General features: G+C 28.6%; 1 protein-coding gene and 1 non-coding gene across 3 annotated transcripts; both read left to right on the top strand.

Moving 5' to 3' along the window:
- Positions 1 to 368: 368 nt before the first annotated feature.
- Positions 369 to 52,183, top strand: LOC112685623. Of its 2 annotated transcripts, none has more exons than XM_025557561.1 (29): positions 369 to 1,214; positions 17,431 to 17,526; positions 28,748 to 28,837; positions 29,305 to 29,379; positions 29,457 to 29,615; positions 29,680 to 29,848; positions 30,021 to 30,113; positions 30,202 to 30,348; positions 30,606 to 30,710; positions 31,434 to 31,537; positions 31,597 to 31,807; positions 31,875 to 32,001; positions 32,094 to 32,196; positions 32,916 to 33,096; positions 33,166 to 33,249; positions 33,955 to 34,145; positions 34,769 to 35,018; positions 35,985 to 36,119; positions 36,404 to 36,412; positions 36,768 to 36,944; positions 37,354 to 37,517; positions 37,669 to 37,822; positions 37,878 to 38,040; positions 38,114 to 38,354; positions 38,414 to 38,518; positions 41,813 to 41,935; positions 43,194 to 43,527; positions 47,986 to 48,017; positions 50,059 to 52,183. In XM_025557561.1, the coding sequence occupies exons 1-29, from the start codon at positions 477 to 479 to the stop codon at positions 50,485 to 50,487; spliced, it is 4,989 nt and encodes a 1,662-aa protein (XP_025413346.1). In that variant the 5' UTR covers positions 369 to 476; the 3' UTR covers positions 50,488 to 52,183. The 2 variants fall into 2 exon arrangements, with proteins under 2 accessions (XP_025413346.1, XP_025413345.1); XM_025557560.1 differs by having other exon boundaries at positions 477 to 1,214; positions 33,934 to 34,145; positions 50,059 to 50,487.
- Positions 52,184 to 80,288: 28,105 nt separating this feature from the next.
- Trnai-aau lies at positions 80,289 to 80,362 on the top strand. Its single transcript has one exon. It is a non-coding gene; the product is annotated as a tRNA-Ile (tRNA).
- The last annotated feature ends 27,263 nt before the right edge of the window (positions 80,363 to 107,625 follow it).

Raw genomic sequence — 107,625 nt, 5'->3', positions numbered from 1 at the left:
AGTGTATAATATTTTGAAAATATTAACAATTTTCTTTTTCACAGAAAATATTGAATTTTCAACAGCGCACAAATACTAAACAATTATTTAAATTTAATACTTAATATATTAGTGTTATTTATTTTTTAAATTGCTGAGCAGAATATTTTGATTGTATTGGGCTGAAAACGATAAGCAGGGCCTCTATATATTTATGACCTTCAAAGTGTATACATTAAAACCGGTGTAATTGTGCTATTATTTATGTCCCCTCGTCGGCACATTTGTTTGCACAAATGTTCGCACGAATGCCTCCTTATCCGCTCATACCACACATGTAAACTCAGTATAAATGTATGTATATATTTATGTGTATGTGCGTGTGAACGGTACTATGGTGTATTGTTACTATAACGGTAGTAATTATAATTATTAATTGTGTTTGAAACATAAGAAATTTAGTAATCGACAATGTGTCTGAATAGTGCATACCTGCGATGGATACGGCGGCCACTTGTAAGTATTACGTAACGAAGTTGCTTGGTATTAGTCCTCCAAAACCAAATTGTGTGTACGACGTACGATCTGGTAATGTCCGTAATCGTGGGCAAAAATCCCTGTTTCGTGTTTTCTACCGATCGAATGGAAGACGCCGAAAGCATCGTCATAGAGTTAATGTACCGGAGTCCTATGTTCCATCGATGCATGCAGACGAAGTTGGTGCAAAAATAGGCGATGGCCATGTGCTGGAAGAGGATACAGTTGAGGATATCGAGAAGAAGTTCCAAGGTTTTCGAAACGTCTTCGAAAAATGTAAGGTTAAGAAAAAGAAACCTCGACTATTCAATGTCAGTTCAGGGCTACGATTCACATTGGTTGCAAACACAATGTTGATGGACAGTCAAAAAAAATCAAATGGAGACTCCACGAAAACCATTTCTGAAGAAGATGATGCCCTCGAGAAAGGCAACGTTGTTGATGAAGAGGATTATGACGAAGAAGAAGATGAAGATGAAGATGACAAAGAAGATGATGATGGTGATGACGTTGAGTACATAGCTGAAGATGATATTGTTAATAATCCAACGAATATGGTCGAAAATGATTTAGTTGGCGAGACATCGGAGACAAAATGTCCAAAAGACGTTGCGGATAAAGTAAATTCCTGGATCGATAGCTCCGTTAAGCTGACAGATGAATATTCTGAAGAGGAGAGTTTATTTATCGATGAAGAGGTAAATTGTTTTAGTTAAAATATATAATATATTATAACGAGTGCTATAATTAATGATTATCAATAATTTAACATAATTTACTTATAATTTGGATTTGTGCAAGGATAAGTATACTAATGTGTTGTTAGTATTTTGACAAATATGGGATTGTAAAATTTGATATTAGACAACACATCAATATTAAATACATAACTTTATAAATTAAACATGGTAAACTAATACTTTTAGTTGATTGAGTGTTTATATTAATCAAAATCTATTCATTAAACCAAACATATTTTTTATGTGAATATACTCATTGAAAATTTATTTTCTAATTGATATACTCATAATATTTTATCATGCAGTTAGATAAATTTAAAAAATTAATTTTAAAATTATATGCACTTGAAAAATATATTTTTTGGAGGATTTCCTGCTTTTAAGACCATTCCGTACAACAAATTGTCCTTCACCTCTCTCTGTTTTCAGCTATATCCATAAAAGATTATTTTAACTGTCAATAATAACTATAAATATGGAAATGTATGATGTTTCCATTACAATGAATTTCCTCATTTTTTTATAAATTCTTAAAAAATAATCCAATTGAGACTATTTATAATATTTCGTTGAAATTATTATTAATTATTTATTTACCTATAGGTTAAAATAATATTCGAAAGATTGATATCCCTATTTTTCAAATCACAATTGGATTGAAAAATGTGTAGAAATCAATATTTTTTCTTACTCTATTGCTATAAAACGACCAAGATAAATATAAAATTATTGGATTGGTATTATATTTTTTGATCGAATTCAAAAATTTTATTTTGTGACTGTATTGACTAATTAGTTACATTAGTACATGCTATTGGTATTGTGGTTGTATTATTCTTCATAATATAAATACGTATTTTATTTGGGTTTTACTGATGTGCATCAATTATGCGTCTATAATGTTCTGTACACAGTGTACCTTACATTTTATACATATGCATTTCTTAGCGGTAAGGTAATAATTACCACGAATTAGTGACCTTAAATTTTAGTCAATCGTTTTATAGTATATTATATTGCACGCTTTAATAATAAACATTTTAATTGAAAATAAATAAAAGGCATTAATAATTTTAAAATCTGAAATTAGATTTGCCACGACGAGGTATACGCGGATACGTGATTCAGTCTTAATTATAAGACACTAATTAGTTTTAACACTAATTTTTCATTTCCCTCTTCTGTTCGGGGGTTGATCAATGAATCAACAGTTCATTATGATAACAAATTATAACTAAGTAATTAATAAATAATTTTATTGGAAAGTAAAGCTGAAGTTTTATAACATGAAGCTAACAAAAAATGAACGGTTTTTTTTATAAATTTTTAATTTTATATACAAAGATAGTTGAAATATAAATTCTATAATATTTTTATGGTGCGTGCATAGTTTAAAATGGAACTAAGACTTCATGTTAAAGTTTAATTACGTTTTTAAGCCTTAGAATGGTTTTATACATTTATGTATGTTCAAAACAGACATATTTAAAAATTTAATATAATTTAATTTTGTCACTAAACTCATGTTTTATCTGATATTATAATGGAAATATTCGATGTATCTAAATAAATATGTCATTTTGTATCAAAGAATAATTTAATTTTTAATTATTTACCTGATTATATTCACATAATTTTGAAAATCTCTCTTATATTTTGTTATATTTTTATTAATACATATCTGCATATACAAGTATAATACATAATATTACAAATTGTTCATGTTTAGGGGTTATTATAGGCTATATGTAGTTATTTAACCTTACCTAACTAAAAGTGAGTCCGACCATCATTAGTGATTTACATATGTAGACAGTTGCGTGGTTAATTTATCCCATTGATTGGTGATAGTACTATTTAGTAATCAAATTTTTAAAGTTAACATATTTATATTTAATATCGATGTTAATCTTGTTAATCCAGGGTGTAACGACTAATCACTTCTTTAAAACTTAAGGGCTGCATTCCGAAAACTGCTTACCACACTACTGTATTTCATTTAGAGATGATTCTAATCGTATAGTTTTGGAAGTCAAACGAAACTATATCTATTTTTTTTTCTATAACTCCAATTAAATTTAACCCTAAGGGTTAAGGAATACGATGAAAATACCGCACCAGTGGTTTGAATACATGAGTTTGATTAGTCAAAACTTTTTAAGAAAATAATGTAAATAGTATTAGACACTGATAAAATTATGTCTGTACGATTTTCAAATCTATGTTTTGATATTTGGTATTATGAAGACTTTTAAAAACATTTTTTCGATTTCGAATAACAAACCTTAGTACACAACCATCAGGTTCGAATTTCGTACCACACGGTTTGCGTTCGATGGTCCATTACTAACAATACGCATACGGTATACGTTTGGGGGACACCAAAGAAGCGGAAGTATTGTACTCGAGTTTCCGTGCGGTGCACAAGTGTGACGGTACGGCACGTTAGCATTGCAAATATGCATGCACGCATATTGTATGGTGCACCGCGTAGGAGTTGGGCGCCATTCGAGCGTTCAAAATAGTTGTTAGAACGAGAGATAGACGAGTGAATTCCGGCCTGATCATTGTCGTGGTGCGCGCGCGATTGCCACGGGCGGAATACTATCGACCCGCACGGATAACCACTATTTCCTCAGTAGAAATGGCGTACGGGGCGCTTGCGTTCTCTCTCGGAGTGACGCGTCCCTTCAGCCCACGACAGACGCACACTGTGCAACCGGCTGTGCGATTTTTCATACACGCACTCGGATATGTGTATATTTTTTTACCACATTTTCTATTGTATTCTGTTTTTTTTTTTTTTTTGGTCCCTCCCCCCACCAAACGCGTCCTTCGATTTCGAGGAACTCGGGTGTAACGTGACCAGATCAAGACGACGAATCGACCGCGATTGAATTGTAACAGACGTCTCAGGACGATTAGATGTTTTCTCGTTGACATTTTAACTCCGCGTTCGGTTTTGGCCGCAGAACGCCTACTTCAAACTAAAATCAATGAACGCGGTTAAAATTTTTAAAATGCTTAGACTTGCCGTTGGTGACCCGGTCATCGTATAGAGAACACTTGCGAAACAAAATTAATCGCTGTGATTCATGAATATTATACAGAAACTGTACTAATATTATCTTATATGAAACCGTGTTACGTTGTACAATTATTATACTAGTGTTATTAATCTTTAATTTTAAGACAGTATAGTGACTAGCTATCAAGCGCTTTTAAATGTGTTGATTCTACGCTTTATAATTACGATGACATATTATTTATTTTTCGGATTTTACTCGATAAATCATCATAGAGTATGCAGAGACGCAATAAATACATGATTATGTCATCTGCAAGTATACATAAAAAAATTAAGCTTAAAAAATAATTGTTTTATCAACAGAAAAAAGTATGGTACGAACAGAGCTACACTTGTCTCGGTTTATTCATGTACTGCATTATTGTATATTGCTATATCAGTGCGTGATTCATACGATTTTTTTTGCATTTTCATCATACCAGGAAGTATTTCTTGATACCCGTGCAAATTTATATTTTGTTATTTTTCGAGTAAAACTAGCTATTTTTGGTACAGACTAGTACATAGATTTATTTTGCAATCCATAAAAAGGCGTCAAAAGTTATCACAATAGATATTATTATTTAAAAATATTAGTAAAATTACGATTTCAAGGGATGTTTAGCAAGAATATTCGTAGAGTTTTGTTGGAAAAGTGGTAATGAAAAAATTTACTGTGAGTGAATCATTTTATTTCAAGTATATATTATTTGTATCGTATAACCTATTGTAAGTCAAACTTATTTTTAAAGTATAGCAAATATGGGTGATTGTCCGGACGAATTTTAAAAGTGTGAAGTTACAGTACTACCTCAAACTGATCCAAAACTCTTTATTTGTCTCTTTTTGTATGATTGCACTTGAAATCAATTCCTTAAAATCACTTTGTGTTACACAAAATATTATAAATATGCATAATACATTTATATTATAAAATGGTTTCTAAAATAATGAATTGTAATTTTTATTTTTATTATTCTTGATTAGTTAGAAGGGCCGGCTCAAGGTATAGGCGAGCTAGGCACCTGCCTAACTAGTAGGGGCGGCATTTTCAAAATTGACTCGAACATTCTTTTAGTTCTATTGGTGTTTTATAAGAAAAATATTTAAATTAATTCATTCATTAAAACCACTTACCTATATAATAAAATAATATTGTCTAAAGTTATTATATTACTTTATATTACGGCCTACGCTGGGCGTTTTCAATTATTCAAAAAATATAAATAACCACATATCCGATAGTCGTGGTAGTGATGGATTTTGAGCAATAGTAATAGAAATCATTATTAAGTCTTTTTACATATAATTTTATTCATAAAATAAAAAATAAAAAATTTTTTTAAGTAGATATATCACATACAAAATAGGAGGAGGGGCTAAGTTAAAATAAGAGCTCAATTTTTTTTTTAAAGGCGGCAAAATTTGATTTGCCTAGTGCACTATTTTTGCTTGGGCCTGCCCTGTTAGTTAGAATTATATTATTTTAGGCTCTTACTCATATTTATTATTCATTCTTTTAAAAAGGTAATATATAAAATAATATTAGAAATTTAGATATTTCTCTTTGATTTTAATCTATAATTTCAAACATATTTGTATGCCATTCTTTTTATTTTTCTAGACTTTTTGGATCAAAACCATATAAGAAATGGCCATTATACTTTCTAAATCTTAATCATTTTTACAACTTAAGAAACTTGTACTAATAATATTTATTATAAATTTAACATCAATACATATATTATTATATAAAAGGAATTATTTTTTTTTTAAGTATATTGTTGTATAATGTATTTTTGTATTATTAGTATTAAGAAAACTCTAATCGGTCATATTTTTTTTTTAGTTTCTCAGTTCATTGAGGCTTTTCGCTGTTTTTTCTAAACTTCTTCATAGGTATCTGTTGTCTGCATACTCAATTTTTACGGTTTCGTCTATTTGAAATAAATCTTTCTTTACCCGATCTAGCCAACGTTAGTGTGTTTTATTTAGTTTAGATACCAAAACTTGTCTTATTGGACTGTTTTTATCTCGCCATATGTGCCCACCCCATTTCAATTTTTTTGATAAAAGAAATTTTTGAATATTTGGACGTGTTTTAAGGGAATGAATACCAGATATTTAAAGTGAAAACATGAAGATGACTTGTGTGTGCAAAGTAAAGAAAATAAGTGTGTTTATGTGTGTGTATGTAAGTCTAATCTGTAATAATTTTCGGTCAATATTTAGAATGACACTCAATAATTGGAATATTAAAAATTATTATTTCTGTTTAAATCTAGTAAACTTACTATTCAATCATAATATGTTTTCAAAATTAAAATCAGTCAAAATAAATTCCTCTAGTTTTATCTGGCTTTTTGATTTAAATGTCACCTTCATTTAATCGACTACAACCCCCTTAAGAATAAAATTCAATATGTATTAAATTTATTTTTAGTAACATAAAACACATTTAAGTAAAATTATTATATTTTTATTGACTGAGAGTTAAGAAAAAGAATGTTTTAATTCAAAATCTAGAACTTTGATTAGATACAGTATAATTATAAAAGTAATAAAGGAATATCCTTCTATTATGATTTTGTCATGTTTAATATTTTTTGTGTAGTTATGTTTTTTATTAGAACCACTTTAATGAAATATAAATTTTATGAATGGATGAATGTTTTGTCAAAACCAGTTATTTAATGTTTGAGTATTTACTTAATACACAAATCCAAGGGAATTAATAGATTTGTGGGTTAAACTCTATTACTAAAAGTCTCATCGTGGTTACTGACAATTTGCATTTCAACATAATATTATGACATATTACGTGACTTAAGTTTTGAAACCATTTTATATGAATTTTGATTACTTTTGATATTATTTACACAATATTTCTAGAAAATCAATACACTTCAGTCATTATTGTTAGAAAACGATTAGAAAATATATTGGAAACCAAGAGTCAGCACATCATGAAAAACAAATAGAAAATGTCGTGTGTTCATTTATTTTGTATTATAATTAAGTAAATTTACATTTAAATAAATTATTATTTTTAGGTTTAAGTTTTATTTTTATTATTTGATGAAGTTATGTCTTATGAGTTTCAGATAAAAATATATATATTCAGTTACTACAATAATTAGTTAAAGAAATAACGTACCTTTCTTTAAGGTTAAAAATTAAAATATTTATGGATTAAAGTTAATTTTTATAATATGTCGTTCTTTGAGTTGGAACTGAAATGTAATGAAAAATATTATTTAGTGGTATCGTGTTCTATTCTTTATACTTTTCGTTCGCGATTGTACTTAAAATTATTATTTGGAAATAATCTTTCCGTTTGCGCCTTGGACTCTTATTATATATATGCATATGTATGGGTGTCTGTGTATTATATTCAACCTGTACTCGTCTGTGAGTCATTTCCCAACTGTTTTTTTCTTCGGACATTATATTTATACAATAAACGATATTTTTATAACTGTTCGTATAGGTATTTTAATTTTTCATCAACTTATTAATTCCACGCGTGTTTTTAATCCGAGTGCGCGAAAACCTGGGGCGGATTTCAGGCGGCCACCCGACAATCTTGGTGTGTCGAGGACAAGTCTCTCGGCGTGGCCGATAGCGCTATCTGTGCGCTTCGATCTTAATGATATCGGCAAAAGTTTTTGGCGGTGGCGGCTGCGGCCGTGTCGGCGACTGCTGTGGCGCGCACAGCGACTGCTGCAGCGGCTCGGCGGCGGTGGTGGCCGAGACGGCGACGGCGGAAAATCGATTTGGTCCCCGTCCACCCGCCTGACGTCCGTCCCCGTGCACGGGAATCGCGCGCGCCGCGAAAAAACCGTCCACACGGTTTTCGCCCGCGCGCGCCGCCACATTATCATATACGCGTACACGGTTGCGCCGCCGAACCGTGCCAACCAATGACAGCGGGGTGTTTCCCGAAAAGTCTTTCCGAGCCCAGTGTCGTAAAGCTCGCCGTGGAGCAACAAGCCCCGTTCCGTAGTGTTATAATCACTATTTTGTTTTTTTTTTTATTTTATTTAAAATTTTTTTTTTTTTTTTTTCGCGTATCCGCCATAATTACTCTGTGGCATATATTATCATCGCGTGTTTTTACCGTTATTGTTAATGCTTATACTATATCGTCGTCGTAGTGCGCGTCGAACAAACGTTTTTTTATCACAACTCCCCGCGTAACGATTAAATCAAATTTTTTCATTCAAACCGTGCACTACAATCGTTCGACAAACGACCGCCGCCGCCCAGCCGTCGGGTGATAGCGCTACTCCCCCGTCGCTCGACCATAGCAATCGTTTTCGTCGTCGTCGTCGTCGTCACCTCACGCGGCCAGTAAGTTTATTATTATTATTATGATTATTATTATCATCATCATCATCATCATCATTACTTTTATTATTATTATTATTCTCCTCTTGTCGTTTCCGTTTTATATGATGTACTCGTCGCTAGCACGGACACTCCTTCGTAGTTTTTAATCCCTAACCTCGTGATCACCGTTGTCGCCCTAGTGTCGGTTTTTCCGCGTGCCGTCGTCGTCATTGTAGGCCGTCCGCAAACGGTTAACGCGAACACTCGTGGGTCCGCCGCGTGTACGGTAGCGTGTGCTACGGGCACACTATTGATTGCTGTCACGGGCTCCCTATTACTACACCATAATACTATGCCACCCGGTAGACAACGGTATGTGCGCGCGCGCGTGAGAGTGCGTGTGCGAGAAAGAGAAAAGAGAAACAGTGTGTGTGTGTCTTTGTAGTCGGGTTGTGTGTGTCTTGTACTGTCAAACGTGGTGATTCCCGATTGAGAATAAAGAATAAACGCGCGCGTGTCGTTTGTCCCGCTACGACAGTATTTGCACTGTATTTACATTCATAATATTATGTACTTAGCCGGAGAACTATTGGAGAGGGATGACTATGTGTTTTTTCGTACATATAACTTTTGTGAGATTTTACTGCTGTAGTTTCTTTGGCTAGCTTGTCATATTTAAAGATTCAATGATAATATTGTTCCGGGTGAAACCCTTAGTTGCATTTTTACGCAACAAAATTCTTGAAAATTCAGTTCTCTAGATAAAAAAATAAATAACATTATAAACGTCCGATGTTTTCAATGTTTATAGTACCATATCAATACAAATTTATTTAAATAAACTGTACAAAATGATAGCGACAATTAGACAACAAATGGTCCAACAAAGACACATGATCGATTTTTATTGTATGTATAAAATTGAAATTATACTTAAAAATATATCGACGACTATAATGATTTTTTACTACAAATAATAAAATATAATATTTTCTATTTATTTCGATATGTTACATTATTAAATGCCTGCTTTGTTATGAAATAGTAAAAAATACGTGTTTGATGAACCCTTTTTTCGCTCTGTAAAAATTCCAAGATAAATTACTAATAAAACTATCCATCGATAGTCTTTCCGATGTTTTTTATGGTTCACGTTCATCAAATATATGATAAAACATATGAATATTATTCAAGAGACGAATATTTTCATTTCATTCGAATGCCACAAATGCATTGACATAACTATAGACTTATAATGTCAAGAAGGCTTAGGTCTCAGTTCCTTTTGATTGATAAATCACGTACGAAACTAAGCATTTAAATTTCTTAATATACTATAAACTAGGTATTAAAATACTACAGGATTCACTAAATTCTATTATTTTAATATAAATTACTGTAATATTTAAATGTTTAAATTTATCAAAATTATTCTTTAAAAATTGGTTTTATAATGATTGTTCTATGTAACCAAATGTTAAGTTATATTATTACATTTTTTAATGAACAATTACTACAATAACGTAATATCTATTCTAATATTAAAAATAATAATTTAAATAAATTTATTCACATGCATACAATGTTTATTCGAAAATACTTCTTACGATTTAACTCCAAAGTTTTCCTATCTAAAGTTATCATTTCTGTTCAAATAACCTATTTGAAACAGAGTTCAATAGTTATTATTTTTTAAATATTTTAAAATATTTGAATGTATACAAATTTGTTTGCGATTTTGAATTTATATTTTTGAGTGAAAATAATATAATTATATTTTGTATTTTTGTAATACGTAGTTTCAACAAGTTATCTAAAGTTTTAATGATATTAATAATGTACCAATCGAATAACCATTAAAACTATTAGCTTAATGTATGAAAATAAATATTGTAATTTATTAAACGTCGGCATAGGCGTGAAAAGATTTCTTTCTAAGGGTATTAAAAAGGTTGCTACTACATCCTCTCCTTCCCGATTTGGACGTTATTTTCAAATTTGAAATTCTGGTAAAAATATACACAAAGATGTCTAAATAACTTTTTAATTTAAAATCTTTACTTTTTTTTTATTAAAAAAAATCATTAAATTCAAATTTAAAACAAATTAAAAAAAAAAAAAAAACATTAAATATATGACAATTTAAATTTTTTTGAGTAATATGTTTAAATAGTGTAAATAAACAAAATCTAGTTATATATTCCAATGAAAAAACAAAATAAATTTGATAAACAAATAATTATAATTGATTAGCCATCAATAAGATAATAACCACAATTCTGCGTTCAGTTGAGTTTTTGAAATCATCAATAATCTCTAGAAAAAATGGTTAGCCATTTGTTGCTCTGTAGTTAAAAGTATTCAGCTATTTAATTTCTCTTGAAGCATACTTCTTCTTGATTTTGTTAATAAATTAAATTGTTAGTACATTAGTGTATAATTTGTGTTTTAAAAATAAATAAGAATTTTTAGGACTAAATATAAAAATATAATAATAATTGATTTGAATATAAAATCATAGAATATAAATTTAAAAACCAAGTATGTTATGCTTTTAATTCATTTTTGGTATTTTTAGAAACAAGGTTTTGTGTTCAAAGTATGCAGCAGCATACTGTGCATATCTTCTGCTTACACCTATGAACGTCAGTGTATAAAATTATTTTTTAGAATACATAACAGTTATTGAATAAATATATGAAATTAATAACACTATTTTAGTGTATTTTAGGTCAGTTATGAATTTTTATTTTAATTTAACATATTAATCATAAAATATGTAATTATATATGTTCACTGAATGATATTTAAATTATATCAAAAACAAATTTAACCATATTTTATGTTATCTACTTTATATGTATGTACAACTAAATAATTAAGAAACTATAACTGAAGGAAACAATTTTCAAATTTAAACTATTTAAAAACTACAAGTTAAAGATGAATTAATCATTTTGAATCAAATTTATTAATTTGAACTAATGTTATTTTTTTTAAGGAAAATCTATAAATATCAGTCAAATTTTAAATCTTATTTAAACATATTTTCATATGTATATGTTTTTAAAATACACTTACAAACAATAAATTTAAGAATTACGGTTCTCTGATTTAATAATTTAAAGTGTTTATTTTTTATACACTCTTTTTTTTATCTGATAATCGTTTTGAAATATATTATTTTTATAATTATTCAATGGTTAATTGATTGATATTTTGATTTATTTTTTATACTTCACAGAATATTTTTCTAGTAAATGTTATTCATTTTAATTGTACTCATATAATTTTTTTTTTTTTTTTTGAAGTACCTAAATGTCTTTTCTAAAAAATTATTTTAAATTATGGATGTTTTTTTTTATAATTGGATTCTTCGTACACAAAAAATTTTATTTTTATAAATTGTTTTGTAAATTAGAATAAAAATAAACTAAAGTACATTTAATAATCAAAATTTGACGAATATATTTTTAATAATTCTAAATTATAAGTTCCAAATGAAATAAAAATTTTATTTATAGGTAATTATATTTTAAAACGCATGTAGATATATGTATTATTAGTAATAATGTCAGCTATTAAAACTTTAAGTAATTAATACTTCTTTTATTTCAATGTGTTAATGTTATCATAACGTATTAATCACCCTGACCCGGGGAAGTTGAGCGTATCGTTTAATTTGGTTGATATATTTTTTCTTTTTTTAACTAGGATATCCGTTAACAATTATACGCTATTAAATTTAAAAATCTCTTTATATTTTGATTAATAGACGTTAATTAATTAATCTGAATCAACTTTGTGATCTTTTCGTTGAAATTTAAATAAAATAAAAAACTTATCAATTAGTTTTCTAAGCATCTATTAATTTGTGTTTCTAGTATTAGTATATTATAATGTAATAATTAATAACAAAATTAAAACTCTAAGAAGTATTGATAATCAAACTAAATATAATGAATGTTCTAACAGAGTAGTCGGTAACCGGCGGCCGCGGGTCGTATCCAACACACACGTATCTTTTTTACGGTCCGCATTAAATTCCAAAACTAGGAAATTTCATTGAGAATCCTATAAATTTTTTGTATTGTTTGGCCCGTGATCCATTTTTAATTTGTGAGTGTGGTCCAAGGGTCCAAAAAAGTTTCTCACTACTGTTCTAACACATTATAATAACTATAAATATATATTTATTTGTAGCAACAGAGTACAAATTAAGAACAAATAAAATAAAAATAAACAAGTTGCAAACACATCCAATAAAAATATGCTGGAAACTAATCAGTTGAGTTGATACTAAAAGTATTAACAAAAAAATAATTTTATTACATAAGAATATAATACTAAAAAATTAAATTAACAAGATAATAAACGTTTAAATACAAGAAAAAATGTTGTTTAAATATTTTATTTTATTTTATTTTATTTTTTGGTGTTAGCGGCTTCTAGGACCATCCCAGCATATATCCACCATTTCATACATCTCGGTTAGTTGCTCGCATCTTCCAATAATTTCCTCTTTAGCTCATCCACATTATTTTTTACTACATCTTCCCATCTCATTCTTGGTTTTCCAATGGGTCTTTTTACTGTGGGGTTCTTTTCCAGTACTGTACGGAGTGTGAGTTTTGGTTTCTTCAAGCGTGTCCTGCCCATTTTAGTCTCTTAGTTCTTATTGCTTCCACGATGTTCGGTTTTTGGTATAATGGGTCTAATTCCTCGTTTTTCCTTATCCTCCAATCATTAGTTATACTGTCCTTCACAGGTCCAAAAATTCTTCTTAGTATTTTTCTTTCAAAAACTAGGAGTCTTTTCTCGTCGGTTTTTCGAATTGCCCAAGTCTCTGTTCCATTATTAACAATCGGTCTTATTAAGGTAGTATATAATTGCTTTTTTAATTCCCTTGACAAGGATCGAGCTCCTAACAGATTCGCTAGACTGAGAAAGCATTTGTTTCCAGCCTGGATTCTTGCTTTTATCTCTTTTGTTATTTGATTATCTTCTGTTAGAATCGTCCCCAGATACTTTAACCGATCCACTCTATCGAAATTATACTGATCTATCCTTAAGGAGAGGCCTAATTTTACCTTGATTTGCCTTCTAACCACCATATATTTGGTTTTCTTTACTTGTTGACGCGTAAACCTATTTTTGCTGATGACTTTTCTAGCCACCTGAATAGTGACTTAAATTATTTTTTTGATTCATTTACCAGTACCAGGTCATCTGCGTATGCCAATAGTCCTATAGTATGACCCTGTAAGTTTATTCCTTCATGCTGTCCCATATTCATTTCCTTTACAATTTTTTTTCAATGCATTATAAAATAATATAGGCGATAAAAAGTCTCCTTGCCTTAGTCTTGTCCGTACTTGTACTTGTTCCGATTTTATATTTCCCACTCTTACTTTAATATACGTTTCCATAATACTTGACTTGATAAGATTTATAAGTTTGTGTGGGAAGTGAAACTCTACCAAAGTACAAATAAGACTCTCGGTGTAGGCTACATATGCTTTTTGGAAATCGACAAAAAGTATATGCATTCCCTTATTGAACTCCTATGTCTTTTGTAAAACTTGTCTGACAATAAATATTTGGTCAGTTGTCGATCTACCTGACCTAAAACCGCCTTGATATTCTCCAATTACATTTTCAGATGTCTTTTTCATACTTGATAGAATGCAGCTAGTAAATATTTTGTATGCTACATTTAAGAATACTATTCCCCGGTAACTGTTGCAGTCCTTTTTATCTCCCTTCTTCTCCCTTCTTATATATGGGACATATCATCGCTGTTATCCAGTCTTCAGGTATTTCTTCTGTTTCCCATACTTAAGTGATGATTTTCCGTATTCTTTGAATTAGTTCCTCTCCTCCATTCTTTATCAATTCTGCTACTATCTCGTCCTCTCCAGGTGGTTTGTGATTCTTTAAATTTTGTATCTGGTACTTGATTTCCTCTAAAGACGGACTTAGGCATTGTTGATCATTTCTGGTGTTCTGACTGAGAGGGAAAATTTCGCTTGGCTCTTCGCAGTTTAAAAGCTTGTCATAGTAACTTGCCCATTTTGTGGCCAATTCTTCCTCCATAGTTATCAAAGATCCATCATCGTTTTTCAAAAATCTCTCCTTTTTTCTGTAGTCTCCTTTAAGGTTTATACTCTTTGATTTAGGTCCTTCGTTGTATTGATTTTATATTCCATTTCTGCGCCATCAATCATTCCTTTTACGTATTTCCTCTTTTCACACCTTAAAATGTTATTAGTTTTCCTCCGACAGTGTTTATACCTTTCTAAGGTTTCGTTATTATTTATGTCCTCTAGCCATTTCTGTCTTACCAATTTCCTCCTCTTAATCGCTTCTTCACATAATTTGTTAAGCTAGGGTTTAGATATCGACTTCGCCCTACCAAGAACTTCCATAGATGCATAATTTACAATTTTCTTTATCTGTTTCCATGTCTCATTTACAGATTCATTATCACTTTGCTTTTTTTTTTTTTAGAATGTTGTCTATCTTGTTCTTATATTTTTCACATATCATTTTTTCACTAAATTTATCAATATTATAGTTATTCCTCCTTGTTGGTTTGCAGTTTTTCGTTTTCTTAAATTTTACTTTCATCCAGCATCCTACCAGCAAGTGATCCGAATCTGAGTCGGCTCCTTTTAATGTTCTTATATTCTATATGCTATTCTTATAACGGTTATTTATGAGGATGTGATCTATCTGGTTTTTATAAAGTCCATTTGGTGCTATCCAAATACTTGTATCCAGTATACTTGTGTATATCTTTCCATGGAAACATCGTGCTTTTAACAACTAGGCCCTTTCTAGCCGCAAAATTCACTAGCTTAATACCATTGTCATTCAATAACTCGTGTAGGCTATGTCCCGTAATTATGTCCCGTTAATATCTTTCTCGGCCTATCTTTGCATTGAAGTCACTCAAAACTAGAATAATGTTTCCCTTTGCAGATTCATGCACGTCTTCCAATATGGTATAAAAGAGCTCTTTTTCTTCTTCATCTTTTTCATCAGTTGATGCGTAGACATTTATTAGTACTACAGCCATATTATCTGTTCTTAGGGTTATGGTCAATATTTTTGGGTTTATGTCCTTAAATTCTCTTACTGCATATATGATAGATTCGAGTACTGCGAAACCACTTTTTAATTGATGATTTTGTTTACACTTGCCACTGAAAATTGTTGTTTTTGATATTTTGGTTGTTGTAGAATCATCCCATCTTACTTCTTGTAATGCTATACACTTCATTTCATACCTCTCTACCTCTTTAACTAAATCCGTAACCGCTCCTGGTTTGTACAGGGTCCGTACATTTATTAAATATTTCTTATAGTTATTAAAGTCATTAAAGTAATATAAATTAATATTATATTTACGTAGTTTTTAAAAACTCATTTAATTATTGGATTTTGTGTTTCAAAATTAGTGTGAAAATGTGATATAACTAAGTTACAATTTTTTATTATTGTATTATAATATTATTCTAATAGTTCTAATTTTATGCTCAGAGTAAATTAAATTATTAGAATACAATTTTAGTTTTCTTAAAATAATTTTAATCAAAAAATTAATATTAGTAGATAAAAAATTAATATGTGTAGAGTAAGTAGGTACAGTTTTACACAGAAATACCATAGGATAATACCGATTGAGCTAGAACAAAATAGATAATTCTAAGAGTTCTGATGTCAAGCATTTTCAAGCAAGTATTTCTAAGTAACCTAAACTTATATTATAATTATCTAATAAGATTGTTTACGTTATTTGTATATTCAATACATTTTAATTTATAGTCAACTACATATAATCATCGCTGGTAAACGTGTATGTAATTATACATAATAGTGTCAGTTTTATAAAATATTCACGTACTAAAGGAATAGGTTTTAATTTTTAAATGTATAAATCAGATTTATTTATTAAAATTATAATACATTTTAATGGAGAAACATAAACATTTTTAAAAATGAAACTTAATTTGAGTTAAAAATTAATTATAATCAAATTATCGTAATCATATCTAATATTGAATACCGAAATAATTAATAAATTAAAAACAAGCATATTTTGATGAGTCAATAGTATTAGAATAAAAACAAAATTTCTTATAGTATATGGGTTACATCTTTAACTAAAGGTTTTAGTGTCACATAATGTTTTTATTAGCATCATTCGAATTTTGTTTTCAACTGGCAGCCAGAGTACTCTTTGAAAAAATAAATGGATAAATAGATTGGACAACATACGGTGAATATGCGGACGTCTATTTGTAATGAATGTATGTATACATCTTGAGGCTCTGGAAATCAATAATGTATGTTATCTCGGCAAAACGGTTATCGCTTGGGACCATAATATAATGTGGACCATTATAATGTAAAAGCCTTTTTTTAGATGATATTAAATTATGAATTAATTTTTTTATAATTATAACACATTAATATAATATAGTTTTATATATTTGAAACGATAGCAAATTAATAGTTAGGTCAAGTGTTTATTTCACATCAAAAGTCTAACAGAATATTATTCTTGAACACCCTTTGCGCAATGGCGCTTAAAAAAATGTATTTAATGCTTGACCTACATGTACAATAGAACTTTTTTTTTTTAATTCTACCAAAATTTACTTCTTTTGTGTATTTGATGTAAAAAAAAAGCAAATGAAACACTATTCAATGCACTAGCAACCAATTAATAACGATTAAGCGTATAATTATTTTTCTCTTTTTTTTTAGGATGCCAATCATCAGTGCGACCAAAATTGTGAATATAGTACTCCCCATATAAACAACGACTTATCTGACGACGGCGGCTCAACGGCATTCGAACTGGTAAATTTTTCCTACCCTATTAAATTTAGTGGTTGTAGAGATATGTTTGTTTCTGTTTTTTTTGTCATACCACTGACCAGTGTATTTAATAACTTGAACAAAAACAACAGTGGACGAAAACATTTAGGACATTTCAAGTATTTGATGATAGCTCGATTAGATTAGTTTCTTACGTGACCTTTAGTTATTATTAGTGATTATTCTCGGAGGATGTCCATCTTTAAAGAACTGTCCAGATGTCAAGGGTTGATGACGCATTTTGAAGAAATATTTTTTAAATGGCATATCAAAGGTTCGAAAAATCTAAAGAAAGATTGAAGAATCATATTTAACATTTAAAGAGCAAACCCTTGTAACGTTTTACAAAGTCGACCTTTCTTCGATCGTGTGTATGTAAAATAAATATTTTGACAATTGTTAGTTTTGCCATTAAAAAGTCGTATGAGAAAAAAAATTACATTTTAAATTATAGTATTCGTTTGGATAAAAAAAACTTATATTTTTCTTTTAAGTTAAAAAAATAATCAAAGCTATAATTCTTTAACCAGTTAAACATTTAAGTTTAAAATATTTAAATAACAAAAATTTAGGATAGATAATAAATAAAATAATAAGATCATTGTATCATTATAATGGGATTGAAATTTAAATGAAAAATTATAAATATTCTAATACTCAGTACCAATGTATTTTTTTTTTTTTTTATTGAATTTCAAATAAAAATTTATATTATAAAATTAAGAGAGAACAATCATAACCAGGGCTTGGAAGTTCTAGCAAATGCATATTTTTCTTGGTTCATCCTAGAACATCCAAAGTAAGATACAAATATGTTTCTTAATTTAATTTTGCTATTTTTTGCATATTTACAGGTTTTATTGTTATTTTGCTAATTTAGGGTTTATAGCGCTATTTTCGGGTATATTTTCACATAATGTAGAAAATAATCACATTTTGTTGATAATAATTGTATTTACTTAGTTATGATTTTAAAAATATTTTAATTATCGGAAATAAATAGACCTCATCAAATATTATTTTATGTTTTCATCCACAATTTGATGTATTAGTAGTTAGTTTTTATTCTCTTATTATATCATTGAATTAAATTATCAATCATTTTAATAATCTAGGTTAATTTCCAAGGTAAATATATAAAATAATTTAATAATAAGTACATTTTTACAAATATCTTTAAGTAATTTAATATTTTTATTAACAGTTTATAATTCAATCAGTCTAGACTGTGTTTAATGAGCCCAATAATTTGTAAAAATTATATTTTTTCAAGTTAAATGCATATTTTTTTGATTTTTCGTGCTATTTATAGCGCATATTTTAGAGTTTTTAAATGTTTATTTAAGAGCTTAAAAGTAAAATTTATAGTGCTACAACTTCCGAGCCCTGATCATGAGCAAAATAATCATTGATTTAATCGCTTGTAATGAAATTATTTGATTTCTCAATAAGGTTTATAATATTTTTATACTTGCAATTTATATAATTTCACATATTTATTATAATCTTAATATTATGTGAGTTGTTGTTTTTTTTTATTAAATTTAGGAATATGTATATGTTTATTACATTTAAAGTTTTTAATACCTATTTTACAATTATATTATATAATAAATAATATAATATTATGTTTAAGCAGAGTAAACTCTAATGTATATGTACTTAGAGTTAATATAATTTTAATTTTTTTAAAATTCATAGAGTAACGAATGAATAGAAAGTCTTGAAACATTTTGCATGTTAAAATGGTATAGAACATTTCGAATAGGGACAAATGGACGTAGCCGTTTGGACGTGGGGACAAATGGACGTAAAAAAAAAAAAAAATATTTGTATATATTTATAAGTTATAAAACCATTGATATTTTATGTTTATAATATAACTAATGGCATCGTATCATAATATGAAACCTAATCTAATTTTATCGTTTTGGCAATAGGTAGTACCTTTTATATCAACTTTTATATAACTTATTGGTTTTTAAAACTTGTAATAATTATCACACTTTATCGAAACACGGTGATAAACGAGACACGACAATACACCTCCATAACCGTGTTAGTCGTGTACAAATTGCATTCAAGTGTACATGTAAGATGTCATTAATTAATTCAAATCGCGATGGTGAATTTTTTTTGAATGAATATTTTTGTTATTGCAATTTACATATTAAAATAAATATTAATAACTTATTTATTTTATTTACTGATTTATATATATATATATATATATATATATTTTTTTGACGTTCATTTGTTCTCACGTCCAAACGGCTACATCCATTTGTTCTAGATTGAGAACATTTAAACATTTTAACTTTCTATGGACTCCATAATATATTATTTTTATTTTTATAGTTCGTTAAAATATACGTCGAATAATGTAGTCATATTATCTCTTTTTTTTTTTATTTCATTAACAATATATTTTTTATTTTATTAATGATATCTTCAATTGAAATGTTTAATTCTTAGCCATGTTGACAGATAATTTTATTAGAGTTCTAGACAATATAATTTCTCTTATACCCTTTGGATAAAATGTAGTACCCTAGTTGAACTTGTGTGTTCGCACTTGAATTTGTATTATGAGGTTACTGGGATTATAAGTTACTGGACATACATAAAATATATAATATTCTAATTTTTAATTTAGCTGTTTTTAAGTTACTGAATTACAAATGTTGTGGACGTGTGTATTTAAAACCGAGTATGTTAAGCGATTTCATTGTCATTTGAAGGTGGTTCATTGTTCTTTAACTGTTTACTTAAAAATAATTTCCCAACTAGAGAACAGTTTTATTTTAAAACTATCTGTCATTTAAAATTTTAATCCTTTTTAAGTTCATAGAAAATGAAAAAGCACAAAAAACAGAATTTTAGTTAGTTGACATAAAAGTAATATTTTGATATTTTGACCTTAGTCGCTATTATGTATCAATATTTCATAATTTATATAATAAATAATAATTATGGTCGTCATGCTCCATATATTTAAATATTAAATTAAATCCCCGTTATCTTAGATATTTTAATTTTTTTATTTAAAAAATTCAAATAATTTAAAATAAAATACAATAATGAATATCATTAATAAAATGTATAGTTAATTTTATTTTGACTACATAATTTTTAAATATGATTTATTGTATTAATTTAGTATAACTAATTATTATTAACTAAATAAGGTTCGCCATGATTTTAATTATAAATTAAAAATAGGTTTTCAAGAAACGTTTTTATAACGCTTTATACTATTAATTTTTATTGAAATTAATATACAGTTTTCTGTTTACAATTAAATTAGTTTCTCTTTTACCTTATTTTAAAGTTAGTTTTGTACACCACAAGTTAAGAGTCAAGAATTTGCTGAGGATCTGACCACATTAGTATTTTCGGTAGCTTATTAGAACGATACGTTAGATTTTGATCTTTTTTCTAAGTAGTATTTTTAAAAACTCGTTGGTCATTAATGATTTAAGAATTTAAAAATATTTAGGAACGAGAATTTATCTAAAACCTACCCTTTTTGTTAATATTCTCAACTATACTTAGGGATTATAACTATTAATTTATCAGTTTTATATAAAAATACATATATATATATATATATAAATATTTATACATTTAAATACATCTCTTTAAGATATAAGAAGACCTATTTAACTTTCTTTTAAAAATTCAGAAATGATCATTTACCGAATACTCCTTAACCACTCCAAATTTTCATAAAATTCGGGAATCAGAGCCATCTTTGGCTTAGCAGTTGTCTTTGGGCATACAGAGTTTAAGGATCCTTTTAAAAGCAAGTGTATGATTATTATGACATATTACATACTAATTTCCAAATGATAAAAATTAATTGGAATTCGAAACTAAGTTTTTAGACCTACCTCTTAGTTCAAAAATGTATTAACGATATTTTTTACAATCTATCACTTATCACTAACCTATCATTTCGATAACTTGTTTATTAAATGTATCACTAAAAACGTAATCGTCGTATTTATAGCATTTCAATTTTAAGTTGAATAATATTTAATATTATTTTTAAATTATAACTTATTATTTAAGCGTGATAGTCAAATATTTAGTTGAGATATGTTGCGTCAATATGTTATAATGTAAAGATGTAAATTATATTTGATGTAGCCTCCTTCGGTCGTTGGCCCCATTAGTTCAGGGCCTTGGGCTCATGTCTCACGTTCCTTTAGATTAAGGGTGAAATATCGGTAGTATAAATATAGGTACTTATTATAATTTAACGGTGATTCGGTGTTGATCCTAAAGTATTCAGCATACACAAAGAATAACAGTTTATAACCAACACGAATCCTTACTTAAGACTAGTTACCCAAGTGATCAGCTTGAATATATAATTTAATTATATTTTAATAATTAATGTTTCTGGCTTTCGTATTGTACTAGATTTTATTTTAAACATACTTAAAATTTGTGAAGTATAAAATGTACAACATGGCATTTTTCTTAAAACATAAATTACAATATAAGGTTATGATTTTTATTATATGTATTGGTATTGTTGTGTAATATACTAATATATTAGAGCGGTACTTATTTTTTAACATGGAAAATTTGATGCAAATACCTCAAATTTTGTTCTATAAAATAAATAAAAAAATGATGGTAAATTTTTAGTATGATAAGTTAACCGTGCCTCGAGGGGTTAAAATATTAAAAATGAGGGTGAATATTAATTTTTTGCATTTAATCTCTTAAGTTTTAAAATTAGGCAAAATCTTTACATTGCCAATTTTGTAGTTTATGCTATTTTCTATAAAAAAATCTTCTAAGATATTTTTATGTAACTCTATTTTTATAAAATTAAGAAAACATTGAAAATATTTTTATATAATATGTAATATGTTTATATGAATTTTAAATTATATATAATAATTGGCATAGACTGTAGATTTAGACAATATATATTAGGTATGTTTTTTTGTATTATGCATTGTTCCTCATAACAGTTAAAATATTTTTATGATTAGTTTTAGGTACCTAAACACAGCATTTATATTTTATGTTAATTTTATCGGGTAATAATATTAAACCATAATTATCTGTAGTTCTATCGACCAGCATACAATGAAATCACTAGTTGTATGCAACTTTTCAATCAAAGTGTACAATATCATTTTTTAATTTTTTTCTTTTTCGATAGATTTATAATGCTGCGTGAGAATATTTATTTTTTTGGCAATATAAGCAATTAAATTACTAAAAAAAAAAATTACCTTCTTATGGAGTCTTATATTATTATAGTCTTCGTGTATTATTTTATAAGATGTGCGTTGTAAATTTAAATTTATACGAAAGTTCGGGTTTACTGACAAGTATTTATTATTTTGGAAAAATAATACCTACCCAATATTAATGTGATTGAGTTTAAAAAATTAAATTTTTGTATGATAGTTAGTGAAGTTTAGATAAAAATAACAAAAAGGAAAGATTGCAATATAGCAGAAAAAAGAAAATTACTTTAAGAATTCTTTAAATAAACAGTTCGATATTGCTCATATAAATGCTTTAAGTGTTATTAAAATTGAACAAGATAGGCTATATCTAACACTGTAAAGAAAGAAAATCCATATAGGGATATATGGCAGTAGTAGAAAAAAAAATGATGTGCAGTTGAAGAACGAAGATCTGAACGTGAACAAAGGAAAGAAATATTAAAGCAAAAATCCATATTAGAACCGAGTAAATTAATAGTTTTAGTAATTAAAATAAAATATTTACCAACAATATTGTAATATAGCAACTACCTGTTTCAATATTAAATTTAATATTTATTAAAAAAATATAGTTTTAAATTTATTATTATAATGTTTGAAGGCCATCTAATAATATCGACTTAAATGATGATGATGATTCTGAAATGTCTGACAGTGTTAAAGTGCAGAATAAAAGAGCCCGGAAAGAAACCATGACTAATTGTTTAGCATCAGCCCTTGACAAATGCAAGGTCAAAGATGTATTATTTTTTGTTGTGTAATGAAAAGATTGATAATAATGTAAAAAATTGCGTTGCTAAAAACCTATTAGATAAAAAAAATTGAAGATAAATAAATAAATATAATTTAAAATTTGAAATATTTTAATACAAAATCTACTAAAAATCAAAATAGTTTGTATTGAAGGTGAGTTTCATAATGTTTATAGTTTAAAAGATCAATAAATTAGAAACATTTTGTTTTTTTGTTTTAGATTGTATAAGAATATCGTAAAAAGTACTCAGGCCACAAAAAATATGTCTTAACTAAAGAAAAACTAAAATAATAATTAATTTCAGTGGTCATATTAATATTTTAGTGTGTCAATGTTGAAACAAATAAATAATATACTAAAAATTAATTTTAGTTTCTTACAAAAAGGGGTAATGTAACAAAAATTATCAAAGGAACGTTTTTTTATAAAATTTGTGTGGAAGAAAAATGGTTATAATACATTTTTATGTAAGATTAAAATTTATGAAACTGAACTCACAAAAAAAAAATATCCTTATTAATTAAAGTTTGAACCCTTTGAAACACGTTAAGGGGATGACTTATCATAATATAAATGTCCTATACTTATTTTTTTAATATATGGAATAACATTTGGGGATCACAGCATCAAATTTTCCAAAAAAAAAAAATTGACCCTAATAGCTAAGGACAACCTTATATATATTAATATTCTTATCCAGTAACAAGCTGAAATATCAGTGTTTTATACATGTATATATATATATATACTACCATAGCACACTGAACTTGAATATGTAGATCAATCAAACCACTGATTGTTGAGTTATCGGCTTTGCATCCGGATTGTCCTCTTTTGCGCCACCGCTAACTATTCCTACGTAACCAATACCTGTAGTTATATAATACAAGATAAATATATATATATGCTTTGTTTGATCTTAATTCTGGTTTATTTACGTGCATGTGATAATACACTTACAATACGCAAATCAGATGTATTATCCTTTTATCTGTAAAGTTTGATCATTACAGTAATTGACATTTTTATATTATATCTCATTACAACATAATTCTTATTCTTACATTTAATCAATTTATGCATATACGAGTATATATATATATATATTATATATATTAGGCTTAAATTATAATGTTTTAGTATAATTATAAAATATAAATGATACAAGGTACTCGTATATATGGGATGTTTTGATTTTATATCAAACAACACGCATTTCTTAGAGATTATTTGGGATATAAAATAATAAACTGTTGTTAAAAATATATTTCAAAATATTAAATACATTAAGACTAACAATTGTAAATTCGTATACTTAAGTTAAGTTGATTTTAAATTAGGAAAACCTATTAATAATACAAACAATTAAATAATATTACTATATTTTATGATATATTTATAATTAAAGTATTTGCATAATCATATTTTAACAATTAACCGATAGGAAATGTGGTTGTTATGATATTTAATTACAGGGAAAAAAATATGATATTAGTATTAAATTGATAATTTATTCACCATGTGAAAATAAGTTGTTTTATTAATGTGGTATAAATTATGTCAAGATAAAAATTAATTATTTATAAAACGGTAATAAATATCAAAAAAATTGTTTAAACTCAAATAGTAATATATTTTATATTTTCAACCATATATATATTTAATGAGATACATGTGTAGAATAATTATTTCTATTGCAAGGTGAAATTAATTTATATTATTTAAGAAAATATATTTTATTAACGACTTACACTCGTATTCTACTATTTACGTATTGACAGTTTAGTAAAATAAAAACTTATACAAATAATGCACAACTTTTTGAACATTTTTTCAAAAAACTAGGGTATCATTTAAAAAAATTTAATGCATAATTAGAGAACAAATACATTTTTTCTAATACTGTAAGAACTTAACATTATAAGAATATTAAGGTCATTATGTATTCATATTTTATTATTTTATTTTGGAGTAATATATTTTGGTTAGTTTTAAGTTTTCAGAAATTTTAGGATATTTTAAAATACTTATTAAATTATTATCCAAAAAAGTAGGTTTTACAAATATAGTTAATTATTGTTTCTTTTAGTAATTTTTATATTCATAAAAAATTTAAACTTTGGTTAAAAAAATATATTATTTCATAGGTTGTTATTTTATATTGATTCATGTACAAATTAGTTCGTTTTTTAATTGTTGTTATTAACCATACCTTAGCAAGGTTATACTGTTCAAAGCATGTATGAAAGAAGAGACAAACAATGAAACATAAGGGGTATCTCTTAAGTTTCTAATTAAATATGAAAAAAGCTGCGACATAAGCAGTTAAATAATATTTGATGTGGCTAAGGCTTAAATATAATTTCAACTTCATTTTTTTCCAAAAGATTAGATATTTTGAAATTCACAAATAAAATTTTTTTTAACAAGTATAATAATTATATTTTTTTTTACAATATAATTATCAAAATAAATTATATAATATATAATAAAAATTATATTTTGATATTGAATAAATTAGATTCATTTTTGATAAATTCAGTTTTTTTATGGTCTTTATGTTTAGCTGTTGATATAAATTTAATTTAATACCTTTATTTACTTACTATTTACACAAAAGATTATTATATTATTGTATTTTTCTTTTAAAATTGTAATATCAAAAATAATAATAAGGCAAGCAAAAAAAAAGTCTTGAAAATTGTTCCTTCTTTTTTTTCCAGTTAAATATGTTAGTGGATGTTCATAATATTAATGAGAATGGGATTCCGTCGAGAGTCCTTACACATATGTGTATATACGAGTCGTGTCTTAAATGACCTACTTATATTGTCTTCTCATTAACACAATAAGTGGTATGAGTTTTCTGAAACTCATTGTATGCTCACTACATAAATGTATTAAACAGTGTGGTTTAGTAGGGTACATATACTGCTTAGGGTCCTATGATGTATTGGATATTTTCAAGTAATCAGTAAATTAAGTTTAAATTAAGTCTCTAGTCACTAGACTACCTATCTAGGAAAATCCCATAAAATCACACTAAAATACTCTGAAAATAAGATAACATAGATTATTTATAATAATTGCATAAAATTTTTATGAACAAAAAATGCAATATCGTCACGGCTCAACACATTAAAAATTTTTTTATATTCTACTTGGGAGTCTAAAATTCAACACAGGTTAATAAATTTCTTATTTTATCATAACTCGAATACAGCGCTTTCATATGATCAAACGCCAACAAATCAATAACCCGAAAACTTGACGTTATCTATAACTCGGGACTTAGAATTTCAATCGGCATTTTTCATTTAAGCTCAGTACTTAGTATCTATAACTTATCCAGTATTCTACCACTAGATATAAGAAGACTCAAACTAAAATTAAACCAAGAATTAAGATTCGCTAGCTCTATACCAATACTCTAGTTCACGCTCAACCTTCAAAAATTACATTAACTACTTTGTGAAAACAATTTAAAAATCACTTAAATACTTCCATTGACCGCCATCATTTACGCCAATTAACCCTACTAAAATTGTATTATATTTTTTTAAAAAATAAGAACAGAATAACATTTTTCTTGCATTAGTATAATGCCAAAACCAAAACCAAAAGTTTTTGTTATTTTAAAAACCAGAACTTGAATTTTATTTATTTATTTATTTATTTTTTTGAAATCAAAATTTTAGTATTTTAAGAATGCCAACTGCCAATGCTGAAACTGGAACCGGTTATTATATGAAACCGGAATTTTTTTTTCTTGGAACCGAATCGTAACTGGTAATTCAAAATGTATGTAGGTTACAGTTCCTGGTTTAAATTTCTAAATTCTTGCACAATACTCACTACAGAGTGCATAGCAATCCTTAAGGCTCTTCATCTTATAAATAATTATAATTTTAAAGATACCATCATATTTACGAAATCGCTCAGCATTATCAGCAATATTAAAAACATCTATATAACGTCAGATATCAGCACACATTTTTAAAATTATACATATAATTTTTATAAGAACAAAACTAAAATATTCTAAATTCTTGGCCATTCAAACATCAACAGAATCGAACGCGCCAAAAATTTTACAGTATCTATAAAATCATCTGTCTTCCAAATTGTCTCTTGCACTGATATATTACGTTTAATTAAATATAAATACATTTATAAATGGCATTAACAATGGAAATCTCAATTTACCAAACTCCATGAAATAAAAAAAAATTTACAATACTGACGTTTCCCATCTGAATTATCCAGAAAGTTCGAAGTCATAATTACCAGATTAAGGATCGGCCACACAAAATTAACCCTCGGCTGCCTAATGTCTGAAGAGAACGCATCAATATACACTGCATGTGAGGTTCCCATCAACATAAAATACTTATTTACCGAATGCTGCATATACAAAACGGGCAGAAAAAATTATAAACTCCCAGAGTCATTCACTGCAGCTCTCAATCAGGATCCCAATTCACTTTCCAACTCAATCAAATTCATCGTCATAGGATATTTAACAATCAAAATATAAGCATTCATTTCATACGTTTAAATTTTTACTTTTTACCACATACTTAAATTTATTTATATTAATTCAAATCTATTGTAATAATATTAATACCACCAACTGACTACTGTTGCCGAGAGTTTTTTGTAAATAAAAATTAAAAAAAAATGTTAAAAAGATATACAAAAAATGATTATTTATTAATAATATGTTAATTGTTTAATGAGGCGGGTTAAAACGATACACCATGAGATTAAATTGTATTTATGTATTATTATTTTTCACGAAGAAAAAGTTTTAAATTTGATTAATTAAATATAAAAAAATAAAATATAATATTTAGGTCGGTTAAAAAATAACGATGTACGTTTTTAAGTTTAAAACTATAAGTGTATTCTTATGATTAAAATATTAAAAGTTGTTGAAACTATTTATAGTTGTTAGAAAAAAATAATATTACGGATTATCGCATATGTTTTGAAATAAAAGGTAATGAGTTAACATGTAATTAAAAATATAAAGACTTAATATGGTTTTTTAATTTTATATATGATTTGTACGAAATAGTTAGTGACATAGTTTTAAAAAGATCTTCAAGTGTTACTGTTAATATAATTTGCTTATAGTAAGAGTTAGAAAATTTGTAGTTATTTTTAATGTGACATTATTTTGTTTTAGGAGGATCAACTAGTTAGAGTATTGGAAAAAAATACCGAGTTAACCATCCAAAATACAGATCTACACAAACAAGTATTACAGCTCCAACATGTAAGTATTTTTGTAAAGGGACATACATTGTATTTTATAATACTTGAATTTACAAAATTTTCTTTGGCTAAAGTAATTTTTTGAAATTAAAATCATTATGAGGTTTACGATATTTTACAGGTTGCAAGAACCTTTAAACAGGTCTGTTTACACACTCACCCATAACATAAACCTAAACATACATATATTTAAAAAACAATTATAGTTATTTCCTTTAGTGAAATTGAGAATTTAGTTGATCAGTTTAATGCACCCTAAAAACATAATATTATTTTACTTAAATAGTTGCATAGTTTTTTTAATTAGAAAACTAAATTAAAAAATATTTTAATGTTTTTACACCTTGAATATTGTAATCGGACCTCACTGTTATTTTGCACTAATCAACTCAGAATAAAAATAGATGTTTTAAGCATTTCTGCTATTAGCTTATTTTATATGTTATATATATTTATATTTTTTCTTAGGTGAAAAAAGGCTCCGGGCTGAATTCAGTATCAGCCCGGGAAAATGCTGATCAAGAAATCGATGAGATCCTCAAGGTGAGTATGGGTCATAAATTTTAGTACAAATGTCAAAATCATAATTCTTTACATCCAATTGTGTTATGAAACCTTAGCTTATGCAAGATGCGACCGATAAAAAGAGAGCGTTGGAAAAAGAGCATAAAGAATGCGTTGTCCAACTTCAAGATAAACAGCGTGAATTACAAACTAAACCATCAAATATTAACTATACAGAGAAAACTAGACTGTGTGAAAACATTGAATCCTTACAAGTATATTATATCATTATATATAGATAACATTTATTTCATTTTGGATATTGGTATTTAATTTTAGTCCAAGATTCGAGAGCTGGAAAAAAAGATGGAGTTGGAAAATGTCAAACAAGAAGAGCTACAGTTAGAATTAGAGCATCATAAGAAGTCTAACTTGAGAACGTCATATAAGACGACAGACTTGACTTTAAATTCACCTGCAGAATCCACTGCGTCTAGTGGAGACCTAAGTATTAAAATTGTTCTATTACGTATAGTAAACTTATTTTAAATATGTTCCTGTATAGGATTATCATAAAATACAATTTATTTGAAATAATGCGTAGAAATACAATGTATTTTTTATTTTCTGATGACTAAACCATGATAAGGTTGTATCATTTTATGAAATTTATTTTATAGGATCAAATTCTTTAAATCATTCTTCTTTGCCTACATCATTAGAACACATGTATTCTACTGATCAACAAAGACAACATAGAATACAATCCGCAGGTATAATATAATGAAATTGGTTCACATTTAATAAAATAACATTAAAATATTTTTAACTTGTATTGGATAATATTATGTTTATAAATAGGAGATGTTTTGGAAACAATTAATACCAATAAAACAAATATTGCGGGAAGAATATCGGCTTTACCTTCGGAAATAGATCGTATAATGGCGAAAATTGATCAAGATAATCGAGTTTTAGCTGAGCTCGACAAGACAAGATCTACGATAGGTGAGAATAATCTTCAATTATTTAGAACAAATTTAAGTGAAGTATATAATGTAAATATGAAATAAAGGATGTTTAATATATATTTATGAATACTTTAAAATTCAAATGATTTATATGGCTATACCGATTATTTGAATCATGGAGTCAATTATTGAATTTGAAACCTAATAATATATATTGAACACCCTTATAAAATACGTATAAATATATATATATATATATATATATATAAAAAAAAAAAAAAAAAAAAAAAACAGTTGCCGGGGGTCCTGGGCAAACAGCACCGCTGCATAAAGTCAAAATAAAAAGTGATAAAACGGATTCAAACACAGCACCGCTTCGGTCGTGCTTGAAAAAACGCAGTAAGTTATGGGCACAAAATAAACAAAAATGCCTTACTTATAGTTCGAAGAGTAGTTTATTAGATTATTAAAATGTAATCAAAATTTAATTATTATTCATTAATAAAAAATAGATAAATATGCATACCTAATATATTAGGCAATTTGTTAAAATACATTTAATATCTTAATTAGATTTTTACTAGCACTTATGCTTTTACAATTATAAATATAATTTTTTTAATAAAATTATCTAGACTAAAATTAAATAATCATATAGCACATAAATAGTTAGAACCGAAGTATTTGCATCACGTGTATTATGGTTATTAATTATTGTGAAGGCATACATGCATTTTATAAAACACATTTTATAAATAAAAAATGTGGTCATGTGTTTTAACATTCCAACTAATAAAATTTTTTTTTCATGTTCTGTATTCCGTTGTTGACCTAACTAGTGGATAAATATATCATTATTAGGATTTCAAATATAATTTCAAATATATTGAATATTATGTTTAATATTTCATAATAATTTTATAAAATGCATGAGTTTAGTCAATGCTGAATATATCGTTAAATAGTTACTTCGTTGAAATTTTTCCATTCATATTTACATACATTTATTTGCTATAGTTAAGCATATTTTAGTAATTTTCATTTAATAATTGTAAATATGCTATGATGATAATATTGTGTTCAATAAGTATCAAAATATCTTTTTTTATTGAATTATTTTAGGTTTACCGACAGCTGGTGTACTCACGTCTGTTTCGAGTTCTATACAAGAACCGAATTATGCCTTGAATTCTACGCCACAACATATGAATTATCCGTATACAGAGGTATGTCTAATATTTCGTAACGTTTTAATTAGTAACATACCAAATTTTACTATGTTAAGCTTTATCGAATGGCCCCGGGTCATCTCACACAGACATATCAACCCTTATCCATCGGCACATCAGTGTTACCAAACGTAGGACCATTAACCACTACAACTCCAGCACTAGAAACAGTTTTGTTGGCTAGTGGACAACAGTCTAGACTTCAGCCAAAAGGACGGATTATGCCAGCAATTCCTAGCATGATCAATGCTCAACAAGATATCGATTGTAAGTGGTTTAGTTAAATATGTAAAAAAAAAATAAAATAATTTTAAGGGCTGCATTCGTATTTCAGACCAAAATAATATTATAAACGACGCATTAGGATTGAATATGGATTCAACAAAACGTATTGGGGAAAGACGAATGCCTGACATGTTGGATATACCTGGAAAAGGCCAATGTTATGTTTATTGTGCGAGGTAAATAAAATGTGCTTTTGTGTACTATATATATATATGTGTTTTAAGGTTAAAATACTGATTAAATGTTTTTGTATAATATTTAATTACAGATATACATATGATCCATTTTATTGTTCACCTAATGAAAATTTTGAAGAAGAATTGCCAATTACTGCTGGGGATTATATCTTAGTGTGGGGTAATAAAGATGAGGTATGTTTTAATAATGAAAGTATATATAGGTTTATATAGGTATTATATTTCGGTGTATTTTATTAAAATCGGTTTTATGATATTAAAATACAGTTATAATAGTTAAGTTTATTGGTAGAGGTGTAATAAAGATTTTTTCTTTATGTGAATGGATTAACAGTCGAATTTTATAAAATATGTTGTTTAAGATTTAACCTTTATTACTTTTTTTTTTAAATAAATAGTAGTTAGTTAAATATTAATATATTTAAGAATGATGTCTAACGAAGTGTTTTGAACACTTTTGATACAGTAAAATCGGCTTAAAAGATTAAAAATTAAAAATATTAGCATATTTTTGGTATAGATACCTAAAAGTTTTTTTTAAAATATATATAAATAAATTATATGCAAGTTACCAGTGGTGAATTTTTTTAAGAATTATCATTTTACCATTTTTATGATCATTCTTGAAATGTGATTATAATGTTAAAAATATCATCTAAATTGTAGATTAAGAAAGAATAACTCCATAAATAGTATGAACATAATTTATCAGTTGTGTTGGTAGTATATTTTAATTAATAAGCACTCGTATATAAAAATTCACTTATTGTTTTAACTTAGTAAATAACTTTCTTACATTATTAAACATCCTACAACAACCAATAATTTTTTTGAATTTAATGTTTTTTTTTAAATACCCACTGCAAATTAAAGAGTTAATAAATATTTTACAGGATGGATTTTTTGATGGCGAACTTTTAGATGGTAGACGGGGATTAGTGCCTTCTAATTATGTAGAACAACTATATGGTAGAGATCTTGAAGATTTTTATCAATCTATGGTAGTAAGACTTAGAGAATGTGACGATAGTGCAACAACCACGGTTCCTCAAAATATTGAATATATGCTCCCAGGTAAATATAAATAACTATTATTCATATTGGAATTTAACTAAACATAATTACCATGGTGTGGAAATACAGACGAACAAATGAAAAGACTGGCTCAACATGAGTATAATAACATGTTAGAAGAACTACAGGAAGATGATAATGTCGATGACGATGGTAAGATTTAAAATATTATTCATTTATAATTAATTTCAGTTGATCAGCTTCTTATTAATCCTAACAGTTTAAAGAAAAATTACATAACATCGGTTAGAAATATTATGTCCATTAGGTATAGGTGTAAATTGCTTGCTATATAGGAACGTGTGAAAAATTAAGTATAAAGTGTAATATGTTTGTAGAAATCTAGGAATTTAATATTTATAATTTTCCTAAAGTTTTGGATAAAGGAATACTAGATAACATTAGAGCTTTATAGAACTTTAGATGATGTGTGAGTTTACTTAATAATCATTTTTATAAAAACCATAGAAAATCAAATTATATTAGACTCTGAGTGGTGAGGAATGTATTTTTTATTATAGCTGAAGATGAAAATTACCAAATTAAAAATTCCTTAAATAGATCGTCTTTCGGATATACGCATTTAATTATAATGAAATTATAAAATTGTTTTTTTTTTATGAAATAGTGTTAAATTTTTTATAATATTATGGTAGAATACAAATAAAAAAATGTAAAAAAGACCCATACGGAGAATGTAGAGTGGTTTAACGATTTTGAAAATATTATTACATGATGGCGACTAAATATTCTAGACTAGTGCATGTAGAGCTAGCGTAGAGTAATAGCGTCTTGTTTTGGGGGGAAATTGTTTTTCCGGGGCATCGTCACTGTTAGACATGTTCTTCTCGCTGCTAGTACCGGCACCAAAGCAGTTGACGTTGGAAAGGCAGTTAAACAAAAGTGTGCTCATTGGATGGAATGCGCCGTCGCCTGAGGAAGGATGTTTACCAGAATCGTATCACGTATACGTAGATGGAAACTTGAAGACGACCATAAAGGCTACAGAGAGAACTAGGGCATTGGTCGAAGGAGTTGATTCAAATAAGGTAAGTGGAAAGAAAATAATTCAAAATAAAATACATCATATTTCTTTTTAAATTTTTTTAATGTAATTCATATTACTCATTATAGTTATATTCAAACCGAAAAAATGTGAACTATTATTTATTCGATTAACTGTTTTAAATCAACATCAATAAAAAGTATAGGAATTTACTAAACTTTAATATTATTGTGTACATTATACAGATGTTCGAAACTAATTAAAAGAGTGGATAATATTAATTATTAGTTAAATAACAAAATGGTAGTTTTCTACGAAAACAATAGAATTTCGTATTCTAAGCTAGGTTTTATTATTTATGCGAATACTAGCCTAAAGATTATATTTGGATATTTGGTACGTTTTAAGTTGACAATAAACATAATCTTTAAATACATTTTTAATAAACATTAATAAACATATACATTTTTGGTAGGTTTACCAATTAAATATCACTATTTTTAACTTATAAATAGTTGTTATTTAAATAAATTTTTTTGTAGTTTCTCTTTTTAAGTCAACGAAGGGAATAAATAATATTTTTTATATACAACTTTTATTTTGTCTTATAACATTTCTAAACAACTTCTTCACTGATTCTATCCTATTTTATTTATTGGTTTATAGCCACATAGAATCAGTGTTAGATCAGTTACGGCTAACAGAAGAACATCAAGGGATGCAGCTTGCACTATGGTTATTGGTAAGGAAAAAGAGTTACCATTACGACCATCGCATGTTAAGGCTAGCCAAGTTACGTCAACATCGGCTGTTATATCATGGCTGCCAAGCAACAGCAATTTTCAGCATGTAGTATGCGTTAATAATGTTGAACTCAGAACTGTCAAACCTGGTGTTTACAAACATACAATAACAGGTGATTTAAATGTTTTCATTATTTTACTGTAGACAACATGAATTTTGCTTATTTTTTTTTATAGTTAACCTAATGCCATAAACAAATTTTACATGTATTTCAATAAATTTAACCATTTACACTAAAAGAATCATGACAGAATATTATTCATTGTAGATAAATTCATAAATATGATGGCATGTGTTCGTGTATAGACTTATATATAAAAAAATATAAATAATATTATTTTAGCTGAAAAAAAAAATTAAATTGTGTTGTACTTTCAAATCATATTGCCTTCTAATAAACCATGTAAATTAATAGGTATAGAAATATATTTCAAGTAGTTTCATAATTCAACTTAGAATAATTTGATTATTTGAGTTTTGAACATTTCAGTGGTAATTAATTACAAGTGATGTCTGAAAAAGTCCTCTGTTACGGACAATAGTACTTATTAGAAGTCATATTAATTTGCATGTAAAAAAATATCAAAATTATTACAACATGTTTTTGTCTTTTTAATTATAATATATTTATAAAAAATATAATTCATAATAACAGAATGAGAGTTTAATAATGAGTAATAATAAAAGTTGAAAGTGTACTTATTGACTATGATAGATTAATATAGATTCATTAAAATTAGAATAAAATATTTCGTGAAATAGCACATCATTATATTAAATATCACAGTTTATACGATAAAAAATAATAATAATCTTAATATATTAAAATGTATATAATTATGCTTACTGACATTTTATAAATTGTAGGTTTTTCGATTATAGAAATTTAAATAAAATATTAAAAATTCATGTTCAATTATATATGATCGGTTAATATTAAAGGTTGAAGCAAAATCGTTAAAATTTAAAGACTAATGAAAGAATTATCTATATAAATAAATATGATAATGAATTGTTTTTAAAAAAATAGTAATTTAATATATTTTTGAGTTTATTAGTTCGTGGGTTCTGTCTTTAGGTCTGGTGCCCAATACTCTGTACAGGGTAACAGTTAGTGCTAAGACGTTACGTGCACCAACATTCGATCAAAAAAGGACTTCTAGCTCTATGGAGAAATTTTCAACGCACATAAATTTTAAAACGCTGCCTAAAGGTAAACATATTTTTTTATACTTCATTTAATAATCGGATATGAGATTTTCAATCACTGCTATGTTATTCATATATTGTTTTTTTACATTGAAAAACCATTTAGTTGGCTTTGTGGAATCAAAAGCTAACCAAATTGGCGTAAAAAATAATTCAATTTAATAAACTGCAAAATATCATTTTAAATCATATTACTCTAATAAATATTATATTTCAATAATAATTATTTGCATAATTTTAATTCTTTGCTTGTTTTTTATTGTATCGTGCTTGCATGTTTGCATACAGGCTGCAAAGGTAGATAATACATTATTTTATATTTTTGTATATTATATTTGTTACATTATAAAAAATAATGTAGATTATTTAAGAAAAAATGTTATAGCATTTATATTGTATTAAATATTTATTCTATGCATTTATAAAGTAATGAAAAGTATATAGAAAAAATTATAAGTATTTCCTAACTGACACTGTTAAAAAAGAAAAAATATTATAAAGAATTTGTGTAGTGAATTTTTATCACATTAATAAAATTAAGTGATTAGATAATTTATTACCTATGACATTTTTTCTTTAAATTGTCTTTGAATTTTACATTATTTTAAATATATTTTTTACGATATGGTAATTTACATAATGACCTATGTAGGACTTCCAGATCCTCCTTCAGAAGTACAAGTAGAAGCAGGACCACAAGATGGAACCTTACTGGTAACGTGGCTTCCAGTAACTACCACTCTAAGTGATCCTTCCAACCGTGGTCATATAACAGGTTATGCCGTGTATGCAGATGGCAAAAAAGTGTCAGATATTGATAGCCCTACTGGTAAGATTTTACAAAACGCTTTTAAACTTAAATTTAAAAATCAAATTATTATTGACAAATTATAATACATTTTAAAAATGATGAGTTTATAGCCAAGCAATTGTATTAAGAATAAAAATGTAAACAATTATATTTTTATAAGAATAATTATTTAATTTTTTTTTCTAATAATGTACTACAAGACTGATGATATACAATTTTTCAGTCGGTAAACATTTTACATGTTATTTAACATGTAGTTCTAAGATTATTTATTATTTCCTAAGTTCAAAAATAAATTTTGAATAATAAATAATAATAAATATTCTAGTCTTAAGGTATAAAATTACAAATGTATATCTAATATAAATAATAGAATAGATTTGTATGTATCAAAAATGAAATTGTTATTAATACTTATGGTTTTCAGGAGATCATGCTTTAATAGATATCACTCAATTACTTAGCCTCAATCCGAGGCAAGTTACTGTACGGACAAAATCTAGAGATAATCAATCTTCAGATAGTAATCCAGTTTTAATACCGGGTGCGAAAAATAAATCACCTCATCACCATCACCATCATCATCATAAAGTAAATAATTTATTATTATTAACTATAATAATAACAATAATATTTATTTGATGTATAATTTAATTTAATTTATATTAATAAAATTAATAATAAAAAAAACTTACCTTATTAAATTTAAAACAAAGACAATGATTTTAATGTTGTTTTTTAGCCAGAAGAAGATAAGCGAATTAAATATGGATCGGCAGTACCTAGTCACATGAGACCACAACGCAACGCTTATGGTCAAGTAATCGTGGACACAGAAACTGAGAATCTCAGTGATAAAGAGATATTCCCAGGGCAAATAAGTATACCATCGATAGGTTCGTATTCAATTATGTAAATAATTACTGAGCTATAATTCGTACATTTGGACAGAAGTGACGAAAGATTTTGCTGGTGAGGGAAATTATAGTGAAGAAGAGTTCATGGAAAATGGAAGAGGTGCTAGGCGTGCACCATCGGCTCATCCTCATAGGCCTGCGGCTCCGAATCCGAGGTCAAAACAACCTCATCATGTTCGTCATCATTATGACGAAAGGTACTTTAAAAACTAATAAAAGTACAGTTATACATCATAACAATGCTTCATTTGTTATATTTGAACTTAACAGGGAACAATATTATCAAAATGAAAAACAAGTAGAGCCCAGAATAAAACATGTGAGTGGTGGAGATCAAAGAGCTTACAGGGGCAGAAACTCGGATCCTAGGCAAACTGCTTATCAAAAAACACCGAGGGACAAACGTCCAAGATGGGTGGTTGCTATTTATGATTATGATCCTACAACTATGTCACCTAATCCAGATGTTTGTGATGAAGAATTACCTTTTAAAGAAGGAGAACATATAAAGGTTTGATAACTTTATACAAATAATTACAAAATGTTATCATTATTAACCTTGTGTTATAGATATATGGAGATAAAGATCCTGATGGTTTCTATTGGGGTGAAAGTAGAGGAAGATTTGGTTATGTTCCCCATAATATGGTTATGGAATTATCTGATATGCAAAAGGTATGAAATATATAAAAAATATAAAAGAAACATGAAAAAATGTTAATTCATTGTATATATTATAATTAATTAATAAGCATGTTATGTTTTAATTTATAACTATACCTATTTATGTTTCATAAAATACTCGTATTTTGCGTGTAAAATAAAACATAATATATAGAAAAATACGAGTATATAAAAAAACAAATGGTTTATATATAGAAATAAATAAATGCTTAATGGATACTTCTGGAGTATTATTTTAAATGTGCGACCCGCTTCGAATCAAAAATTCAGCGTAAGGTATATACACATTAAAATCGTGAAATTTTTTTTTAGTCAAAGTATTTAGTAAAATTTGATTATATTCCTACTTATAAAGTAGAGGAGAAAATATTTAATTGAAGTATTACGTATTAAACGAAAGTCAAAATATAATATTTGTTAAAAGTATATAATATGTATAATAATATTATTTGTATTATACAGGGTATTCCTGAAATGGCTGAGGAAACTTGTATAAAGCTCGATTCACATTAGCGGTCTCGGTTACGGTTCGATCACGGTCAAGTCAACATCGATAGTACGTAATCCAACGGCATCGTACACGCTATCGATCACGGTCAAGTCACGGTCAGGTCCGGTCAAGTCTAGACCGGTCGATGCACGATCCAGACCGCCGCGGTTATGAGCTTTTTAATCGAGACCACCTAGTGTGAAAAGTCAACCGCCGCGCTTTCTCGGTCATATCCATTGTTTTGATTGTTTTTTGAACACTTTTGTATACTTTATGGCAACGTGCAGATAGAACTTGACTGATTGTGACCGGTAGTGAGAACTGTACATCATAATCCTTGACCGTGACTTGACTATGGCCGGACCGAATCGAAACCGCTTGTGTGAATCGAGCTTAAACGTACTTTCTGGAGTGGCCAAATGTAGAATCTTTTAAATTTTATTTTCTATCTTCAAAACCTGGGTTTTATCTAATTATTTTTAGAACATTATTTCGAATCTAAAAATTAACACTGAATACTTGTAATATATCTCTTGAAAATTTGTCCCATGAATCAATATGTGACATTGATTTTGGGCTTGTCACCCGATTTTCACGCTCGAATCGCCAGGATCAGAAAATGTGATGTGACATATCGATTGGTATTGTGTTTTCAAGATAAAAGATGGTGAAATGTATTATTTGTTATTTCACATATCTGATCAATTAACACGGTTTTCATTGAATTTCAAGTACATTTTGTTTAATTATGATTATTTTACAATAAAAACTGTATTAATTAATCAGATATGTGAAAAAACATCAAATCAATTTCACCTTGGTTTATCTTGAAGAGTTCTTATACAAATTGATTTGTCACATCACATAATTTGATCCTGGCGACTCAAGTGTAAAAAACACGTGACAAGTCCAAATCGATGTCACATATCGATTCACTTAAGAACTTTGGACGAAATATCTTACATGTATACATTTTTAGATTCGAAATAATGTTCTAAAGATAATTAGATAAAACTCAGATTTTGAAGATAGAAAAAAATTCAAAAGATTCTTCATTTGAACACTTCGGAGAGTACGCATATACTATTTTCTTCAACTATTTCAGGAACACTCTGTATAAAATAAATGTAATAAAACAATGTTAAGACAATGTTAATATGTACTTAATAAAATGCGTTATCAATGAAATTAAATTGATGCTAGATTTTAAAGAAATAACTCTTTATACCAGTACCCTCAAAGCCGTATTTAAAAATTTTTTTTGGGAGGGGTCCAAAACTTGTATATTATAATTGTATTGAATTTAGATTTTAACTATTGATATTTGATTAAAAATAAGACAGAAAAAGATTTAATCTTCTTTTATTAAAATTAATATCATATTTTCATATGATATTATGATATAAAATTAAAAGCAGTCAATGATTAATTGGAGCTTAAGTTATTTTTGACTGAAAATATTTATGTTGGTATTAAAAATAAATACGTATTTTAAACATTCATAAAATATTGAAGAAATTTCGGGTAGGGGGTCCAGACACCCTGGATACGGCCTATTTCAATAAAGTATTTCAATATTTTATAAGTAAGACTAAGAGAATAATTAAATTTATATTTATTTTTACTGGAGTGATAATTTTTAAAATTGTTTTATTATATTTTAATCAAAAATTAGAATTGTGAAAATGTATTATGAAGTAAGTGTTTTTTTATTTTATTTAAGTTCAAATAATTTATACCGTACACTGATCACGTAAAGTTTTACTTAATTTATTTTTCATTAAGGTTAAAACATCGGTTATTTTTTTTCTAATTTTTTTCTTGGGATGATATGTATATATATTTGTATATATATTTCTTTAAATATTTAATTTTAAACTCCTGACACTGTCTTCTTTCTCTAAAAGGAGACATAAATGCACTACACTTTAAGTAAAGTGAGTCCTGACTGGATGACGTATCGGACAACAGCACAGATACCAAGTGAAACCATAAATATCTTGTACTGATGATATGTATTTGTACTGATTGTTATTGTCATCTACGTTACCACTTCAATATTACGTCTATATAAAAGTCGCGTTTTAAACGATTTTTCATAGCTTGAATTTAAGTATTTTAGTTATTCAGCTACGTATAATTATTATGCTAATATAATGTTTTTATAAAAAACTAATAGAGGTTAAGTTCAGAATAGGTCACGAAAGCAAAAATGTAATTAAGGGTTTTATTATATATTTGGTTATTACTGATTAAGAAAATATTTTATAAAGTTTAAACTTAAATTGTTTTAATATTTATTCTACACTTATTATCTAACTATCCTATAGAATAATTACGTTTGTTAAAAAAATTGTTATTTGATATTTTCAATTGTTGTTTCATTTAATATTTTTCCGTTATTTATTATTAAATTTAAAATTATTATTTAAAAAAGTAATATCAACACAAGTTGTATAAAATGATACTCCACTTATGATTTGTTGATATATTGGCCTTGGTTATTAAAATTTTACCATACATTTGATCAAAAATTCTATTGTAGAGTATTATAGTATAGTAAAGTATATTATAATATAGGCAGTATAATATTATATAGTATTATAACACTTATAACTCATTAATTAAAATTATTTAAATAATTTTTAAATAATTACTGTAATAATATTTAAGTATCTTAAATTATGCTAGATATATTAAGTTAATTTACATTAGGTGTTTCGTAATTTATAAATTATATTATATTTTTTAATTTAAAAATAAAAATGTTGATGTTACATTAAATTTATTTGCAGAATCAAGATGTTAGGGTTAGGAAAGATGACCGATGGATCGATCCATATTCAGGACCGGTAAAAAAAATGGTCGCTTTGTATGATTATGATCCGACAGAAAATTCACCGAATGTTGACGGAGATGTAAGTAAAATAAATTATTTAAAGTATATTTTAAAGTACAATAATATATTTAGTCCAATCGTAATAATACTAACCACCAAAAGCTATTTAAAAGTTGTTCAGTTTGACCGTTAAATAATATTTAAGTTATTAACGAATGTATAAAGTTATTATTGTATATAATTTATTTGTGGTGAGTCGATTTAAGGAGCTAAATTTAAATTATAACTATATAATTTTGTAAGCTTTTCCATCGAAATCTCTTTTGTTTTAATTTTCTCATTTTAAACGAAACATGCAAACACTGTTTTAAGTTATAGTATGATTTCACAAAGTATTCTTTGTGTTGTAATTAATAAATACTTTCGTATAATCAAAATATTCAATTCAACTCCAAATAAAACATTGTTCTTAAATAGGCTTCTAGAGATTTAAAATGTATATTAATTTTGTGTTATAATGGAAATGTTTATAAACGCTAGTAGTGATTATAAGTATTTATAAGACCAATTTCAAATGTTTCAAAAAATAAAATTTGCCTACCGTGTAAAAGTGCTACATAGTTTTAAATTTATATTAATGAAGTCAGTACCGCAACTAACGACCTTGTAAATAAAAGCTTGAAAAGTAAGTTCACGTAACACACTGATTACATATGATCTTAAGCAGCGCTCGTTATGGTTGGGCGGGGGTGCGCAGGGGTGGCGGAGCTCCTCTACTACTTTTTTTATTTTTTTTTTTTTTTTTGCCTACCACAACTATATTTTTCCGCAAGAATGGAGAGACGTTCGCCCTAAATAATGTCCAAATTAATTTTTTTTTAAATGTGGATTTCAATTTATGTCAATTTCATAACGAATATTACAATTTATAATATCATAACTATTTTTGATATTCGTTTATTAATACGTTGAGCTCCGCTACTATCATCATTTATCAGTCCCAAAGTATAATTTTAGTATAATCAAGTATAATATTATTAAGTTTGTTATTAATATTATTGATATTAATATTTGGAATTTAAATATTTGTGTAGCCGAAAAGTGGTATTCAAAAACTTAAGGTTGATGGTGGGGTGTATGGGAGGTGAAGCCCCCACGGGTCTATAATTTTCCTTAAATAATTAAATCGTTAGACTGAGCTTGTCTACTTAATTTTTCCAATTCTAGCACTGATATTAAGTGATTAGCTAAGTTCACATTTTAACTGCATCGTGACTCGATTGAAACATGACTGTTTACGTGCGTAAATGACGATTCGATTTCATTGCATTTTCCAGCAGGTAGAGCTGCACTTCAAGATGGGTCAAACCATATTCATATACGGTGAAATGGACGACGACGGTTTTTACAAGGGCGAGTGCAACGGGGTCCGTGGCTTGGTGCCGTCCAACTTCCTGATGGAGGTGGGCACCGAGTACGGACCAGAGGACGGTGTCGGGCCACCACCGTCCAAAGGACAACGGCAGTCGCAGCACCACCACCAGCTGCAGCAACAGCAGCAGCAACAGCAGCAGCAACACCAGCAGCAACAGGACATGCGAGGACACGGGCCCGGGGCCCGGGGTCCACCACCCCCGCCGCGTGGCATAGACCAGCCGCCCAAACGCAAAGGTACGCACCCCGCAAGCGCGTGAAATCACATCCAACATCCCCCGCATACGTGACACAATTTTAAATAACGGTAAAGTTGTGCCCTCATTAGAACCCGGTATACAAATATGCGTTCAAAGTTTGGAACATGCGTGTTTTGACGTATTCGTCCGCCCCCTCCCTCCGGATTTTCCGACGAGCGACCACGGTAATCGGTGTAATCGGTCATCGTTTAGTTGCACTCGGACCCTATTATAATGTCATTAATCTCCTTCATACATGTTGATATTATACATAATATAATTATGTATTGCTGTTGTTAAATCAAAATATTAAAGAAAATACCGTGATGGTGGGTTATCCGTTATCGTTGTAAAATTAAAAATAAAATAAAACCGCGTGATAATTACAAAAACATAACTATCCATAAATAAATATCATATATAATGAAATAATGTTTTACGGTTATTTTTAATATATTTAGACACTTCGAGATCTTTACGAAAAACATGCATATACACTAATACACAACGAGACGTAATAGTCCAGAATATATAAATATATTTTATTTTTTTTTTGCCTGATCACTTCAGCAGCTTGTTTTTTGTTTTGTCATGTTATTTTCTGGCCCGGTTTTAGTCACGGAGTTGATTTGTTGATTGACCCTGTTGCAATGGCTTATAAATATTTTTTGTTTTGTTTTGTTATTGAAAACCTCGAAAATATTATGTTATATTATTATCAATAATATAATTTTTTGTTTTTAATATGTGTACATGTCTTCCTTCGCAACATATACTATCACAACACTTAATTTTTCTTATCTCTATTTAACGCGCAAATAGAAACAGAGTACCTGTTGTACATACACCTTTATGGGTGATGCCTGTTTCCACCAAAAGTAGACCTATCCCTTTTACACCAATACCCGTTTCCACCAAAAGTGTATCATTTCCTTTTCCACCAATATCCGTTTCCACCAAATGAGATATTGACCACGTTTTTATCAAAACAATTGTATACTACGCTTAAATTAAAAGCTATAGCACAGAAATAACTTTATTTAACATATACTATTAATTCAATACATTTAAAGGCATTATATAATATATACAATATTGACTGAAAAATGTTAAATTTTATTTGAAAAAATGGTCAGATATAAAAAGATGAAAAAATTGTATATTATGATATACGATACCTTAGTTATGTAAATTGTAACTATATAAATAATAAGTTGATATTTGTTAACTGATCCAATAAAAAATTTAAAGTTGTTTAGCACTAGTGTTTTATTTTCACGTTTACTTTCGATAACTTTAGCCATCATAGAATTATAAATTTAAAAATTTACATTTTATTTTAACACACACGCAGTTGTAATACACTATTTAAACTGTGCCATCTTTTCACTTGTTCATAAAGTATTTAATTATTTAGATATTATAATGGTTAATGGACATAAAAGTACATGCATAAGTACGATAACGGTTTAACATACAATTAAATACAATAAATGTACAATATACATTGATTATATTGTGTGTATATTTATATATATTTTACATAAATCCGAAAAACTCATGAAAAGTATAGGTATTTTATTTTATTTGGTGGAAACGGATATTAGTGGAAAAGGGAAAGATACACTTTTGGTGGAACAGGGAAAGGTCTACTTTTGGACTTTTGGTGGAAACGTGTTACGCCCACCTTTATCTGGGTAGTATGAAATATATTGTATCCAAAATTTATAAATGCAACTGTTTATTTGTGTTTACAGTAATTGTCTAGTGCAGTGATTCTCATCTTTTTCTCGTTCATGTTACCTTCGGCCACTAGAATAAAACACTGCGTTACCCTAACATCAAAATAATGAGTAATCTTAACTGTGTATATAAGAATAATTTTTGAAATAACAAAAAAAAAAAAATAAAAAAAATACAGTACACAGAAAAATAATAAGCACACATACAATTTATTTGTGTTGCAGGGCTCAATAAATATTGACAGTTAAAAGTTTTAATTTGAAAATTAAAAAAAAAAAAAAAAAAAATAATAATAATGATTTGTATGAAAACTGATGAGAAATTAGGTCTTGGTGGTTTTTATAAAATTGAGGAAATCGAGGGATGACGGTGGAAATGTTGGAAATGGTGGATGATTGTCTTCTAGAGTTGTGGAGCTATAACAGTACATATATAGCGACTGCAAAATAACTGACTAACGATTTCGGTTAAATCGATAAGATAATCCATAATGCAGTGATTACACAAATCAAAATACTACACGTATTTATCGGATCTAAATAAAACAAAGCCAGAAACTTAAAGGTATGCTATTTACATGGAAGTTGTGGCAATAAGATTTTATTAAAATTAATTTTTTTTCCTTTTCCCTTGAAGATTTCGTGTCACCCCTACACTGCGTCCATGTCACCCCGGTTAAGAACCACTGGTCTAATGTGTATACGAAAAGTGTAAATTTAATTGTTTTCGAGCAATTGCGTCGCATGGTTGCACGGACGTGCTGGTATAGTAAGCAAAGAAAAACTAAATAAGGCAATCCAAGTTTTCTTCGTTTCAGCTGATTTTGTACGATTGAATAACGATGCACATCGTCTTTTTTATCAGTGTCTATTTTGTTTAACTACTTTTTTTCACGACGTAGACGATCCGAAACGCGACGGACAAAATTTATGGAGTGAAAAAAGATTCACTATATTACTCGTGTCACGTCCAGTATTAAGTTCTTTTTAATTATATATATATATGTACATATTTTTTTCTGAAAACTTGTATCAGCTTAAGCGTTACTAATTCATTTAAAGTCTGGTATTTTCTAGTCAAGTGGTATATGGTGCAAGTTTCTTAATCTTATTAAGTCTAATTTATCGATTCAAATTAAATTAATTTTATAATTAAAAATTCACTTTAAAATATGTTGAAAACTTGGTTAACTTTATAATAATTTTGTATAAATAAATAGTTTCTCAGTCCAATGGTGAAAATTTTAAAACTGTTATGTTTCAATAATCCATTTTGCATTTCATTTTAATCGATTAAAATGAGAAACGGATTTACGAAGGGAAAATAATGCATTTTGTGTTTCGAATATGATCCTTTTCCTATTTTACTAAACTTATAATTTTAGTGACGTGTCCGGTTGCTCGATTTGGGTAAGGGACATTGTTTTGGCAGTTTCATTGTGCTTAGGATAAATCGTATAGCTCCTGCTGCTGTCAAAGCGTTTCGTCTTAAATTTATTATACCAACACAATAATGCGCTTTATCATTAATATCAATTCTTGTCATCAATCAAAATCACTTCAATAAAATTATCAAATAAAAAGAAACATGAAACACATTTTTTAAATTAATTTTAGTTTGATTAACAAAAAGCTACGTTAAATAAAAACAACAGCTGAAAGTGCAATTTAAAAAGAATCAATTACATAACTACAGGTGGAGCTATAAGTATGAGTATTCCTTAAAAATATAACTAGGTATACTTCTCGATCGTACAACGTACAAATCTATGTTACAATATGGAATATAACTAATAATGACAACAAGTTATTTTATTTTGTGTAATTTTAAAATAGACATTGCTAAAGTGCTATCTCGAATAACTAATTTTAAGCGATAACATTACTTTTTAAATATTTTAGATCAATGTTAAGTAATTGGTGTTTCAATTAATTTGCATTTTGTTTAAAATTAAAATTAAAATTAATATCTTCTTAAGTTAAAAAGCATAAATGAGTATATTTCTATTATAGAACAAAAATATAATTGTGTTTCGATAGAATAATTTTATGATGATTATACCTTAGCAGACGAAAATGCCTATCATCGATGTAAAAAATACATGGGTATGTTTAAGAGCAAAGAAAAATATAGCCTAAGTAAAAACAATTCACGTAGTATAGTACCATTAAATTTAACATGTAAACGAATACTTGTAGCTCCACATAATTTTAATTGTTTGTTTTTTAAAATAAAAATGCATGTTATAATATTGATCTCTATGTGTGATTTAATTGTTTTATAATTTTTTTCTTTTTATTTTATGAAACTTCAAATGTATTCATCAGCTACATATTGTTGTTTCCATAATACATGATGATTGATTTGTTTGAACTGAAAAAATTTGTAAAATGTTGTCAACGATATGACCCACCCTCAATGTGTTCCAAGCATGAAAATGGTTTTCCCGCCGCACACAATCACATCGCAAATGAAAACGTAACACGCAGCTTTATTCGGAACAAAGTAACATAGCTGTTGGTTACGTTTTTATTTCTGATGATTTTTTTTTTTTTTGTGAATTCATCCAATACTCATTGAGAAACGCAGATATCGCATGTTCTGTGTTTTAGTTTTTTTGTCGTGGTCAAAAAAACCAAACCATACAAATTTATATGTTTTCTGTATGTTTTTCTATTTTTTTGTTTTTCTATCTTTGTTCTGTTCGCTATAGATGCCTGCCTTCCGCAATATGATTATCACCAGGTGAGTGCGTGTGAGCTATTAATGAATGATCTGTCTTCTTCAATACATATATTTATACAACAAATACACTCACATTCTTGTCATCCAGACAACAACAATATCTACAACATATAAACACACACCAAACATAACATATCCTGTGTGGTACGTCTAGCTGCCGGTGCACCCGCCACATTATAAAAATAACGGATAATGTATATTATGTGTATACGATTTTTTACGTTTAAATCATTTAAGACCGTTGACCACAGGTACAATAACAGTATAATATAGTAATACTGTTTACGCAGAATTATATGGTAGGTTGATGATAATACAATAATATTGTCAAGAGTGTATGTAAAACTCCTTGTGTTCCCTATTTTTCCAAGATTTTCTAACCTTGCATCAGGAACTAAACAAATAAAGATTTTTCCTACTTTTTTATCCGTGTACAGTAGTATACATAGTTATATTACAAGTAATATATAACAAGAGGTAATATTAAGTTTGGCATTCGTTGTGACAGTTGTAAAGCGAATTTATTCCTTCAATTTCCAATCGATACGGTTTTAAAACGAATGTGTGTGTGTGTGTGTATGTATGGTCATCGGTATCTTGGACGCATGCCTGCATGTTAAATTGTATATATAACAGAGATGTTCTTTTTTTCTTTTCATTATTCACTTTTTACTTCTAAATTAAATGAAAATCTAATACAATATAATATAATTTACAAGTATATATGTGTATGTGCAAGTGTGTATGTGTGTATTAAATATGTTTATTAAACCGATTAAATCGTTATGAATATAATGTTTTTATAAAATACTACCTGATGCTTCTTCACAACGGATAGCTGAACTTATATTTACTTTACCTCAACAATCTCACATCACCAGTGGTGTATTTAGGGAGTAGTAGCTGGAGGGGAAAATTACTCGTAGTTTTACTTTATATTTTTATAACAAAAGTTCAATTCAAATGAAGTTAGTACTATACATATTTTCTTTTATTTTCTTATTATACCACGATTTATTATCTAGTTTTGATTAATTGTACATTCAAAAAATAAAACTTTATCTAAATAAAAGTGGTATGGCACAGTTATATATACCGATTCAGGTGGGTGAATTTTGCTTGAATAAATATCGTTTAAAACCGTTTAATTTTGTGGGATTAGTAAATGAACATCACGTACACGTAGACGAGGGAAATCCAGAATACACCACTGTAGTTATAACGTCCTTTGAGTTTGATAACTTCATGTGCATCACAGGTGTAACTACAATATGAAGGGGCTTGAATTGAAATCGAAGGCGTTGAACTTATCTACATGAGTAAACAGCAATTTTTTTTCGGACGGCGTGAAAAACGATTTCGGTTTCTTTTACTATCAAACACATTTATTCTAATATAAACATCGGAAAAGTTATATTTTGTCGAACAAGAGTAGATGCGTAGTTGTTGTAACTAATTCTATCCACAAAGTTTGGAAGTACGAGCCTTAATATTAGAGTTGACTAAACTATTATTGAACTTAAACGAAATAATATAATTTTTACCTTCTTGTAGGGTGTTGACAATATTTAAATTCTTTAGCGGGTTATAAGAATTTTAAATTATAATATATATCTTGACTCGGTTAAAAACTAAAATAATGTTAAAAACCCACGAGAAAATCCAGTTTATTTTCTTCCTTTTAAGTTTGGGTCAGATTTTCTGATGCCATCGGTTTTGCTATACGCATAATTTGCCAAACATACGTTTTCATGTTGGAGATTACATACGTGGCGTTCTCTTAATTTTAATACTCGGCGAAACGATCGGGAAATTAATTGACTTAACGGAACGACGTGTTGATCCGGTAGCCTTATGGGGGGGGGGGAAGTATTAAGGGTTAGTGGAGGGTAAATTCGATTCCCTCGTGGACGTAGTTACGCCTGTGATGTTAGGTGCGTGCGTGCGTGTGCAGTGCGTGTGTGTGTTATTATGCTCCGGGGTCGCTTCAGGAGCCATACACATTCGTGGGGCTTAACGGAGACTGTGTCCGGGTTTCTAGATGTCAGCGGCGGAGGCGAGGGAGAGAGGAGATCCGTACGAGAGGAGAGATGGTAGAGACGGCGTGGTCGGCGGTCAGTCGTCGGGCGTAGGCGGTCAGCAGAGCTCGTCGGGCAAACTGTTCAAGGGCCTCGCTCAGGTGGTACCCGACTTTGGGCTCGGCAGCAGGCCGCACGACGGCCAACAGGCCCAGACCGGCCAGCCGGGCGGTGGCACGTCGAGTTTCATGCAAAAGCTGAACGACCTGACCCACCACAACCCTATCATCGGCGCCACGGCCAACCAACAGCAACAGCACCAGCAACACCAGCAGCACCAACAGCAACAGCACCAACAGCAGCAGCAGCAGCAGCAACCCGACCACGGTGTGGACAATATACTGTCCAAAGGCAAAGAATTGATCTTCATGAAGTTCGGGCTGGGCAAATGATGTTTACCGACGGCTATTAACGTAGTGTTCACTGCCTGTGTCATTGTGATCCGTTTACTGTTATCGTATTATACCTAATGTCTTTCTCCACGTTTCTCGACGCCCGGTAAGTCTGTAGACAAATACTTGTACGTAAAACTAACGTGTATGGATCGAACGTGTTTTTGCGATAAGTTTCTTCGATCTATGAGGCGGGGGGAATAATACGTAAAAGCTCGCGACAAAGCGTTCCTCCCGAACCGAATAGCTGCAGAAGCAGTTCTCGGTGACGTGATTTTATCCGAAACGGTTTTTTTCTATTTTTTTTTTTCAATTAATATTAAATTTTGTAAGAAAATCTATTTTGAAACCACGTTAATAGTCAACGGTAAACATTTTAATAGAATACGATCACGCACTTTACGTGCACTATCCTCATTATACATATGCTACCTATATTGACTTCCATATAAGATAATTAAATATTATTACTGTTACTACCTATTATTATAATTATTATTATTATTCTCCAATTCGATTTACAACACGTACATTTAGTTTTAATCTTCTTTTTTTTCATGTAAATATAGCTATAATAATATTTTTAACCGATAATGTAATCATTTGAAAGTTTCAATTTGTATGGATAACGTATGTACACGTCATTATATAAATATATTTAATATTCGTACATATTATTATTATTATTATTATGTGTTTGATGGTTACAAATATACGATAGGTTCTTATAAACTGTACGTGAGAAAAGTCAAAGGCTGTGATATTATTAGTTGATTACTTACAACCGCTTGTACCGTCCTCCGAAACAATTTTTAAAAAAAAAATGTCAACGATTTTGAAACATGAAATCCATATAAAGATACACACACACACACACACAGCGGCGGCGGTGACTTTCCGAAATTCCGTGCAAAATCTATGGAATTTGCGTGCTCTTTATCTCTCCATCTCTCTCACTTTTTTACACACACACACACACACATACACATACACTCATACTTTTTCTATCTCGTATATAATATAATATAATGGGGTTTTCTCAAGTGCATCGCTTTGATTATCCCTTATGAGACTGCATGGACACGTATTATTTCATACCTATAATATCGGTATACACAACGTGTAAGTATGCACACGAGGAGACCTTAACAAGTACACACCACAATCATTTTTTCCCTCGATGTTTCCCATAGAAAAACGAAAATCATTTATTTATATTATTATAATTGATAGTCTAGTATAATGTAATGTTATGTGTATAATGTTCTTTTATTTTTAAACCTAAATTTTAATTATTTTTATTGAATTTCGAGGAGCGTTACGAAAAACACTCCACGGGCGCTTGGAATTTTTACTATAACGTCTATATTGTATAATTGTCTGTATTCGGTGCCTCAAATAATTAATATCTATATTATACATGTTATGTACAGTTGATTTCATTTCGCAACTGCCAAATATTTATATACGTACTTATTATCTATTTCGTGCGTCGGTTGCTATACTTGTTTTCTCGTCAAAACATAATGTTATAATAATATAGTATAATTTATAGGTATTATGTTAGTTTTATATCGAAGAAGTCGATCGGTTTCAGTTGTTGACCAAATCGTACACACAGTTATAAACTATTACATTTTATCTGGCGTAGATCATTGATTATGACATGTACAAACGTTATAGATAGCAATAATTTTTAAAAACAAAGGGACAATGTAATTTTTTTTTATACAAACGTTTCTTGTCACTCTCTTATACTTTGCGTGCACATACACATTATATAGTAATAAATAAATCTATAAATAAAAAATAAAAATATAAAATTGTAACCACACTATTACTTGTCATAGTTTGTACGATCATAGTATGTGTGTCGGTGTAAATATTAATTCTCACCTTTAGATTTTTACTAGATTTACTATGATTGCATTTCGACAATGAAAGTAAAAAAAAAAAAAATAATAAAATTACTAACGATAATACTATGGACATTATTGTGTAATTGTTTACTATCGTTATATTGTATTACATTATAGTATAATATGATAAATAATTGGTGGACAACGTTTAAATTGTCTATACAATTACTATGAAATGTTATACAACGATTATTTTTAAGCTCTGTAATGAACTATACCTAAAAACATAATAATTTTATCATTATACGGAATGTAATTATTATTAAGTGTACTTAAAATATTGAATGCTGTTCATAAATAAAAATATATAATATCTTTCAAATATGCATCACTGTCTTGTTGATATATATATATAATAATAATAATAATGTATACCTAATTTTATTCCCTTGCGACGAAGGAGATGTGTGTGTGTGTGTTGTATAATATACATGTACACACATATAACCCCATATAGGTGTCTACCGAAAATTTACACGTATCCACGGTGATATTCCAGCAGTTCTGTACAATACATCGTACGTATATAGAGACGGGTGCGAGTAATACTAACCGATTGTGAAACTCTGTATCACGAGGCTCTTGGGTATCGTTCACCACGGCGCGTACGCGTTAAATCATTCGCGAATATGACGTCGAAAAGACATTTGTTTCAATTTCGTTCGATTTTATAAATCCGTGTACATATTTATATCCCCTATCCACTGTACGTATGTGCCCGTCTGACTTGTTTATACCGTAAATGTATTTATCTTGTTGTCATGGATTTCACGTACGTACGCGCTCCTGGCCGCGAACAATGCACGGGTAAATAATATTCTGACCAAATTCCTGTTTCTGTTCGTATTGTACCATGGTTTTCACAGTATTGTTCAATTGTAGCGCCACGCAATCGGACTAGTGGACAACGTATTACGTAATATCCATAGCACCTTACGTTACGCTTGTAAGTACTGTGATGATTAGGGAACGGATTCGAATGGAAATTGCATTTTTTTCCGAATGTCCAAAAACATTGGTTTTCAAGCAAAAAGTTAATTTCATATATCAAGGAATTAAAAAATGTAACTTTTATTTTGCATTTTTTTGCATTTTTTGCATTTTAAAGACTTGATTACATTTTTAGAGCATTTGTTGACATTTTTAGTGTATTTTTATGGTTTTTAAGTCATTTTTTCAACGATCATTCTAAAAAAATAAAAATACTCAAATATTTATTATGTTACGAAATTACGAAATTATTGTTGACACGTGCAGACACAAAATACATACATACAAGTTACAACAGATTATTACCCACATTAAGGTAAAGATAAGATGAGCTATTTATCTAAATTGTAATTTTGTATTGTACTGTTGAGTTGAGTCATTACTTCATCGTTTTGTATCACGTATAGCCTCGAAATTAACATTTTCGAGTAATTTTCATCGATGTATTTAGTTTAGTTTTGTTTATTCCTCCAAGTTTTTGAAAATGCCTAAAGCCAAACCTTCAGATGTTTGTCGTTTGCGGTCATATGTTCAACAATACGGGGAATCAATTTTTTCTACCGATGGATGCGTTCTTTTTTGTAAGATTTGTGAAATTAGAGTGGCAGCCGAAAAAACATTTACTGTGACACTAGAAATTCAAAAAAATAGAAAAAGTGAAGTTATTCAGACATTAATTAATACCGTTCCAAAAAATAATGCATTTACTACAGATCTTTGTACTGCAATGGTATCTGCTAATATTTCTCTTTCTAAACTGAAAAATGAAAATTTCCGCAATTTTCTTTTAAAGTATACCGGCCAACATATTCCAAACGAATCCGCAATTCGAAAGAACTATGTAGTCAATACTTACAATAATACAATGAATTCTATTAGAACATACGTGAAGAATAAAAAATTATGGGTGAGTATAGATGAGACTACAGACGTTGATGGCCGATATGTCGCTAATGTCATAATTGGCACTTTAGAAATTGGATGTTCCGGTAAAACTTTTTTATTTAATTGCGAAGTTTTAGATAAAGTAAATAATAGTATAATAGCTAAATTATTTGATCCATCTATGAGCTTGTTGTGGTCAAAAGGTATTAAACATGATAATTTACTCCTATTTCTCAGTGATGCAGCACCTTATATGGTGAAGGTAGGAAAAAATATTAAAGCGTTTTATACAAAAATGGAACACGTTACATGTTTGGCACATTCTCTACATAGAGAAGCTGAAGAAATACGCAAAAAATTTCCCGAAATTGATGCTTTTATTTCGAACGTAAAAATGATATTTTTGAAATGCCCATCTCAAATATTGAAATTCAAAGAAATGGCGCCAGGAATACCAATGCCACCTCAATCAATACTAACTAGGTAGGGTACATGGTTATCGGCAACTATTGAGGAAATTATCAATTGATTAAATCTGTTGTGATGGGGTTTGATAAAGAAGATGCTGTAGTAATTGAGAATGTACAAAAACTGTTAAATGATAATAATTTGGAATTAAACTTGACACTTATCAAAGCAAATTATGGAAATTTAGCAAAATACATTACTAAATTGGAAACATCTGGATTATTGTTGGTTGACGAAATTAATATTATTGTTCAAGTACAAAATTAAATCGGAACAGACAACAGTAGTATCGAAAAATCTATTAAAAAAAAAACTAGAAGTTTTGATTGAAAAAAATTCGGGATTTAAAACAATGAAACATATTTCAAATTTTTTGGAAGGAAAAGCAACTTTTCGAAATAATACAATATCTGAAGAACTAATTTCTGATGACATTGCTCATATGAAGTTTGCACCTATGACGTCAGTTGACGTGGAACGAAGTTTCTCAAGATACAAATCAATACTGTCCGACAACCGTCAAAGATTTTTGTTTGACAATATTAAGCAGCACCTGATTATACAATGCTATAAAACAAAAGGTAAAAGTACAATGAATATACCAATCTAAATTGTATACCTATTAATTTTTTAATTTTGTAAAGTAAAAAGAAGATGGACAAAAAATAATTGAGAGTTAATTAATTAAGATTGTGTTGTTATTAAATATTTTTTATCAGATTTTTCATAATAATGTGTTTTTTTTATAATTTTTAAATTCAAAATTGTGTTTTTATTGAATATAAACACATTTTTAAAATTGTTCAGGGCATTTTTTTATGTTAAAACATTTTTTAAGGCATTTTTCTTGTTTTTTAGAGCATTTAAATCCGTTCTCTAGTGATGATTGTTGAAATTCAATTAATTCAAAATATGGGTGGAACACGATTGCGCACGTTTGTCCTTTTTGGCAACACGATTGCGTCCGTTTGTAGATGGGTAAAAAAAATAAACAAACACGATTGTGTATGAAATTGTATGCAATGTTGTCAAATTTACTAATTTCACTAATAATAGTAAAAATATTTAGAGATCAACAAAAAAAAAAAAAAAAAAAAAAATTAAGAATCAAAAAATCAATAAAAAAAAAAGATAAACAATAAATAATAACTATAACACTTCTGTTATAGATTATAAAAAAAATTAGTAATAAAATAATAAATAAAATAAAAGTGATTAATAAATAAATAAAATTGAACAGTTTTTATTTGAATGAAATTATTGTTAGTAAATTATTTGAAAATGCTTAAATTTGGATTCCTTGATATCTATTACCTACTACTTTTACTGAAATTCGAAAATTACCGTACAATATAACGGAAATAACGAAATTTTGTTATATCTGATATGTTTATATCATTAATAATAAACATAGGCAATAAAAGCAATAAAATACAATGTGTTTATTAACTTTTTTAAGTTATAGGCATTTGGTATACGCCAATACCGGTATGAAAATTGGCATCAACGTTTAAAATTTCGTACGCTATTATGTAGTTAAAAATCAGGTAAAATCGTACGGGATCGTGTGACTTAAAAAGGTATCGCCGATAACGAACGTACGCAATCATGTTTTACCTCAAAATATTTGATTGGTAGACAACGAAAAAAGTTCTAAAAAAAAAAACCGGTGTTAACGAGAAAAAAAAAAATTAGAATATACCGCATTCTTAGAATACGCGATTGACTGTAGTGTATTGTATATAATACATTATATTATACATTTTTTTAGAAAGTAAGTTTAAGAAAGTTTCACTCGTGAATTTGTACCCACGCCGGTATAAATGCAATGTTCCACGATGAATCAAGTTTATTGCCAATATAACGACGTTTGCAGACAACATTTGTATGAAATTGCAATGATTTCGGTTATATCGTCGCAATTTCACATTTAAACATTGCGTTTACGATTTTCTATGTCTGAATCTAATACGGAAAAATCCGTATAATTAAAATGTAATGAAAAAAATGTGCCTTCGTTACGTACAAAACCAGAGACTATGCACTACACCACCGTGCAAACAAATTAAATGTGTTTGTTGCGAAAAAAAATTTACCGGATTAAAGTGCACGTTTCACATTGTGTGAGTATTGCCCAAGAAAGTTGTACAAGGCGTACGTGCGAAACGCCTATAAAAAAGTTGGAATATTTTAAAGAATAATAATAACGAATTTAATTTTTCTTTTTTTTAGATTTATGTTTATTTATTTTTTTTCACTCTTTGTTTAAGAACTAAAGGAGTAATTTAAATCCTGCTATATCGTCTCATACCGAAGCGTTTATATCCGTTGAATTAATTATATTTTAATTTCAAACTTAGAATCACAATATTTATGTATTTTTTATACGCTTATTTTTCAATTATTTTTCACCGAGGATACTTATTAATATTTCGTTTTTAATCCCGAGAAAAATTTAAACCAAAAATAGATTTAAAAATCCTAATAAACGAAAACGGAGCGCGCGTCAAAAATTATTACACTTAACGTTGAACACGAAAAGCATCACTGATAAATGACTTTGCACCAATAACGTTTATATGAAACTATTGAATTGAACCTTTGGTATACTTCAGTAAAAACTATAACCCATAATCATAACCGTAACCATAACCATTGGACCATAAAAATTTCCGAATTATAACCAGAACATTCCAAGCATAGGCGAAACTGAAAATATTTCAATTTGACTATAGGTCGAATATTTTAAGTGCAAAATCAAATTTTATCGTTGTGAGTATGGAAAAGTCAAAAGAATATCTACCAAAAGAAATAAATCCATTGGCAAACGTACCTTTCTCGAATTTACTCTTGTTCAAAAACAGTCTTGTAATCGAAAATATGTATAAGTAAATGGATTAATGTTACGAATAAAATATGAATTATTCAAATATTAAATCGGTGGTCTAAAATTTGTTTTTATCTAAATCTTAATAAACATAATCATTCGTGCATACTCCCCATCAACCATTGTCATATTCTATGGAAGAGTTTTTGCGGCACCATGATTTATAACAAAAAAAAAAAAAACACAAAAGCTTACTTTTACATGTTTTGTCATCAACATTTTGTTAACGCTAAGTAGTAAAACTAGTGTCAACTCCGTTTTCACGACTCTCACAGGGTGTTTTTTAAAAATTGTACATTGTCCAGAAGTCCTGGTGCATGTTATATTACACCGATGGGGTGTCGGCAACTGGATGACCGCGGAAGGGATAGTCACGTTTGACTATATTTTTATTAACAATTTTCATAATTAATCGTTACATTAATAAATATTAGATTTTGTCGGGAAAAAACCTGGTATGCTGCAAATATCACAGTGTTTTTATTATTATTTTTTTTAATAACTTTCCTTCAGTTTTTTGCAATTATTTAGAAAACTGTTGGGAAATCCGTAGAATGACCAGTATTTTTTCTCGGTATCGATTCACTATCAAAAAATGTGCGCTTCGTTCGGCTGTCCGTCATTCGTGTCCTGCAACTGAAAAAATTAAGGGTGCGGTGCATGAAATACCAGGCAAGTATGTTGAGTCACCTACGCACAGGGATATTGAGAACCACCGTTTTCGAATCCAACGGACGCGGAAGGATACTGCGATCCTGCCGGAGAGTATAAAACCAGGACGAGGACGAGGACGCCACTGCGCATATACCTCGCACCGCGACCAATAACAATTCGTATTACACCGCAAGTCCTATTAATCTATTTTGACCACCGCCTAACCCGACCGCACATAACCTAACCCCTTACCCAAAGTGACCGTGTGCCGAGGGCATCGTGGGAATTCCGTAAGTTCACGTAAGACGGCCGGTCCGAACCCTCTCGTACCGTAAAAAACACAATGGTGGCGAGAGACGTGCACAATATTCGACTGATGTTGACCTGTTCATAAACGAAACGCAATCGAAAACGTTAAAGGTTTAGGTTTCCGTGCGACATGTGCTGCGGTGTATCACTCGGATGACTTCTGGAAATCGGTAAAAAATATCTCGTGCACGTCGACCATATTATTATACTCACTAGCATACGGACGCATTTAAACAGATTTTTTTCTGACTAAACAGAAGAAGAAATCGGGTTAGATTTAGATTTCAATTTTATCACCGACTCGCTCAAATGCTTCAAATTGTAAACTACATTTCATAACTTTCGTTTGAAATTGTCTTTGTGCTCACGAAAAAAATAAAATAGAAAAATCTAGTTTTGAGATTATCCGTTGTCCGTTTTATTTTGTTTTTGTTTTTTTTTTTTTTTTGTAGGAAAAACTTGTATAAAGTATAAATAATAAATACATTTTGTATTCCTTCGTGAGACACCCTGTACGTATGTGAACATGTATAAAACGCTCAGGGGAAAAAATGCAATTACAGATTTACAACTTCTATGTAATCGATTTGGAGAAAATAACCTCGTAGGATGATTTTAATAGACATAAAACAAATCGCCGGACAGCTTTATTTTCGTCGGATATTTATAACGTATGCGAAAGGGTTGTAAACGGAAAAACATCCAACCAAAAACATTACATGAGCTGCCAATAAAGGAGAATATACGTTAAGATGGGCGTCAGTAATCCAAGTTTATGTTCATTTAACTCGTGTTTTCGAAGAGTAAAAGCTGCAGGATGCGAATTTCATTACAGTTAATTATCAGAAACCGAAGGTTTAGTCAACTTAAAAGATAACATAATTGTTTTGGCGGCGCCAGGGGAATTTGAACTGTTGAATGCTGTAAATAACAATATTCTTTTCTTCTCAAGAATAGGGGGCTGAAAATCTTTCCGTCGACTGAAATTCAGTAAGTATAACATTTTATTCATACACTCTTTCATCTCAACTATTTATAGAACGTTAATTATATTAATATTTGTTTTTATTACTTCATCGTTAAATATATTAAACAAAAATACCAGATTCTCGTCAAAAATACAACAACAATATCGGCCCTTATTGTCTATTTATACACATTTCGTGTTCTTGACGTTTCATATTTGTGCATGCCTTGACAAATAATATAAACATATTGGAGATCTGGTGTGAATTATTTAATTTTTTTTTTTCTACACATGTTACACAATTCGAATTATCTTTAACGGGATTAAACATTTTTGTTTGCTTCTCAGTGAAACAGAAAATATATTATGTTATATGATGTATTTTTATGTTTTATTTTTTTGTGTCTGTATACACGATTTTGACCAGAAAAGGGTTTCCAATTATCATTGAATAAAAATCAAATTATAGAAAATTGCTTCTATTTTCAGGAATTCTTGTTTTGAATTTCTCAACAATTTGTCAAATAATTGAGAAAAACGAAGAATAATTTAAAATAAAATTTAAAATTTTAAACGAGATTTGAACCCTCACCACTAATTGTCTCATTTCAGTCACACACTATTATTTTTTTTAGCTTGTATGTCCCACACAGCATAAATATATTTATTCGATATTTAATAAATATTTAAAAAAAAGTTAAAATATTTTATAAATGTTTAATGTCCATTGGTTATACATTTTTAAACATTGAATAAAGTATTAGACATTTATACAATTTAAAATTATCTTTCATTTTTTAATAGTTCTTTTTAAGTGTTAATAAATTCTTATTACATATTTCTGTTTCAATAAAAAAATCAAATATGTATTTGATGTTACGTACAATTTTATTTTAAATATTTAAATTCCAATTATATATTAAGTATTGTACATATACAATTTACATAGAATTTTATATTTTACATACAATAATTACATAAATATTATATAAATATGTTTTCAATCGTTATGATTGACAAATGCGCTATAGGATACGATTTAGACAAGAAGGATCGCTCATATTATCACAAGAATAAGTGATTTATAATAGAAAATGTTATCTAGTACAGCGATTCCCAAACTTTTACGATTACGGAACTAACCTATAGTTTTTGTTTCGTTGAACCTAATTTTGTCTCTAATTCCAACTGAACCTCAATTTTCAATCATCTATTGAAAAACCAATACTTTGAAAAAATGTTTTAATGATAGTGCTGGTTTAGTACAATAAAAGAAGTCATTTTTTGAATTTCCCAACAATTTTCTTTAAAATTGTGAAAAATTGACGAAAAATTATTAATAAAATATGGCAATATTTAAGGCAAAGTGGTTTCATCGTAATTAAAAAATTATTTTTGTGAAAAAATGAAATTTTCATTGAATGCTTATATCACCGTTTGCTATTGATGTTATAATTTCGAAAAGATTTGTTTTTGAGTTATTTATCGAAAATTGTTCTCAGATTTTTCTTTTAAAAATTTCAATAAATTAATACATATATATTATTGATGAAAGAAAATAATGAGCTTTATTTATAAAAAAAAATGTGCACGTTTTAATATTAAATTATTGCAAAATTATAAGAATTACGAAAATACGTTACATTTTTGTAATCAGAATTTCATCGTACTTGAAATTTTCGTTTTTATCAAATTTATTATGCCTTTTCTTTTTCTTACAGAAATTAAAATATTAAAATTTCACCATATCATATTAGGAAATATGTTTCTGCTAAAATATCAACCATATTTAGTATACCATATATATATATTGGGTATAATATAATGTATAAAATATAATGTAGTATAAAACTGATTCGTTCGACTTATTTTACTCTAAATCGTTTTTCCTAAAGCAACGATACATTGGTTTCATGTTTAAAAAGACCAATACAGTAATACTATTCGATTGTGGTGTCTCACCCGACCAAGGTGTGTTGCACTTTTTTATACTTTTTCACATAAAAACTAAAATATAACTTTTCATAAGATTTAAGCGGATCATATTCAATATTGTTCATGTAAAGCTATTATTTTGTACAGCTCTCACACTAAGGAAAACTTTTTACATTCCTATAAGTTAATAATCGCATCTATTGATTCAGCTTTCCTATTTACTCTCCGATATTAGTTTATGAAGCTATAAATAAACACCGAGTAAGTATTAAACAGAGGTTCAATCCGCCTATCCCGTATAGATCCTGTAGTAGCAATAGGAACAGCAGCAGCAGCAGCAGTTCGGCGCGTAGATGTAATTCTATCGCATCGATTATTATTTAGCAACGGATGTATAAAGTACGTGCGGTGTAAATAACTAACTGTAGATACTACATAAACATATCGGTGTATAGAATACTTATACGCTCATCTCCACAGCAATCGGTTTTCACGGTGAAATGTCAACTAATTAAACGTCCGCTGAGAGTTTAATACTTTCATTATTATTCATTCTTAAGTATTTCATACACACTTATTCATACACACACATATATAGCACGAGCTTTAGATGTTCGTATTATCCGCTAAAATTAGAATAAATGTGAATAAATATTTGTCCCTGTGACGTACTCTGCAGCTTATCAAGGATTAGTATATACCTTGTGAAAATTAATTCAAATTTGTTTTAAAAAAATAGTATTAAATCATTATTTTTGTACTATATCGTATAATATAGTATCGTTTAAATAACCTAAATGTGATTCGTGACTAGGCCGTTGTGTAAAACGATAACGGGTCAATATCATAATGATTACGTTCTATTACGTCGCCGTATATATCGATTTTGGTTTGATTTACATAAAATGCGTTCAATTCGCGATGTTTGTGGCACTGCCGGAAAAAGACGAACAAGACAAGCAAACCGAAGAGAAGACGTATTTGAATAACCAGAAACAAGTGCCCATATTTTCTGAGAAGGTGTGAATCCTGTCAATTTGGGGTGTGTGTCGCGGACCAAAACTGCCCGCTCCAGGAACGGATTGTGTTACGAAATTCCATGTCCTGGAGCCCTTTATAATATTATCTTTCTAATATAAGAAATCGTGTCCACATGCACACGGTAGCCAAATCTGTGATAATAGGTTAATGATCCAGCGTGATCCTCGAACATGTATCACATATTGCATTCACATCGTAGGAATCTCGGTAATCTATATTGGTACGTCGTTTTTCTTTTATTTTTATTTATTTGATTATTGTTTAAGTATTTGTTCTTCTGATGTATTATTATGATGTATACATATTTAAAATAAATGAGATACATAATATCATCAATATTATTGTATACATTACTAAAATAAATAAATAGAAAAACAAAATAAGTAAATCATAATTTATTGTTAAAAAATTCTAATTGGTCATCTTATAAATTATGATGAGCAGTAGAAAAATATATCATATTCTTATCTTTATGTTAAAATGTCATTTGACGAAAACGTTAAGAACATTTTCCTGTCCTTTTCGATGTTCTTCGTATCGAAAAAATAATGTTAAAATGAAATCTTACAATGATTATAAATATCATGTTGAACATATAAATGTAGTCGATTATCATATACTAAAAAATGTAATAATTAGTATACACGCTAGATGAATAAATCATTTATACGTATAAAATAATACGATAAAATAAAATAAACTCGAGTAATAACGATTAAACGATAAAATAATAACTTTAAAACAAATTATTTACATATCTATATAATACATAGAGTAGTAAATAAACTAAAATACACGTATAGTAAATATTATTATAGCATATAAAATGTCTGTAAATGAGATGTTACTTCATAATAATAATACATCAGAAGAACAAATACTTAAACAATAATCAAATAAATAAAAATAAAAGGAAAATGGCGTACCTAATATAGACCACTGAGATTCCCACGATGTGAACGCAATGTATGATACGTGTTCGAGGGTAGTTGCTTAGAATCTCACAGGATCATTAACTTATTATCACAGATTTGGCTACCGTGTACATGTGGACACGATTTCTTATATTATAACGATAATATTACAAAGTTCTCAAGGACTCGGAATTTCGTAATATAATCCGTTCCTGGAGTGGATAGTATTGGACCGCATACCCACACTCCAAATTGACAGGATTAACATCTTCTCAGAAAATATGGGCACTTGTTCCTGGTTATTCAAACACGTCTTCTCTTCGTCTTGTTCGTCTTTTTCTAGCAGTGCAACAGACATCGTGATTTGAACGAATTCTGTGAAATGATCTGTAAATCAAATCAAAATTAGTATAAACGGCGACGGCAGACGCATACAACGTAATTATTATGACGTTGACCCGTTATTGTTATATATACTGGCCTAGTCACGAATCACATTTAAATTATTTAATAAAATAATCTATTAATAAAATATCGAAATTAATGAAATTTTTTAGAAAATATTATTGAAATATAATCAACTTATCAAACGGAACTATAAAAATACTAACAGAACTGGGCTTAAAAAATAGGCGTGAATTGAGGATTTCGGGCGGGATAAGCCCCTCTAAACAATCGTATATTCCCCTTAAATAACAGTATTCATAATAAAATGTCTTACTTACATCATAATTGTTTCTAAGCAGGATAACAGGATTAAATTAAAATTAAAATTTAATCTATTCTGCGGTTCGTATAAGGATAATTATGTGTTGTAATAAAATGTGAAATTATCAATACATTACCCTTCAGTAATTAGAGGAATATAATGAAAATTACTTCAGATATCATGCTTATTTTCCTTCGTTGGATTGTATAATTCAGACTATGAATAAACAATTCTCGTCTGAAAGTTTAATAATGGCAACATCAATAGATAACTTTTTCAGCCTTGATTTTGAACAAAGTGTTTACTTCATTGATCATTATAAAGTAAACAATATGACAATGATAATATTTCATACTGTATGTATGGTATAGTACTTAACTTTAAATCTAAATTTTTTTTAGGATTTGTATTTCTGTTAATTCGCTGAAAGCTGGAATGACCGTAGCTAAAAACTGTATAGTTCAAACATATGGTGCTTCAAAATAATTAACAGCAGATAACTTAATAATTATTTCTAAAGAGGTCATTATTAAGCAATTTGCAGATAAAATACAGTACAGATTATTTGCATATAAACATAAGTATAATATTTTAAGTTAATATAAAGAAAATGTTAATTTTAATTTACATTTATATGGTTTTTATATAATAAATAATATTAAAGTATTTTTATAAATGTTTTGCAATTAATTTACAATAAATATAAAGCCAGAGCGGAATGAAATTATCGGTGGGCTTGTGATCAATGTTATGTTTACAATTTTAGTTGCCCGTTATAACCAACCAAATGTACACCTCTTGCACTTACTACGACCTAAGTAGCGCATACTTCGTCCTCGCAATAATGGTAGTACAGTAGTCTAGTTGTATATAATCTTTACAATAAATATCGTCGACGATTTGGCCAAAATATACAAATTCATCCTTTGGGAATTTCGAAAAAAAGGATGAACCATGCAGGATCGGATGACTGTACCTATGCATATATATGTACAATATACATAATAGCATATCGTGTGATGGGATACGTGAGCGGTAGGAGGCTATACCTATCTTGATTTAACGACCAAAAAGTCTGTTGCTCGGTGCGTTTTATGTTTTGTTTTTTTCCGCCGCCGTCAAACCTAAACTCCTCTCTCCCCGCCACTCCATACCTATCCCTGACGAGTGTTTTATAGCCAATTACAGCGACGGAACAAATTGAATATGTTAATTTGTTGTACTGTTTTTATTTCTCCGAAAACAATGTTTAGGTCTCAGTTTTTCGGTCCGTCGGGAATCGATCGAACTTACGACCTTTGTCCTTAACGAGTACACACACACACATATACACAAACTTGCATTTTGTTTTCATGACAATTCACCGCGTAACATCTAATAATACAATAGTGGTTGGACGTTAAATAATTTTCTACCGATGTGAAATAATTTAATGACGACGACGGTCCGGGCATTTAGAAAACTCGCAACTTCATTAGACACGCGCGTGGTATAGTTCTACGGAAATTCCTCGAATACTGTGCGTTCAACGTGATCTCTTGTGTACAATAAGTATCAACAGCACGCTTCCGTATATTAATTATCGCGGTCGAGGTTTCTAACAAGGAGATTGCCCTATCGAAACTTCTCTGGTCCATCAAATAAACGGGGTCACTTTAACCACCTGTAAACAATAGTTTTGTTACACAACATGAGCGCCGTTTCGTCAGATCGCAACAAATTATTACTTATCGTTATTAAAAAAAACCACTCGTAAATACGGTCAAGCTCTTTTACGAGAAAAAAAAATGCCTCCAGATTGTTGTAAAACGTTTATACATTCTGTTTTAACGCGCCTTACAGTAATGGTTTTCTAAGACGGTTGTTTAACGACGATTACGTTAACCATGTGTTGATCCACCCCCAATTTCACGGGAGCGCAAGTTATGGCTCCGAAGCGTGTTGCACTTCCATCGAATTACAAACGGGCGCGAGTGTACAGTTTCTCGTGAATCAAACGGATTATCATATATTATAATGTAATGGTCGTGCTCGACCAGAGTAAAATCATCAATCACACGAGCAATGTTATTCGGTTTTCATCGATGCTGCAAATATCGACTGTTCGTGTACTGGCAAGACGTTTTCATTGGTTATGATTTAGGATAATGTTATTCTACAGAATGTTATTTTCTGTTTCCGAGATCATGTCCTACGACTTTCCTTGTGAATAACGTTCTGATATTTTACCAATACGTTTCCCATTTGCGGGCGTGTAAGATATCATAGGAGCCCGTAATGCTAATAATAATTCATCCGGTGCGCTCGCTCTGTTGATGTCTCCTCGTCCTCGCCGCTAATGATGTTCGTGCAAGTACAATATAAGTTGGATATTAAAATAGAACAATGCAATTAATAAAACAGAATAACGATTTTCGTTTTGTTTTGTCATCACCTCGGAGACGTATTTTATGCGTATTATGTGCCATTGGAGGATACCCATTCTATTCAATAACACATTATACATATCCATCCATTAATCGTTCGAACGACATAGCCAATATTGCGGCCACGTGTATTCGAGTTAATAAATATTAGTTTTTAATCGAATTCGTTTTACGTGTTTTTTATTAGTTTAATAACGAAGATAAACGTGTGTAGCCAATAGAACGTTCGTGAAGTATTCAGCAGTGCAGTCGTGTTGTTAAATATATTTTTCCGAAGAAAAACCAAATCGATTTCGCTATATCTCCTGCTATACCTATAATCCGAAATAACACAAAGTTATTACAACTGTATTTCAAATTTTTTAATCTAAAATGAACGTATTTTAAGAAATGTAAGATACAATGGTTACGTTTTGGCTTTTTTTTTCACAACAGATTTATACGTAACCGGTGATGTATATAAATAGTAAATAAACGGGTGCTAATTTATATAAAATAATGCATCAATATACGATTAGATATGGAATTTCAATTCGAACTCTACAAACGCGTATAAAGCATCTTACCCAGATTTTCGTGCGATCATACCTAAACACTACTGGACTCGTGTGTCTAGAGTCTGGGAGATATTACAGTAATCGGTGAGGGTTATTGTAATCCGGGTGAAAATGTCAAAGCGACTTATGCTTTTGCTTACGTATGTGGAATGATATCCATCAGTTATACTTTGCGGGGTACGTTACCAAGTGTCATCGGAATCGATCAGTGGTGCTCGTGGATTAGTCACCTAATACGATCTGTAGACGACGGAAAAGAGATAAACCTGTCAAAAACCATGTAGAAATTATACTTATTTACTGTTTTACAGTTATATGTCGACGAACCATTTTTTTCTTACACAGTATAGGTACCTGTAATACTATGAACTCCTCATTTTTGTTTTCTTTAAACATTTTAAAATCTGACAATCTCAACCTATGACGATGTGGCATTTATCAAATAAGCTAAAGAATAAAACCTTTTTAAATTGTGTATTTCTTTTTGTTAATGTGTTAAGTTAATCTGAAAGTACCAAAGATAATTAATTTAGTTAATAACAACCAAATTGTGCGATATAACTTCTTTAAAGCGACAATAATTATTATACATGTTTTCGTTCTATTTCGAAGCGTATTGAAGAATGTGATTATGTAAAAGTTATTGATATTTGAAATGGAATACAAGATGAAAAAATATCCAAGTTACTCGATACAAACAATTTATTCTGAATGTGATTGATTTATAAAAAAAAAATATTTATAATATTCCTTATTTTACTTATGAATTCCACTTTTATATATACAAACGTAAAAATTTACCAACTTTTATTGAATAATAATTTATAGTATATTAGTGTAATTAGTGTTTTCAATTTTTTTTTTCTAGATCACTATATCAATATTATGTAAGTATTACCTCATGATAAAATAAAATATCAATCAACTATTACGTTGAATTATATAAAAATCAATAAAAATGTAAGACAATAAATGAAGATTACTTATGATAATCCAGATTGTTTATTTTTTTTTTGTGATTTTTCAAAATTTGAAACAAAAATTTATACTTCCATTAGTGTGTGTGTGTGTGTGTGTATCCAGTATCTTTTTTCAATAACTCATGAAGGACTATTTACCATATTTTGACAACGCATTGCTCGGTAAAGTTGTTTTTAAAAATAATAATACAATCACAAGGACGAATAATAAAACGTCAAAATAAATGACTAAGTACCAACCTATATACGAGTAAATGATTAATAGAACATTAGTGTAACGCATGTCGTTTTGTATTCATGTAATTTATTAATATTCATGTATACGCATCGAAAGATTTTTACAAACAGAATACGATTGATTGATATCAAATAACATTGTGATATTGAAAAATAAAGGAAACATTAAAACAGTAGTTTAATTTAGTAATAGTCGTTATGAAATACATATAGATTCCTATATTTCTATAAATTACAGTTAATCAACATGATATCGCTCAAATGATGATGTTAAATCCGAACGAGCGCGGAGCTTATTGCGTAAAAAATTATCATCATTTTGAAGCAAATACGGAAAACGTTTGCGATAAAAATATTTCATGCATTGTTCCCTATTATTGTACAGCATATAAAAAAAAATATTAAAAAGTATAAATGTTAAAAAAATCTCAGTTTTAAAAAGGAGTAGCTTTTAAAATAATTTTTAGAACTATTATGATTTATGATTGTTTTGGTTTTGTTCACAAAATGTCTTAGCTTCATATTTAGTAACTGACTGTATTATGTAAAAAAGTTTATCTATGCAAGTTTATATGTCGATTTGGACAGTATTATGGAATATATGTGCACTCGTGATTCATGTTTCTATCAAAATTCAAATTTTATTAAATTTATTGTAAACATATTATTACTTGTTTGAATAAATGCATATTTTTTCTAAAAAAAAAAAAGTGCAACTCGTATGCATTACGCATATATTTGGTGTTCTTTTTTATTTGTATTCAGCCGGAGCTTTGTTACACAAATGTGTAAAATTCATTTGTAACTTAATCAGTGATTTTTCGGACCATTAAATGAAAACATGCAAATTTAATAATTCTTAAACCCTAATAATGGTTAATGGTTCATTATTATTGTATACATAATACTAGCTTAATTACCCGGCTTCGCACGGAACATTCTTGGCCGTGACATAGGTTCTAATGGATTATTAATTTATGCTATTTAAAGCTAAGTTTGATGTAACTGTTGGTGGTTATAAAGCAAATAAAACGAAAGTTCAAATGAATCAGTATAGTAATTTTGGTAATACACTGAATTACCTTTGAATTACCGTATTTGCTGGTTCCAATATTTTTTAAAATCTCTTTTTATTGCATATATTGAATATTGGAGAGATCACCATGTCAAATTTCGAATTCATATAGTTTTGAGATGTAGCAATGACCAATGAGGAGTAATACCTGACGTTGTCTGTTGAGAAAATTGTGAGTGTTCAACTCTTTTTGGGTGTTACTATTAAACCTTTAACTTTTTTAGTATAAATCACCCAAAATAATGGTTGAAATATTAATTTGTTATGTATTATAATAAGTAAATGTTAAATATTGCTATGTCTATCATGCCTTGCTGTACTGTTTACTATACTTAAGCATGTACTAATATCCTCATAACAATGTTCAATTTATTTTGGATTATTATTTTTTTATTTATTAATTTTATTGAGAAAAGTCTGACAATTCAAGGTTTTAAATAAATGCTATTTATTAAAGTGTATTTGAATTTTAAAATATTTTTTTTGTTTTTCCTTTTTTAGTGCGTACACAAATAAATAGAAGTTTTTCTAACGCGTGAGCAGGCTGCACACAGTTATCCATGTGAGAAGCATGAGTTTTCAAAATTCAGTTCACACACTTATTTTAATTGTCCTCAGTGTCGTACATACAGGGGGGGGTTTCCGGGTTCAAACTCCCCTCAGGGCCAAAAAATAAAATAAAATTATTTTATTATTCATGACGTGTAATATATAATATATTCGTAGTTTAATTATTATGCTTTGAACTTGAAATATACAACTATACAAATATTATAATAATTAAATAATTATATTGATAGGTGTTTGAAAAGTTTTATTAACTACCTATGCTGTTTTTATATTCCAACAGCAATTAATTTACTGTAATGTAAAAGTAAACTGTAAATTGGTAAAAAAGTTGTGTAAAATAATACCTACAATGTGGGGCGAAACAGACAGTGCAGATTTGAAAGGCTTTTAAAAAAAAACTATGCAACTTACAGAAATTATATTTCTATATTTATTTAATTTTATTCAGTACATCATGCCGTTTTATGTATCAAGTTTTAAAAATGACATCAGAAAGAAGATGGCCGTTAGTAGCGATACATTGATGAATGTGATTTCTGAAGTTTTCTGCCGCATTTTGACACATTTCGACTGGTATAGCATCAATTTTCTCCCTAATTCGCTCTTTAAGTTCTTCCAAGATATAAGACCGATGCTTAAAAACATTTTCCTTCTGGTAGCCCCACAAAAAAAATCACAAATGTACAAGTCCGGTGAGCGCGCGGGCCACCTCATATCACCCCTTAGAGAGACGAGGTGCGTAGGGAACAATTGTCGCAGCTTGGTCATTGAAACTCGATCAGACTCAACTCTTGGACAATTATAATCTTATAGGGGTGGAAAAATAAGTCTTGATGCAAAATCTTCTTTACTGAGCGGTTAAAAATGCCCAATGCAATTGAATGCTTCCGATCAGAACGCGTAGGCGACTGTACAATAGCTTCTCTCACTCTCGTCAAATGTTCGGGTGTTCTTGTCGTTTTGGGTCTTCCTGAACCCTTAGTTTTAGTGTAGAACCAGTTTCTTCAAATCTACGAACCCGATTCGCAATTACATTATGGTGAGAGACGGTATCATGACGCGCAAGGCTAAACTGCAGCCGGAAAGCTCGCTGAGTTGTGATGAAAGATCGACCATTTTCAAAAAACGTACGGACGGTGAAGCCCCATTGTTCACCAGACCAAATCATGGTAATGACAGATAACGACATGGCTCGCCCGATGAAATGAAACCATCATAATCGCACTATCCCTACCACACGGGAAGTACCAAACTTTCAAAACTGCATTTTTTGGTATTGCTCCACGTTGTATTTTCAGCAGTTATTTATCTGTCTAAAAAAAAAAAAAAAAAGATAACAATTATTTTTGTTAAACCCCCTCCCCCCAAGAGCAAGATTCAATGTACGCCACTGATTATCCTTGTAATTTATTAATGATCATTGTAAAAGCGAGTCACACTGGAAACTGTAAAAGTTTGAATTCCAATGGCTTATCTGTTGGAGCCATTGGGATGGGTGGTAATAGTACATGTTCACCTTTAAATTTTCCGTTTAAAATTATGGCTTCGATTATGTTGTTATACAGTTTAATAATTTACATAATTCTTAATAGGTGGTTATTAAAATCAACATATTAATATTTAATACAAATTAAATATTTCCTAGGTAACTAAAAATTGAAAAATGTATGCATCCAGTCCGAAACTGTTTCGACCCTTAAATATGCAATTATCGAAAAATCCTTTATTATTACACTGTGAAATTATTAGAAGAAAGACTATTCCAAATTTCAGGTGCATACTTTAAATAGTTTTTGAGATACAGCGATCAGTTAGTCAGTGGTATTCGGCTTATATATTTCTACTATATAATATATATTATATATAGGGCCCAGATTTAAATGCACTTAAAATCATACAAATATGCTCTGAAAAATAGCCAAAAATATCCTTAAAAAATGCATTTTATCATCTTAAATGACCTTAAAAATGACATAATTTTTTATACTTTGTTCATTATTTAACACACCATTTAATACATTAAAATCATATTCACACGTAATACGAGCAACGTCTGCGAGCTAATACGAACTAGCTGATTATTTGTTATTTGACCGAAACTGGTGACATTCCATAGTCAATAATAAATTAAAATATGATAAAAACTGAATCGAAAACATTTTATTAATTAATAAAGATTGATAATGTGTTTGGAAAAATCTATTTAAATATCAAGAAGATAATTTGTCTTTTGATTTTATTTTGAATAGACTAAATTTGTTTAGTATATCGAACATATATGTATTAAAAACCAACTAAATGACCCAATAATACTAAAAATGCTCTAAAATGAAAAAAAACGTCAAAATATGCAAAAAAAATTCAAAATAAAATTTGTATTTTTGAAACCCTCGTTACATGAAACGAATTACATATGTTTTTAAAGAACATTGTGTATGATTAGGGTTGCCATACATCTCGGTTTTACCGGGACACTACCGGTTTTTAACCAAGTACCCCGGTGTTCCGAAAAAGTGTTTCGGGACAGCAATTTGTTCCGGTTTCAAAATTTTACTCGATAAAATATCAAGAAATTTGAAAATAAAAGAAAGGATCATTTTCTCACGGTAGAAATTGAAAATCTCGTAACAAAACTTGAGGACGAGGAATTATCAATAGAACTAATTTTGAAAGTTAATGTGATGAATTTTATGTACTTTGTTGCAACTATTTAAAAAAATGGAACAATTCAAATCAATATGTAACCAATTTAAAATCAATGTTATGGATAACATTAGCCCCAAAAGACAATAGTAAATTGGAAAAATATCAAAAAATCAGTAATCTTTATAAAAGCTATAGCTATTATATATAATGTTAAACAATCTTAATTTTGATGAATAAATGTTTTTCGGACAATTCAAAATTTTTGAAAAATTAATAAACAAAATGAGGATTGGCATTATTAAAAAATAGAAAATAAATTGATACATATTTTCAAAATATTCACTGATAACAATTATGCATTTTCTAAGCTATTAAAAGTTGTTAAATTTATTTTTTTGTCGGGTTCAAATGTATTGATGAACAGCACATGGACAAATTCAAGATAATAACTAGATATAAAAACGTGTTTCAATAATACATCTTATGAAGAATTCTACGACCCAAGTTTGGGAAACAAGTCTTTATTAAAACAAGTTTATGGATCAGTCAAATATGTAGTAAAATCAACAGAAGAAACTTCGCACCCCAAAATATCCGAAGACTAAGAATATGAATTATTATGAATATTATTACTATTATTATTATATTGCTTCTATACATAATTCATTAAAAACATATATAAATATTTTTTTTTCTTTCATATGGCCATATATATATTTATAATATTATATATGTATAATATTTTTCCATTCAAAAAGTCCCGGGTTCGGAAAAATATAATCTGGTAACCCTACTGGTGACCCTGTATGATCAACCAAAAAAATATGCACTTTGCATTGAAATCCTGGCCCTAATAATATAATATGAGTATTGGTGTATGCGTGATGCATGAGATTATTTTTATCGATAAACTTCTCGGAACCATTATTCGTATCTACACGACGACGACGGACAAAAAGGATAGGTTACTGGTAGCTGTGCTGTGCCGCACAATACGTATTGGTGGTGAATAATTATAATTGTTAATTACACCACTAAAATGCAAAATTTTTGAAAATCCTTTCTTATTGCACGGTGAAAATATGAGAAGAACCTTTATTCCAAATTTCAAGTCCGTACGTTGCGAGGTTTTTGAGTTACAGCGATCAGTGAGTGAATGGTATTTGGATTTTATATGCATAGATAATGTGATATATTATGCATAGCGAGACGTTGTATTCGTATAAGATCAATATGCTATAAAATATTTTTTACCGGATACTAATTCATAGTTATTATAATTATATGTATTTTACCGGGTGATCGACAGATATTTTGTTGCTCCGTCGCTCACCGAAAAAAAAAACTGTAAAACGGTTTTTGAGTTTCAGGTTGTATATAAACGTAACAACTCATTGATAGTTTGCTCGACATTTTTACTTTGTAAACTTCACTCGGGTGATTAAACAAAACTTTAAAACTTTCAAATATAGCAACTCAAATACGATTCAAATTTAAATTTTTAATTTTCGTACCGTAAACAGCATTCAAAAAGTAAACAATAATAGGTACATCGTTAGACTTAAAACTCACTTTGTAATAATTATAGCGACTTTGCCATTGTAAGCAAATAAATTAATTTTACAAAACGTATTATTTACAACATGAATTTAATAAAATAAACGTTTAGTCACAATATATTAAATTGTCTGCAATTCATCATTTATTGCTTATTATTATTTTTTCATTTTCAAACTGAATACATTGTAAATTATATTGATTACATTAGACGAATTTTAAGTAAGAATATACTACAATTTATATTACGAGAAGATTAATTTAATCAAGTTAATGAATTATTATGAAATAAAACTATTATAATATACTTTAAATGAACGCAATTTTATATTCAACCATACATATCTCCTAAAAATAAAAATACTTTTAAAAGAAAAAGAAAACCCCACATTTCCTAGAAATTCTTACTTTCAAACCTTTTTTTTTAAATAAAAATAATAAAAAAAAACAGTATGGAACAGACAGAATATTTAAAAATGTGTTTTATTACGAAATTAAAAAAAAAACAGTATTATGTTGTATCATGTAGCTAATATACTATGTAATATTTTCATATCATTTAGAGCCTATGGTATTTTATTATACCTTATCGCAATTGTTAAAACCTGAGTGGAATATGGCTAATATTTATTAACTTCTATTTGATAAGTTGATTATACTTCAACATTGTTTTATTTATTATTTTATTATTATATATCCATCTTTATTAAACCATATACTTTTATTTATTTGTTCGTATGGTTCACCAGGTCGATGACATTGATACAACGAAAAGAATAGAGAGTACACCGTAGCAGGGTAGATTACGTGTAAGCTGTCATCATCTACCGATGTATTCAATGATGCACTAACGACATACTACAATGAGTTACAATATAATACTATTTTTTATTTTTGGACGTCCAAATGTCCTTATTCGATAAAAATTGAATAGGAAACACAACATTCATCCCAAATAAGTCATATAATTTATGTGTGTTTTGTACTCATACCAGTTACCAGATAACAATTTCCTAAATTAAATATTATTAGAACTTAAAACTAAGTTTTATTTATTATATTATGATTTTAATAATCCATTTAACTATTAACAATATTTTAAAAGCAAAATTATTCTCAATAAATTAGTTTTGTTTCAAAATTATACGTTGAAATTTAATTCTAAGTGAAAATTTTATAAATATTTATTCAAGAACATAGAAGAACACTATTTTAAGAATGTTTCAATATTTAAATTAAATTAAATTCATGAGTTAAACAATAAATACTATTAAAATAATTTGATAATAGTAAATTTATAAAATAAAATAATATTATTTAAAATATATTCACTAATCATTGTCATTTTTTTGTACGTTAAATATAATAAGTAATGAACCGATTTAACTTATTAGGTGTTAATGGTATATACGAAAGCCATTTTTTGTCACATGGTACGTGCGCAGAATTATTTTATCGGTTTGGAAATTTGACTGCGGCACGGAAGACCACTTCTAATACTACCGCAAATTCTAAGAACTATTATTTTTTAAGATATTCGTATAATATGCTAATATATATATATATATATGATCAAAATATAATCCTGTAAATGATAGCTTATGATAACCTATTATACAATTTTTTGTTGATAGTTTTTCAGTCCCATACCGTGTATCAGGGATGGGCAACTCAACAAGTTACTAGAAGCCAATGTTAAGAAAATTAAAATCTAACGGACCAGAGCTTAGAAAACAAAAAAAAAAAGATAATTTAAAATATGAATTTTAATTAGCATTTATGTACACGGAAATACTCGTAATAAGTTCAACACACACGACAGCTCGACACAAATGATACGAAGAAACTAATACAGTTAAATAGTGCGGTACAAACAACTATGGTTGAAAGTTATGCGTTTACATACATATGACAATCAGACATTTAACGATGTTTAATACCAGATAATAATCATTATATTGATAAGATACGGTATAGGCAATGAATTTTAATATTATAGGAAATAATTTGAAAATATAGGACGGGCCAGATAAAAAAGGCTCGCGGGCCGCAAGTTGCCCACCCCTGCCGTATATTATTATTATTCATAAAATGAATAAACATTATATTTTTGTAATTCATAATATTTTGTAATTCAGCAAACTATAAAAAAATGTCTGTGTGACAATGTTATGTTTTTGCAAGTAAATCAAATCCTCAAAATATATTTTTTTTTTATTTACAATTCATTTACATACACTTTAAATTGTTACATGTACATGCATATAATTTTCTGCGCAAATATAATGTTGTATGCATAGTGTATATGATGTCATTGTCCTCCCGACTGATGAAAAACATTCCATTTTTAATATAGGTAGAAAATATAGTGGCCGTTTGAAAAATTATTGTAGAAGTCAATAGTTCCAATCCCCTCTGTGCGAATGTACGCCTGCGTACATCCATTATGTATAAAAAAACTATAGATACTAATATAATAATTATGGTTCTTCTAAACTATGTTATTAAAGAAACTTAGTCGAGTGAAAACTTATTGATTTAACAATATGTATATAAGGTTTTGATTCGTGGAAGATAGAAAATATTGTACTTTTATTTTTTTAAACTTTTGTTGGCTTACATATTTTCGAAGTGTATCCCAAAAGTTTCATTCATTCACTTTGTTACAATAATGCTCAAAACGGAAATCGGACATAGAAGTAACTTATTGGATCTTTTTAGAAAACTGCGGAATATATCGTTTTTAAAATAGTTTCTCCTAACATTTCACAATAATGACAATACTTTATTTGGTTATTCACCTCCGGTCCGGATTCTTTTTCTGAATGCTATAATTTATTATTGTTTTTAACTTAACTAAGCAATTAGTCTTGACTTGCGCTCGCTGTGATTAACGGAGCGTGACGAATACCTATAACTTTCCGCTTTTTTCTTGAACGAATCTATTTATAATTTTAAATGCGCTTGTAAATGTTTTCAAGTCGTATTTCGTATAACCAAGTTTGTGATTGCGTGGTGTAGACGTGCGCCGAATCCTGTACTGAGGTTGGAATTTGGTGCGACATCTTTTGAAAATTTTGGATGGGGCTGTTTCATGTTAAGCAGAAGTTTGGCTGTCCAACTGTATGCAAACTTCATTACAGGACAATTAACGCTAACTCAAAGTTCTGAAACAATTTGGTAGAAGGTGTAGAAGTATTGATGCGCTCTCACTTCTTTCGTTGGTCAATTTCAAAGTTCCTTCTTGCACAAATAGATATCGTGTTTCAGTGAACTAATTATGGCAGAAATAATCCCTTAGACCAGGGGTTGGCAACCCGCGGCCCGCGAAGCAATTTTTTATGGTCCGCACAAAGGTGGTTAATTTTTGGGTTTTATTCTTGTTCAATAAATTTTTTATACAATTTTCAATACTATTCAATTATTTTTCTTTATAAATAAAATTGTTATTATAATCTAATCGGAGTCGAAGATAATGATTGTTGCACTACTCAGTCATAAGATAAATTAAATATACTTATATATATATTTAAAAATTAAAATAATAAATATATTAAATATATTTAATCTATGTATTTAATACATATGTATCTAATATATTCAATCTATGGTCATAGTTACTTTGCGTTTGTAGCAATTAGTATTACACCGTGATTACGCCCGTACGTGTGACTGTTTGCGTTTGTAATAGTTTCATTTTACAAGTAAATCCAAACATTATGGTGACTAAAAAAAGAAAAATTTGTGATGAACGTCGTTTTTTTTTAATAATTCTTAGGTTGATTTATACTTTTTCGTCGAAAACAAAGGTAAACCATTATGTTTAATTTGTCAAAAAATTAAATTTTTTCTTAAAAGCAATTTTTTCCAGTAACATTCGTATTTTTCGCACTCATATTTCTATGTAAGATAATCAAACATAATAACAATACAATTATTAGTATATATCATATGCAAATAATATTATTTAATGTGGCCCTTGATAAACATTTGAAAAAAAATAAGGCCCACGTGGTTAGAAAAAACTGTTATAAAAACCGTACAATGTGGTTGGCTAATGAGAGGACGATTCGTCAAAACTCAAGAAATCAGGCGTTACTACTGATATTATACACTTTCATTATAGGTATTTGTGTTATTATTTTTATTATTGCCATTATTATCTAATATACATTTATGTATGTTATTTATCTTAATTATTTACATTTTTGTAAATGGAACGTATATACCCGTTGATAAAGATAAATAAAAAAATAAACAAATTAATTACAAAATTAAACCTTAATGTCAATATTTTTTGAAGAATAAAGTATATATTTCTATCACTTGATAAGCCATTATACCCAATATTTATATGTTGTAGCCTTTTTAAATATTTTTCGTTCGAACACATTTTTAGGAATTCGACGCCACTAGGTATTGTTCGATACGAATTTGACCAAAATATATCAACGATTACATAAGTTTATAACAAGCTTATTAAAAGATTTTAAAATAAGATCGTTATAAGATAGCGATTGGTTTATAGAAGAATGTCAAGACCGCAAATTATTATAAAAGATAGCTTATTATTATAATAGATAGCTTTTTACATTTTTTTTTATGAGGTTATTTATTGTTCTTATTTAAAGAAACAATACGATGGTCAAAACCATATAGAAAAACTTAATTTTAGTCTGATGGGTTTAAACTTATAATTTACAACACAAAGTATTTTGCGGTGAAAATGTTAAACAAATTAACCGTGTTATTTAGGTACGTAGCCGGGTGACGGGTTGATCTGAGAACAAAGTGTTTACGAGGGCTCTGTCGACATTTAGTACTTATATCGACCACAGTATTACCATCGATTGCGGCAAGATGATTGTAGACTTTTTTCCGTATAACTTAATGCATTGGTCTCTACTAGGATTTTAAAAAGGGCCGAATAATAACTTTGAAAATTACATGTGGTTCGTATACATTTTTAATAGCAATGATTAGAAATCGGATGTTTGTGCACTTATAATGACAGTAATGTATATGAATTTATGAACTATAAAATTACCAAATATGTATTTAAAATATACATAAAAAACATAAAATATGTATTTTAACTAAAAAAAAAAAACACTAAATTATGCAGAGTATAATATATCTTACCCTAAGTATTACAAATTTATTATAATTTATGAGTATTTAATTTTTATTAGTTATTATTTTTATATCTTATATTTTTTTATTATATACCTCTTTACAATACAAGTTGTGATACAATGGGTTTTTTAATTTAATCAAACTTGAATCTAAAAATGTTTGCAACAAATACAATAATACGGGTCATTACTTTATCATTTATCTACCCGTTAAATCAATTTTCTTTAAAAAGTTGAAAATATACTATTATATGAATTATTATACATATAATATATAATTATTATATGAATTATTTATTTTTTAATTTTTTTATTAGCTTTCAGTTAACAACTTTTATGGCTCGGCTGTTATATTTATATTAGCAATATAATCAATATAAGAAAATATTACGTGATACGTATAATAAAGATAATAAACACGTTAGAGTATCTAGGAGGTCAAGTTTTTTATTTCTTTCTCATGATTTTTCTTTGGTAAATGAGAGTTTTATTTTCCGAATAAAGTCATATGTTTGTCCCTACTGTATTTTTTATTGGAATTGACTGCATACATTCTCCTGTATAAATAGGTACCTAAACTGATGTCTCGAATTTGTAGAAGCTGGTTAACATCATCTTTTGATCAAATGATTATTTACTACTGTACTAAATGATTGTTGTTTTATAATAAGGAAAACAAGTATTTGTTTGATATTGCAAAATTATTTGAGTTTATAAATGTCGTTTTATATTTGTTTTGGAAATAAATTGTGTTTGTAGATGTAAGCAACATGTTTTAAATTAAATGTTGAAATGAGTGTAATTAATACATTTATAATTAATTATAATTAATAAATAAAAACGTAATATATGTAAATATAATACATTTTAATTACATATATTAATATAAATTTAATACATTTTAAGTTAAATAATACAAAAATAATCCTTCATTCCAACTGGCCCATTAGCTCAGTTGGTTAGAGCGTCGTGCTAATAACGCGAAGGTCGTGGGTTCGATCCCCCCATGGGCCAATGTTTTTTTCGCAAATTTTTATTAATTATTTATATCCCATTCTTACCGAAATCATTTTTAGTGTAAATATTAGTGATGGATCGAACTGTTCGAATTTCGAACTGTATCGAACCGGAACCTTGATATTCAGTTCGGTTCGAAATTCGAACTCTGCATGAAAAAAATCGAACCGTACTATCAAGCATCTTTTACTGTTCGAAAATCAAACTTGATAATATTTGTCGAACCAAATTTACTGGCCACGGTGGTTCGAAAACCAAATATTTGTACAATTCTTCAAAAGTTATTTTTGAAAAATAAAAATTAATAATGATTATTTAGAAATAATTAGAATATTGGCGATAGAAAGTGATAATCTGTAGCGGACACGTTTTGCATTACTATAATAATGTTATTTTTCCAGTCGCCTGTTACACCATCCACCATCCACCGATCAAAACATTAATAAGTTGTTTATCGCCAATAGAGGCAGTGTATCTACATTCATAATACAACTATTTTTGTTTTTATCATATTTATTGTAGAGGTTAAAATTTATTTTGGATAAATTCATGGTAATATTTCGATACCGCAACTGCGCTGTTAATAAAAACATGTTTACAACTTACGTCTTACATTATAAATTCTACTAATCATTCTATATTTGTAAATTATAGTTATTATTACTATTTTTTTTTATACATTAATTAAAATGTACTGATTGTATTATCATATCATACTCAATACTCAATACTCAAATAATATTTTATAAGCTAGAAGACAATACGAGAAAGCTCAATACTGGTTTTGAAAAATAATAATTATAATAAGAAATTATCTAAAATTTAAATGAATTGTAAATAATAAAATTACTTAGACCTAAAAGTTGAAATGTAGAATAGGTAATACAAAAACTTAAAATACAATAGTAATTAATAATTATGGTTGATTTAATTTTTAGGTAGGTACAATATGCATGATAAAAAGTATTGAGTTCGAGTTCGAGTTCGACTTAAAATCATAATAAGTTCGGTTCAGTTCGAGTTCAAAAAAATAATTTAAAGTTCTGTTCGATTTAAGAAATCAAGGTTTGAACCATCACTAGTAAATATAGTATAATAATAATAGTCAGTGACCGATTTGTCCGAACTTATTTTAGTCTTTTATTTTTCCATTGCAACATTTACAAACTGACTCGTTGGATTTCTTATCGTAAACAGAATATTTATAAACGCATGACACGGTATGACGGCCCATAATTTTAATTTGATACTATTTAACTAATAAAGGTAGACTGCGTGTTCATGCGTCGGCGACTGAATAGCAAATATAGCAAATTCACCACTGAGCATCGATATTCGATAATAACTAATAACGATAATACCATTGATCATAGAATAGATTCTATTCTATAATCAATGATAATACGATATGTGTTTGTACTGTGTTTGACGTGTAGACACGTGTAAACATTTCAAAAACCCAGTATCATTTTTGTAATTTTAAAAATAATATATGTGTCTGCAGAAATGTTCCGTTATCGACATTATCGTGTAATATATACATAATATATTAATACATATTAATTTTCCAGTTCGTGTTCTACCATCGACTGTACAACACGTGTGCTCGCCGATAACGTTTTATAGCTCTCGATAGCACGTACATACTCCACGGCTGGTGTTACCAGGTAATAATATGATTATACACTCATTTAATCACTATATATAACGCGGTCGCCTTTATTCATAATTAAAATGAATAGAAACTCCTTGGGCGTCTCGCCCAACACCAAAACTACTCTACAAACTAAATCCCTCACCACCAACATGTCAAAAAAACCAAGTGCTTTACCTACACAAAAAAATCGCAATTCACCATCTACGAATTCATACCAACACAACAAATCCAACTCAAAAACAAACCCGACTCCGAACGATAAAAATTTGCGATCTAACCAGACCCCCCTTTTCCGTCCCATCGATAACACATCAGTTTCTGCTGCTATCGCAAATCAATTAACTAATGACTCCCTATCGTTAACGGAACACTACTCAACCCGCATCTATCTACACTAACACCAACATGAACTTCGCTAAGGCGACTGCCACGGAAAACACTCTGAGCAGAGAGCAATAGTGTTTAATTCTATCGACGGAATATCTCAAATCGATTACATAATTGCCATCGGGAAAATAGTCAAACCTAGCAACATTATCTTTGTATCGCGTATTTCAAACCATCGTTTCTGTGTATTTTTATCCAGTAAACAAGTTCTCGATAATTTAATGCAACAAACACAGACTATTAAAATTAACGATCAATTAATTCAAATACTTCAAATACGTAGACTTGTTAACCCGAATAAACGCATTGTCATGTCTAATGTATGTCCGTCAATCCCAAACCGAGCAATACTTGACGCATTAAAACATATAAATATAAATCCTACTTCACAAATTAACCATCTAAAAGCCGGTATCAACATGGAAGGCTACGGGCATATCATGAGCTTTCGCAGGCAATTGTATATTACACACGAAGATATTCTAAAACTGCCAAACTCAATGCTAATCACCCATAACGATAATCAATTTAGAATATTCCTTACGGATGATACGTTAACTTGTTTCCTATGTAAAGCTGTCGGCCACACGTCCAATAACTGCAAAAAAAACTCCGAAACATACTCTTCAATCGAACCTATAATTAACACAAATTTAATCAACATTCACAACAACACCAACGAAACACAACTCACGTCTACAGATGATGATCCCCACCCCTCTGCTTCCAACTCCCAACCTGATAAAAAACAGGAACCTACAATCATGGACTGGTCATTAGATACAACTCTTATATTCGAACGTAATGAAGAACCCCCATCAACGCCAACACAAGATGATACACACAAAAGACCAATCTCCGACTCATCGTCTCTAAAACTACCAGACTCCCCTACCAATCAAATATCCTCAAACACCACGGTCAAAAAAGAAAAAACTATTAAAAAAGCTAAAATTCGTTCTAGATCAAATTCATTTAATAGATCATACAACTCAAACTCGGATGAACAAAAAAAACCAATAGAAAAATTCTTTACACAAAATGACAATCTACCTATCTCTTACCTACAATTTTTATACATACTAGAAAGTTTTACTAATAAATCTATAAACATTCATTCACTTATCGAAGAAGTTAATATTGGTATACCTCCTCTAATGGACATAATAGATCAAATCAGACCACTAGTTTCTGATCGATCAATTAAAAGCCGTCTCACTAAACTGTCCAACTTCCTCTTCCAAGCCCAACCGCCTCTATTAAGCTAAACCACCACCAAACATATATACTATAATAGAATAAACAACCTAGTTTAGTATATTCCTAACATCTTATAATACACCTAATACAATATAATAAACATTATACAATGGAATATGAACGGGTTCTACCCAAAATTTGCAGAACTCCAATTACTTCTAAAAGATTACACACCCACCATAATATGCCTACAAGAGACAAACCTCACAGACAAGAACAATCCTTCGTTACCTCATTACAACATCTATAAAAAAAACCGAAATACGTGTGACCGAGCCAGCGGCGGCGTAGCAATTTTCGTCAGTCAAGAATACCCTAGCGAAGAAATACATATAACCACTGACATAGAAGCTGTCGCGGTATTTATAACATTACCCCATAATAAAATAACAATCTGCAACCTCTACCTCCCCAATCAAAAAAATTTCACACTCACTGACATAGAAAATATCACCCATCAACTCCAACAGTCGTTCATAATAGTCGGGGACTTCAACAGCCACAGCCCAATCTGGGGATCACATAAAACCGACACAAGAGGGAAAATAATTGAAGAGCTCCTAACTCAAGACAATCTAGTAACATTAAACACCGGCCAGCCCACCAGAATAAATCCCTCTGACGGGAAATTTTCTGCTATCGACCTTTCTATATCAAATACCTCCCTTGCACACAAACTTGAATGGAAAGTACTACCTGATATCTTCAGCAGCGACCACATTCCCATCCAAATAACATTCACTTACCCGTCAAACAAAGAAGACTTATGCTATTCGCCGAGATAGAAAGTTAAAGAAGCTAATTGGAACCTCTTCAATTCATTAATCGAAAACAGTATATCCACACTTGAACCCCCCACTAAAGAAAATATCGATGATGATGTAAACCAATTCTCAAAACTCATCACTGACACTGCAAAAATGTCCATAGGACTAGCCAACAACAAACCAAAACGACCTCGGGTTCCATGGTGGAACAACGAAATAAAAACATCTATTATAAATAAAAACAAATCCCTTAAAAAATACCAAAACACACACAACTCAAATGACTTCGTAGAATTAAAACGAAATAGAGCGCGCACTAGATTTTTAGTTAAACTCAGTAAAGCCACATCCTGGAAAACCTTTACATCTAGCTTAGATAACCAGACTGATCCCTCAGTAGTGTGGAGTAAAATAAAATCCCTCAAAGGAACCAACCGACATAGCAATATTCAACTTATATACAACTCTAAACTCATATCGACACCAAAGGAAGTGGTAAATTCTATTGGAGAATATTTTCAAAAAAATTCAAGCAATTCCAACTACGATGACGAATTCCTAATAAATCGCCATCGATACTACTCTCCACCAAACACAATCGACCCTAATGATACCACAAAAATCCTAATCAACTCCCAAATAACCATGGATGAATTGGGAATGGTATTGAGAACCAACAAAAGTAAAAGTCCTGGACCAGATGGCATCCCTTAAATTTTTATCCAAAATCTACCCTTCAATAGTATCAAACACCTACTTGACATCTTTAACACTATATGGGTTAATAACGTATTCCCAAAATATTAGAGACATGGTTTTATGATCCCAATCCTCAAGCCCAATAAGAATAAATATCTCACCGAAAGCTATCGCCCCATCACTTTACTTAGAACACTATGTAAGCTACTTGAAAAAATCATTAATCGTCGACTCATCTGGTTCCTTGAAAAAATTAAATACATATCTCCCGAACAAAATGGCTTCAGACAAAACAGAAGCATTCAAAACAATCTCCTAAGTATCAAAAGAGAAATCGAAATAGCTAATAGCAACAAACAAAGTTTAGGCATGATCAGCTTCGATATTGCCAAGGCCTACGACACCACTAGGAGACCAAGAATATTGTACATACTTAACAAAATAGTATGTAAAGGGAACCTACTTAACTTCATCCAAAACCTATTACTTGAACGTTCATTCCAAATTAAATCATCAAACTGCTTATCTGATACATACACACAAGAAAATGGAGTTCCTCAGGGTTCTTCAATTTCCGTAACCCTTTTTCTGCTAGTCATTAATGACATTTCCAAGCAAACACCAAAACCAATCATTCCCATACTGTACGCTAATGATTTCTCCATTTTATGTCGTAGCAGCAGTCTAATAACAATAAAACAAATCCTACAAGATGCCACAAACTCACTAAGAAATTGGTCAAATTCATCTGGGTTTAGATTTTCAGCTGAAAAAACTAAACTCATTATATTCAACAACAAAAACAAAAATAAAATGTCAATTAGTTTGGGCAACCATATAATTAAAAATGACAAATATTTTAAGATCCTCGGTATAATGTTTGATTCAAAATGTTCATGGTCACCTCACATTCGACAACTAAAATAAGCTTGCACCAATCGTCTCAATATAATCAAAATGCTATCTCATACCTCATGGGGAGGCCATTCCTCTGTACTTCTCAAGATCCACAAATCACTAATTTTGTCCAAAATAGATTATGGATCTCCTCTATTCTCGTCAGCAATCCAATGCCACCTAAAAAAGCTCGAAAATCTTCACAACTCAGGAATGCGCCTGGCAATAGGAGCTTTCCGATCCAGCCCTATAGACAGCATATCCAATATAGCAGGAATACCCTCCCTATCACTAAGATGGGCTGAGCAAAAATCACTACTGGCAGCCAGAATCCATAGATCCCCACAAGGAATCTCCACATCTCCCAATAATCTATTCACAAATTTACAAGACAAATTGAACCTAGATCAGATCATACCATCAACTATCAGCCTTCAGCTACCTTGGACAATCTCCCTAGATATCAATCTCGAACTACATCAGCTCCCCAAAAAGGACACTAATCCTAAAATATATAAATACCACTTTAATGAAATCATAGCCAATGCCGAACCTCATATACAGATATACACAGACGCATCCATAACAGATCAGAGTTGGGGCTGCAATCATATGTGGTGACACTGAAATCCAACTTAAACTATCTGACAAATGTTCAATATATACCGCTGAAGCCATGGCTATACTAGAAGCAATCAAATATTTCATACAATCTGTCGATGATAAACGCTGTATCATACTAAGCGATTCACTCAGTGCAATAACAAGCCTCAAAAATATAAATAACCCTACCGATATAGCTAGAAATATTCACAACTTTTGTCACATTGCATGTTCTGCCAGGAAACACATATCCTTCATGTGGATTCCAGGACATTGCAATATAACAGGTAATGAAAAAGCCGACGAGGTCGTAAAACTTTCACACATATCACCCAAAGCTATCAATGTACCAGGATTCACCTACAGCGACGTAAAAAAATATATAAAAAATCTTAATGCCGTAAAGTGGCAACGATATTGGTCAAATCAATCAACCAAACTCAATGAAATAAAAAAATCAATACTCCCATGGCCTCCTCCTCCCGGTTGCTCCAGAAGACAAGAAACAATTTTAAACCGCCTAAGAATAGGCCATACATTACTAACCCACCGCCACCTTATGACAAGGGAGGATCCCCCCAACTGTACTACCTGCGGTGTCCAACTCACTATCAAGCACATCTTCACAGATTGCAGAAATAACCAGCAAGAACGTATGATAACCCTTGGAGCCACCCACTTATACGAAATCTTCAGCCCGGAACCAACCGCAACTCAAAAACTATTTATTTTCTTAAAAAAATCTACCTTATTCAAAGAAATATAACTTTATATTGTATAAAATCATGTAAATATGTAACTATGTAATTTATTTAAGTCACTGTCTGACCAATGGCCATAGCTGTCGCGGTCTTTTCGTTCTTTTAATAAAAAAAAATATTAATTTTCCTTAGCCAATAATATTATATTCATTAGTCGATGGCCGAATATAACATTGCGTAAATACTGTACGAGTATACAGAGATGGGACTAGGAATTTTTACGCCCGGGTAAAATGTTAAAATTACGCCCTATCCATAGACAAATAAACAAATACTCAAATAAATTGTGTTCTTATAATCAATATACAATCGTACTTATTGAGTTTTAACCTAATATCAGTATTTAACGAAGTTAAAAATATCAAATTAGTTGTTAATAATTACGAAAATTACACCCTCTAAAATGTTACGCCCGGGGATAAGTCCCCGACTTCCCCCCCTAGATCCGGCCCTGACTGTATAATATAAATTATTATAAGTAATTATTGTTTCTAAATAATATACCTATCTTTAGTTTAAAGGGTAATTTCTTTCGATTTCAATAGGAATTTGAAAACAGTAAAAAAACCCTAAAAAAAAACCGGTATTCTTTTGGTATTGTTTATAGGTTCCGGTATTGGTTAGGGTCTATTAAAAATATAAAATACAGGTTACGGTTATTTTTGGTTCTTTAATTTACACTAAGTTTTAGGTTCCGAACCGGTTCTTTTCGGTCCGGTTTCAGTCCCTGCTTCGGAAACTAAAAATCTGGTTTCGTTCAATGATGACTGAAGATTAATTAATGTAATTAATATATATCATCAATATATCTAATATATATTGTATTATCTAATTAATATATATTATAAAGTAGATATTTTAGATCAAATAGATCTTATTATTGATATTTTTGCCAATTTTAAAAATAAACGACTTGAATTTGTGTTTTAAAAATTGTTGTTTTCTTTTTTTGTTATAAGATTTTGTAAAATTATAACTTGCCCCCCCCCCCAACCAAGGCTCTGGAGCCGCCCCTGGTGCGACAGGAGTCTGATTGTTATTATCTTTGTTTTTTTATATATTTTGGTGTATTCGAAAATATTCATAAAATGTTTGCTCATCCATTGTATAAATTTAAAAACTCTACTTCTTGTACTCTTTTTTTCATAGATCACGTACCCATGAACTACACTTAAATTTCGAATTTAATTTAATTTAAATTAAATTTAAATTTGATTTTTTTCGAATTTTTCTTTTTTTTTTCAACAAAAATCTGGGGTCATCTTCATTGAATTTACTCATTTAAATATTATGAGTATTCATAAAATTGAAATTTTAAAACTCAAACTTGAATACAACTATTGGAACGTCAAAAATCGGAACGGACGCGGATTGTATGTGTTATGTGAAAGGACCAAGAAAGTGTATATTTTTGTACTTTTTCAAAATTTTAATACATAAAATATAAATTTCTTAAACAGAACCGAAACAGTTCTGGAGATTAATAAACATAAAATAGAATACTTGTTATTATTGTGAATTTAAAATTTAAAAATAAGTAAAAAATGCAGAATTTTCTGATCTATGGAAGGATAACTCACGACATTTGAGACATTAATACGAATACTAACCAACTGACAGAGCTGTAAAGTATACTTTTAAAAAGTATTTAAGTAAATACTCAAATACATTTTTTTTTCAAGTATTTAAAATACTTCTCAAATACTTTAATTGTATAGTAATTCAAATACTACTTAAATACTTTAAAAAGTCTTAGGAAAACTTTTCAAATAATTTTGTAAAAAAATATTTGGAGTAATTAGGCTAAGGTAAAATAACATTTTGCTGAGAAACAGTCGAAAGAGATGCATTATACGGTTCTGATCACTTTCATCATCAGTATTATGGCTAGAATTACTCATATTAAAACTTGAAGTAATTGTAGTAGTCAATAGGTTATAAATACAACTACACAAGTCTTTTATAAATAAAAACGGAGTAGGCTTGTAGCTATATAGTGATTTGAGGGAAAATCTATGTATGTTATTCTCGTAATCTCTTATAACCAGGCAGATATCGTATCTGATATTAACAGTTACCAATCTAAAAATACAAAACGAAATTTCGATATTGAATATCTATTTTTAACTTACCTGGTTTTCGGGCTTTGATTATAGTTGGCAATATTTTTCCAACCAAATATTTTGAATAAAAATAAAATATTCGAAAAAAAAACTAAGAATTCAATACAAATAATTATTTAATAGAAAAAAAAGTATTTAAAATACCTTGAAAATACTTCGTTCGGAAAGTATTCAAACAATTATTCAATACTTAAAAAAGTATTTGAATACTTTTATTCAAATACTTTTACTCAAATACTTTATAGGCACTGTCAACTGAGTTAATAGGCCAGAATGAAGGAAAACCGAATTATAATTATAATTAGAATGCATATTATTTAAAATGTTTTAATTCAATATTGTTATAAAATTCTTTCATATTTAATGCATATGGCTTAAAAGTTATTTTATGATTCTGCATTTATAGTTCAAATAAAAAAAGGTAATTTAATTGATCTAAACATAAAATAGATTTATTATTTTTCATAATAATGCAGTTATAATAAGAACATTAGAATTCTGTTTTTTTTAATAACAGATAAATCATTTTAAAAAAATGTGAAACATAATATAAAAAATATTTTTCTTAAAATAAACGTACATAATTGGATATTTTTCATTGGAAAAAGTGATAAGTACAGCTAGAAATACTTATAGAGAGCATATTTGTATTTTTTTTTCAATATTTCTCAATAATGATAACAGTACACAATACACATATTGTAAATACGGACATATTTTTGGTTTGGTACTGGTATTTTATTTTAACTGTTTATGATCGAAAAATAATTATCGTTAGAAACAATGTGAATACAAAAGTATAGGGTATACTACGGAATAGTATGGGACAATGTTATTTAGGAACCGTATTGTTAAGAATGGAAACTTATATAATATTTTTCTTAGGTGAAAGTCTTGTAAAAATTACTGTTTTTTCTGTTATTTACACTGTATATTATTAGTTACTAGGGATGGGCAAAAAAACGATGTTTTGGGTCGATATATCAATGTTTCAACATCAATGATTTGTTTTTGATTAATTTATTAAACATCGATGTTTATGTTCGAAAAGTTCGAATTTTTTTTTTTTTTTTTTTTGTTTGTATTCTATTAGTATGTAATATAAAAAATCATTATACAGTATACACTATACAGTTATAATCAGGGCTTGTAAGTTCATGCACTAAAAAACGCATAAATAAGCATGCAATAATGCACTAACATTTGATAAAATATGCATTAAAAATCCTTAATTATGCACAAAAAAAACGTTTAAGGATTTTTTAAAATAATAAGAATTATTCATTTATATTTTTAAAAGTTATATTTTTTCTTCAGTTACATTTTATTAAAATTATAATTAACGAACACACGTTGAAAATATATATAGATTGCAATCAAGGACGGTGCGAGGGGAGGACAATAGAGGCAGTTTCCCAGGGCCCCGCGCCTTAAATTATAATTAAGGCCCAGCGGTTCTGATTTAACTGAATTTAAAATATTTTTTTAATAGAAATTATAAGACTCAACATTTATTTTGCCCAGGGCCTCGCAAACTCTAGCACTGTCACAGCATAAAATATAATAATATAATAGGCAGTTGTATGAATTCAGCTATGCTATTAATAGATATTAATAGTTTTATTACTCTGTGAGATATTCCATTACTATTATCAATATTAATCGAGATAGCTGATAAGTGATAAGGAAAACATGGGTATTTTATATCTCAGTTATTATGTTTAATATTTCATTGTTATTTCATCAATAATTTCTTATTCTAATCACTATTGTAAACATATTGTACACATATTTGTCATTCAGACTGCACACTTTAATTTTCAGGGTACATACTATTTTAGGCCCTGGTTCTCCCGATTTTGATAACAACGAGTTATCACCAAAATCGAATTTTGGGAGATCGGTTGTGCCAGCCTTAGAAAAATAAATTTCCTGTATTATAATAATAATCAAAAAAAGTTTTTTTTTACCTAACCGACGTAATCAACGTAAAATAACAAAAATCCTTATATTGAAAATAAAATACAAAGATATAAAATTTAAAAACCTAACTATTGTTTATCAATTATAACTACAGATTATCAATACTAACTTTGCGTGAATTTAAAATATGTTTAAATCATAATCAGGGCCGGCGAAAGCTATGCGCGACCCGGGCGATTGCCCAGGGCGTCAGCATGAAAGGGGCGCCAAACTGAAAATTGTTTTTATTTAATTTATCTTTTAATACGCATTAATTATCTACAGAAAGTAAGATACAGTTTTGCTTTCTACTTCATATAGGTACTGCATCCATACAGCGCTGATTTTGATGTAAAAATAATGTATGGAAACATACCACCGCATTTGTATGTGTAAATAGATGGTAGTAATATTTATTTTCATCAAATATTTACCCGTTTACCAATAAATTCATATAACTAGACAATTACGTAAAAATCGCTTTTGGACCTTACAGCGAAAATACCGCGGTGTGTGACGTAAATCAAAAAGACACAGTTGCTCGATACTCACGTACAATTTATTGTTTTCGACGAGCTCTCGCTATGTACGATCTACTGTGTAATGTCAAATGTTTAAACTAACAAGTTACAGTTAACAGGTACCTAATCAATATTCATATTTTTTGTTTAGTTAATTTCTACATAATATTTTGGTTCCGTATTAGTTATTTACAATGAACTCCGTTCTCGAGTTGTCGTAAATATATATGAATATATATATATTATAAATGAGTTGTTAGTGAAACACAGTATTCCTATATTGTAGGCAGTGGTGACGTGAAATAATATATTCCCTGAAAAAACTTTCAAACAATAAAAAACGCCAAGCTCAAAATTACAACTTTTATATTTTTGAAACGAAAAAACAAAAACCTATCCAAAAAATGCGTTGATATAATACTAACTTATTATACTAAATATGTACTAATTTTATTTAATTTCACTAAAAAACTTTATTTTACTAATACTCAAACTATGTGGGTTGGAGGGGGGGTTCAAGGGCGTCAAAACATGGTTTTGCCCAAGACGCCAATACTTGTAACGCCGGCCCTGATCATAATTTATTTAAAGGAATATTTACATGCAAAACATAATAACATTAACATAATAATTGTTTAAGTTGTATACATCAGGTCATCAGGTCATTAATATTATCAGTAGCGTAATTACGAGGGAGGGCATAGGTAACATAAAGCAATTTGTTTCTAAACCATAAAATGAGTTTTAAGACTTGTGTAAAAACAAATAATTAGTTAAAAATAAAATATACTTAAATATAATACAGTATTTTTAAATGTATTAATTTAACTATTCGAATTTTTGTCAATTTGATTGAAGAACATTTCCTATCGATGGATCAAATACTTTTATTATTCTGGGTTCATCTCACTGCGAGAAATCTCGCGTAAAAACTGATACGACACAAAATAAATATCAATTTATAAAATAAAATTAATATACGATGCAACTATTCAACAAAATTGAATTAAATAATAAATGTTGAACTTCCTTAAAGAGTCATTCTTTATTTTAAATTTTAACCTAATGTGAGCCTTGTCTTACTGGGATTTGAGGAACTTCTATTAATAAATTGTACTCAAATTGAACTATATACTAGAATACTATAAACAAAATCCTACTTCATTAGTCAAAATATATTAGATAAACTCTTTACTATAGGATTTATCTAACAGGTTAGTGAATTCAGGAGGGTAGCTAGGAATTTCCAAAGGTGTTATGAAAAATATTAGCCTTAATTGAAAAATAAACCATGAATATAATTATGAAAAAATATACCATATTTGTCTACAATAATATTTATATTTTGAAAACTGATTTATTATGTTTGATTAATACATTCATCTTAATCGATGACTTGTAATATTTAGTTCCCGTATTGCATCTTCTATTGACACTAATCACGATGTATGTTCATAACTGCCAAATCATATAGACGATTTTTATCATTAGTAGGTACTTTGTAAATATGATTTTTAACATCGAAGTGTTGAAAAGGATGTCTAAACAAAAACGAAGTCACTGAATGCAGATGTGACCGGCAAAGTAGCTAATATAATTAAAAGTAATGGTTATAATTATGCAAATAGTTGGGAATACCTATATTTTCATTGCAATTTTTTAATGCTTCTATTGTGTTGGATATTTTTTTTTTTTTTTTTATGCCATATTATGAATTCACTCATTGGAGTTATTTTATTTACATCAATATCTGATTGATATGTTTTTAGAAGATCTTTAAATTTAATTTCGTTAAATTCACTTGGATTTATTAAACCTCGTACATAGGAGCAATTAGGGGAGCGTAATATGGTTTTTAGCACCCCTGAATTCAAATGTAGCACTCCTGTTTTTTTTCATATGTGTAGGTATAATTTATAGTAATTACAGTTAACTATAATTAGTATATAATTTAACTTTATTTTCAGCAATATCAACACCCCCAATATTTGGACTCTAATTGAAGACTAGTTGAACACTCTAACCTAACATTTTGCCTCGTATCATATTACGGGCCCTCAAAAGGTCAAATGCTAAATAATGTACAACGATAAGGGGCCTCAAGATTTTGATTTGCGCATGGGCCTCGAATAGTTTAGTTACGGCGCTGTTAATAACAATCTATGATTCATCAATCTTTTATTAAGTTGTTTAAAAAACATTAGTAATTAAAATTATACATACATTATATATATTATATTATTATTAAATATAAAATTTTAGATATCTGGGCTCAACATTGGCAACAGACGGCAGCTCTAGAGAGAAAAAATTTTTTTTCGATGTTTCCAAACTTCAATGTCCTTAAACATTGATGATTTATCACATCGAACACATGGATATTTTAAAAATCGATATATTGATACATCGAATATCGATCTTTAAACAATTTTGTCCATCCCTATTAGTTACTATATTAATGCTACAAACGATTTCAAACGATTTATTCAGTCCAGGATACTTCAAATTGTAGCATCAGATCCAGTTATCATGTTGCATTTTTTAATTAGTTAAAAAAGTAAATCAACACTAGAAGGTCGATGAAAAACCATTAATAGCCCTGGAACAGAGTTAACATTTGATCCTGACAAAAATGTATCGAAATCAAGCAGAATCCCAATCGAAATTATACTACTCTCACCGACTATTTTAAATTAACTGCGTCCGTATTATATATACATTGTATTTATGTATATTGTGCTATATATGCAATATATTATAATAATTAAGATTTCGAGACTGGCAACGAACTAGCAAACAAAGCAAGCTAACGAAGAAATAATTTCACTCAATTTGGTAATAATTAATAAAATAACATTTAAAGACACACAAAAAAAAAAAAAAAAAAATGAATGACATAACAAAAAAATATTGGCAAGACAGAAGGAGACATTAATAACAAATCAAAAATGCAGTTATTCCATGGGAATTCTTCTCCTACAACCAGACACGAAGGAGTAGTTATTACAAGAATCTGTATTAGACATTCTCCTTTAACACATCTACATTTTTATAACCAAAGAAGATTTTTCAATTTTTGAACACTGTAACAAATAAATTACTACCAAACACATAGAACTAGAATAACCAAGTTCAGCAGACAAATTCTTGGAAATCCATCCACGATGAAACAAGCACTTGTAGTGGAAAACTCGGGAAATATTTTCATGTTTTTCACAAACAGGTTTATTTAAGCTAATTTAAGAAATAAATTATACAATCAATACCATCAAATGTTCAACTCAAATAAATTTTAAGTTTAATATGTAAAAATGTTTGGCTTACACGTTGAAGCTTTATTAACCTAATAAAAAAAAAAAAAAAGAAAATTATAATAATAAATAATATTATATATACTAGTCTTCTAATAGTTAGTTGGCTTGTACGGGTGCAATATTAGTTAAATAATTAAATATATTATTGTTTTACTAACAAAATATTAATAATAAAAACCATATGATGTAACTAAATATAATATGTACCATTTATTGTTCGTAAAAAATTGATTTTTACGACGTTTAAAAGAAAATAAGATAAATTTTTTAACTTTGAAAAAATGTTCTGTACAGGGTAGATTTAAATGTTTAACTAAGTGCGTAATACCAAAATTTTTTCTCTAAACAAGTTATATATAATTTTAATTTGAAATTAAAATGTATTTATTATTTACTGGTTCGTGTAAGTAAAATATCTAGCTATTCAGGAAAAAACCACTATTAAAAATATCATCCCAGCTGTACAGCTGATTCCACATATATGCACACATATGTAACGTACCTGTATTTACGTATAGCGATACAACAATGGTCGAGAACAGAGGTATATCTAATTACAATAAAAATGGCTGTACATGGCTGTAAATCGATGCACTGTATTTGTTTTACTACATAAAGTTTTACTACATAAACTGATTATGCTCTAGATATGAAAATGTATTGCATATAAGTTAACTTTACACTGATTTATTTTTGAATAAAATTAAATATTCATAAAACGTCAAACGAAAAGAAAATTATTGTAAAATGTGATTGCATTTGATATTTTATTCAATTATTTTACTACTTTTTTTTTAGTATTATTACTATATTATTATACTTTATTTCTATTATGTAAAAAAATTTTGAACCGTAACAGAAAAAGATGAATGTTCATCAATATAAATATTATGACGTCCATGTCACCGCCCCCCCCACCACGAAAACTTGGTTTTTCTAATCATCTTATGGATCGTTTTTATTTCATAAGATTGTCAAGATTTTACATCTTGTACTTGCATATTATTCGAAGAAATTTACTGACCGTTCAGTATACATTTTGTGTTTCAAACCAATGGTGAATATTAACTTGAAATGCGTTGACTTTACGTAATAAAAACTTTTATCTCATTTGAACTCAAAAGTATCCATGTGTTTGAATTCAAAATTTAATTTTTAAATACTAAAAATATATCTATTATACTAAAATATAATTATAAATAACTAACAAAATTATGATATCAGTTATAATTTATTATTGTGCGACTAAATTTGTGTAATTCTGTGCATCAAAAGTGCTCGAAAAATATATATATATATAAACTTACCTTTCGTCATCCTAATATTATGAATTCTATATTTATTAATCAAATGGACCATGCACAAACAGGAATTGAAAATCGCCCAGAGAATAATGTTTAGAGGCTTAGGGTTTTATTTTTTTCAAATATGAATGATCGTTTGCAAAAAGTGACTTAGATATTATTATGTAATACTAAACGTGTTAAATATTGATAAAAGCATTTTCTGTCTTATTTTTTTTTATTTATAAATTGGTTATTGTTCTAAATTTTACATTAGGTACATTACATAGTGTGCATATTATATGTATGCATTTGATATTATATTCATTTAATATGAGTTTTATAATGTAAAAATTACAGTTATTTATAGTGCTAGTGGTGTTTAGAAAGTTGATAATCTTCATCGTATTCTTTTCCATAAGGGATTCTTCAATATAGAGAGGCATTTTGAGATTCATATGTATTATGGGAAATGTTATGCATTTCTCGATTATGTGTTTCACAATTAATTATTTAAGGCATAAGTCACACATAAGTTGATTTTCTTTGCTTCTTAAGTAAAAATGTGTTAGGTGGATATGTCCAATTTTGATACAAGAGATTTCAATAAACTGCCTTTTTTTTTATAACTTGGTAGTTATCAAATGAAACATATTATAAAGTATTGGTTATTTATACGTATATTTCGTTTTTGTTCAACACACAACTCTGAATTAAAATTAAATAACTATTATCGAATTTCAAAAAATGTTTGGGAAAAATTTAAAACAATTCATTTATAAAATTTATGTTTTTACTACTACGTAATATTATGTATTCGATTTTTCTTTATCAACATTTTTTAATCGAATATCGCATCAATAATTTCTTGGTGTTACGAAATTGTCTAGATATTTCGAAAAAAAAATACATTTGAGAGATCGATAAAAAATGTTTAATACAATATAATTAGGGTACAAGAGAATTATGAGAATTAAAGGGTGAAAATCTGAAAATCGAGCGAAGTATATCGTACATTAAAGTAGCTATATTTTTCCGACTCCACCTAATTATCATACCTCGTATATTTTTATATAAGTTATAAAAATGAATATGGTAAGCAAAATGTGCTTCAAAATAATATTAAATTGAAGAACAAGGTTAAGTAACTGCAGTAATTTGTAGACTTGTCACGGACTTTCCAGAAAAGCAATATGATTGAAAAATGATTGATACATTTAAATTCATCGAGATATTTCTGCCAACACGAGATCGATAGAAAATCCATTTCATAAGCACCTATAGATATACATCTGTAGTAGTCAGTCTAACGAGAATTTTCACCATTGAATAGCCACTTCACATTGCGTAGTAGACATCAGACAATACATCACATTTATTATTTCTGTTCCTGATCGATTGGCCTGAATGATTTACGAACGTGTTAATTGTTTGGGTTAAAATTGAAATTTATGAACTCTGAACAAAACATTCCGACTAAATAGGTTTTCTATTAAATTATCATCGGACGTAATAATACTATATGTTCGACAAGCTGTGCTTTCGAAAATTTAATGTTTTTGATTAAATACATTTACACTAGAATTATTTTTTTTATTTTAACCAAGTTTCACTAAAACAAAAAAAAAAATAATAATTAATTTATTGCGAACCTTTTTTTAAAGTTTTTATGCAATGAATAGTAAGTATACGTAATATTATTATATTCAGTTGTTCAATATTAAGTTCATATATATATATATATATATATATATATATATATATATTTTACTTCTTAAAGTGTTATTAATTAATTATTTTGACATCGAAACAAGCATTAAAATTATAATGTAATGATATATTATTTGTAGTATTATTAAATGAGATGGCATTATATTTTAACAATAGTTTTAGTAGGTATCTACCCTGATAAATTTGTAATTCGGAATAAAACTATAAAATAAAGTCTTCAATTATAATTATTTAAAAGTTATTGTTTAATTTTTATTTAAGAATAAGCAAGTTAAAAAGTTAATTTTATAAAATATTCTACCATTATAAAATACAAATGGCTTTTATATTGAAACTATAAAACATGTAAATTGAATATAATATATTAATTAGATTATTATGTAACATTATATTAACCATAACAATATTCTGAATAATCCAATTTTACTTATAATAAATGATATAGATTATACTGTCAATACTATTGTAGTATCGAAATGTTTATAATTTCTATCAAAATGCGATTTCAAAATTTTTTTTGGAACCATCACTAATATTAAGCAGGACAATCATCGTGTTACAATTATGAATACTTTATTTTATTAGACCAGCTGTCACTAACCTTTTCAAACAAAAAAGCTACATTCAAAAATTTAAGTATATTGATCGACATCAAAGAGATTTTAGAAGGGTTTTAGAAGAATTTGATGAGCAAAAAAAAATAAATATCTAATGATTATTTATTATTTCTTTATAATAATAATAATAATAATAATAATAATAATAATAATAATAATAATAATAAATAATTATAATCTAATAAATCTTATAGAATACAAGAAAAATAAAAATAAATTAATTTTATTAATATGATACCTGGTACAAAATGATATTCTGCAAAACCAATGCAAACATTTTTTTTTATAACGAGAGACCTATATTTCTAGAAAGATCGACCAGTCGATCGCGATCGAAGGTTGGCGACCCCTGCTATAGACAGTGGATACGACTACCTGTCATACTGAAATGTTTAATCTATTTCATTTTAATTTCCCTCGAGACATAGACATGATATGATATGGGTACAAATAAGTATGATTAACAATTCAAATTAAATCATTGAGTAAATAAATTATATTATTTTAATTATGTATACTCACTGTAAATTTTAATCCTATATAATTTTGTTCTTTTTATAGTTGAAAAAAGTGATCGAATAAATATAAATTATACATTTGAAACAGACAACAATTCTTATTGAACGTTTCGTTAAAATTTGTCAATTGGATTAACTAAATGCATATTTTTTGCAATGATATTTTTAATTTATTTTTTTTTTTTAATTATATTTTTATACTTTCGAGAAATTTGAAACTAATTGAAAATAATCAATGTCTTATTTTCATCTTAGTGATTATTAAATATAGAAAACGCTATTATTTTTTTTTTTTCATTCAGGGTACATATTCGTTTTCAAAGTAGTTATATAAAGATAATTTCAAGAAACTAAAAAAAGTTAATGTTGAAATAGTAGTAATTATTCCTCCGGGAATACAGATAATATTTGTTTTAGATTATATTATCATTATACAAAAATCCGAACTAATGATATTATGAAGTCGTGTAGTTTAAATTTTAGATGTTTGATTATCTAAGTCAACAATTATAGAGAGGAGTGAGAACACTTCAGGATTCGACTCAAGTAAAACATATTGGATGGGTTATGAGTCGTTAAACTTGGGTGATACGAATATCACTTGAAGGGAGAATAGCATTCTGATTATTCGCTAACTGCGTCGTTCCGGTAAACAATGTGTCACCCTTGGTTCATTGTTTTTTGTTCGTTTACAACAACAATATTGTGCAAAAGGAAAATGAAACAGAAGTAATCCTTGTGGTTAAAGTCCAATAAAAGAGCCAATCTCACTTTTCGGTTATTAGATTGAGCCGTGATGTACCCATAACATAAAAAATTTGATACGTTTTGACTTGAGCTAAAAATAACGAGCATATGACTCGATAATGGTAGATGATCGAAAAATAAAAACTTCCGAAAACTTATATAGTGTGAAAAACACGTCCGTGAAGTTGGCCCCCCCACTTGTCCTATCGAATTCCAACCTTCACCAATATTTTAGAACTAATTTGGAACTATTTGGAACCAACTTTTTATAATTTGGAACTTCATCCTTTTCCCGGAATACGATATTTTTGGTTGGGGGCCAACTTCACGCAGCCCCTCACTTTGTCCTATTGAATTCAAAGTGGGGGGGGGGTGCTAACTTCACGAACGTGTGAAAAACAATTCTTCGAATATTAGTGGTCTTTCTTTGTCATTGATGCACACTGGACATAAATGTATGGGTTATTTTTGTTCAAATGGTAGAGCATTGCATAGAAACTGCGTTTTATTTGTTATTCTTTTCCTAGAAATTTTATTTGTAAATCACTTTTGTTAATACAATATGGCATCACAATGGAATTTACTCATTACATCATTATATTATTATTTTTTAAACCAAACAATGGAATTTATTTCTTAGTACAAATTTGTCACTTTTGTCTGGTTTGCAAACTTTTAACCGATATACTCGATTGTTGATATAATTCTAATATTATTAGTATAACATTATTACATCCATTATTCATTATATTATGCGAAACAAGTGTAGATATGATCTTCTCCAATTTATCCTAAAAGGAAAAATAGATTGCAAAATATCGCCTGGAAGAAGAAAAACATCGTGACTAGCCATCCTCAGAACATGGTTTGACAAAAATTGGGTAGAACTATTCGAAAGTGCCACTAATAAAACGCATATATGGATGATGGTTGCCAACATCCGAAACGGATCGACGCATTATGAAAAAGAATTCATTATTATTAAAATGGTTTTGGTGCCTAATAATCTGTGCATATAATATCCATAAGCGCAAATAGCCTTAATTGTTTTTAAGTTGAGGGTGAGGAGGACTGAAGCCTACTCCTATTAAGTTGATAAAAAAAAAAAGTCATTATTTAACATTTCTTATAATTCACTTAAAACTTAATTTGGGTTGAGCTTGTCAGTAATTTGGAGGGTCTAAGCACCTCCAAGACCCTCATATCTGTGTTAATGATAATATCTAATATTCGTTTCCACTTCTAAAATAAAATTATTTTTATATTTCTTTTAATAAATATAGATTGCTTCATTATGATAAATTATATTTGTTTTGATAGGTACGAGTAGAATTGAAATTTTGAAATATAGGTAAACATTAAATACTTTGGTAATAAGTACATTTAAAATAGTATTGTTTTTACATTTATGAATATGCTTATAATATCAATAAAGAATAACGAATTTATATTTTAAAACAATTGTTAAGTTACGATATTAAAAATTAGAATATTAGGTTTAAAATATGTACTTGTTTTTATTGTAAGCTCTTTATAATGTTAGTTCTTTGTAATCGCTCATATTCGAAAAATATTTCATGGTAATATCAGATCCTTATATTATAATTAATGTGCATTAGTAGACAGTGTCGGATCTAGTGGTGGGGTGAGTGGATACCGTATTGATTGCCAATCTTACAAGTAGCAATTTCTGAAAATGAATTTTATAACATAAGTGGAGAAAAAAATTTACCATAATGATTAAAAATGTTACTGACAAAATATTAACAGGACTACGTCAAAATGTTGTCAAAAATAATAATTTATTCTTTCCCTATGGAAAACTTGAAAAGATTCGGAGTCCATTTAAACAATAAGTACATAAATATAAGAATATTTTCTCGATAAATTTAAATTCATTACAGTATTACAAAGCTTTAAAAATTATGTTTACAACTTAGATGAAAATTTAAAAAATAGCAAGTTTTATTGAAATATTGAATTTTATACATAAAAATAAACTTCAAGATGCATATCCGAATATATCAGTTGCTTACTATACACATTATACAATGTTAGTTACTTCAGTTTTGTGTGAACGAAATTTAGCGTAATAAAATTAATAAGGACATACTTACAATTTACTACAGAAAAGTAAGACTTAACCACTTATTTATTACCTAGATCCATAAAAAAAATAATTGCGAGACTAATAAATTGTGATAAAATTATCAATGATTTTGTTGTAAAAAACGTCAAAAAAAATTTATTTTTAAATTTACAACTTTTCATAACACAATTTTTTTTTTTAAACTTAAAGTAACTAAGATATTTTTAATTTTTGTTTTTATATCATTTTTAATGATTTTTAAATATAATATTGATATATTCTGTACTATATAAATAATAGGTATACAAAAACAATAGTTTCAATAAAAATATTTGTAATACAATTTTTGATTTGTGTTTACACATTTTGTTTTGTATTAATACCTGGCATATCCTTTACTTCCACCCACGTAAGGATATTGCATTTTTTATTTGCCACGGGCGTCAAATTTCCTAGATCCGGCACTGTCAGTAAATATAGATGTATAGAAATATCTTATATCCAATAGTCGTTGCCCAAGTATAGTTTATTTTTTCAATAAAATAATTTTATTCGTTTGTATTCAAACACAAAAAAAGTTATTATTTTTTATTTTATTTTTTTTATCCAAATAAGTTTAAATGAGTTAATAAGTCTTTAATAAGTTAGAGAAATCAAATTTTTAATATTATTTAAACTAAGTAAAGAGAAATAGTAAACAATTATCAATATTTGTGACGTAGATACCTAACATATTCGTAATTAAATGCTTACATTTTTCCATTCAACACTAATATATTGTTTTAGCCCATTACTGTATACGCGAAACAAGAGTGTTGTCGATTGTGCTAATAATTTATTTAACTTGATATAATTAACTGACATAATGACATTGTTCTAATTGCTATGAGAAATCGTCTTCTCTCTAATCGGGCCTTTTAGCTTAGTAATTTAGAGCGTCATGTTAATAATAACGCAAAGGTCGTGGGTTGGATCACCTAATCGGCTATTGAGTATTTTTTTTCTTTTTAGAAAATTCATTTGGTGATGAATTTAAATTGATTGGACGGCATAAATATAAGAATTAGAGACAGCTCGTGTTTTTTTATTATTTTTTTTTTTTATTAACACTGAAATAAAGTTTAAACATTTTTTACGTAAACTATAAATGGTTATATAATTTAAATAAAACGGACGTTTATTTATTAATCCAATCAGTTTTTAAACGGTTCTAATTACGTTATCCACGGAAATAACTGCCATCCGTAAATTGTATTCATTTAATATTTATTTTTGAAAAACTCAACAAAAAAACGGTTGCAATACTGTTCCGAATATAATTCATAAATCTGTCGCTGTGTTATTCAAACTTATTTATCAATTTATTTGAAAGTTATGATAAATCATATGACGAATAAACCATTTCGAATAATATTGCATTTTTTATATTTTAACTTAAAAAACAAACATTTAACTGAAGTACATCCTTAGATTAAAAATGTGGCAAATTATCATTAATATTTGTGATACTTCAAAATATGTTTTACATGATATATTTTACAGATTATAGATCTGTATGAATTAGCCAACAGCATTATTTTGTTTATTATCTAAAAAGAGAGAGCACAGCATCGCACTAACGGATTTCAAAATGAATAAAAAAAGAACAGTACTAATTCAGAATTAATTCACATTTATTTTTTTTAGATTCTGAGTGAATCCAGAAATATATTGATCTTAACATGAAGAAGTTGGTACTTTTAAATATATTATTTTATGATTTTCCCTACAGGATTTTTAATAATGCAAAAACTTACGAAAAGTTATAAAACTATGACATACTGTTTTTTTGACAAAGTCATCAATTCGTGTTTTCTTCGAAACTCAAAAAATAATATTTTATTATTTTTTTCGGAAACGACGATAAAATAATTTTGGTATAACAAAGAAACTTAAAAATGTAATACAAAGTTACTTGCAAATTTTTTTTTTTTTGTAATCGACGATACACCGTCACCTGGAAACGCCGTTAGTCAATCCATCAGGTGGGGTGGGTCGTCATCGTTTATTAATGAAAACGTCACAGTACAACTTTAAGGTGACGGTGGGACAATCCCTCACGATATATCATAGGTATATAGGTTTTTGGTTGAAGTGGCTATTAGGAGAGTCCTTCATGGACTGTCCCTTACAAATATCTCCTAACATGACTCGTAGTACTTCTACCCAGCCGACTATTTAATTTGGTTGGGCAAAGAATACAAATTAGTCACCAAAGTAGTCAGTAAAATAATGACCAACTACATGATTATATAGTGAATTCAACCATCACAAAGTTAAACATAGGGGTGAATCGCCCCATAAAAGTACGAGTTCGCCAGCCGTGAGGGAGTTATCCCCTGCCGAGATTGTCTTTTGCGTTCTCTTTGGCGTCCATCAAGTCTGCGTCGCGAAGCGAGTAATTTATATCCAGTTGGACGAATTTTCCAACATAAAGGGGACCAGTTCACTCGGTTCCTCAAACTTATCTTTTACTGAAAGAAAAATATTGAGTTTAATTGAAAAAAAAATAAGATGGTTTTAATATTAAATTATGATAAAACAATAAAAATCACAAAAATACATACAATTTTCAATTTTTATTCTTAAGACTTAAAATTGGATCCAAAATTGTTTATACGATTTTCTTTGTAACCAAAAACAAAAACAATATTTTGGAAAGCGGCAAGAAAGTTTTGAAGCTATTACATAATTACATTTTAACGAAATCGGATACGTAAATGAATTTACATTAAATCATATTAGTTATTTCGTTAAAAACTTTTTATACTTGAGAATAATTTTAACGAAGCTTCTGTTGTTGTAATAATATGTACCTACTTGAAGTTTTCGATTTTCCTACATTTTAGATGCTTTTTTTGTTGCTAAAAATAGAGCATTATGTTCGACCTACTTATTTAGAAATTTGATTCTTCTAGTATATCGACTATCTTTAGAAATATGAACTGATCCACTGGACATCTTTCACTCAGAATCGTTCTTTTGAGAGTAACGGTACATAGATTTCAAATTTAAAAGGCCAATACAGCAAAACCATTTACCCATACCTGTATTTTATAATATTTTTATTGTATTTTTATTTTTATTGTATTTGTATTTTTACCTGTATTTTTTATTTACTAGCACTTTTTATCATTATTATTATGTTTACCTAGCAATCATTAAAATCTGTAGGAGATAAATAACTTTATACAGCTACAAGAGAGTTGACGAGTTGAATAGTTTCGGGTGATTGCTATGCGCTATAATAACTATTCAAAAAATATTTAATGATTTTGTGTAAATTATTGTAATATTTATAACAAAATTAACTTAGTATGTGAGAATACTATGTTAACCATGACAAATATTAATCGATATAATAATATTTATCTTACATTACATAGTTTCATAATATTTGTCTTAGTTTCATGTGAAATAAAACATTTTGTAAGTTCAGAAATACTATATGTACGAGAAATAATTTTTCTCAATTAGCTGTTCGAGTAAAATAGAATTCCACCGTATTACATGTGCTTGGTTTATAGATATTTCACATCACATTTTACACATGCCAGATATAATTAATACCATTTGACAATTATTATAAGCTTACCGCGATGTCACTTATTTTTAAGTAATTTTCAGAAAACAATTATAACCTGATTGCAAGAAAATGTCAAATGAAACAAAACTTCTACTGAAGAAGTATTACAAATTATGTGTTTTGGGAACTAGCACTTTTAAAATTAAAAATCAACTTATCAAAATTCGGTATTATTGGATTTTATTATAATACACGATCACAATGGAACACTGGTATTCTAATGATTACTATTTCCTTTAACAGTATTTTCGAATAATCTTTTATACCTAATTGGCATATCACTAGACATTATTCCCGGGAAATCTCATTTCAATTCTGTCTACAACCCTTTCATTTTGAGTGCATCACGTACTAAAAGTTCCAATATTGTGTGTTTGTTCGACATAAATTAAAAAGATGCTATAGGTTTTATATTGATTGATTTAATCGAAAAATTCATTACTTCATATTTTACGGGGGGAGGGGGGGCGTGGAGAAATATGAAGTATAAAACTCGATTATCGAACACTCGAATGTACAGATTATTTTTTAAATCTGGGTTTATTTAAAATATTTCAATTATATTTTTCGTTGTTCAATTTTTAGATTACTAATATATAAAAGAAAGACTTTGAATACTGGGATTTAGATATTTTTATTCATCTGTATTTCAATACCTTTCTAACTGTAAAGGAACTGTTTTATATTCAAGCATACATTTATATATGTATTTAAATTTATAAGTATAAATATCTCTGAATAAAATATAAATTTTCACGTAGGCTGAAGTATGGACTGAAATATGTATATTACTTATTCCTCAATGATTTCTCTATGATGAGATCTAATGATCTCTATGATTTGGTACAAGAAAAAAAATCTTTCAATTTCTAACTCTTTGTGTTTATGTAAGATAAGACATTGTAATAATATAATTTATAACATATAATAAAAAAAAGTTGTATCTAAAATCAAGCTCATGAAATATGTGTATTTCTGTACCTATAAATAGTCATTTTAATTTTAAACGTTACACGATATAGTGTTGAAAATCTAAGATGTGTTCGATGCAAACCGAGTCACTTATCAAACGGCATTACTTGTACATCGAAGTTTTTAATATTTTCAACGATATGACCAGTTTAGTATTTATGTAGATATATATTGGTAAATATTGGGTAAATATATGTAGGAAAAAAATAGACCATCTCATATGTAATATATGAAATATGTTCATCTCTTTGTAAAGGTGAAAAACACGACTATATTCTAAGCAGAATTCATATTAATAGCATCGTTCGACCATTCCGATATCTTCGAATATTTCGGAGTATTGCCTCGTATGAGCTGCTTGGAAATAATAGATGAAAGTAATGCATATTGACGTGACTCCGTTTTAAAGACCGTTTACCGAATACAATAGGTAATGATATAATTGTTAGTGATTCTCTATCATAGTAAAATATCAAAGGTGTTAGAACTTTCATTGCTGTGATATCCGAGGTAAATGTAACAGATAATGTCAACAGGTTAATATGGGCGTTCGACTTGGCGAAACTTTTATCGATCTATTTAGAAGTTAATGCGAATGTAGTGATTAAAATAGTAAAATTATAGAATACAATCGGTAATACAATCGTATTAAGCACAAATCAGGAAAAATAATGCCATCGCGTCAATAAGCTCATGCAAAGTCCATAATTGTCAAGAGCATATAAAA

Source organism: Sipha flava, unplaced genomic scaffold, assembly GCF_003268045.1.
Source record: "Sipha flava isolate LNK unplaced genomic scaffold, YSA_version1 284_pilon_pilon, whole genome shotgun sequence".
In the NCBI taxonomy this organism is placed as follows: Eukaryota; Metazoa; Arthropoda; class Insecta; order Hemiptera; family Aphididae; genus Sipha; species Sipha flava.
Note: the sequence above shows the minus strand (reverse complement) of the source record. Positions and strands in the feature narration are given on the sequence as shown.

Coding starts and splice junctions, on each gene's coding strand:
- LOC112685623 (XM_025557560.1), top strand. CDS start 477: ATGGATACGGCGGCCACTTGTAAGTATTACGTAACGAAGTTGCTTGGT. Junction 34,146..34,768: donor AAGGAGTTGATTCAAATAAG/GTAAGTGGAAAG, acceptor ATTGGTTTATAG/CCACATAGAATCAGTGTTAG. Junction 38,355..38,413: donor AAGAAGGAGAACATATAAAG/GTTTGATAACTT, acceptor CTTGTGTTATAG/ATATATGGAGATAAAGATCC.